This window comes from Chiloscyllium punctatum, unplaced genomic scaffold (genome assembly GCF_047496795.1).
Source record: "Chiloscyllium punctatum isolate Juve2018m unplaced genomic scaffold, sChiPun1.3 scaffold_326, whole genome shotgun sequence".
Taxonomy (NCBI): Eukaryota; Metazoa; Chordata; class Chondrichthyes; order Orectolobiformes; family Hemiscylliidae; genus Chiloscyllium; species Chiloscyllium punctatum.
This window is the reverse complement of record NW_027310060.1, coordinates 20475-164653: the sequence shown is the minus strand read 5'-3', so window position 1 is coordinate 164653 and position 144179 is coordinate 20475. Positions and strand designations below refer to the sequence as shown.

The following is a 144179-nucleotide window of genomic DNA, read 5'->3' as shown; positions in this document are numbered from 1 at the left end:
AACCTGGTGCACAGAAACAGCGGAGACAATTCAGCCAAAGAAGACTGTCCCACATCGTTTGACATGGCGTTGGAAAATATTTTTGGGAAAAGAAAGGATAGGTGACGGTGTGAAACATCTCACTCCTCTGTCTTTACAGAACTGTCTTCATTTGTTGGTCATGCTGCCGATTCAGATTCACTGTAAATACAGCGCCCATACCTCACCCAGAGATAACCCACAAAATCCTCTGGTCTCACTGACTGTAACATCCAATAACAGAATTTCCAGGAAAATAACTTCCCAATAACAGAATGAGAGAACATCAGATACGCAAATATATAATATTCAGCCCTCCTGGCCTGTCTTTCGCTTCAATATGATCATTGCTGATCTGCAAAAGCCACAACGCCTCTCTTATGCTCCATCCCTTCAGTCCTCAACATTCTGATGCCTCATATCCATTGTGCCCCCTTCCAAATATCTTAGTAATCCACCTCCCCTACCTTTCTTGAATACAGAACTCCCGACAGTCACTACCCTCTGTGAGAAGGAAACACTCCTCACAAACACACCGTGACCTAGTCACATGAATAAAAGATATGAACACGTGATAAGAGTGACTGGCCTTGATATCAAGGCAGGATTTAACTGTGGATGGTATCAAGGAACCCGAATACAATGGAATGTAATGGGAATGAATTGTAAACTCTCCACTGGTTAGAGACATTCAGAGGACAAGGGAAGATATTTGTGATTGGTCACAGGATATCTCTGCCTGCATCCTCAAGGTAGCTTTCTTCAGCCGTTTCAACTTCACTCCAACATCTTCTGGTCAGAAGTGGAGATGTTGTCTGAAGATCACACAATATTAAGAATAATTTGTCACGTGTCCACTGCTGAAGCAGTCCGTGTCCATGTGCAGCAAGGCCTGAATAACATCCAAACTGTGTTGTTAAAGTGAAGGTAACATTCATGTAACAGTCTTACTAGAAATTTCTCTTTCTTGTGTTCAACAGTTAAATATGAGGAGCTCATTCAGCCTCTCAAGCTGGTTTCAACTGAATATATTCAACCCAGCGAAATTATTGACTATGAACAGGGATAGCCCATTCAGTCCCTACTGCCTATTACACGAGGAGGGAAGGAGTGTAGTCAGCACATCGAAGTGTTAAACATGAACCAGGAGTTGCCAAGTCAGGTCTTTGAGCCTATTCCATGAGACCAGGCAGAGGCCATTCAACTTGTCAAGTCAATTATGCAGAAATAGGAAGATGTCATTGATTCCCCAACATGACAAACAGTGAAGCAGAGACTACACAGATAAACCGCTCTATGTTGTTCCTCCTGGGTCCATTGCCAGTGGTACACGTGTTACTTTAACTTGGTTTACTGAAGGTGAGAAGGGAAAGTGGCGGTGTGTGCCACGTCTCAAGGAAAAAGCTTCTGTCTCCGAGACGACAGACTGGTATTTCGATGGAGGTTACAACCTGGTGGGACCGGCTAACTCTTCCAGGAATAAGGTATTGTGGCTGCTGACAGATTTGTGAACAGTGCATGTTCACACCCCGACTGCATATTGAGACAGTTAGAGTTCATTCAGAGCCTGGAGCTGCCTCTCAACCAGCATGGGGGCTCCGGGCAGGTATGTGAACTATTGGGAATCAAATATAATGTAAAAAATGTAGTTTTTCACATGATCACAGTCTTTTTCCTGACAAAATGAGTGTTAGTTTTTCATCTTCAAGTCTAAATGTAAAAGCCTGTTATTTTCTCTCAGCGCCATGTATTAAACATTCATTTTCCTCGCACTTCCCTCATGGTACCATCATCCCAGGAATAAGTTTGGTGCAAGTATATTGCACTATCTCAGCCACAATGTAATCGTTCCCTATAAAGGAGAGAGAATCTGTAATCAGTGTCCGAAATACTGCCCAAGCAACACACTACAACTGCAGGAAGATGAATTTACTTCAACACTTGAATCATTTTATAATGAAGGACAACGTACCATTTACTGTACGGATTACTTGCTGGCTCATGTGAATTATATAAGTGATGACTGAACTTCCCAATCTCTCATCTTCTAATAAATACAAAATGAAAAGAACTGTATTTGCTGCTCATTTCAAATCATTTCTTTGCCTTGTGGACAGCTGTGCTCCAAGCACTGATCCATGGGATACCCTATGTGCAATGACCTTTATTCCAAAGCAGAATCTTACTCTCTGTATTCTCCCTATTATCCAATTCTCATTTCCATGAAATATATTCACCCCTTACCCAAGGACTCTAATGTTCTTCACTCATCTGTCAAAAACTTCCTAAAAATTCAAATATACTGTTCCCGTTGGTTCTCATTTGTCGATGTCACAATCAAGACCCTCCATAAACTCCAAGTGGTTTATCAATAACGATTTCCCTTTCTAAAATATAGACTGACTCAGCAAATCATATCATTATTCTCCAAAGACGTAGTTATTACGAATTACTAAAAAATTCTAAAATTTTCCCTCACAACTGACATCGATTTATTCATCACTGTTTTCCATCTCCCTCCTGTTTTAAATCTTTGTGGTCACAGTAGCTACGTCCAAGTCTGGCAGGATCCTTTCCATAACATAAAAAGCTTTGACATACTTTGCCCTCCCTCATAGAGTTTAAGGAATTGACAGGACAGATTTAGGCCATTGACCCATCGTGACTGTACCTGCTCCCGAAAGAGCTACCCGGCAAGCACAACTCTCCAGTCTGTAGCCCTCTAAATTCTTAACTCAATTAGTCCAGCAACTTACCAATATTCACAACAATGAGCTTTGTTTTTTTTATATATCCCCAGTACTTCCTCTTTAATAATTCTAACTTCTTGCAGTTCCACATTTTCGCCAGTCACCATATTCCCTAACATTTCGGGAAGATTTTTCTGTTCTTTCCTCTGTGGAGACAGAACCAACATATTCACCGCACCGGACGGAGATGGTCTCTGTCACCTTGTGAGTACATGAGAGGATCGCACTCTGGCAAAATAGATCCTTCACCCACTCCTGCCTGGAAAGTTCCAGAATCAAAACAGTTGATGGGAATTTTGAGTACTTTCATCTCCCTGGTGTGAGACAAATTTTGTGTTGATGGAGATTTCACAGCTCAGTGGCATCATTGTTGAAATGAACTGGCTTCACACTTTGCACACGGAAAAGGTTCAACATTGAGAAATATTTGTGGAAATCTTAGAAAGGATAGTGCAGTGTCCTGCTCCTTCCTATGAAGTCTCTGCAGAACCAGACTCTCTCCAAAATGCAGTGCCCAAACCTTGTCCAGAATGGGGACACCAGACCCTCAGGTTTCCCTAAATCATTGCAGTAGCTGATAACACAAACCCAAGAAAAACATCCAGGGAACCTCCTGTGACTTTCCAATGATGAGAACAAGTCACGTCTCCGTACATATGTCACACCCACTCAGAGTTAACAAATGGCTTTCTCGCCTCAGTTTCTACTCCTGGCTGAAAAAAACATTGCAGCTCTGCTCAGTTCCTGTGACCTGAAATATTGCTGGTTCTGTTCTCCATGGAAGTAGTTGACAATGTAACTGCACAATTTTCTGTACCTCAGTCACAATAACAGCAACACTACCATTACCAGAGTAGATGCTGGGGATGCGATGGCCTAGTGCTATTATCTCCAGTCTATTAATCCAGGGACCCAGCTGATGACACAGACCTGGACTTGAGTCCCGCCTCATCAGATGGTGGAATTTGAATTCAATTGAGTATTTGGATTAACAATCTAATGAACGCGTATCAATTGTCAAATAAAAAACAAACACCTAACTAATTGTGTCCTTCGTGGAAGGAATTCTGTTATCTACATGTTGTCAGGCATACATGTGACACCAGACCCAAAGCAATATGATTGACTCTCAACTTCCCTTTGAAATGACCAAGCCAGCATTCAGTTATATCACGACAAAGTCTCAAAGAAATGAAACTAAACATATCTAAGCACTGGCAGCCGACAGCATGTGAACTGCTATTGTTCAAAAGGCAGCTCACCAACACCTTCTCGTGGGTAATCCGGAAAGGGAAATATATACTGCCCCAGGCAGTCACACCCACGTCGCTTTAATGAATTAAAGAAAATTACCACACTCAGGGATGAGAGTCAGAGAAGGCATACCCCATTTTAAAAAGGGGGTTGGATAGATATCTACATGGACATGATACTCAGGATATGGGTAAGAAATGAAAAATCAACGAGATTAATATCACAATTTATTTCCATCCTATCTGATAATCAACAAATGATTATTAAAACCTTTTTCTCTATCTTTCAATTCCTCCATATATTCAACTCACCCCACCAAAACAAAGTGCACTATTTCCCAGCTGCTTTCAGATGTGAAGCATGCTGAGTGGATTGAAAAAGTTAACTCTGTTTTTCTCTCAACAGAAGCTGCCAAATCTGTTCCGTTTTCCCAGCACTTTGTTTCTTTTAGTTTCAGATCTTCAGTAGCTTTCTTTGTTTGATTCAATGTTTCTTTTTGGTATTTCATGGAATATCAGCATCACTGTGAAGGGCAGCATTTGATGACCATCGTTAATTGCCCTTAATTGTGACCATTCCACAAGGCAGTATAGAACAAAGCACATTGTTGTGGGTCTAAAGTCACTCTCAATCCAGACCAAATAACGATGTTAGATTTCTTTACTAAAGGACATCTCTGAAACAGATAGATTTTTAGACAAAATTCTCCTCATTTATGGTTACAGTTCGTGCATTTGTTTTTATTTTGATTCTTATCATTGAATTTAAGTTCTGCGATCATCTGTGGTAGGATTTGCGACAGTACCTTTAGTATTCTAACCTGTGCCTATGAATTACCCATCCAGCGACATTTCAACTCTGACACGGTATCCCTATCATAACCTTACTTTAGACACATTACATGTTTGTGACCGATTTATTTGTAACTGGAGCAGTGGCCAGGGGAAAACTGTAACTGTAAATTATGACCTTTAGCAAGGCATAGGTTATGGTTTATTGAGCAAAGGCACTGACACAGTGACAGAGACTCAGTGTATTATGAAGCTGGTAGTGGGCAGGTTTGGTGATGGAGACAAAACCATGACATACATCAGTTCAACGCAAAAAGTGTCCTCACAATTTTGTTTCAGAGGTTTGTGAGGGAGGGGTCTGGAATTTGTGGATAATGAATGGGATTTATAATGGAATTAAAGTTTCTGTCTTTACCAGATATAGACAACAAAGAAAGCAATGAAGTTCAACATGGTTTATGTAATTAATAAGTGGATAGAGATTGAAAAACTTATCAGGAACACCAACAATAGCGAGGGTGGGATAATAACCTGCCTGAATAATCATCAGTACACCCAATATTTGAAATGGTAATGTTGACTCAGACCAGGAAATCAAGTAAAGACCATAGGATAAACTCCTGTGCATTGTTGTAACATTCCAGTCTATTTTTCTCAGATTCTGATCGATTATTGGAATATTCCAATCTAACGTTCTTAGATTCTGATCGATTGTTGTAACATTCCAGTCGAGTGTTCTCAGGTTATGATCCATTATTGGAACATTCCAGTATGTTGTTCTCGGATTCTGACATCTCCTCTCCCTGTCTCTGTAGCTACTGACTCCGTTAGTGTTGAAGGTAATGTATCTGCTGCTACCATGGGATAAAGCACCGAAAGAAGTCCCGTACTAATAGGAGACAGAAATCCTCTATTGATACAGTTAGAGTCCATGGAGACTGACATCAATCACAGTTACTGAACAAACAGTTCCAGTTAACCCCTTTCAATACAACATTTTCAGCTCACCTTAACAACGGGAGTGGATTGGATGTCGACATCACTAGGTATTGAGCTCATCTCCAAACACTAGTGAAGTCAGTGCCGAGGTGGGGGTGAGGGAAAACTGATGGCGATTCTCTGTGTGGAGTTTGCATATTCTCCCCAGGTCTGTGTGTATTTCATCCCACAGTTCAAAAACGTGCAGATTAGGTGAATTGGCCACAGTAATCTTCTCATTGTGTTCACCGATGTGTAGGTTAGGCACATTAGTGAGGGGTCAATATCGGGGGTAGAAGAATGGATCTGTGTAGGTTACTCTTCCAAGGACCTGTTTCCACACGACATGCATTCGATGAATGTGAACAGGACAATATCAAATGGAATGAATAGTATGCTACATAAGTAATTAATCAGTGGATATACAGTTCGACAGGGTTGTGCACATATCGCATATTGCATGTTACAGCGCAGTACTGACCCTTCTGCCCTCAATGTTGCGCCAACCTATGAAACCAATCTGAAGCCCATCTAACCTACACTACTCCATTTTTCATCCATATGCCTATCCAATGACCAATTAAATGGCCTTAAAGTTGGTGAGTCAACTTCTGTTGCAGGCAGTGCATTCCACACCCCGATACTCTTTGAATAAATGAACGACCTCTGACATCTGTCCTGTATTCACTACATCTCAATTTAAAGCTACGTATCCCCGTGCTAGCCATTACTGTCCAAGAAAAAAAGCTCTCGCTATCCAGCCGATCTAATCTCTGATTATATTATATGTCTGAATTAAGTCACCTCTCAACGTTCTCTCAAATGAAAACAGCCTCAAGTCCCTCAGTCTTTCCTTGTAAGACTTTAACTCCATACTAGGCAACAACCTAGTAAAGCTCCTCTGAACCCTTTCCAAAGATTTCACATCCTTCCATGAATGAGGTGACCAGAACTGTATTCAATAGTCCAAGTGCAGCTGAACCAGGTTTTTTTTAACAGAAGTACATGACCCAATGGTTCCGAAACTCAATCCCTCTACCAATAAAAGCAACACACCATATATCTTCTGAACAACTCTATCAAATTGGGTTGCAACTTTCAGGGATCTATGTACATGGAAACTGAGGAATCTCTACTCTTCTGCACTACCATGAGTCTTACCAAGTGCCCAATACTCTACATTCCTGTTGCTCCATCCAAAGTGAATCACCTGACATTGTTCAGCATGGCATTCCATTTGCCACCTCACAGCCTATCCTCCAAATTATCTGTGTCCTGCTGTAACCCACAAGATCGTTTGGCATTATCCACAACTCTAGTGACCTTAGTATCATCTGCAAATTTACGAACCCATCCTTCTACGCCATCATCCAGATCGTTTATAAAAATGACAAACAGCAGTGGGCCCAAAACAGATCCTTGCGGTACACCACTAGTAACTGAACTCCAGGATGAACATTTCCCATCAGCCCAAGGTGGCCCAAGGGTGGAATTGAGCGCAGGTTCCCAGATGTTTCGAGAAAGCCACTGAGCCACCGTGCCACCCACCCAAATATGTCACTGTGCTAGCGTATACGATGAAACTTTGAAATCTCAAATACAAGTGGAAAATGTTGGTGAAACACAGCTGAAGAGTCAATACCTTGAGAGTGACAGAGAGTTAACATATTGAGACGAACATGACCCTTTTCTGAAAAAGTCATATTGGTCTCAGAACGTTAATTCTCTTTCTGCTCAGATGCTGCTGGACTTGTTAAAGTTTTCCAGCACTTCCAACTTCCCTTTTTGTTTTGGAGTGTGGATATTTTTCTGATATGAAAGGGAACAGTGAAGCTGCCATTTCAGTCAACTCTCATGTATTTGGTTATGGTCATTGAATGAAAAATTAAAAGCTTTTTTATTTGACAGAGCCCTAAATATTTTCTGTGTCATAAATCACCAAGGAAATTTGTATTCAGTGACCATGAATCACATGATCAATCCTCTTTAAGTAGCCAATTGAATTAAGGATCCCAATCATAACCTCAATGTCATATCATGCTGCTGGTGTCACAAGAGTCATACTCATTCAGCAAGGTCTTACATTTCTGAAACTTTAGATTAACCTGTGGAAACATAAGATACATTGATACAGGGCACAGTCATCCATAGGTTTTGGATGGAACTCGCATGGGCAGATTTTAAGTGTCAAACACAATCACACTGGAAAAGGCGACCTAGAGTAGCCTACTTGAATCTCTTCTGTCCAAGTGATACACATACACACAGAGCTGCTTGTAGGCACATTCCAAGATGTTTTAACAACTGGTAGTGTAGGAACAGCAAATTAGTTCCTGGTCAGGATGGCATGCAATTTTGAAGATAACTTGTAGAGATTGTTTTCCCATTGTTCCCATTGTTCCCATTCCCAGTGCAGAATGTTCTCTAATTCCGATTAATCACAGTTTTGCTCAGGGTCCTTAATTCCACGCTTAGTCAAGTCCTGCTTCGATTGAAAGGGAAGTCACTCTGATCTCACCTCAAATTGTATTGGAAGATCAGTTGAAAGAACAAGGAGCAAAAGACTGTTTGTTTGAACAATATCCTCAAAATATACAAAATAAAATTGATACATTGTCTTCCAATTCTGTCCTAAGATGTTTGTCCTGTTGGTGATGAGGCTGTTTGGTTAAGTGTTGTGATAGAGGGACAGGAAGAAACTCCACTCTGTACTAATAGTTAACAAAGCAATCCTGTTCATGGTGCATCAGATAGTGGCAAACATGTTGTTTTCTGTTATTGTTGGACAGTGATAATTTCAAACGCACCATTCACTGATGCCATGCAATAGCACAGAAGTCAGCAATTTCCAGCACTTTGTGAGAGAGCAAAAAAACGAAAGGGAGAGTCAGGGAAAGTGGGAGTGATAGTGAAATGGTGTGATATACAGTGTGGGAAGTGGGAAGGGAGATGGTCAGTGGAAGGATATGTCACAGCAGAAGGGGCAATGCAAGGACAGTAGGTGGGTTAGGAAAGAGTAGGAAGGGGAGGTGGTGTGTCAGAAGGACCATCTGTGGCAGGCAATACCATGCAGTTGGAAAACTGAGATTGATGTACAATCAAACATCACTGTTAAGGAAAATTGAGGTTTGGTTTCCTTTGAATATTAGGTAAATGTTTCTCATATTTCTTTTAGGAACAGGATTCTTGTTCATGTTGTACATCGCTCTACATTTCTGTATCTCCATCAAGTGTAGACATTTTCTTTTCTCTCCAATTCATCAACTCAACATTATGTCATTTTATGTCACTAAACAATATCCAGAACGATGGATGTCTTTTTTGTATGAATTTGCTTCTAATTCAACGCAAAAATGAGAATGTGATTTGGTCTTCTACTGCATGCTTATAATGCAGAATTTAATTTAATCTTTATCCTCACCACCTTAGTTCTTTCGAACAAACTTCATGAAAGGGCCTGCGTGCATCCTGCAGATTTAAAAAAAGGGTTATCTGTGCTCTGACGCGATTGCAGCGAATGTTATAAAGAATGAGCTGCAGGCCCACATAAAATGGAAATGTTGCAGTGCTCAGTGCCAAAAGCGAGTCCAAGAATAATGATGCACAAGCCTTATGAAGAATACATGCAGAGGGGCGGAGTATAAAAGCAGAATTCAGTTCCACGTCCAAAATACTATTTGTGGCTCCTTCATAAAAGCCCTCTCCTGCATCATGTTGCGAATTAACCAAAAGAGAGAAAACTATAGACTGGAATTATCAATTCTTCCTCTGCAACAACGACTTGTAGAAAAGGAAGAAAATCGAGCTGTGTTTCTGATATTCATACACGTTGATGATAAGAATGTGGGAGATGGGGGTGGGGTTTAGTGAATGATAAACAATGTTGTGGATAACACAACTATTATTCCGGTCGTTCAGAGTGAGGACGAAAGAGTTAGGTTACAGGAGGGTACAACCGGATTGTTCAGATGGCCAGATCAATGACCGAAAAACTTAACACTGCAATATGTGAGATGCTGCACTTTGAAAGAATAACAACACAAGAGAGTACTCAAACCATGATGATAGGCTAGATTTGCTTTTGCTTTACTTTGGAGCAGAGAAGGTTATGGTGTGAACCTGACAAAGGTGTACAACAGCATGCGAGGTATGGACAGAGTGAAAAGACAGCAGCTGTTCTCCTTAGTCACACGGTTAAATACAAGGGGATACACTTTTAAAGTGAAAGACAAGAGATTGAGTGAGGATTTGTGAAATCTGTTTTGAACCCAAAGTGTGATATGCTTCTGGAATGCATTGCCTGTGAGGGTGGTTGATGAAGGAAACCGTACAACCTTGGCAAAACACTTGTGTCAGCACTTGATGGGCACAGATTTGATAGGCATCTTCTTTATTTTAAGATTCCATGATATATTGTGAAGCAACATCCAATGGTAATTGTTGGGTTTTTTTTCCATCGAACTGTGCTCAGTAAGTGGGGAGATTACAAATCAGCATCATCCCATGGAGCATCAGCACTTACTAAACCGAGGACAGACCATCCATCTCTGAAAATATCCAAGGTAATTCACATGATCAGTGTAAGTTTCGATCAATGAGCCCACCAACATTATTCCAGCTGCTTGACAACATTAGTTTAAGGGCACCAATAACATAGAAACAAACTTTCCTTCATTGCTATATAGACTTCTAGTTGCAAAGTTGTTATTTCTCCGCAGAATAATAAATTCCTTGCCACATTTTCGCTTTGACAAAGAATCCGTTTTCCTGTGTTTCCTGCCAGCTGTTCATCACAGTACAGCGGCTTGTTTAACACTACGTCCACCACCAGTAATACTTACTCCCAGCTCAACTGGCACATGAAATGCACAGCTGGTACTCCCTCCCAATAGCCACTTGGATGGACCAACACCAACTTGACTGGAACTTCTCAATGGCAATTAATATTGGACTAGCTCCATTAAAATCCCAAATAAACTTTTGAAAAATCCAATTTCCTAATAATAATTGAACAATGTAACCGTGTTTATTGATCAGATGAGCTTGTTACGGACTTTAAAGTAGTGTGATACATTTGCAGAAACCATTTCGTGAATACATTGAAATAAAATGCCAACTGACAGCCCAGGTAACGAATAACACAAGTTAATGCAGCATTTAATCAGCAGCTGAATGAACACAAAATGCCAGAGCAGAGTCGGCCATGCGCCTTGAGGTAACTTTCATTAATGTCGTTTGGTGTTTTCTGGTTGGTGTAGACATGTTGCGCTGAATGGACTGTTTGTGTGCCATAGTACTCTATCACTTTAATTCTTGAAAACAGAAAATAGCATCATTATTTCCATAGCGTGTGAGCATCAATTGGTGAAGAATATAGTCTCCAAGGTCACATTGCATCGTGAATTGAATCGAAACCATTGTCCCTTCACTGTCACTTGTTGAGAATCCTGTAACTCTCTCTGAAACCAAAATGCTAGTGTTCCAGCACCACGAGGACCACTGGGATTCATTAACACATTATGAGTGGAAAGTAGATATAGGCAAGAGATCGGTGGCTTTGCGAATGAAACTCACCTCACAACAACAACTGAAAGGAAGCTGCACGATGAAGATATCTATTCGACATTATCTAATTTCTAAAGCAGTTTCAAAGGAGTTTTTCACTTGTTTAAAAAACACATTTGGAAAGTTGTGTCCAACATTCTGAAAGGAAAAGTCTTCATGTTCATGAGAATGGTCTACTAATTTTTTAGTAGCTGAAGACAACAAAAAAGTAGAAACTAACATCAGGCGTAAGTGTTCCTTCTTTGCCCTTATAACGTTACTGTGCCATTCTTAGTCAAGAATCTCCCTGTCTCTGCCTTCGGAATATTCAATGTCCTCGCCTTCAACGCTCTCTGGGAAGAGAGTTTCACAAATACACAACACTTTGAGAGGGCTGAAACAACCCACATCTTGTGAAATGAGATATTCTTTAGTTTTAGTTTCCATCCACTTATTATAATCTCTCATACAAGCTGAAATATTATTTCAGAATCCAACTTTAAAAGACTATTCGGAATATTCTGAAGTTAAACAAGATCACAAATTGTCCAGCTAAACTCCAGGAGATCCAGGGCCAGTCTGGTCAATATTTCCTCCTAAAATACAATTCTTCACAGGAGTCAGTTGAGTGAAACTTCTCTAGACTGCTTTGCATGTCATTATGGCCATAGTTATTTCGATGTGGTCTCACCAGTACCCTGTAAAACTGTAGAAAATTCTTCCTACTTCTGAATGAATTCTGTTTCTAAAACGTTTCAACATTTGTCTGGTCTCTCTAAAACCTTGATGTACACGACCTTTTTTTGTGTGATCCAGGTGCCTGATTCCTCTGTGCCTCAATGAAATCTCTTCATTTAAATCATTCGTACGTTTCCATTAAACTTATACCATATTTGAACACAGACGCATTTTCCATTCTATTCTCCATACACAAATATTTGTTGTTCATTTGACCAACTTATATCTCCTTATTAACTCATGTCTGCTTCATATACAAATAAAATCAAATAATGTAAAAATATTACATTGTCAATTCCATTGGAATGTGGCGACAGGCTATGTATTTGACCAAATATTCTGTCTGTATTATGGAAGAATACAAGGTCATATTTTTAGTCCATGTCTAAACTATAAATTAGCGACAATGCTAAAGTGTTTTGCAGTCCCATCACTCAGTTCCCAACACTGAAACATGGACAGATGGTGTAGAATCTGAGTGGGTGGGATTGAGAAGCAACAAATGTTAAAAAGGCAGAAAAAAGCGAGTGAGGATACAAATGATCATGTCAGCATGGTAGCCAGTGACATGTGATATTCCACAAGGCTCAGTGTTGGGACCACGACTTTTTACTTTGTAAATTAAAGATCTCGATGAATGTTCTCAGGGCATTCCGGTGAACTTTTCAGATGATATAAGATAGGTGGAGAGACAGGTAGCATTGCGGAAGTGGAGAGGCTGCAGAATGGTTTAGACACAATAGGAGATTTGGCAAACAAGTGGCAGATGGAGTACAATGGGGGTAAGCGTGAGGTCATGCACTTTGATAAGGAGAATACAGGCATGGACTATTTACTAAATTCGGGAAAATTCTTCAGCTCTGAAGTGCAAAGAGACTTGGGAGTTCTCGACCAAGATTGTCTCAAGGTAAACTTGCAGGTGAACCAATTGTTTGGAAACTTTTATATCACGACACAGTGTGTTTTAAAATCTTATATTCACCAAAAGAACTGTGAGTCGACTCATAAACAACAACATCTGTTTATTGAACACAATTAATATTAGATCAATAAATTGTAATGTAATGTAACGAAACACACTACAAAATACCTTATGCTTTAATTTAACTTTGTATGATCTTATACTGCCCCAACAGAATATTGCCGGGTTCCACGTGCTGATTTCTCCTTATTACGATGGACTTGGAGATATCTTCTGCTTTGTTGGTTATTCTTGGTGTACTGCGCTAAGTGGGGTTTGCGGTGATTCTCATTCTTCAGAGTCTTCACTTCACTTTGGGAGGGTATGGAGGATCTGTCAACAGAATGACCATGTTGGATAACTCTGATCAATCAGACCCAACCAGGGGGCAGCACATTGATGGCCCAAAGGGTGGAATTCCGTTGTCCCGTTCAAATTCAACTCCTGGTTTGTCTTGCAGGGTCTGTAGCTGTGAGGTTTGTTTACAAACCGTCTGTGGATACCTGCAGCCTGTCTGGATTTTGCAGCATGTGGATGAGCACAGGCAGTTTATTCAAGGCTGGGATCCATTTCCCAGCATGCTTTAATCATTGTTCATTTTTGTAACTCCATGGTATTTATTATCCATCATAAGTTCATTACTTCAGATGGTCCGACTGGTCACAAAGGCAAATACAATGATGACATTTATTTTCAGAGGACCTAAATATAAAAGCATGAATGTAATTCTGAGACGCTATATGCCTCCAATCAGACCACATTTGGATTATCATCTGACGTTTTCGGCCCCAGATCTCAGGAAGGATATACTACCCCAGAGCGTGTTCAGATGCAGTTCACAGGAATGGCCTCAGGAATGAAAAGCCTAACATATGAGGATACTGGGAAGTTGAGAAGGATGAGGGGATCTAATTGAATCATACAAAGTGCTAAATATCTGGTTAGAGTAGATGTCAGAAAGATGCTTCCATTGTTAGGAGGGAAAGGACCCAAAGGCATAGTCTCATAATTAAGGGAAGATCTTTTATATCGGAGATAAGGAGAAACGTCTTCAGCCAGAGAGTGATGAATCTATGAGAAGGATAAAAGTTTCCTTCCTGAAAGGACATGAGTGAACCAGATGATTTTTCCCTTACAATCGATTCATGATCGCCATCAGTCTCTTAATTCCACATTTTAATTCAAGCTCCACCATCTGCCATGGCAGAATTCAAATCCAGGTCATCAGAACATTATCTGGGTCTCTCGCTTAACTGTTCATCGAGAACACCAGCAAGCCACTGCCTTGCCCAGTCCTCCAGAGTGTGACTAACTTGTGTAATGTGATTTGCCTGAGACTTTTCCCTCAAACTATTATTGATTTCCGTGTCAAATCATGGATGATTTTACTCCATTACGCAGTTCCTCTTCCTCTCACCAATAAACTTTAATTGAGAGGTTATTTAATATCTCCTTGTGTCTTTACCTTTTTTTTTATCTGTCCTGCCCTTGATAGTTTTGCTTTTTCCTGGCCAGCCCACTCATGCCAACTCCTTTCTTAGCCCAATATAATTATCATTGCTCAACACTAAAAACGTCATATGTGACTCTGTCCTTATACATTCAATCTGAGTTCGAAACTATAGCATGTTGCGGTCACTGCGTCCAAGAGGATCCTTAACTGCAAGATCATTTATCAATCCGTGCTTGTCACATAATATCAAATCTAAATAACCTGTTCTCTGTTTGAATCTATGACATGTTGCTCTCAAAAGCAATCCTTCATACAGTCTACGAATTGTTCTTCAAGGCTTCCTTTGCCAAGATGTTTAATTGAGTCAATATGCATATTCATCCCAATGTTGTGCCCTTGTCACCAGCCGTCATTATTTCTGAACTCAGAAATGCATCAGGTGAACAGTGTCTGAACTTTACTCTTCCCAAGAGGTTTCTTGTCTTGATTTTTGTTTATGTCTGGACTGATTTACATGTCGTTCCCTCGTGCCAATATCATTTCCTAATGCAGCCTTGATATCATTCTTAACCAATACATCAATTCCACCTCTTGCTTCTCCTTGTCTAACCTTTCGGAATAGTGAGTGCCCTTGGACATGTCACTGCCCAGTCTTGATCTCCCTGTAACCATGTATCAGTAATCTGCCCCACATCATACCCATTTGACTGTGAGCCTATTGTCAGCTCATCAATATTTTTCTCCAAATACTTTATGCTTTTAGGTACAAACTTTTAAAATAAGTTTTATTGGTTTATCTTTCGCTTTTATACTTTTTGTACACTTGCTTCCTGATCTCACACACTTCATTCCATCCCATCCCCCACACTGTGCAACCTTATTCGTTAATCCCTGATAATTATGCGCCTCATCTCTATCATTTATTCAAATCTCCAAATCATATTTTGAATTGACATGGTCCATCCTTCATCATGGTCATGAGACTGGCCATGCCTGCTGTCCTATTCATCTCTATCTTCTGCTCAATTTCAGACCTGCTGCTTTGGTTCCCAACCTCCTGGTTTATTAGTTTCAATCCACCTAATTTCCACTCGCAAACCTCCCCACAAGGATGTTGGTGCTCCTCCAGTTAATGTGCAACCTGTCCATTTTTGAAAGCTCTCACTTGCCCTGGAAGAGTCCCTAATGATCCAAAAGTTGAAACTCTCACCCCTGTTATACTTCTTTTACCACATGTTAAACTATCCCACCTTCCTAATCATTACCTCTTTTCCACGTGGCACTGGGAGTAATTCAGACATTCCAGCGGATTGTTCTCTCTTTCTCTCTCTCTCTCTCACACACACAATCACACACCACATTAGTTTGTAGAAGAATACAAGTAACCTTATAAATAATCAAAATGACAACTGGAATGAATGAATTAGTTAAATGTAGGATGCGAGCAATTAGGGTTACTCTTCATTAAGCAGAACGGACAATGCTGTGGACTTATTGCAGTGTTCAAAATTATGGAAAAAATGACAGCTTAAAATACGAATACTCTGTTCCTGTTCGTTGGCATTACAGCGTCTAGGAGTCTTGGTTTCAAGATTGTCAGCACAAGATCTAGGAGTGAGATAAGGAAAAACTTCTTTATTGAGAGAGTTGTTAGAATTTAAAATGCTCTGCCTGGGAGAGTTATGAATGAAGCTTCAAAAGGGAACGCGATATATATTTGTAAGTTACGAATGTAAAGGACTACAGAGACCGGGTGGCAAATGGGAAGAGTTTGGGAGACATTTTTGGAGCTGATGCATACACTGTGCCCCAGTAATCTCCGTCTGTACATTAAAGTTCTGTATTCAATCATGTACAGATGCAAGTCAACATCAGTATCTGATCATTTCCGATTGTAAATGCTGGCAAATACCTGATCATATTTGCTGCAGCATAGCCATTTAAAATGCAAGTGTTGCAATGTCAGCTTGATGATGAAGTCTAATTATTACTCAGCACATAACTACTTTAAATCTTGTATCCCAATTACTAAAACAAATATTTCTTTGCTTTGGCACAAAACACTTTGTAAATGTTAGACTTTTCTCTCATATGGAAATATGTTAATCGTTTTTTTATCACTAACCAAATGTCGCATTAAATGCCATTCATTCTTTAAGAAAATGCAAGATTTCAAATTATTGTTCACTTCAACTTAATATCACAAATCATTTATTTAAGTAAATATTCACAGTGCATGTAGAATTATTGTCATTTCTCAATTGTTGGTAAATAGCTGAAGCTCGTACATTTAAGTGAGAAAATAAACTGATTCTTATTTAAATGTATAAGAACGCCAATTCTCTATGATTGTTCAATTATTTTCTCAATCGGAATATATAATCTGTCAGACGCCAAGCACTTTCCAAATGTTGGTGTGACAACGCATTTATTTGAATACCTACAATGTTTATGTAATTGTAATAGTCAGATAGCATATTCTTTGTTCGAAATATAATAAAATGTACATTCTTTATTTTTGCATCATTAAATGTTGAAAGGAGTTTGTATTTTAGTTTCATAAATATAACATCAACCTAATTGTTTTCAGAGATGATGCAATTATTGTTTGGTTGAATAATTATACTTCACACCTTATTTTTGCTCAATTCATGAAACATGGCAAATATCTGATTATTTTTCGGATCACTAAACTCATCACCTTGCAATCGTAGCTTTCGTTGAAAATACATTTAAAAGGATCTGACTTCAGGCAGAGTGTTACTGAACCTCATAGTTGTCTGAGCCACTTAGCGAGACGCTGGCCTGCACCTAAATGTATCCAGAGCACGACCACGTGATTCAGGGCAGCCATTCAAGCATTATTTCACAACAAATCATTTGGAATCCACCTTAGGCCGCGGGGAAACTAGCCACCAGACTATCATTGGTCTCTCTGTAAGAACAAATGCTGTCCAAAATAGACATCAATGACTGGCGAGGAACAATGCTTTACAAATTCATTTTCAGTCAGACCCTGGCCCAGAGAGCAGATGTGTGGACATGGAGTGTCAAAAGCACACCACACAAATTACTTACGGTGATGACATCTGGCCTACCTCCCAGACTCCGTACATCTGCAACCTTGACAGGCACTGAGTGGAGACTTTAACAAGGCGAAGGCGAAGACAGCAGATGCTGAAAGTTAGAGTCGTGAGGCTGGAGCTGGAAAAGCACAGCAGCTCAGGCAGCATCCAAGGAGTGGGAAAATCGATGTTTCATGCAAAAGCCCTTCATCAGCAATAAGAATGGGATCCATGAGGGTGGAGTGATAAATGGGAGGAGTTGGGGCTGGGGAAAGGTAACTGAGAATGCGATAGTTGGATGGAGGTGTGGGTAATGGGTGATACATCGGAGGAGAGGGTGGAGTGGATAGGTGGGAAGGAAGATGGACAGGTGGGCATGGTGGCTCAGTGGTGAGCACTGCTGCCTCACAATGCCAGGGACCAGTTTCGATTCCAGCCTCAGGCGACTCTCGGTGTGAAGTTTGCACATTCTCCAACATGTCTACATGAGTTTCCTCCGGGTATTCTGGTTTTCTCCCACAGTCCAATGATGCACAGGCCAGGTAAATTGGCCATGCCAAATTGCCCATAGTTATAAGTGCATTAGTCAGAGAGAAATAGGTTACTCTTCAGAGGTTTGGTACGGACTTGTTGGGCCAAAGGGCCTGCTTCCACTCTGTGGGAAATCTAAAAAAAAATCCATTCCCACTTTGAATAAAAAGATGGGATGGGTCATGTGGTCGGTGCTAAGCTGGAAGTTTGGAACTGTGATAAGGTGGGCGGAGGGGAAATCCATATTGATGCCATGGGGTTGGAGTGTCCCGAGGTCGAAGATGAGGTGGTAAGGGAGTGGCAATAGATGAAGCCCTGGACCTGCATGTCCTCAGCAGAGTGGGATGGGGAATTGAAGCATTGGGCCACGGGGCAGTGAGGTTGGTTGCTGCGGGTGTCCCAGAGATGTTCTCTGAAGTGCTATACGAGTAAAGGTCCTATCTCCCCAACGTATAGAAGACCGCATTACGAACAACGGATACAGTAGCTGACATGTGTGGAACTGCAGGTGAAACCTTGGTGGATGTGGAAGGATCTTTAGGGCCTTGGGGGGGAGGTGTGGGCACAGGTCTTATATTCCTGTGGTTGGCAGGGAAAGGTGCCTAGACAGGAAGGTGAATTGTTGTGGACCTGAGGAGCACTACCTATCTTTTATCCTGTATTCTGCATTCAAAAGTGATTGTCCAGAATGAATCGCTTCACACTTTTCCACGTTGATATCCACCTGCCACTTCTCAGCCCAGTTCGTCATCCTGTCAATGTCCCCAGTGCAAACTACAACAGCCCTCCACACTATCCACAATTCTACCAACCTTCTACGGACTTTTGTTCCATCAACAAATATAATAGCCAACCCTTCCACTTCCTCCTCCAAATCATTTATAAAAACTACAAACAGCAGAGATCCCAGAACCGAATCCTACAGATCGCCACTTTTCACCGAGCTGCAGACGGACTACTTCCCATTTACTACCACTTTGTGTCTCTATGGGCCAGTTAATTCTGCATCCAGACAGACAGGTTTCTCCGTATCCCAAGCCTCCTTACGTTCTGAATGAATCAACAATGGAAACGTGATCAAACGCCTTGTTAAAATCATGCACACCGCATCCACTGCTCTAACTTCTTCAATGTGTTTGATCCCATCCTCAAAGAATTCCATAAGGTTTGTGAGGCATGACTTGGCCGTCACAAAACCATGCTGACTATTGCTAATCAAGCTATGATTTTCCAAGTAATCATAAAGTCTTTCTCCCAGAATCCTCTCCACTACTTTGCACAATGCTGATGTAAGACTGACTGGACTGTAATTCTCAGGATTAACTCAATTCCCTTTCCTGAACAAGGGAGTAACATTTGCCACCCTCAATCATCTGGCACTACTGCAATGGAGAGTGAGGACGCAAAGATAATCGCCAAAGGCGCAGAAATCTCTTCCCTCTCTTCCTGTAGCAACCTAGGGTGTTTCTCCTCTGGCCCAGGGGATTTATCTGTTCTTATGTTTGTACTTCAATTAGTCTGTACTTCACCTGAAATTGTGTACTCCCTGTCCAACCAACTGATTGACTGCTTTCCATTTCAGGGCTATATACTATGCTGCTTCACTTATTATGCATGGTTCCCAACATCCTGTGAACCATGGAATGAAAAATATAGGAAGGCATGAATGCGCTCCTGATGAAGGGGTGATGCCCAAATCTTTCACTCTCTTCTTCCTCAGATGTTGCCTGACTGGTTGTTCGTTTTTAGTGCCACATGTTTCGACTCTGATCTCCAGCATCTGCCATCCTCATTTTCCTTATTACTGACGGCTGTCCCATCTGCATACTGAGCAGGGAATTCATTAGCAGAAACTCGTTGTATGTGGAGCAGACTGCTCAGTTCTGGATAATTGCATTAGATTAATAAATTAATAACAACTAAATTGCATTTCATCAAATACTAATTCAGCCCCAAGTTACAGTTTTGGTTCATGAATTGGGCAGCTTGATAAGGTACACTGATTGGTTGAAGAACTCCAAGGTGCAGAGTATTCCAGGTGTTATATTCCAGGGTGGATGTGCTTTACCTTAATGCTGGGAATATTATCGGACAGACAGATGTGATAAGGGAAAAAGACGGCATGTGGAAATGTGACATTGTTGCCATTACAGAGATTCGTTTGAGGGAGGTCAGGGCTGACAACTCAATATGCTGTGGTACAAGAACTATAGGCAGGACAGGAGGGGGTAAAAGAGGAGGTGGTGTTGCATTATTAGTTATGGAGTCAGTTACGACAGTAAGGAGGGACAATACCTTGGAAAGATCTTTTAATGAGGCTTGGTGGTCAGAGCTCAGGATCAAAACCATGGCAGAGGCACTGCTGGGGACATATTATAGATCCACAGATAAAAGAAAGTACAGGAGCAGATATAAAACCGATTTACTGAGGTGTGTCAAAACAATAATAGGTTTATTATACACAGGCATTTCATTTCCTACCACTAATTAGGGCCGTGATAACTTTTTAAGAAAGGACCGATGTCTTGACATTTATTCCAGAAAGCTCCTTGTATCACCAAGGAGCAGATACAGCAATGGGTGGGGCAGTGAGGTGCCTCACTGTGGGGTATGAAGTCAGTTAGGATATTGCAGGCAGGATTGGGAGAGCGGTATATGCCAGTCACCGTGACATCATACATTCTATGTTTGGTAAGTAAAAGATTTTAAAAACGCACTATCTGATAAATAAAAGGTTTTTGGATTGGGGAGACCGATTTTATGAAATAATATGACGGGATCTGGCCAAAGTGCAGTGGCTTCTGAGTGAAACTGTAGCAGAACACCATGTGGCGGGGGGCTGGGGGAATCACTTGATCAAAATGGAATTAATGAGAGTGTCCGCCCAACGTGTTACACGAAAGATGAAAATTTGGAAAATAAGCCCAGAGAACCTCGCGTGTCAACAAAAAAAAAATCCGAACAGAATTAAAAACGAAAGAGAAGCTTCAAGCAGGTACAAAGTGAGCAGGTCAATGGATGCACTAAATTAATATAGAAAGTGTCGGGTTAATCTTAAAACTTCAGTAGAAGAGCAGAAGGGGAATCGCGATAAAACATTACTGGGTAAGATTAACATGAATCCAAAGACATTATATCAGTTTATTAAGAGAAAGAGGGTAACAAGAAAAAGAAGGGGGACTATTAGAGACCAAAGGGGCAGCCTGTGCACGGAGCCACAGGATATGTTAACCACTGGCTTCATATCGGTCTTTAGTTGGGAGAAGCAGTTCCTGGATTCAGGGAGAGTGACTGTGTGCCCCTTGAACGAATTGATAGACAAGACAAGGAAGAATTGGAAGTTTATGCAGGGAAAGAGTGGGCAAATCCCCAGATCCGAGTGAGCTGCAACTTAGGCTGATGTGGAAGAAGAGGGAGAAGAGTACAGGCTCTGACATTTTTATTTTTTCTCTTGTCTCTGGCCACAGCAAAGGTATGATGGGACACGATAAAATCTAATGTTGGCACAACTCTCACACAGAGTGCTAGAAATAAATTACGGGATTAAAGATCACCACGTCTCCCAACGGCGAGAGAGAAATAATTGTGGAATATTCTGAGGGCTGTTGAGGCTCGATCATTCAACATCTTGAAGGGTGACGCAGACTGATTTTTAAACAAGGGTTGGTTATAGGGAAAATGAAATAAAGTAGAATGGTGTATTATCAGAATAAATATAACAGAATTGAACAGAAAAGCAGACTCAGTGCGGGGATGGCCAGAATGTTGCTCCAATGTCTAATGCAATTCTTTTTCCAACAGCCCTGTATTCACTTGAAGATAACTTCTCTCCCTTTGGAGTGGGACACAGTTTGGAATGCAATCGACGGATTCAAGGATTTCATAAATGCAGTACTAATAGACAGAAAGGACCAGGGGACTGGGACAAAGCGGATTGGCTGTTAGGATGAATATTTGTGTCAGCGCAGCTACCACCAGCAGGAGAAAGACTCAGCAAGACACTCTCTGAGTACAAGTAATGACGTGCTCTGGAGAGCAGGTCGTCATGGGCTTGGGTGTCAAGGAGTGTTTAAGGCACAAACATTGCATTACTGTAGTGTCTCCCTTCTTCCCTAAACAAAAGTAAATGTGGAGGAATAGAGAAAATGCAGTTGGTAGCAGAGTAATTAGTAAGTCATTAGTTTGAGAGGCTTCAGACAGCAGCAGCTCAGAAAAAACGTACAGGCAAGTTCAAATAAAGTTATTTTAATTTAGTATTACAGCAGTCAAGATGGCAGTTAGGCCAGTTGTACGTTCCTCCTACGGGATGTGGGAGCTCAGAGAGATTTACACTGTCCCTGTTGACTACACGTGTAGAACGTGCACCCAGCTGCAGTTCCTGGGAGACCATGTTTGGGAGCTGGAGCTGGATGCACTCGGGATTATCGGGGATGCTGCAAACTTCGTATATAAGTGCTTTAGTGTAGTTTTCACACCCAAGATCCACCATCCTGACCATGTTTTTATAATGACGATAATGGCACAGTCCCACATAAACGTCCATGCCCTGAGTTCATCAGTCGTACCTGTCAGCCCTGTTGCATTTAAATAAACACAATTTAATCCAACGGCCAGTCCTTGCTCCCTGTCATGTTCCAGGCAGAGAGTAGGTTTGGAATGGCAAAGGGAGTAGGCAGAGAATGCAGCTATCCCCTGTGGCCATTCTCCACGAAAACAAGTATACCACTTCTGATACTGTTGGAGGGAACGACCTTTCAAGGAAAAGCAGCGGTAGCCAAATTGGTGGTACTACCACTGGTTTTGGAGCATAGCGGGAAAGGATAAATTTAAACAGGGTCTTAGAGATAGGAGAATGGATTGTTGGAGGGACAGATTGGAGATTCTGGAGCCTCAAACGGGAATCCAGAAAGTTGTGCCACGTCCCAGGTGCCAGGGTCCAGGAAGTCGCTGAGCAACTGTAGAACATTGTCAGGGTGGAGGGTGAGCTGCCCGAAGTCATTGTGCACGTTGGTATCACAAATGGTACACATGGATTACAGAGAGCTAATAGACAGAAAGGACCAGGGGACAGTTAAAAACCAAGACCTCGAAGTGGTAATCCCCTGATTATTTTTTTATTTCATGAGCTCAGGAAAGTAAGAATAGAAGGATATGGCAGATATATGCATAACTAAAGAATTGGTGCAGGTGGGAGGCGCTCAGATTTTTAGATCATTGGGGTCATTTCTGTGACAGAGTTGACCTGTTCAATAGGGACAGGTGGCACCGGCACTGGAGGGGGGAACAAATATCTTGGCGTCAGGTTTGCTCGTGCTCCCAGGAGGGTTTAACGGAGATTGACAGGGGGTGAGATCCTCGAGAGCAAGTGCGAGGCTGGAAGGAGATACATTAATCATAAACAGTCCAGTGAAAAGACAGGTCACGCTCGAACACAACAGGGAGCAGGAATGCCTGTTTTTATTAAATTGCTTTTATTTCAATGCAAGAGGTCTGACAGGGAAGGCCAAAGAACTCAGAGCATGGATAGGTATGTAGGACTGGGATATTACAGGCATTACGGAAACATAGCTAAGGGAGGGACAGGACTGGCACCTTAATGTGCCAGGGTATATCTGCTTTAAGCAGGACAGGGATGGTGGAAACCGGGGAGGGGGTCGCATTTCTGATTAAAGGGAGTATCACAGCAGTAATCAGAGATGAAATAACTGAAGGATCAAACAGCGAGGATTTGTGGATGGAGCTAATAAATAGGAAGGTGTCTGGTGATGTCATAGGGGCTGTACTATAGGACCCGAAATAGTCACCAGGAATTAGAGTAACTAATATACTTGCAGAGAGGTGGGACATGCAGAAGCAAAAGGCTTGACATAATTGGGGATTTTAATTTTTATAACATTGACTGGGACTGCCAGAGCGTTAAGGGATTTGGTGGGGTGGAATACATTAATTATGCCAGGAAAATTCCCTCAAGCAGTATGTAGTTGGGCTTCTCGGGAAGGGGCAAAATCTGAACTACTCTTAGGAAATAAGACAGAACAGGTGATGGAGGTGACAGTGTGGGACCACACTGGAACCAATGGCCATAGTTCTACTAATTTTCACATATTGATGGAGAGAGACAAAACTGGTCCACAGCTTCAAGTTCTAAATTGGGGCAAGACAAAGTTAGATAGAATTAGGTAGGAATTTGCAGGGGTTTGTTGGAATAGTTCCATGTTGGCAAAGGGACCTCTGGCAGGTGGGAGTCCATTGAATGTGAAATACTGGAGTTCAAGGTCTATTTGTTGCTTTAGGCATGAAAGGAAAGTTGGCAGGATTGGGCAACTCTGGATGACAAGAGATATTTAGGCTTTGACCCCAAAAAAAGCAGCTCCGTTACAGGCAGCTGGGATCAAGTGAATCCCAGGAGGTATATAAGGGATACAGGAATTTACTGAAGAAGGAAATCAGTTGGGTGAAAAGGGGGCATGAAAGGGGGCTGAGAAGATTAAGATGAATCTAAAATGGTACCTTCAGTATATTAAAGGAAAAACAAAAAACCAGTGAGAAAGTAGGACCCTTCAAAGACGAAAGTGACATGTATGTGTGGAAGCATAAGAGATGGGCGAGATCATCAAAGGATATTTCTCCAATGTGTTTAACATGGAGAAAGACACGAATACTTAGGAACTTGGCGAAGTTCGTGGTGATTTCTTAGGGACTGTCCATTTCACAGTAGAGGAGGTACTGGATATTCCAGAATGCTTGAGGTTGGATAAATCTCACGTTCCTTACCAGATATATCCAAGAACACTGTAAGGAGCTAGAGAAGAATTTGCAGGGGACCTCGCTGATAGTTTGATCATCATTAACCAGAGTTGAGATCCTGGAAGGCTGGAGGTATCAAATATTGTGCCCTTACTTAAGAAGGACTGAAAAAAGAGCCTTGTAACTATGGAGCTGTAAGTTTAACATCTGTGGTAGGTACGTTACTTGAGAAAATTCTGAAAGATAAAATATACATTAATTTGTAAATACAGGGTTTGATTAGGAATATTGAGAATGTCTATGTGTTTGAAAAGTTTCTTAAAGTTATTTGATGATGTGACCAGGAAGGTTGTTAGGTCGGGGCGGTAGACGTCAAAAAGTGTGGATCTGGAAAAAGGACAGCAGATCAGGCAGGAACCAGAGAATCGATATTTCAGGCATAAGCCTTTCATCAGGAATATCCAAAACATCGATGATCCTCTTCCAAATGTTGCCTGACCTGCCATGCTTTTCCAGTACCACACATGTCGACTCTGATCTCCAGCATCTGCAGTGCTCACTTTCTGCTAGGGGGGTAGATCTAGATCTGGGGTGATAAATTCTAGTAGATTTCAGTTACACCAGGAGCCTGATATACAGTTACAGGAGGAGGCCAATCAGCCCATCGAACCTACACAATTGTACCGAGATTATATCACGCAGCACTGGTATCCTGTTATGCAGCGACAGGATCAGTCTATTCAGCTACTTCAGGTCAGTAACACAGGAAATGGAAGAGACCACAAACTGACTGGACTCTGGGGAATGCTGAAATAACACGACGCTATTTAGCTCCTCAAGCCTGCCCTTCCCTTCAGTAAAGTCAGGGCTGATCTGCTCTTGGCAGCAATTTCTCTTTCATGCCATAATTTTGCAGCCCTCGATTCTCTCAAAATCAATTGACACCCTCCTTACCATCTCCCATTCATTCCAGGGATGCAACTGTCTGGTATAGAGAGGCTCCAACAGTCACTACCCTCTGAGAGAAATAAACACTCCCCACACATATACCTTGGCCTATTGACATGAACAAAGAATTGAACACAGCATCAGAGTGACTGGCCCTGACATTACATCAAGATTTGAATGAGCAAGGTTTCAAAGAGTCCGAACAAGATTGAACTTAATAGGAATCAGTTGGAAACTCCCCACTGTTTGGGTCATTCAGAACACAATGTAGTTGGTGGACATCAATCCTCTCAGTCCCTGGATATCTCTGTAGGTTATCCTCAGGGTAGCTTCCTTAGCACAAATATCTTCAGCTGCTTCATCAATGTCTTTCCTTCCGTCATTCGATCAAAAGTGAAGTTGTTCAGTGAAGATCACATAAAGCATCAAATTCTGGACAATATTCAAGCTCATGCTGTTAACGTGCAGATAACATTTGTGTGTCAGCACTGCTGGACCCTGGACACTTCCACAGTATAGAAAGTGGAGCTCATTCAGCATGTCAAGCTGGTTTCATTGGAATGTGAGAAAGCCATTCAGCTCATCAAAACTATTCGATAAGAAGAGACACAACCATTTCACCCTCTGATGTTTCGTCCACAAGAAGAGATTTTTTTTAAAAAATCTGCAAATGTTGGAATTCAAAGTAGACAGTCAGGACACCAGAACAACACAACAAGCGAGGCGGCTTCAGGAAGTGAGAAGTCAATGACTTGAGTAAAAGCCTTCTTCAAGACTGGGGTGGGGGTTAAGGGGGTCTACGTTTAAAGAGGCGGAGTGGGAGAGGTGGAGACAGGATGGTGGGGTGGGGATAGGTGAACAAAAGTAGAGGTTATGACCGGGTTTGTCGATGGGGGGAATGAATCCAATTGGGAGATGGAAGAAGGGCTGATCAGTGGAATGGAAGGGAGGAGGAGGGGCAGGAAATGTATTTGGGAGATTGGAGGGGAGGTTATTTGAAATTGGAGAACTCAGTGCTGAGTCCCCCGGGCTGTAGGCTTGCCCAGGCAGAAGATGAAATGTTGTTCCTCCGATTTGCAGTTTGTTTCATAGTGGCAATGGAGGAAGTCAAGGGCGTGGGAGGGGGAATTGAAATAGGGAGTGACTGGGAGGTCAGCTCAGCCCTTATGGGCCCAGCTGAGATGCTGAGCAAAACATCCCCTTAGTTTACATTTGGGATCGCCGATATATGGTGACGACATTGGGAGCACCAGATACAGTAAACTAGGTTGGATCCAACACCTGGCACATTTTCCACAAGGGCCATTCCCTTCTCTAATCTTTGGTTCGTGCCATACTCTTCAGCAAACCCTCCAATCCCCAATGGCACGGCCCCTGCAAACGGAAAAGTTGCAATAACTGCTTGTACACCACCTCCCTCACATCCATCCAGCGCCCCAAACAGTCCTTCCAGGTGAAATACAGCTGCCTCCCTTCCAACCTAGTGCGCTGCATCAGGTGCTTCTGATGTGGTCTTCTCTACATTAGAGAGACCAAACATAAACTAAGAGCACATTTTCGCAACCAACATAGCCGGGCTCAAAGTGAACTCCCAGTCACCACCCATTTCAATTCCCCTTCCCCTGCTCTCCCCACCCCCGACCATTTCCTTCTAACTTTATCTGCAGTCCACCCTACCCCCACCCCGTATTCTGAAGAACGGTTTTACCAGAAATATTGACTTCTTTACCCCTGATGCTGCCTGGCTTGTTTTGTCCTTCCAGCCTCCTGTTTGTCTGTTATTACACAGGACGATAAGGAGTCTCGTCAGCACAACAAGCTGGTTAGCAGCTATCATGAATCACCCAACAATGAACCTCTTTCCTGGGATGAGGAGGAGGATATGCAATCCCTTGAGACGCTGACACACGAAACGAAGAGGCCATTCAGCCCCTCCAAATTGTTACACTGTAATAGAAGGATGTCATTGATGCTGCAACACGACAAACCAATGAAGCAGAGACTGCACCGACACACTGGCCAAAGTTGTTCCTCCTGGCTCCATTGCTAATGTTAGACATGTGTTACATTAATGTGGTTTGCTGATGGAGAGGAGCACACCGGATGCTTTGTCCCAAGTCGCAAGGAGGTATCTGCCATCCCCGAGAAGACAGGCTTGTCTTCTGCATGGAGATCAGAAACTTTTGGGAATGGCCAACTCTATAAGAGTATAGCTGCTGACATGTTTGTGAACAACATGATGCTGAGTGCAGTGTCTCACTCCAACTGTACGTTGAGATGGTGAGAGTTCATTCAGAATCTGCAGCTCTCTCATAAACAACATGGGGTTCCACACAGAGTGTAAACTATCAGAGAGTCAAAGAGTTTAACAGCAGGGAGACAGGCCCTTTAGCCCAAATTAGACTATGCCAAACAAAATGTCCATTCATGTTAACTCCATTTCCCTGCACTTGGCCCATATCCTGTTAAACCTTTCCTATCTGTACACATATGAAAATATATACTGCAGGAAAACATTTTATATTTCACGCTATCATTGTTTTGTTATGGGAATAATGAGTCCTGGTTAAAAACGCTCAAGTTTTATTGCAACCACTCTTTAATCTTTTGCAGCATTACAGATTAAACACTCAATTCCTTCACAATCTCCTCGTGGTACCATCACTGCAGGGATTAGTGTGGTCAAATTCCTTTACACTATCTCACTGTGACAAGGATATTATTCCTTATAATGGAGAGAAAATCTCTTCACAGCGCCCCACGTGCTGTATCAATATCTCTCTACAACTGCACGGAGGTGTCTTCACGCCTATATTTTAATCAATTTTCAATGAAGGACATTATACAATATACTGTGCTGATTACTTGCTGTTCTGTATGAGTTCTATCAGTGACTCATGACCAAGGGCATTCAGCTCCTTTTCACCAAGAGCACTTCCCATCATCTCCCCTTCTCATAAATACAAAATGAGAAGGATGGTATGTTTTGTCAAATCATTTCTTTGCCTTGCGAAACGCTATACTTCCAGCATAGCCACGCCAACAGCATCATCACTACTGCCATTGGAGATGTTTGGAGATGCTGAGGAGGCGATGGTCTAGCTGTATTATCTCCGGATTATTAATGCAGCGACCCAGGTTATGACCCAGAGCACAGATTCAATTCCCACCACAGCAAATATTGGAATTTGAGTTCAATAAAAAAATCACGAATTAAGAAATAATGAAACGATTGTCAGAAAACCTACCTGGCACACTGATGCCCTTCAAGGAATGAAATCTATCATCTTCAACTGATCGGGCTTACATGTGACTCTAGACCCATAACAATGTTGTTAACTCTCGGCTGCCGTTTGAAATGTCCAATCCCAACCACTCAGTTATATCACTCAGTATAAAGTCTCAAAGGAATTAAACCAGACGGAACTAAGCATTGAATGCTTACAGCCCACAGACTGCAGTGGTCAGGAAGGCAGCTCACCAACAGCTTCTCAAGGACAACGTGGAAAGGGAATGACATGCGGTCCCAAAATCCCATTAATGAGTTTTTAAAAGATGATTACTCTTAGGAAAGGGAGACAAAGGGACATAACTCACTTCAACCGTGACTTTGATGTATACCTTACATGGACAGGATTTTCGTAAATATCGCAACAGGAGAAAAATAAATAAGATTAATCTTGGTTTTTATTTCCATTCCAGCTGGTCATCAACAATCCCTCTATTTGCTTCTTTCTCTCTATCTCTCTCTTTCCCTATCTGTTCAACTCCCTCCTTCTCCCCTTCACAACAGACGCCCATGTCACTAACATCAATCACACTATTTCCCAGTTGTGTGCAGTTCTGATGGATGGTCATTGGACTCAAAATGCCAATTCTATTTTTATCTCGATCCGAGGCTGCCAAATCTGCTCAGTTTCTCTGGTACCTCCCCATTCTTCTGACCTCACGCATCATTCTTTTTCCCCCAGACTTTAGTGTTGTCATTAGATAGTATGTCTGCATCGCTGTTAAGGGCACCGTTTGTTGCCCTCACTAAATGCCCTTTACTGTGAGGTCATTCCTTAAGGCAGTATAGAGCAAAACACATTGCTGTGGACCTGATGTCGTCCTTATCGAAACCAGGTAATAATGTTAGATTTCTTTACCAAAGGACATCAGTGAAATAGATAAACTTATTGACAAAATGTTAGTGGGGTCATATTAGTGAGAATCGCTTTTATTTCCAGTTTCTGTCATTTGAGTTTAAGTTCTCTCATCGTCTGAGATAGGATTGGAAACAATGTCTTTGTTGTAGAAACCTGGACCACTGAATTACGTGGCCAGTGACATTCTTATTCTGACATAGTGACCCTGACATGAATTTACTTTAGAGACAAGAACAAGGTCATAATGGAAACATTGCAATGGAAAGAGTGATTAGAAGAGAGCTGGAACCATGAAGTCTGAAATTTTCCAAGGCATGTATAATGGTGTATTTAGCAACTGAACAAATGTCAAGCTGTGGAATGGGGATACCATGGAGCTGGTAGTGGGTCTGTTTGGTGATGGAGAGAATGTGAAGACATAAATCAATTCAGGGTAAATAAATACTTCCGGATTGTGAACAGTCTTGTCCTCAGATGTGTGTGAGGGCGGTTTTGAAATTTGTGATAATGAATGCATTTGCATTTGAAACTGAAGACAGTAGTTTCCAACTTTGCCAAATATAGTTAACAGAAATAACACTGAAGTTCACCATGACTTATGGGATTAATAAGTAGATAGAGATGGGGAGACTTACCAGGAACGCCAACCATAGCAAGCATGGGATAGTAACCAGCATGAATAATCCACAGTATACCTAATATTCGATATGGTAATATGTTCCAAAACCTAGAAACATATAAAAGACCCCAGGATAGACTCCTGTCCATTGTTGTAGCATTCCATCCTCGGGTTCTCAGATTCTGAGCCATTGGTGCAGCATTCCAGTCTACTGTTCCCAGATTCTGAACCATTGTTGGAACATTCCAGTGTATTCTCAGATTCTGACCTCTCCTCTCCCCGTCTCTGGAACTGCTGATTCCTCTTAGTGTTGCAGGTGCTGCCTCTGCTGCTAAAATGGGATAAATCACTGCAAGAAGCCCCTTACTAATAGAAGAGGGAAACTATCCAGCGACATCATTAGGATCCATGGAGACTGACATCAATCACAGTTACTGAACAAACAGATCCAGTTAACCCCTCTCAGTATGGTACCTTCAGATCACAAATAACAAATAACAACTGAACATGATTGAATGTTGACATCGCTGACTATTGGTCACATCTCCTATCACCAATTGTTCTCGTGAAGCTAGTTGTGAGGGAGAATGATGGAAGTCTCCTGATCACAGGCTAGATGATTCTTCTGTGTTGTGTTTGCAATGCTGTAACCAACTGAACACCTACACCCCCCCCCCTCCCACCCTCCAACACAGCCACCCACAACATATGCGATCTAGAGGTAGTTAAAATGCTAATCTCTCCTCAACTAGACCAGACGCCAGACAATCAATTCTCAGTGGGCATATTTTCCCTGACCATACACAGGAAGTGTGGATATGTCTGGACATTCCTCTCGTTGCTCTAATAAAACATTGTTGAACCTTCAACACACAATGCAATTCAGCTTTGTTTTATGTAAACTCACAAACACTTGAATACACTTTATTGGCATCAAAGCAGTAAGACTTACATTTACTGAATTCAGTTCAAAGCCATATATGGCATGTTGTCACGAAACCGGTCCTTTTACAAGGTTATGTTGTCCTTAATTTTTTACAGAGAGTCTAAATGAACAAAGATTCCAATATGTCTGAACTCTGAATGTTTTCATTTTATTTATATCTAACAGGTAATGCCTTAGCCAGAAGGCTCTCTAGTACTTAATAAGAAACCTGGACAATCAAGAGGACGTGGCCAACTCTCTAACTGGACAGGTCTGATCAGTTCTGGGGTTAGTTAAGTCAGGGTCACTGTTGGAACTGGACGCTCTCCTTCTCCTTCTGTCCTTCTAACCTTATAACCTGTAAGCCTTTGTGTCAGTTTTACTCTTGGTGCTAAGGAGTTTGCTTATTGAGATTGTTGCAAATATTTTGGAACAGGATCCTTAAGTCTGGCTAGCCTGCCGTGTTTATATAGGATTAGTCATTCAGGTATTCTATTTTTGGTTTCTTGTGTTTCATTCGGTAATTTGGTAAATAAATGTTTTGTTTAAAACTCGGCAGTCTGACCAGCTAATTCACTCGAGGAAGATCCACTCCACTCTAACATTTAAGAAATAACAAAGTTACGGTCTGAGCTAGCTGCTTAAAATGTTCTGTGGGGTCGGGCCTGTTCCATAACAGAATGGGAGCCATTTGCGGGATTTAGGCAGCGAGTGGCAAGTATTAGTGTCTCCTATTCCTTGTATTGATTTGATGGAGATAAAGAGCTTCAGATAGCAATGACTCTTGCAGGAACAAAGGATGTTTTGGTGTTGGAAAAACCTTGGTTTTTTTACAGAACGCATTTAAGTCCAAGCTGCCGGAATTCGTGGACAAGCTTGCGTTGTAGCTACCTCCCAACGTGAGGAAAGATGAAATGATTCCAGCAGTAGTACAGCATTCCAATTTGCTGGAAACTCCATCAGGATCTATAGAGATAAGCAGACCTCAATTGCAAATGACGCAGCTTGAGTTAAAAGCGGAAATGAAGCAGTTTGAGTTTTGGCTAAAATGAAAGGAGAAAGACAGAGAGTGAATAGGTTTAGCAGAGGAAAGAAAAAAAAACAATGAATATCCTTAGCAGGAGAGAAAGAAAAATAGAAAGGGTTTGTGCTTCAGAGATAGAAAAACCACGTTTTAAGGACCAATTCATAATCATCAGCCACTTCAGCTGTCAGATTTGCCGTTTTAACTCTCTGCTCTTCCAAATGTGTTTGCACTATGTCAGGCAGTGAATCATTGATCTCCTCCAAAGTAATTGTCTCTCTCAGAGCATCGTGGGTTTATTGAATTTTTAAAGCTCTTTTCCTAGAAACGTTTCAGGAATATAAGGAGGGATCCTGGTCAAACCTATATTGAGTTTCCAAGGATCGAAGAAAGTAATTTTGATAGCTGGAAAAGAGCTTTACAATACGCTGAGAGAGACAATTACTTTGGAGGAGTTCAAAGATTCACTGCCTGACACAGTGCAAACACATTTGGAAGAGTAGAGAATTAAAACGGCAAGACTGGAAGCTGAAGTGGCTGATGATTATGAATTGGTCCATAAAACGTGATTTGGCTTCTAGAATCAATTTCAGTCCATCAGGGATAGAAACTGGAGCAAAGAGAAATCCTCACGCGGGAGGGAAAGGCAGAAGAAGGTCATAAGGATAACATGGCACAGGCTACAAAGGAAAGACTTGAAGGAAACAAAGAAGTTAAAAAGCTCCGGTGTTTTCATTGCAATAAATTATGTCACATGAAAGCACTGTGTTGGTGGGTTCAGGGAAAAATAAACAGGTGCAGGAAAATAGGATAAGCTTGGAAGTTTTGTTGGAGTGGTAACAGTAAACACAGTGGAAGCTAGAAAGCTGCATCAGAGTGTATAAGCTGATCAGAAGTTTGTTAAGGAGGAAATGGCAGATCTGCGTAGAAAATATACCACAAAGGGAAATTTTTCTGACATAGAGCATGTAAAGAGGATGCAATATTAAGGGACACAGGATCCTCTTATTCCGTGATGCTGAAAGATCACGAGATATATACACCGGAAAGACTATTTCCAGAAAAGGCACTGCTAAACGGAATTTACCTTGAGACAAAAAGCGCATAATGATGTAAAGTGAGGATAGGGTATCCAGAAAAGTGTGGAGAAATTGTGGTATGAGTATTGGACAAACTCTGAGCTCCAGGAATACACACTATCCTTGCAAAAAATATAGCTGATTCACCAGTAGGAGTATTGCCAACTCTGGTTGAAAAGCCAGTGGAGACGCAGGTAACTAAAGCAATGCAGGAGTCTTATCCTGGAAGTTTCCTGAGTGTGGGTAACGAAGCCCCAATGTGACCAGTTGAAACAGGAGATATCAAAAATGTAAAGATAAGGAAGCAGAAGTGGCATTTGCAGAGACTTTGTTCCATCAGATATTGTGAAGAAATCTATTGAGCAAAAAGGGCATTATGCAAATATTTTTAGCTCATTTAAACAATTGAATTACAGCAGAAAGAAAACAAAGGGTAAAGCAGTTTTATCAAAAAGAATATATGTTAGGAATTTTGAATGTATCCCTGAGTGTTATTCCCATAAAAATGATGTCCAAATGAGGAAAACGGAGACTATCACATACTCAAGGAGATGATAATTGGGCAGAAGTTCATTAAATCATATTGCCAATGGAAAACAGAAAAGAGGTGATGTGAATGGTACATGAGCAGAAGTCATTTAGGAGTGAGGAAAACACAAGCTGAAACACAGAGACATTTTTACTGGCCTGAACTGCAACATGATGTCGTTGAATTTTGCAAGTCGTGTCATACATGTCAGGCAATTGGAAAAAACACAAGTGATAATAAAACCTGCGCCTTTTTTTTAACTATTCCTGCATTTGAAAAACCTTTTTACAAGAGTCTTAACTGATTGGCCACGTCCCAACATCAAACAAAAAGGTGGGCACCAGTATTTGTTAGCAATACTGGATGCATCGACTAGATTTCCAGAGGCCATCCCAAGATGCAGTATCACAACTAAAGGAATTGCAAAGGAATTACACTTTTTAAAAAATACACATGGACTAACAATAGAGATAGAGTGAGGTCAAGGTTCAAACTTCACAACTAATGTATTCACTATGGTGTCGTAGGAATAAAGCAATTCAAAACGACTGCATATCATCCAAAATTGCAGGAAGCGCTAGAAAGGTGACATTAAACATGAAAGACCATGTTGAGAGCTTATGATCAAGATTATCCAGATGATTAGGGTTAGGGAATTCCATTTGCGCTTTTTGTGATCAGAGATGCACCAAATTAACAGAGCAAATTCAATCCATTTGAATTATTTTTTGGGAATTAAGTGAGAGGACTATTAATATTGATTAAGGAGAAAATAGTAAATCAGAATTCAAAGGCCACACATTTGGGCGAGGTCTCACGTTTTAGGGAACGATTAATAGTGGTAGGGAATTGGCTAGCCAGCAGTTAAGAGTATTGCAGCATGCAATAAAACAGGAAGCGGACAGGAAATCAAAAAATTGCATTTGTGCGATCGGGGATAAGTCATTACTGTTACTTCCAGTTATAGGTGAACCTTGAAAAGCAAGGTTTAGTAGACGTTATCAAATACAACGGATACTGAGTGAGGGTAACTACTTGATAGGGACTCCAGAAAGAAAGAAATCTCACAGTGTATGTCATGTGAAAATGCTCAAAATGTACTTTGATAGGGAAGGAAAGCCAGAGGATAAGGAGTTAATGATTACGGCACAGAAGGAAGAACCAAGTTGAGAAGATTCTGAATCGGATATTCCTCAAATTAAAGTGGGATAATGAGGTTCTTGTCTAAAATTGGGATAATTTATTAATTAACCTTCATGAGAAAAATTGAAATGATCAGAAAGAGTTATTAATATCATACGTGGCGATATGCAGATATTAACTTCGAAGTACTCACCTAATAGCGCATAATGTAGATATAGGAGATGCCGTTACGATTAAACAACATCCTTACAGACATCATCCTCTCAAGTTGGCACAGTTTCAGAAGGAGCTTGAACGCATGCTCTAAGATGACATCATCAACGTGCGTTACAGTGACTGGAAATCACCCATAGTCATGGTGTCAAAGCCAAATGCTATCCAATGATTATGTGTGGACTATCGTAACATCAAAGCAGTTAAACATATTGATGTATACCCAGTTCCCGCATTGAAAATGTGGGACAAGCAACTTACATGAAAAATGTGCCAGCCACATTTCATGGACTAACCAGCAAATTGCCAGATTATCCAACCTGTGGATTGTGATATTTAGTGACTCATGAAAGGTACACTACAGCATCTATCTGACTTGTTCGATCGACTTCAGAAGTCAGGCTTGGTGGTAACCCGAGCGAAAAGTGAATTGCTAAAGCGAAAGTCACCTTCCTTGGCCATGCTATTGGACATAGATAAACGGTGCCATGAGATTTACAAGTGACGGTAATTGGGGAATTTCACATCCTGTTGACAAAATGAGCAGTTCCTGGGATTAAGTCAGTTTTTATCGGATATTTGTGCCTCATTTTTGCAGTGTGACTGCTCCACTCACTGAATTGTTAAAGAAAGGCAAGAAGTTTCAGTGGACAGAGGACTGTCAGAAGGCATTTGACGGAATTTGAAATATGCGTTAACCACTGCGCACGATCAGACCCACCTGATTATGCAAAACCATTCAAGGTGGATTTAAATGCGAATGATGTGGATATAGGTGTTTGGCTCGTGCAGGAAGATGCCGAGAAGTCAGTGAGACATACTGGGTATTCCTCCAAGAAGTTAAATGTTCATTAGTAGAAATATTCAACAGTTGAGAAAGAGACTGTGAGCTTTGTGTTGGTCTGACAATATTTCAGTGTTTATATTAACAGCAACGTATGGGAGACAACCATTTACACTGATCATAACTCAATGGAGTCTTTTTGAGAAATTTTAGGACAAAACTGCGAGATGAATTAGCTGGAGCCTGTTGTTACAGCCATTCAATTTGAACATTGTGCACGGGGCAGGTCTTGAAAACATGATTTCCAATGCATTGTTGAGACTTGAGTGACAAATGGAGGCACTCAATGATGGAAGGACCACACACTGAATCTGGATGTAGTTGTGCATGTTTCCATGTTTATAATAAACAAATGCACATGCTCATTGTAGAGTTCAAACTACTATTTCTGGGAGTTTTGACAACTGAAACCATCTTGGATATTCAAGATTCAGTTTTATATTGGGGGAGTTGTCACACAGGTGGGATCTTTACAAGATTATGTAGTCCTTGATTTTTTTCAGAGAGTTTCTAAATGAGCAAATGTTCCAACATGTCTCAATTTTGAATGCTTCATTGGGGGTGTTTTGACTTTTTCTTACCTAACAGATAATGCCTCGGGAAGAAGGCTTTCGAGCCTTTAAAAAAAACTGGTGTAATCAAGGGGATGTGGCCAGTTCTCCAGCTGCACAGGTCATTTCAGTTCAGTAGAGTCACGTTCACTGTTGAAACTGGACGCTCTCCCCCTCCTTCAGTCCTCTTACTTCGTGAACTATAAGCTTTTTAATGTAATTTTTACACTTTGTACTCAGGGGTTTGTTTATTGGGATTGTTGCAAGTAATTTGGATCAGCATCCTTAATTCGAGGTAGCCTGACAGTTTTGGATAGGATGAATTATTCAGGTACAGTGTTTTCGGTTCGTTGTGTTTCATTCCTTATTTTTACAAATACATTCTGTTTGTTTAAAAGTAGACAGTCAGCCGAACTAATTCACGCTAGGTATATCCACTATACACTTACCTTCAACACATGGCAACATTACGGATTGGGCTCCGTGCTTAAGAATGTTTTGAGTGGTCGGGCCTGGTCCATAACAATGTACAATAACTTTGTCTATTAAAAGTCATGAATTAATGAGTAAGGGATGGAATGAATATGATTTTGGCTATGAGACAGAAAGGGCTGCGGCCAGTGGCTAAGGAGACCTGAGGGGAGTGCATTAATATCGCCCAGTCACTAGTATTAAGCCATCTCTGATTCTGACAAATGGAATTAAATGCAATGCAGAGCAAGATAACGGATGACCTTTGGTACATGGAATGCTAAACGACAATGTGAATGGAATAGGACAATTTAAATGTGAAGTACATAATTATATTTTATATATACACACAGGTTATATAGGCTGTTAAGATTGTTTATATAGGGAAGGGATGTACAGAAATAGAAACACAGACTATAAAATGTGTTGGGTTACATGAGTTGCAGCAGAGTAAGAGTGAAGACACAGCTCATACTGAGCTGGTACAGTGAGGATGGGCTGCATGACAACCATCTTTGTTGTAATTATTTAGTGAAACGTATTTAAAATGTTCAGAGACAGAGGAGAAAAGTCTAGTCATAAAACACACAGACAATATCATAATTAATAAACTATTCCTACTTATTCATCAAGTGTAGCTGTCTCTAAAAGGCCTTTAAAATCAAAATCACATTGGTGAGATCCGCGCAGTTATTTTCAGAACTTAAAGAAAGAACAGACTCCAGTGTAATACTTGTATCTCTGACACAAGTGATAGGAACAGGAATGGAGCATATTGTCCAAATATAACAAACATCCAGACCAATCAAGAAAAAGCAAAATATTAGAGATAGTGGAAATCTGAAATACAAATGCAAAATAATGGAGAAATGCAACAGATGACACCGGATCTGGGCAGAGAAACAGAGTTAACAAATCAAGTCTTATATGAACCTATCTTGAACAAGTTATGTTGGATTTTAAAAAAAGTTAATTCCATTTTTCTTCACTCCGATACTGCCTGAACTGTGGGGTTTCTCTCCAGCACTTTCAATTGGTGCAATGGCAGGAAACAGAGTAATGGTGGGTGGTTGCTTTTCGAACTGAAGGCTTGTGCCCAGCAGTGTTCCACAGAGGTTGGTTCGGAGTTTTCTTTGTTTGTCATTTATCTAAATGATTTGCGTGAGAATATCGAAGGCATGGTTCGTAAGTTTGTGGATGACACCAAAACTGGTAGCACAGTGGACAGTGAAGAATGCCTTATAAGAATACAAAACAATCTTGATGCAATAGGTCAATAGACTGACAGATAGCAGATAGAGTTAAAGCTGGATGAATGTGAGGTGCAGGCAATAGTGTGTGTTTGTTGCTGTCGAGGGAACCAGGAATGGGATGAGTTATTCACCATCTTCAGGGTTCAAATCATCGATATCCTTCATGATCTTTGACAGGCCTAACCATCTCTATGGTTACTTTCTTGCTGTTAATGTAGTTGCACAATATCTTTGGATTATCCTTAACCTTATCTGCCCATGCTATCTCATATCGACTTTTTGTTTTTCTGATTTCTCTCGAAATAATGCCCCACACACTTAATATTGACTAAGAGATAAAATTGAATACAGTTGTCTATATCTAATGTAAGGTTTTCTTTGATTCTTGAATAAAAGCTCAATAACTGTAGCTGTCCATTGTTCCTTAATCTTCCCTTCACTTTAACAGGAACATAATGCCTCTCAACTCCCGTCGTCACACTGTTGAACGCCTCCCACTTGTCAGACACTGTTTTACCTGCTGACAGCCTACTCCACTTAAACATGTTAAGTCCTTGTCCCATGCCATTAAAATTTATGGTACTCCAATTAAAAAAAAACATTAATGAAAGGCTTTTTCTTTTCCATAACTATTATGAAACTAATACAATTATGATTGCAATGCCCAAAATATTCACTCACGTTTACTTCAGTCACTTGTCCTGCCTATTGCACAAAAGAAGGCCTAGTTTTTCTCTTTCTCTGTTAGAATCATCCGGATATTGACGAAGAAAATTTTCGTGAACATATTTGACAAATTCTTCACCATCCAACCATTTAACGCTGTTGTAGTCCCAATCAATTTTAAGAAAATTCAAATCCTTCATTATTACAACCTTATTAAGCTTATATATATCCGAGTTCTCCCTACATGTTTGTTTCTCAATTTCTTTCTTACTGTTGGAGAGCATACGTTACAATACAAATAAGGTGCTCTTTCTTTTCTTATTTTTAATTTTGATCAATATATTTTCACTGGACGGTTTTTCACAACTGAGCATTTAGTGCAATCTGTTCAAAGTGAACTTTGTTTTCTAAGTTTTCACACTACCTGCATATTTTAATTGGATAGTTTTTCCAGAAATATCTTCCCCAGTTCAGGAAATAATTTATTCCTTAATCAAAAATGGCAGACCGCCCCTCCCTGACCTCCGTATATATTTTCCATCCTTTCTATGACACTTTACAGCTGGAACATTGAATTGCCTGTCTTGAACTTCTCTCAGGCGAAAGTGAGCACTGCAGATGCTGGAAGTTAGAGTCGAGAGTGTGGTGCTGGAATATCACAGCACGTCAGGCAGCATCCAAGGAGCAGGAAAATCGATGCTTCAAGCAAAAGCCCTTCATCAGTCCATTCCTGATCAAGGGCTTTTGTCCAAGACATTGATTGTCCTGCTCCTCACATGCTGCCTGACCTGCTGTGATTTCCCAGCACTCCATTTCCGAGTTGAACATCTCTCAAACAATTTTCTGTCATACATATGATGTCCTGATCCCATATTAAATAAACATGCCCTGAGTTCATTAGCCTCCCCTGTGAGACCACTCACTTTGAAATAAATGCAATTTTGTGCTTCAGAAGTACTATATACTTTTGACTCTCTCGTTTTTCTTTTCTAATTGATGTGCACTCCTCACATTCTTAAACTTCTCCATCCATCCTACCATTTATAATTCTACTTGGAATATCCCCCTTGTCAACTCTATCAACATAAAGTCTCCCTACATAGAAGGAGGAAATCTCTCTGCTAAGATATTGGCTGCGTTCCGGTTTAGATTAGACCAAATTCCTTTCTGAACAGGTCACTTCTATTCTAAAATAGATTCAAATTTCCCAAAAATCGAAACCCCTCAACAACACAGTAGCTCTTCAGCCATTGGTTTTTCTCCGTTAACCTTTTCTTCCTTCCCAGTTGGGTTTGGCATTGGGAGTAAATTGCTTTAAAGGTTTTATTATTAATACTTTACCTCACCTCTTAAGTTCACTCTGTACTGCTTTAATTTTTCCCTAAAAAATATCATTCCTGCCAATATCTACAATAATGTTTCTCGATTCAATCTCACCTTTAACAACGTGCTTGAAATGTTTCGAGACGTTCTTAATCCTCGCACAGGGAAATCAACAAACCCTCCTCAATTAACGGTCACTGCCACAGAATCTTCTATTAATGCCCTTGATAGAAAAGTCCACTGAAGCAATAATTCTACTAAATCTTCTCAAACGCTGCTGAACATAAGAATCATTCCAAGTGCCCAATAATTGATTGCTCTTCCATTTTCCTCAGAAAGACAATCCCTTTCAGCTGTTTGAAAAGCTGAAAAGCATTTTGATAGAGGAATAGCCACCGGAGAATTTTGAACTACTTTCTTATCTTTCCTGAGAGCCACACATCTATACAACGGATATGCTGGATAATATTTTTTTCTAAATCTACCAGTCATCCTCTCTGTGCCCAATATGTGACCTTAGTATTGTTATGCCTAAAAACAGAATTTTTTACGACACCTTCTGTTACTTTTCATTACCTATAGACAATAATGTTAAAATTGTAAAAATATTTACATATACGTATCAATCGTAGAAAAATTAAACAAAATCAACCATTTAGCTAATTAAATTAATAAAAATATTCCTCTTCAATAAAATCCGAGAAGAAACTAGTCTTCTCCAGAGCTTAAAATGTGTAGGAATCTCCGGAAGGAACGAATACCTCCTTATTTTAATTAATTAATTTTACAAAACAAAAAAACTTCTGCAGTATAATAAAAGAAACCTTTTAAAACAAAAATAGACTTTCCGTTTTTTTTGTAAACCGCCCTTAAAAAACTATTTTAATAAAAAGTTCGTTTGAAAGAAAATCGTGAGTTTTTTTGCTGTTTTGTATGTTTTTGAATGTTAATCGAACAAAATAGAAACAATTATGTTAAATTAATAAACTATAATATCAACTGCAAAAAGACTATATTAAATATTTAATTGCCTGCAATCCCAGGAGCAGCTATAAATCCATGCTGCTCTAAGAACATAGTTTGAAAATGTTTTTACAATATAGAGAAAAGTGGGCATATGATTTAATAATTTGTTTCCAGATCAAGGTGGACTTGACGATATGATTCGATCTCCTGCTGTGAGTCTAAATATAGAATTTAGTTGAATCTTTATCCTCATCACTCCAACTCTTTCAAACAAAATTATGAATGTATCTCTATCGTAGAGACGGAAACTTCCTTCAACTCTGACTATTGCAGGGAACGATACAAAGAACATTATCCAGGTCCACGTGGAACACAAATGTTGCAGCGAAAGCCATCTAAACCTAATCCAATGCTAATTACGTGCAAGCTTAATTATTAAAACATACAGAGGAGCATAGTATAAAAGTGGAATCCAGTTCCATTTCCAAAATAAAATTTGTGGCTCCCTCGTGAAAAAGAACTGAACTGCGTCACGTTGTAAATTCACCAAAATCGGAAAAACAAGTGAATGGAATTCTCAATACTTTCCCTGTGAGCAACATCTGAAGAACAGGAGAAAATCAAGGCTTAGTTGTGAACTTCATAAACGATTATGAGAATGGGAGGGATGGAATTTGGAGAGAATGATAAATAATATTGTGGATGACAGAAAGATGACCTCGTGGTTCACAGTGAGGAGGAACGTGTGAGGTTACAGGATGGTATAAACCTGTTGTTCGGGTGAACAGATCAATCGCTCATGAAATTTAATATTGATACCTTTCAGAAGTAACAAGACAAGAGTGTACTCAAACTGAAGAGAGGCTGGATTTACTTGATTTTACTTTTAAGCAAAGAAGGCTGAGAGGTGGTCCTGATGGAAGTGTTTAACAACATGAGGGGTCTAGACAAGGAAAACAAAGAGTAGCTCTTCCACTTACTCGAAGGCTCAATAATAAGGAAATAATTCATTGAACTAAATTCATTGAAATAATGCACTGTTCTTACATTCAACTCGTCATTGTGCTCATACACAGACACATTTTCCTAACTATGATCCAAAGACCAATATTTGCCCGTTCCTTGACATGCGTAGACCTATATAAAGATTTAAAAGGGACTTACCTCGGGAGTCGGGCCTCCGTTTGCTGAGAGGTGTGAGGGAGGAGCAAACGACTTCTGGGAAGTCATATATTTGTGTGGTGCCTTACCAGAAACACTACCCGGGCAGTGTCTCCTCCTCCTCTGACCAAAAAAATCCTTCTGTGCGCCAGATTGGTAAGGTAGCGAGTTTTTTTGCTTCCTTTTTTTTTAACAGACTCTTTGGGAAGTTAGAATAATGGGAATGGAGGTGAGGGCAGTTGAATGTTCCTCCTGCAGAATGTGGGATGTAAGGGTCACCACTAGTGTCCCTGCTGACTACATCTGCGGGAAGTACACCCAACTCCAGCTCCTCGAAAACCGCGTTAGGGATCTGGAGCTGGAGAAGCATGAACTTTGGATCATTCGGGAAGCAGATGGAGTTATTGAGAGGAGTTACAGGGAGGTAGTCACTCCTCAGGTACAAGAAAAAGGCAAATGGGTTACAGTCAGGGGATGGAAAGGGAACCGGCAGGCAGCTCCGGGATCCCCTGTGGCAATTCCCCTCAACAATAAGCATCCCATTTTCGATACTGTTGGGAGGGACGACTTACCAGGGGAAAGCAGTAGGCACAAGGCTCTGGCACAAAGTCTGTCCCTGCTGCTCAGAAGGGAACGGGGAAGAGGAGCAGAGCAGTAGTCATTGGGGACTCCATAGTTAGGGGGACAGATAGGAGGTTCTCTGGGGACGAGAGAGACTCACGGTTGGTGTGCTGCCTCCTAGGTGCCAGGGTTCGTGATGTCTCTGATCGTGTATTTGGGATCCTGAAAGGGGAGGGGGGCAGCCCCACGTCATAGTCCACATAGGCACCAACGACATAGGTAGGAATTGAGGTGGTGATTTAAGACAGAAATTCAGGGAGATAGGATGGAAGCTTAGAGCGAGGACGAACAGAGTTGTTGTCTCTGGTTTGTTGCCCGTGCCACGTGCTAGTGAGGCAAGGAAAAGGGAGCGAGAGGAATTGAACACGTGGCTACAGGAATGATGCGGCAGGGAGGGTTTTGGATATTTGGATAACTGGGGCTCTTTCTAGTGTAGGTGAGACCTCTACAAACAGGATGGTCTTCATCTGAACCAGAGGGGTACCAATATCCTGGGAGGGGAAATCGCTAAGGCTATTCAGGTGGGCTTAAACTAATCCAGCAGGCGGATGGGAACCAAAGTTGTTGTTCAAGTATAGAAAAGGTTGAGAGTAGGGAGGTCCAAAATCAAGTTTCAGGGACACAAGATGGCACTGCCAAGCAAGAAGTTGAAATGTGTCTACTTCAACGCCAGGAGCACCCGGAATAAAGTGGGTGAACTTGCAGCATGGGTTGGTACCTGTGACTTCAATGTTGTGGCCATTTCGGAGACAAGGTAAGAGCTGGGACAGGAATGGTTATTGCAGTTTCCAGGATTTAATTGTTTCAGTAAGAACAGAGAAGATGGTAAAAGAGGGGGCAGTGTGGCACTGTTAGTCAAGGACAGTATTACAGTTGCAGAAAGGATGTTTCTGGAATCGTCAACTGAGGTAGAATGGGCTGAGGTTAGAAACAGGAAAGGAGATGTCATCCTGTTGGGAGTTTCTATAGGCCTCCACATAATTCCAGAGATGTAGGGGACAGGATAGTAAAGATGATTCTTGATAGGAATGAGAGAGACAGGGTAGTTGTCATGAGGCACTTCAACTTTCCAAATATTGACTAGGATCACAATAGTACGAGTAATGTAGATGGGTCCGTTTTTGTCCAGAGTGGGCACAAGGGCATCTTACCACTGCATGCAGACAGCCCAACAAGGGGTGAAGCCACATTAGATTTGGTACTAGGTAATGAGCCTGGCCAGGTGTTAGAAAAGGAAGTAAGTGAGCACTTTGGTGATAGCAATCACAATTCTGTTATGTTTACTTTAGTGATAGAAAGGGATAGGTGTATACCACTGGGTAAGAGTTACATCTGGGAGAAAGGCAATTACGATGCGATTAGGCAAGATTTAGGAAGCATAGGACGGGCAAGGAAACTGCTGGGGATGGGCACGTTAGAAAAGTGGAGCTTATTCAACAAAAGGCTCCTGAGTGTGCGAGATAAGTATGTACCTGTCAGGCAGGAAGGAAGATATAGTGCGTGGAAACCGTGGTTTACGAAGGAACTGAAATCTTTGGTCATGAGGAAGAAGAAGGCTTACGTTCAGATGAGATGTGAAGGCTCAGTTAGGGCCTTGAGGGTTACAAGGTAGCCAGAAAAGACCTAAAGAGAGAGAGCTGAGAAGAGCCAGGAGGAGACATGAGAAGTTGTTGGCGGATACGATCAGGATAAACCCTAAGGCTTTCTATAGGTATTTAAGAAATAAAAGAATGACGAGAGTAAGATTAGGGCCAATCAAGGATTGTAGTGGGAAGTTGTGTGAGGAGTCAGAGGAGATCGGGGAAGCACTAAATGATTATTTTTTGACAGTATTCACTCTAGAAAATGACAGTGTTTTCGAGGAGAATGCTGAGCTACAGGCTACTAGACTAGGTGGGATTGAGGTTCACAAGGAAGAGGCATTAGAAATCCTGCAGAGTGTGAAAATAGATAAGTACCCTGCGCTGGATGGGATTTATCCTAGGATCCTCTAGGAAGTCTGGGAGGAGATTGCCGAGCCTTTGGCATTGAACTTTAAATCATTATTGTCGACAGAAATAGTGCCAGAAGACAGGATTATAGCAAATGTGGTTCCCCTGTTCAAGAAGGAGAATAGAGACAACCCTGCTAATTTTAGAACAGTGAGCCTTACTTCAGTTGTTGGTAAAGTATTGGAAAAGGTTATAAGAGATTTGATTTATAATCATCGAGATAATCATCTAGAAAAGAATAATTTGATTATTAGCCAGCACGATTTTGTGAAGGGTAGGTCGTGCCTCACAAACCTTATTCAGTTTTTTGAGAAGGTGACCAGACAGTTAGATGAAAGCAAACTGGTTGATGTGGTGTATATGAAATTCAGCAAGGCGTTCAATAACGTTCCCCACAGTAGGCTATTGTACAAAATGCGAAGGAATGGGATTGTGGGAGATACAGCAGTTTGGATCAGTAATTGGCCTGCTGAAAGAAGACAGAGGGTGGTGGTTGATGGGAAATGTTCATCCTGGAGTCCAGTTACAAGTGGGGTACCGCAAGGGTCGGTGTTGGGTCCACTGCTGTTCGTCAGTTTTATAAACGACCTGGACGAGGGCGTAGAAGGGTGGGTTAGTAAATTTGCAGATGAAACGAAGGTCGGTGGAGTTGTGGATAGTGACGAAGGATGTTGTAGGTTACAGAGAGACATAAATAAGCTGCAGAGCTGGGCTGAGAGGTGGCAAATGGAGTTTAATGTGGACAAGTGTGAGGTGATTCACCTTGGTTCGAGTAAACATAATGCAATGTAAAGGACTAATGGTAAGATTCTTGGTTGTGTAGATGAGTAGAGAGATCTCGGTGTCCAGGTACACAGATCCTTGAAAGTTGCCACCCAGGTTGACAGGGTTGTTAAGAAGGCATACAGTGTTTTAGCTTTTATTAATAGAGCGATCGAGTTATGAAACTATGAGGCTATGCTGCAGCTTTACAAAACTCTGGTGCAGCTGCACTTGGAGTATTGTGTACAGTTCTGGTCACCACATTAAAAGAAAGCTGTGAAAGCTTTGGAAAGGGTGCAGAGGAGATTTACTAGGATATTGCCTAGTTAGGAGGGTATCGAGGAAAGGCTGAGGGACTTGAGGCTGTTTTCATTGGAGAGAAGAAGGTTCAGAGGTGACGTAATAGAGACATAAAGTAATCAGAGGGTTAGATAAGGTGGACAGAGAGATGCTTTTTCCAAGTATGATGATGGCGAGCACAAGGGGGTAAAGCTTTAAATTGAGGGGTGATAGATATAGGACAGTTGTAAGAGGTAGTTTCTTTACTCAAAGAGTAGTAAGGGTATGGAATGATTTGCCTCCAACGGTAGTAGATTCGTCAACTTTACATTTAAGTCATCATTGGACAAGCATTTGGACGCACATGGAATAGTGTAGGTTAGATGGGCTTCAGATTGGTATCCAAAGTTTGTGCAAAGATTTGTAGCTCGGGTGCTCGTTAGTGTGGTTCTGTTCGCTGAGCTGGGAATTTGTGTTGCAGACATTTCGTCCCCTGTCTAGGTGACATCCTCAGTGCTTGGGACCATCCTGGGAAACGCTTCTGTGATCTTTCCTCGGGCATTTATAGTGGTTTGAATCTGCCACTTCCGGTTGTCAGTTCCAGTCAGTAACAGCTGGAATTGACAACCGGAAGCAGCAGATTCAAACCACTATAAATGCCGGAGGAAAGATCAGGAAGCACTTCACAGGAGGCTCCCAAGCACTGAGGATGTCACCTAGACAGGGGACGAAACATCTGCAACACAAATTCTCAGTTCGGCGAACAGAACCACAGCAGGTCGGCGCAACATCGAGGGCCGAAGGGCCTGTACTGCGCTGTAATGTTCTATGTTCTATGACTTATATCCACTTCACATCTTCCTTTTCTAACCAATTCAATTTTTGTATTCTCCCACAATACATTCAACACATTTTTCATAAGATATAGATTATAGACACTTTCTAACAGAATTGATAACATAATACTTTTACTCAATATCTAACCTATAAATTTGCAACATTGCTGAACTGTTTTGTTGTCCCATCACCCAGTCCCCAGATGCAGTTGCAGCAAATAGTCATTAAATCTCAAAAGAATTGCCAAGTCTTTACTTCTGATCTAAGTGGCCATTTGTCCCTTTATTATGAAATGGGCATATTAATTACAGACTGTCTGTCTGACTGTAACATTTTCATGTGGATTACTCCAGGCAATTGAACATCAGGAGGTAAGAACAGGAATAGGCCATCTGGTTGCCAGGCCTGCTGTGGGAATCAACAAGGCCTGACTGTGGTCTTTTCTCCACATTAATGTCTTGTTCCGGACACACAAAGCAACCTGCATCTCCCTCAAACAAACCTCTCGACTCCTGCAACCCCAGCCACCAACGGTGAATAAAATCCAAAGAACTGTAGGTGGTGCAACACAAGAAAATAGAAATTATGAGTGGCAGTAGGAAATTCAACTGTGCAGTTATCCACATTAAACACTATCTGCCAGATATAGAAATCCGCCCCATTTTCTAACCCTACCATTATTCATCTGTAAACTCTTTAGCTCCTCATTACAACCTGTTTTACCACCTAGTTTAATACCATTTGGGAATGTAGTTGCTACCCTCTGTCTCTCCTTCCAGGCCAGTTGGACAGATTCTAAACAATTGAGGGCTGAGAACTGAACCCTGCAGCACCTCATTAGTTTCAGTTCGCCAGGGAAAGACCATTTATCCCGATGCTCTGCTTTCTGTTAGTCAGTCAATCCTCTATCGAATTCAATACTCTAACCTTAACCCCTCGGTTCTAACCGCCTAGATCAGTCCTTCATGCAGCACCTTGTCAAATGCCTTCTGAAGTTCAGATGAACAGCAGTTGTTGCATCCCCATTATCCACCTTGCTGGTTGCATTCTCAAAGAACTCCAGCAGGTTTGTCAAGCACAACCTGCCCATCATGGAACTGTTCTGGTGAATTGAGCTTTGTTTTCCAAGTGTTCAGTTATTTCATACTTGACGGTTACTGAAGAAACTTCCCCACTACAGAGGTTAAACTCACTGGTCTGCAGTTTGTGAATTTTTGTCTATCTCCTGTTTTGGTAACGAGTACTACATTATTAATTTTCCAACACATCGGTACCGTTCCAGAATTCAAGGATTTTTTGAATATCCTAACTAACACATCCACTATCTGTGCTTTATATCCTTTAATGTGATATACTGCAGGCTGAGGGTCTGACCTGTCTATAATCCTATCAATGTATTTAATATCTTCTTCCTCGTCATCGTAGTACTTCCATCATGATCCTTTGCAGTTGCTTTAAATTTTGGGATGAAATTATCTTGCACTGTGAAAACAGAAAGTGTTGGTTTTACCTCTGCCATTTCTGAGTTTCCCATTATTACCTCGCCATTTTCATCCTCTCAGAGGCCAACATTTACTTTCAGCATTTTTAAACTTTTTGTCTACTCAGAGAAGTGTTCTTTATCATTTTTTATGTTTTCTCTGCATTTTCCTTCATAGCCATTTTGATTATGTTTTTAGTAGCTGTTTGCTGACAATTAAAGTGTTTTTCTTTAATTCCTTAAAGGATGAGGGTGTCGCTGGTTAGACAGCAGTCATTGTCCGTCTCTAATTGCCCAGAGGGCAGTTAAGCGTCAACCCAATATGTCTGGGTTTGAAGTCACATATCGGTCAGACCAGGTAAGGGTGGTGTTTTCCGGTCCTAAACGATATTCATGAAACATATGGGTGTTTCCACCCATGACCAATGGATTCATTGCCACCAATAGATTCTTAATTCCAGGTTCATATTGGATTTAAATTCCACCATCTGCCGTGGCGGCATTTGAAGCCATGTCCCCAAAACATTATCTGGATTAGCAGTCAGTGATAATACCACCAGAAAAGAACCGTCATGTTATTATTGACTTCCTTGTTAAGACACGGATCGCTTTTCACCTTTTTACAATTCCTCTTCCACTCAGGATTACACTTTATTTGAGGGAGTTGGACTATCTTGCTAAGTAGATGCCACTGTTCTTCAAATGTCTTGCACTTTAATCTTTTTGACATGTCCACTCAGGCCAAGCCCTTCCTCAGACCAGTAAAATTATCATTGTCCAACACTTAACCTCTCCTATTTGACTCTGTCTTTGCTGTTACAGTCTGAATGTGCAATTCCAACATGTTGTGGTCACTCTTTCTAAGATGATCCTGTACTACAATATGATTTTTCACTCCTTCCTCATTACATTATACCAAAGCCAGTTCTCTGTTTGGTTCCATGACATGTTAATCAAATAAATAATCCATGATATATTCGACGAATCGTTCTTTGAGACTCCCCTTGCCAAATTGATTAATCCAAGCAAATTGCATGCTTACATTCCCATAATCACTCATGTGCTCTTGTCTCAAGCCATCGTTATTTCCTGGTTCATGCTATTCCCTACTTTGAAAGTAATTTGTGGTTGGGAGGGGGGTAGTTTGTGGGCTGGAAATGCTTCGACCAACAGGTTTCTTTCAATGCGTTTTATTTCAAACCAGACTGATTCATCAGATTTGTCCCACGTGCTAATATCATTTCTTAATACAACCTTGACATAATCCTTAACGAATACAGGCACTCCACCTGCTGTTCCTTCTTGTCTGAATACTGAGCAGCCTTGGACATTTAACACCCTAGTCCTGACCTTCACGTAATCACATTTCAGTCATGCCCACCATGCCATACCTATTTATACCTGTTCGCGCTATCAGCTCATTCATTTTATTCCAAATACTGCACACATTTAGTTCAAAAACATTTTAATATAAATTCTATCGATTTGTCTTTCTCTTTTAATATTTGTGTGTACAGGCGCTCCATCCTTATTTATTGACCCCTGATAATAGTGAGTCTATTATTTACTCCAACTTGCAACTCACATTTTTAAAAAATTGTTGTGATTAGTTCCCTCCGCATGTTTATTTGACAAACCTTTACTTTCTGCTCATTTTCTGACCTGCTGCTTTGTATCCCATCCTCCTCTAAATCTGCATGATCACACCTCCCTTTCGGGATGTTGGGACCCCTCCAGTTAAAGTGAACACTTTCCTTTCTGTCGTTCCCACGTGCACTGAACGCAATCGGAGTCATCCAAAAATCAGAAACCCTCCTCCCAAACTCGCTCTTTGCCACATATTCAACTCGACTATCTTCCTCTTCCTTGACTCACTTCCAGTTGCCCGGGAGTAATCCCAAGAATATAATCCTGGAGATCCTGCTTTTCAACTCACTCCTAACTCCCCGAACTTCCTTTGCAGGACCTTTCGCTCTTCTTACCTATGTCATTGGTATCAATGTGAACCACGACCGCTGGCTGTTTACCCTCCCACTTCAATATGCCCTGAGCATGCTCGGAGACAATCTTGATCCTGTCACCGACCACCCTTCTTATGAAAAAATCATTGAATCATAGAATCCCTACTTTGTGAAAACAGGCCATTTCAAACAGCACGTCCACGCTGACCCTTTGGAAAGTATATTGGCCGGAAAGCTGGACAATCTGTCAGAGCTTAGAGAGACAGGAACAGCAATAGAGCCTGGAGACACTAACACAGATAGGGAGTATTGCAGACACTGGAGGAGATTCCTGCTTTAGGGATGGTTGTAGGGGAGTGTAACGTTTACACAGATAGGGGTATAAGAGCTGGAGAAGGTTATGGAGATGATTAGATTGGTGGGGGGACCGAAGGAGCCTACATTGACAGGGCTGGTGATAGCGACAGGAGAACGTTAAAGAGATAGTAAGTCTTGTAGAAACTGATCGGGAGACTCAGAAGCATTGGAGTTGGTTCCACAGATCGGGGGTTTCACAGGGTCCTGAGAGGATTACGCAAATAGGGAGGTTTGTAGGATATCCACATTTTCAGAGTGTTTCAGGAATGGAAAATGTTATACAGTTAAGGAGGGATGTTGAAGCTGTGGGAGTTCACAGACACTCGGATTCGAAGGGTTTGGGGCTGATAATGGATTGAGGGATATATTTACGCAGAGGGATAGTTTAGATTAGATTCCCTACAGCATGGGAACAGGTATTCTGCCCAAGAAGTCCACACCAACTCTCCAAAGAGTAACCCACCCAGACCCACTTCTCTCAGACAATGCACCTAACACGATGGACAATTTAGCATGGCCAATTCATCTGACCTGCACATCTTTGGACTGTGGGAGGAAACCCATGCAGTCACGGGGAGAAAGTGCAAACTCCACACAGAGAGTCAACAAATTGCTGGAATCGAACATGGGTCCCTGGGGCTATGAAGCACCATTGCTCACCACCGAGCCACTGTGCTGTCCCAAATTGCAGAATTACATAAAGAGACAGAGTTTGAGGTACTGGGGGGACTGTAGGGAGTGGATGAGCAAACAGAGATGTGGAGGGCTGTTGTGGCTTGAAAAGGGTCTGGAGGTGTTTATATCCGTAAGGAGGTCGGTAAGGATGGTTTGAAGGTTACTGAGGTCGTGTGGTGCTATAGGCTAGGAGGCAGGAGTGTTATTGCAGAAGGTTACAGTGATATCATGTTCTCTTGGGGTTTGAGGAAGGTACACAGGTGGGTACTTTGGTCCAGACTGGAGGATTTTACAGCGACGGGGGCACTGTACGTATTGTGCAAAATGACAGAAATAGGGAGCATTGTACGGAGTGCAGGATGAGATTATTGAAATTGGGCATGTTATCGACACTGGAGCAATTTACACATAGGGAGAGTCATCAGCATTGGAGTAGGTTTCAAATATTCAGCAGAAATATGGGAGGCCGGAGTTGACAGAAACAGGAAAATTTCTGGGAATTACAAGCATTCAAGACATTGGCACAAACAAGTTGGACTGAAAGACATGTTTCCTTGTTGTATGACTGTATCATATGACAAGAGACAGTGTGAGGAGGGAATATAGAACAGAAAGATCCCAGGATTCAATGCGATCTCCTTGAGTCATGATTTGGAGATTCCGGTGTTGGACTGGGGTGTACAAAGTTAAAAATCACACAAAACCAGGTTATAGTCCAACAGGTTTAATTGGAAGCACACTAGCTTTCGTTGCGATGCTCCTTCATCAGGTGATAGTGGATTGCTCAATTCTAACACACAAAATTTATAGCAAAAAATTATAGTGTGATGTAACTGAAATTATACATTGAAAAATTGATTGTCTGTTAAGCCTTTCATCTGTTAGAATACAGTGATAGTTTCACTTCTTTCATGTGTAAATCAGAAAACCTTTTTTTTAACAAAGTTGCATTCTCGGGTTAGCTGTTAACAATGGTGATAGCTAGACAATATGTTGAAGGTGTTGGCCCCCTGTGCTCTCTGTCTATGCCATAATGCTTAGATTGATTCTAATCTAAAAAGTGAGATAACGGAGTTTTACATAAATTCATGCAGTTTTTGAGCTCAGAGTTCGACATGAATGCATGCAGTTTTTGAGCAAAGTACAATGTAATCCTAAAAGTACAAATTCACCCCACAAAATATATGTCTGCATGTGGGTCTTTCTCTGTCTGTGTGTGTGTGTGTGTTTGGGTTGGGGGTTGTGAGTGTGAGAAAGTGTATGTGTGTGTAGTGAGTGCAGAGTGTCTTAAGTCTGTGAGGGGGTGCATGTGTGAGTGTGGAAGTGTGTGTGTCTGTAAGGGTGTCTGTGGGTATCTGTGTGCACGTCTGTGTGTACGTGTGTCCATGTGTATGTGAGAGAGCGTGTGTGTAGGAGTATCTGTGTGTGTGTGTGCATAGTGCAATACTGGTCACCTGTAATGAGATATGAACCCAAGGTCCCAGTTGAGGCCCTCCCTATGGGTACCGAACTTAGCTATCAGCCTCTGCTCGATCACTTTTCTCTGCTGCCTGTCTCGAAGTCCACCTTGGAGGATGGTCACCCGAAGGTCCGAGGCTGAATGTCCTGGACCACTGAAGTGTTCCCCAACTGGGAGGGAACACTTCTGTCTGTTGATTGTTGTGTGGTGCCCATTCATCCGTTGTCATAGCCTTTGCTCGGTTTCCCCAATGTACCATGCCTCCGGGCATCCTTGCCAGCAACAGATAAGATACACAATGTTGGCTGAGTCACATGAGTACCAGCCATTCACAAGGTGGGAGGTGTCCCCACGTGTAATGGTGGTATCTATGTCCACAATCTGACACGTCTTGCAGCGTCCACCGTGACAAAAAGGTTTTGTGATTTACACATGAAAGAAGTGAAACTATCACTGCATTCGAACAGATGAAAGGCTTAACAATCAATTTTTCAATGTATAATTTCAGTTACATCACACCGTAAATATTTGCTATAATTTCTGTGTGTTAGGATTGAGCCCTCCACTATCACCTGATGGAGTGTCGCTCCGAAAGGTAGTGTGCATCCAATTAAACCTGTTGGACTACAACCTGGTGTTGTTTGATTTTTATCCTTGAGGGAGGCCTGCTTTCCCCTCTGTTGTACTGATCCTCAGTAAGACAGCACAGGCCTGGATTGATAACTGTCAAATTCCTATATTGACACAGGAAGGCTCAGTACAGCAGAGATGAAAATTAACAAAAGGGTGTGGACTGAGCCTGGGACAAATCGTGCTCTGTGTTCGTTCTTCAACACTGTATCTATGTCATGTCTTCTGGACCAACGTTCGATCCCTTAAATACACTCTGCTCTGTTCACTGTGAGTGATCTTACTTATCTGCAGGATTTACTGAAGGCTCCAGATCTCACTCTCCATCTCTCTGGCTGACCAACTGTCTTCAGTGTGGTGATGGACGAAACAGGAATTGGGAATTCTGCTGAGTCAGGAGCATCCTGAGTACCTACAGAAGACAGAGGATCAGACAGAATGGGAAATTAGACTGATGCAGCGAGGGTTACACATGAAAAAAGCCACCGAGTACCACAGAGATCTGAAAAATCCCAGTCTCCATCCCTGGTCTGTGCTGCTGTGTCTCCCTGGAGTGGATAATTCTGTTGGTTCAGGATCTGAAGTATCCGCAAAAGGTGCAGTCAGCGGCAGCAATTAAACCCTCACAGTTACAGATACCACATGAAGTGAGACTGTGTGATATCACCAGAGTGCAGGAAAGCATCACGATCAAACCACAGTCAGGAAGGAGGTGCACTGGGATTGGTACGCACGGATGAGAGAGCTATCAGTCGGCCAGGCAATGGTCAAGTGTTACTCTCACTCAACTGTTCATCCAGAATTTAATGCTGGTAGCATCTGACTGCTTAATACCCTTTAAGTAAGGAAATCTGTTATGGGCTGCCGGTCTGGCCTACATATGAATCCAGACCCAGAGCAAGGAGGTTGACTGAACTGCCCCCAGGAATGACCTGGCAAGCCACACAGCTCAAGGGCCGCTCGGGGGATGGACATGAAATGCTGGCCAGCCAGAGACAGCAACTTTCCCGAGTGAATTAAAAACAACCCTGCTGGGAGCAGTGTCCTGGCCAATCATGTCGGCAGGTTTATGGACAGGGCTTTAAACTGACAGAGAGGATGCAGGGACATGGTTCAGGTGTAAGGAGCTTTCCAAATCCAAATATGAAAGGTGAAGCATCAGAACAGCATGAGGATGTGACTGAAGACAAGCAGAAAGGAACGGGAAGGCACAGAGTTTAACTAAAACTGTACATCAGTGAATTAGGCTGTGACAGGACATTCTGGGAAAAAGTCAATTCCAGTTTTTTTTTGGAATTGTCAAAGCATCAGCAAGAACTTGTGACACAGGGATAAATATGATTTGGTCACCAGAAAGATGTGGCTACAGGAGAAACTGTGCTGTACTGTTCTGTGTTCTAAACAGAGAGGGTTACAACAGCAGGAAGAGGTTTCAGGAGGCTGGAGAAGATGAGATCTGAATGAATAGACACAATTAGGATGGTTTGCTTGGAGTGCCAAAGGTAACAGAAACACCAATGGCCTGATCTGAAGCAGATGACCCAGACTGGGATGGGTGTGGGAATTGGAGGTTGTTTCAGAGGGTGGGAGGACGATAGAGGCCACAGGGAGTTACAGAAATGCAGAGAGCTGTATGGCTTGTAGGAGTTCATGGAGATGGGGAGGTTAGGAGGGATGGTCCAGTTTACAGGGATAAGGATGTTGGTTGAATGGAGTAGTTTACACAGTCAGGAATGCTTTAGGCGATTCGAGCAGATTACAGCGATAAAGTGGGTTGTATAGACTGGAGGAACAAACAGAGATATGGAGGGTAGTTATGGCTGAATATGTTTATAGATACAGGAAGGTTTAGGCTCTGCAGATTATTTAGATATGGAGGGTGTGGTGTCTGACAGATACTCCAGAATGGCAGTAATTTTAGTTGGAGACAGTTTCACAGATGAGGGCATTAGTAACTATCTCCAGAATGGTCAAAATGGGAAGGGTTGTAGGGGATTTTCCCTTCACACGAACGGGGACATACTTGATTATTGAGATCACACTTTTAAAAACCTCCCATTTGCCAGTAATTCATTTTCATTCAAACATACCAACCCATGATTTGGACGTGCCGGTGTTGGACTGGGATGGGCAAAGTTAAAAACCACATAACACCAGCTTACATTGCAGTAGGTCTATTTAGAGGCACTAGCTTTCGAAATGCTGCTTCTTCATCAGGTGGTTGTGGAGCACAGTCATATGACACAGAATTTATAGCAACAGGATGGCAGTGTCATGGAATGAAATATTAAACAGGTTTTGGTTAATTCTTTCATCTTTTAGAATGATCACCAGCGCTTGTAAATCTAGCGCTTCCAAACACAGAGTGTCCTCGATTATCCAAATATCAATTCGCTGAATATCGGATTATCCAAAGGAGATCTCGAGGTCCCGATAGAAACATTACATCAAAGAGCTGATTCAACCCTGATTGTGTTTGTTTTGTTCGCACTGATTAAAACCGATCTCGGCTCACAGAAATCCTGCTGAGAACAGTCCTGGACATTGAGCCCACGTACCATCTCCAAATGACTGAACTCCCACCCTCTCTGGCTCTGCCCACACTTAGCCTGGAGTTCTACATAGAGGTAAATCCTAAACTCCCCCCTTCCCTAGATATTCTCTTGAACATTGTCCTGTACAGTGCAGAGGTGGAACGTTTCGAAATGCTGCAGTAAAACTTTGTGTGTGCAGCTATGTGTGCGTGTGAGTGTGCATGCGCTATTTAGAGAATTAACCACTAAAGGCAGCAGCTGTCTTACTGTTGGTGTCCACTCCGGCTACCCAGGAGGGGGAGGAGATGACGGGGGCAGGGGCGCACAAGCGGTGGGACAGCCGGGGGTATGGGCGCAAACGGTGGGTGGGGCGGGCGGGGGTGCAGTGTTGGACAGGTTTGGGACTGGAGGGGCATTGTTGGAGGCAGACGTGGGCAGTGTTTGACAGGTTTTGGGCGGGCTGAGGGTGACGTTGGATGGGTTTGGGGGCAGGAGGGGTGCAATGTTGGAGGCGGGCAGAGGATGTTGTTGGATGGGTTTGGGGGCAGGGGCGGGTGGCGAGTGGAGGGTGGCTTTGGACGGTTTTGGTGGCGGGGGCAGGCGTGGGTCTCTGTTGGATGAGTTTGGGTCTGGCGTGGAGGGCGACTTTGAGGGGTGGGTGGTGATGGTGTTGAAGGGTTTGGGGGCGAGCAGCGGGGCGTTTTTGGTGACTGGCTGGGCGTGAGTGTTCACACATGGTTTGGTGCTGCCTAGTCACCTCAACGGGGACTAGACATTACCGAAAACTCCGAGCCAGAGAGGAAAGGCATTGAATTGAGTAATTGAATCATCAATAATCTGAATGAACTATTGTCTGCCCATCTCGTTGAGATAATCGAGGTTCCTGTGTACACCAGCTGGATGATAACCTGGTGTTGTGTAATTGTTACCTTCACCATGCTCGATCCTTCTGAATGTCCCCAATATTGGCCCTGTTCCAGTTTTCCTCTTCAATCTGTGGACCTGTCTGATCTTTTTCGATAACTATGTTAAAACGAAGACAGTTGTGGTCACTGGACCCAAAGTGCTCTCTGACTTATACTTCAGTTACTTGCCCGACCTCGGTTTCTGAGGGGAGGTCCAGTGTTGCATCCGTCTGAGTAGCGTAGAGCCCTCTACATCTTGGTTTAGGAAACGTTCTTCCACATATTTGACAAATTCCACCCCATATGGCCCTTTCACACTCTGGGTGATCCAGTCAATCCAGGGGAAGTTAAAATCTCCAACCAATGCTACTCAATTATTGTTATAGGTACCTGCAATTTCACTACACATTTTCTCCTCTCGTACCCGCTGGCTATTTGGGGGTCTAAAACACGATCCCAGCAGACTGACCAACCACTTTTTGTTTCTAACTTTTAAATATATGGCCTCATTTGAGGACCGCTTAACAATATTGTCTCTAAGCACTGTTGTAATGTCCTCCCTAATCAAAGGGACTGCTCCCCCTCCTCACCTACTTGTCCTTCTGTCACGCCTGTAGTTTCTGTATCCTGGATCACTGAGCTGCCAGTCCTGTCCTTCTCTCAGACATGTTTCTGTTATGCCTATATTATCCCAGTCCCCAGAGCTAATCCATGGTCTGAACTTGTCTGCCTTAACAGTCAGGCCTCGTGCTTTGTAATTAATGCCCTTTAAACTAGAAGTCTTTTCCCTCCCTATACTGTGCCCCGGATATCCTGGATAGGAAACTTGCTCTTGATGGCTGATGCATTTTCCCCTGACGAGTTGATGGCCCCTCTCTTATTCAGAGTTTCAACTCCTTGCCAAACTAGTTTAAATCCTGCCCGGGTAACACGAGCAAATCTCCTCCCAGGGATACTGGTGCCCCTCTGCATCCAGTGCCATCCATCCCCCTGGTACAGGTCACCTCTACCCCAGAAGAGATCCCAATGACCCATGAACTGAAAACCCTGCCCACTATACCAGCTCCTCAGGCACACATCCATCCGGCCTACGTTTCTATTTCTATCCTCACTGGCACGTGGCACTGGGAGTAATCTGGAGATCATTAACGTCAATATTCTGCTTTTTTAAACTTCTTACCTAACTCCCTATACTCATTTTAACAGAACGCCATCCCTTTGTCTACCCCTGTCATGTGGACCGATGTGCACAATGACCTCTGGCTGTTACCCTTCCACCTTCAGAATGTTCAGTAATCGCTCAGAGACATCCTTGACCCTGGTACCTGGGAGGCAGCACACAATCCTGGGGTATCTTCTGCAGCCACACAGTCTCCTGTCTGTCCCCCTCACAACTGTGCCTCCTATCAGTATCACGATCATTACAGAGGATCTGGCAAACAGAGACTGGGAGGAACTCCCTGCAGTTGGGTCCATGTTAGGAAAGTGGAGTATTTTAAAGTGATGCAGTGAGAACGGAGGGCCAGTGTGCTCCTTGAAGAGTGAATAGTAAAGGCAACAAGTCCAGGGAATACTGATCAAGTGATATCGTGAGTTTGATAAAGAAAATACAGTTCAATAAAATCAGGTGAAGCCATTCACAAGTATAGAGAGTGCAAGGGGATTGTGGAAAATGAGGGACAAACAATGGTCATGAAATATATTTGGCAGATACGATTGTGGAAAAGCCACAGGTATTTTATCAGCATCGTGAGAGTAAGAGGATTCCCAGGGAAAGAGGAAGGCCTGTGAGAAACCAAAGGGACAATCTGTGCATGGAGCCAGAGGAAGCAAGTGAGGTCTTCAATGAATACTTTCCATCTGTATTCACACAGGAGAAAGGCATTGTAGCCGGGGATTTCAGTTGGGATGCTGAGATTCTAGAACATGTTAAGATCAATAAGGAGGAGGTATTAAATGCTTTCACAGGTATAAAGGTGGAGAAATCCCCAGTGCCCAATTAAGTGTATCCCAGGCTGCTATGGGAGGTAAGGGAGGAGATTGATGGGGCCCTAGTGGATATATTTAATACTTTGCTGGACACAGGTGAAGTGCTGAATGACTGGAGGATCGCTAATGTGGTTCCTTTATTCAGGAAGGGCAGCAGGGATAGGCCAGGTAATTACAGAGCAGATAGTCTGACAGCAGGGGGAGGGAAATTATTGGAAACAATTCTGAGGAACAGGTTGAATCAATAACTGGAAAGGCAGGGATCGATTAGTGATAGCATGATTTGGAAGAGGAAGATAATGTCTGATGAAATCAGCTGAGGTTTCTTTGAAATTACGATTGAAGATATTGATGAGGGCAGTGCAGATGTTGTGGTTTCCATGGAGTTCATTTAGGCCTTTGACAAGGTCCCATGTGGAAGGCTGGTCCAGAAGGGAAGAGCCCATGGGATCCAAGGAAAGTTGGCAAATTGGATCCAAAATTGTTGGAGGGTTGTTTTTGTGATTGAAAGCCTTTGCCCACCGGGTGTACAACAGGGATCTGTGCAGGAACCATTGCTGTTTCTTATGGGCATTAGTCACTTGGATGTGAAAGCAGAAGGTATCATTAGTAGGTTTGTAGATGACATGAAAGGTGAGGGTGTTGTCCACAGTGAGGGGGGTGTCTTAGGCTACAGTCTGAAGTTTGGGGCTGGGACAGAATTTCAAGTGAGTCATTTCAATTGACAAGTCAGGCAAGAGCACAGCAGGCAATGAGGGTAACCAGATCAATTAAACTGTATTTACTTTGATGTAAAAGATCTAACAGGTTATACAGATGAAAGCACGGCATGGATGGGAGCATGGGACAGGGATATCACAGGAATTAAGGAAATACAGCTGAGGGAGGGACAGGTCAGGCAACTCAATGTTCCAGGAACAGATGCTTCAGGAAGGATAGAAGGGGAGGCAAGAGAGGAGGGGGATTAGTGTGTTTTGATCAGTGAAAACATCACTGCAGCACTGAGAGGATATTACTGGAGATCTGTGTTAGTGGAACTGAGAAATTACACTGGATGACCAGTTTGATATGACGGCACTACAGTCAGTGGGAAATTGAGCAGCAAATATGTTGGGGATATCAGATATCTGTAATAATGATAGGGCTGTAATGGTCGGGGATTTTAACTTTCTAAACCGAGGCTGGTATTGCCAGAATGTTCACAGCTTGGATAGAAGAGAATTGTTCAGTGTGTTCAAGAAAACCGTCTCAGTCAGTATGTAACTGGTCCGACTGGAGGAAGGGATAAAAACTGACCTCCCTTCGGGAAACAAGGGAGAGAAAGGGACAGAAGTGTTTGTGGGGGAGCACTTTGGCAAAGTCACCACAATTCTATTAGTTTAGAAATAGCGATGGAAAAGGACAGGCCTTTTACACAAGTTAAAGATCAAAACTGGCCTTGCCCCAGTCCGGAAGGTATGAGGCAAGACTGTTCAAAAGTTGATTCGTGGAAGCTATTTGAAAGTAAAGAGACGTCGGGCAAGTGGGATTCTTTCAAAAGAGAGATAAATTAAGATTTCAGGAGCAGCATATTCCTATTAGTATGAAGGACAATGCTGACACAAATGGGTAACACTGGATGACTGGGGATATTGAGGTTCTGGTCCAGACAAAAGGGGGCACATGTCCTATATAGCCAGCTGAATTAAGTCAATCCCTTGAAGAACATTGTGGGTGTAGTAATACTCTTAAGAGGGAAACCATGAGGGTGTAAAGGGGAACTGACAGAGCTTTGGGCAGATAAGGTTCAGGAAAATCCAGAGAGATTCTACAAGTATATTAACAACAGAAATTAACTCGAGACAAAATGTGACCCCTGAAAGATCAATGAAGCCATCTGTGTGTGAACCAACAGGAAATGGGCGAGATCCGAAACAAAAATTTAAAGTCAGAACTTACTGTGGAAAACACACTGGGGAAGCAGGGAAATAAACAGTGATGTTTTCAAAAGAGTCCACATTGGAGAACAGGAGGTGCTGAAGGTTTTAAAACGCATTAAAATCAGACAACTCCCAGGGAACTAATCAAGTACATCCCAGGACATTGGGGTAAGTTAGGAAAGAAACTTACAAAGGTATTTCTATCACTGACAGCCACGAGTGGTGAACTGGGAGACTGGAGGGTGGCTAATGTTGTGCCAGCATTTAGGAAAGGCTGCGAGGGAAAGCCAGGGACATCAACACCAATTAGCTTGATGTCAGTGGTGCCAATGTTGTTGGAAGTGATTCTGCGGGACAGGAGTCACATGCATTTGGAAAGGCAATGATTGATTAGGGATAGTCAGCATACTTTTGTGCGTACAAAGGGGTGTCTCTCAAACTTGATAGAGTTTGTTGAAGAGGTGACCAAGGAGATGGATGAAGACAGAGCAGTAGACGTTGTCTATCCTGACTTCAGCAAGGCTTAAGTCAGGGTTTAGCCTGGTGCACTGGTTAGTAAGATTAGATCACATAGGATCAGGGAGAGCAAGCCAAACAAACACAAAATGGGCTTGACAGTAGGAGACAGAGGATGGTGGGAGAGGATTGTTGTGCAGACTGGGGGCCTCGGACCAGCGGTGTGCCATGAGGATCAGTGCAGCGTCCATAAATGTATATTATTGACACAAACGAGAATATATGAATTAGTGTTAGCATTTTTGTGGATAGTAAAATACGTGTTATAGTGGGCAATGAATAAAGTTATCAAAGGTGATCTTAACCAACTGAGCCATGGGTCAAGAAATGAAAGGTGGAGTTGAATTCAGGTGTTGGATTTTGTTAAGACAAACCAGGGAGGACTAACCCAGTTAATGGCAGTGCTCTGTTCAGTGTTGTCGAACGGACAGAGACCAAGGGGTGCAGTTACATTGTTCCTTGGATGTGGCTTCACATGTGGAGAAACAGACAGGCTGGAGAAGCTGGAAAGCAAAACAGGGCAATGAGATAGCTTTGGAAGATAAAGTTAAGGAGAATCCAAAGAGATTCTACAGCACACAAGTACAAAAAAGCAACTCGAGTGACAATAGAGCCCTTCAAAGATCAAGAAGGCCATCCGTGCCTGGAACCACAGGAGATGAGTGTGACCTGAAATGAATATTTCATGTCAGAACATACAGTGGACAAAGACCAGGAAACAAAGGGAGAGAAACAATGATGTCTTGAAAAGAGTCCCCATTACAGAAGAGGTGGTGCTGGAGATCTTAGAACACAAAGGTAGAGAACGCCCGAGGTCCTGAACAAGTGTATGCCACAACATTGTGGCAAAGTCGCAGCGGGGACCATGGCAGAGATATTTCTATCATTATCCGTCGTATTTCCCTTGGGCGGAGGTGGCTGAGGGGTGACCTTAGAGGAGAATGTGAGGACTGCAGATGCTGGAGATCAGAGCTGAAAATGTGCTGCTAGAAAAGCGCAGCAGGTCAGGCAGCATCCAAGGAACAGGAGAATCGACGTTTTGGATTCCTGAAGAAGGGCTGATGCTCGAAACGTCGATTCTCCTGTTCCTTCGATGCTGCCTGAACTGCTGCGCTTTTCCAGCAACACACTTTCAGCTCTAAGGGGTGAACTTATAAAGGTTTATAAAACCATGAGGGGTATACTTAATGTGAATAGTAAAGGTTTCTATCCCAGGGTAGGGGAATCCATTACTAGAGGGCAGAAATATAAGGTGAGAGAATAAATACTTAAAAGTGACCAGAGGAGAACATTTCCACATAGAGAATGGTGCATGTATGGAATGGGCGTCTGGGGAAGGGGTAGAGAAAAGTAAAGTTACAACATGGAAAAGACATTTTGGCAGATATATGGAGAAGAGAAGGTTTGAAAGGATATGGAGCAAACACATGCAAATGCGACTTGTTCATGAACAGTAGTCAGCATGGACTAGTTGCATGGAAGGATAATAAATGCAGTACATTTCAAATCTGGGGAGAGACGACAGGGAAGGTGGACGTTACAGGGACAGGCACTGTTGTAGGAGTTACAAATTATTGAAGACACTGGTCCACGCGACATGGAAGAGTAACAAAAAGATGGGGTACTGGGCTAATGGTCGCATACTTGGTAGTGTGGAAGAGCAGAGGGATCTTGGTGTCCATGTACACAGATCTCTGAAAGTTGCCACCCAGGTAAATAGTGCAGTGAAGAAGGCACATGGCGTACTGGCTTTTATTGGTAGAGGAATTGAGTTCCGGAGTCCTGAGGTCATGCTGCAGTTGTATAAGACTCTGGTGCGGCTGCATCTGGAATATTGTGTGCAGTTTTGGTCGCCATACTATAAGAAGGATGTGGAGGCAGTGGAACGGGTGCAGAGGAAGTTTACTAGGATGTTGCCTGGTATGGTAGGAAGATCCTATGAGGAAAGGCTGAGGCACTTGGGGTTGTTTTCATTGGAGAAAAGAGGGTTTAGGGGTGACTTGATAGAGGTGTACAAGATGATTAGGGGGTTAGATAGGGATGACAGTGAGAACCTTTTTCGACGTATGGAGTCAGCTATTACAAGGGGACATAGCTTTAAATTAAGTGGGGGGTAGATATAGGACTGATGTTAGGGGTAGGTTCTTCACTCAGCGAGTCGTAAGTTCATGGAATGCCCTGCCAGTAGCAGTGGTGGACTCTCCCTCTTTATGGGCATTTAAGTGGGCATTGGATAGGTATATGGAGGATAGTGGGTTAGTGTAGGTTAGGTGGGCTTTGATCGGCGCAACATCGAGGGCCGAAGGGCCTGTACTGCGCAGTATTCTTCTATGTTCTATGTTCTATGTACAGTGTTGGAGGAGAAACACAGAACAGAAAGATCCCAGGCAGCTTTCCCACCCACTCATGGGAAGCCTGCTTTCCCCTCTGTTGTCCTGATGCTCACTAAGACATCACAGGCATGGATTGATAACTGTGACACTCCTGATACTGTCTCAGAACAACAAAACTTACAGTAGACGTGGTGATTGAGCCTGGGGTGTGTCTGTATACTGCTCCCCCTCCAGCACTGTTAGCTGATGTTTGGAGCCCTCTCGCTGCTCTCTGCACGGTGAGTGATCTTACTTCAGTGCAGGGTTTACTGAAGGCTCCAGATCTCCCTGCCCTTTGTCTCTCTGCCTGACCAACCATCTTCAACGTGGTGATGGATGGGACACCCAGCAGCTGGGAAATCTAATGAGTCAGGAACTTCCTGAGTACCTACAGGAGACAGAGAAATAGACAGAAAGGGAAATTAGACTGATGCAGTGAGGGTTACACATGGAGAATAGTACTGTGTCCCATGGAGATCTGGAAAATACCAGTCTCCATCCCTGGCCTTTGCAGAATTCTGCTGGCTCAGAATCTGGAGTAGCTGTAAGAGTTGAGAGACACTGACAGAGGCAGCATTTAGACCCACACAGTGAGGGATACCACATGGAGAGAGACTGAGTGATATCACCAGAGTGCAGGAAGGTATCAGGAACAAACAATCATGAAGGAAAACAGGTTTAGCTCCATGATACACGGGTATCAGTGTTCAGGGATAAATAGCCTGTGAGCAGACAAAGTAATGGCCTGTTGATATTGTTGCTAGAGCATGTATCCCAAACCTCAGCTAATGTTCAGGAGAGGCAGGTTTGAACCACATCATCTGAAATGGTGGAATTTGAAATAAATTATTTTAAAAATAGCAATTGACCATCTATACATACCATTACTGATGTACAATAAATCCAAACACTTATCATTCAGAGAAGGACATCTGCCCACCCTCACGGGGTCTGCACAACATACCCACAGCAAAGTGTATGCCTCCCAATTACCTTCTGAAGTGGCCGAGCAATTATTCAGCTCAAGGACAGCTAGGGCTGGGCAAGAAAGGCTGGTCAGCCAGAGACTCTCACATCCCATAACTGATTTTAAAAATAATCCATTAGGACGGGGTCCCACTGGAACTGAGCGGGGACCAGTGTCCTGGCAAATCATGTCGGTAGGTTTGTGGACAGGTAAACCTAGAGGGTTCAGGTGAAAGGAGCTTTCCAAATCCAAATAGAAAAGTGACGCATGTGAACAGCACGGGGATGTGGTTGAAGACAAGCAGAAAGGAACAGGAAGGGACAAATTTTAACTAAAACTGTATATCAGTGAATCGATTTGTGACAGGAAATTGTGGGAAAGAGTAAATTATCTTTTTTTTTGGAATGGACAAAGTCTCTGAAGCAAGGTAGACTGATTTGTGACAAAGAGATAAAAGAGATTTAGACACCAGTGAGACATGGTTACAGGACGAACAAAAGTTGGAACATAAATATTCAATGGTTCACAACCTTGCAGAGACTCAGGCAAAATTACTTAGATTTAGATTACTTACAGTGTGGAAACAGGCCCTTCGGCCCGACAAGTCCACACCGCCCCGCCGAAGCGTAACCCACCCATACCCCTACATCTACATCTACATCTACATCTACCCCTTACCTAACACTACAGGCAATTTAGCATGGCCAATTCACCTGACCTGCACATCTTTGGACTGTGGGAGGAAACCGGAGCACCCGGAAGAAACCCACGCAGACACGGGGAGAACATGCAAACTCCACACAGTCAGTCGCCTGAGGCGGGAATTGAACCCGGGTCTCTGGCGCTGTGAGGCAAACGGGTAACACTAACAATAATGGAGAACAAATGCATTACAGAGAAAGCATTTGGCATCATATCATGAAGTAGAGTCAGTCTGAATGTAAATTCTGGCTACTACTTGCCAAGGACACAAGCGGCAGAACAGTTTTTGGCTACTTAACAACATTTCATTGCTCATCATTTGAATTATAGAAGAACTCATTGGAATTTTTAATAAAGGCATTGTGATAATTTAGTGAAACTTGAATATTCATATAATCTTGGCAATCATACTGGCAAGAGTGATATTCGAAGAAGAGATTGTGGAATTGTTTTTCAGTGTTTCTTTGAATAACACATTATGCAACTGGCTAGGGACGTCACTATCTCAGTGCGACCGTTGTGTCATGAAACTTAGTGAGTAATGTCACCTGGGGAGATCCTCTGGGAAATTGTGTAAAGTGCAGTCTAAAGAAATACTAAGTTTTAAAGTGAATCACAGAAAGGACAAGCTACATCTGGAAACAAAAGCAGCCAATTACATGAGTTTGAGAGAACTGACCAAGGTAAGCAGGCTAAACAGACTGAAACATGTGTCTGTAAATGAACAGTGGAAAACATTTGAAGGAACACTGTAAAACACTCAACAAAAGGACGTTCCATTGAAATAGAAAATCCTCAGCAAGAAATTCCCACCCATCACTCACTCAGGACAAAATGGATCATATCAGATTATGAGGCTTAGATGATTACCACAAAGTACTTAAAATCCTGAAATGAGAGAGAGTTTAAGCAGTATGTTTTAAAGGGATTGCAAAGGGTCTGCTAGCAGGGAGGAGGGCAATGGAAAGGGGAATCGTTGTCAGGGTTTAATGACACAATAGGAACAGGGAGAGGTGAAGATGCTGGAGGTGGTGAGAGAGTGGTCCGGGCATGAACAATGTGACAAAACCAGCTGCAGCTGGAGGCGTTTGCAAAGGTAGGGAGGGACGTATGTATTTTCATTTATTCATTCATGGGATGAGGGTGATTGGACCAGCATTCTTTGCCCCACTGCTAATTTCCCAGAGGGTAGCTCAGAATCAGCCATATTGCTGTGGGTCTGGAGTCACATGTCAGCCAGATCAGGTTGGAATGTCAGATCTCCTTCCCTAAAAGGAGCTAAGTGAACCAGATGAGTTCTTCCTACAGATCAACAATGCTTTTATGGAGGCCGCACCAATGTGCTGTACAGCCACAACATGACATCCCAACTCCTACTCTCAATGCTTTGCCCTATGAAGGTAACCATCCCAAACGTCTGCTTCACCAGCGTGTCTACCAGTATTGCCAATCTCAAGGAACTGTGTACCTGCATCCCTGGGTCTCTGACTGATAACACTACCCAGGGTCCAAACAATAACTGTACAAGTCCTGCCCTGGTTTGTTTCACCAAAAAGGAACACCTCACCTTTATCTAATTAGACTCCATCTGCTATTCTTCAGCCCACTATCCCAGCAGTACTGTTCATCCTGTTGTATCATAAATAACCTTCTTCACTGTCCACTTTCCCACCAATTTCAGTGTCACCCAAAACAATTACTTACCAGGAAACTAATATTCCAATCCAAACCATTTATCCAAATGACAAACAACAGTGGACCCACCACACTGCTGGTCACATCCCTCCAGTCAGAAAGACAACACGTCTCCCATCACCATCTGGCTCCTACCATCAAGCCCAATTTTGTATCCAGTTTCCTCGCTCCTCCTGAATGCCATATCCTTTTACAATGGTCTAGGCTTCTTACCCAGTTTACCACATGGAACGTAGAACACAGAACAGTACAGTACAAATAACTTCGGCCATGATGCCATGCCAACCTTTTATCCGTCTGTAAGATCAAACTAACCTACATACCCTTCATTTTACTGCCATCTGTGTGCCTATTCAAGAGTCTATTAAATGTCCCTCATGTATCTGACTCTCCTACCACTGCTGGCAGTGCTTTCCAACCACGCAACACTCTTTGTGTAAAAAACCTTTCTCTGAAATTTCTCTTTACCCATCCAACAATCACCTTAAAATTATTTATGTCCACTGACAACAGCCATTTATGCCATGGTATAAAGAAGTCTCTCACTATTCACTCTATCTATGTCTCACATCATCTTGATCACCTCTACCAAGTGGCCCCTCACCCTTCTTCACTTCAATGACCAAAGGCTTACCTCCCTGAACCTTTCTTCGTAAGACATGCTCTTCAGTACAGGCAGCATTCTGGTAAACATCCAACTTAGCCTCCACTGCCTTCCTGTAATGAGGGGATCAGAACTGAACACAATATTCCAAGTGGGGTCTAAGCATGGCTCTATAGAGCTGCAGCATAACCTCACGGCTTGAAAACCCAATCCCCCAGCAATTGAAAGGCAACATAACATATTCCTTCTCAACAACCCTATCACCTTGGATGGCAACTTTGAGGGATAGATGGATGTGGAACCCAAGATCTCTCTGTTCCACAACATTACCAAGTATTCTGCCTTTAACCCTGTATTCTGCATTCAAATTTGACTTTCCAAAGTGAATCATTTCACACTTTTTCCAGATTAAACTCCATCTACACTTCGCAGCCGAGCTCTTTATTCTGTCCATATCCTGCTGCAACCGACAACAGACCTCCACACTATCCACCACTCCACCAACCTCCATGTCATTGGCAAAATTACTAACCCATTCTTCCACAACCACATTCAAGTAGTTTATAAAAAAGAATCACAAACAGCAGAGGTCCTGGAACTGATCCGTGCAGAACACCACTGGTCACCGAGCTCCATGCTGAATGCTTCCCATCTATCATCACCCTCTGTCTTCTATGAGGCAGGAATTCCATATCCAGACAGACAGGTTTCCTGTATCCCATGCCTCTGTATTTTCTGAATGAGCCATAAATGCGTTTTGTCACATTCTCGAAGGATTCAATAAGATTTGTGAGGCATGACCTGTCCCTAACATAGCCATGCTGACTAGCTCTAATCAAACTATGGTTTTCTACGGAGTCATAAAGCCGCGCTCTCAGAGTCCACTCCAATAAGTTGCATACCACAGACATAAGAAAGTGGAGGTCTGTAATTCCTAGGATTAGCCCTATTCCCTTTCTTGAACAAGGGAGCAACATGTGCCGCCCTCCAATCATCTGGTATGACTCTGGTGGACAGTGTGGGTGCAAAGTTGAAAAGTGTGGTGCTGGAAAAATACAGCAGGCCAGGCAGCATCCAAGGAGTTGAAGAATCGACGTTTCGGGCATAAGCTCTTCTTCAAGCCCTTTCTCCTAGTGTGGCTCCAAAGGTCATCGCCAAAGGCAATCCCTTCTCTTGCAGTAACTTTGGGCATATTTGGTCTGGTCCAATAGACTTATCTATCTTTATGTTTTACACAATCCTCAGCACATCCTCCTTCTCAACATCAACCTATTCACATATATCAGTCCTTTTCACGCTGTCCTCACAAATGACAAAGTCCCTCTTAGAAGTGAATACTGAAGCAAAGTATTCTTTAAGGTCTTCCCCTACCACCTGTGACTACACGCACATGTTCCCTCCACTATGCCTGACCGGCCCTACCCTCACGCTGACCATCCTCTTGTTCCTCACATAAGTGGAAAATGCTTTACGATTTTCCTTAATCCTTCCCAAAAAAGATTTTTCATGTCCCATTCTGGGTGTCCTAAATCCATTCTTCAGTTCCTTCCTGGCTACCTTCAGTGAGTCCCCAGATTGTGGAAACAGGCCATTAGGCCCAAAAACTCCATACGGACGCTCTGAAGAACATCCCGCCCAAAACCATTCCCCCACCCTATTACTCTCCATTTACCCTAACTAATGTGTTAATCCTGCAATTCCTGAACACTATGGGTAATTTACCATGGCTAATTCACCTAAACTGCACATCTTTGGGTGGAAACTGGAGCACTTGGAGGAAGCCTACGCAGACATGGGGAGAACGTGTAAACTCCACACAGACAGACGCCCAGGATTGGAATCGAAATCGGGTCCCTGGTGCTATAAGGCAGCCATGCTAACCACTGAGCCATCGTGCCGCCCTCATATAACCCTGTAGAGGTCTAACAATCCTAGCGTCCTCAACCTTAAGTAAGCTTCCTTCTTTCTCTTGACTAGATGTTCTACATCCCTTTGAACCTTGTTAAATGCTTCGCTAAAGTCCATGTGGACAATGTTCACTGCTCTGCCTTCATCTATCTCTTGGCCACCTCCTCAAAGAGTCAATCCGGTTTGTGAAACACGGTTTCCCACGCACAAAGCCATGCTGACGACCTCGAATCAGCCCTTGCCTTTGTGAATATAAGGAGCTCCTTTCTATCAGAATCTCCTCCAACAACTTCCCCATCATTGGGCTCACGGGGCTGTAATTTCCTGCAATCCTTTTGTGATGGAACAGCATTAGCCGTCCTCCAGTATTTCGGCACATCACTGCGTCTGCTGATAATATAAATTAAAATATCTCTGTTAGGGACACTGCAATCTCCTCCCTAGCTTCCCACAATATTCTCAGATCGACATAATGAGCTACTAAGAATAGATCTACCTTTACTTGTTTTAATATTCCAGCACTTTCTCTTCTCTGTTGAGGATTCTTTCCAAGACATCGCAAATTCTTTCCCAAAGTGGCCGAGCTTCCATGTCTTTCCCAAAGTAAATACTGACAAGACTTTTTTTTAATTTAATATCTCACCCACCTACTCTGGTTCCACACATAGGCGACCTTATTGATATTTAAGAGGCCCTATTCTCTACCAAGTTACTCTTTAGCCATTATTGAAACTTACACAAAGGCTTCTGAAAATTCAAATAAACCATATTGTCCTTACCAACACCCCGCCCAACATCCTTATCTATTCTGCCATTTATATTCACACAACAAATAAATCCAACAGGCTCAAAAACAAATTCTCTTTTATAAAATGTGTTTCTAAGGGTCCAGTTATTTTTTATTGATATGTCATTTCTCACTCATTTCAGCATGCTCCTGACTTACTGTCAGGCTAACAGTATTTGTTTTTAGACTGGAAACATAAAGGGTTCTGGGAGTTCTTGTTTATCAATCTGAAAAAATGTAGCTTACAGGGTCATCAAGTAATAGAGAAGGCAAATCAAATGCTGCCATTTATTACAAAGGGACTGGAGTCTAAATATAGGGAGGTCTTACTAAAACGATACAAGGTACAAGTCAGACTACACCTAGAACATTATGAACAGTGTGTGTGCCCGAAGGAAAGATATTCTTGTATCAGAGGCAGGCCAGAGAAGGTCCACTCGGCTGATGTTGGAAATGGAGGGATTATATAATAAGAGGTGGAATAGATTGAGAATGAACCCATTGAAGTTGAGAAAAATTAGAGTGAAACTGAATGAAACATGCAAGATTCTGAAGTGTTTTAATCGGTTAAATGCTGGCAAGTTAGAAAATAGAAAAGTGCAGCAATAGGCCCTTCGGCCCACCTTGATATCATTCTCAACTCATCCCATCTGTATATACATGGACCATGTCCCTCTATTCTCTGGCCGTTCATGTTTCTCTCTAAATGTCTCTTCAAAACTTTACTCACATTTCTGTTTGTATGACATCGCTTGGCAACTTCCACTCTCTTCCAACCCCAACCTCAGTATCAAACCGGCAGACAAGGGAGACGCAGTAGTAGTTTGGCGCACCGAACTTTATACTGCTGAGGCTAAACGCCAGCTCACGGACACCTCCTCCTACTGTCCCCTTGACCATGACCCCACCTCCTACCACCAAACCATCATCTCCCAGACCATCCATAACCTCTTCATCTCAGGGGATCTCCCATCCACCGCCTCCAACCTCATAGTCCCACAACCTCGCACTGCCCGTTTCTACCTCTTGCCCAAAATCCACAAACCTGACTGCCCCAGCCGACCCATTGTCTCAGCCTGCTCCTGCCACACCGAACTCATCTCTGCATAACTCGACACGGTCCTGTCCCCCTTAGTCCAATAACTCCCCACCTACGTTCGGGACACCACCCACGCCCTCAACATCCTCCATGATTTTCGCTTCCCCGGTCCCCAACACCTTATCTTCATCATGGACATCCAGTCCCTGTACACCTCCATCCCCCATCACGAAGTTCTCAAAGCCCTCCGCTTCTTCCTTTCCCGCCGTACCAACCAGTACCCTTCCACCGGCACCCTCCTTCTACTGACTGAACTGGTCCTCAACCTGAATAACTTCCCTTTCCAATCTTCCCACTTCCTCCCAACCAATGGAGTGCCATGGGCACTCGCATGGGCCCCAGCTATGCCTGCCTCTTCGCACGATATGTGGAACAGTCCATCTTCCGCAGCTACACTGGCACCACTCCCCACCTTTTCCTTCACTACATCGATGACTGTATCGGCGCTGCCTCGTGCTCCCACGAGGAGGTTGAACAGTTCACCCACTTTACCAACACCTTCCACCCCGACCTCAAATTCACCTGGACCGTCTCAGACTCCTCCCTCCCCTTCCTAGACCATTCCATTTCTATCTCGGGCGATCAAATCATCACGGACATTTACTATAAACCGACTGACTCCCACAGCTACCTCGTCTACACCTCCTCTCACCCTGCCCCCTGTAAAAACGCCAACCCATATTCCCAATTCCTTTGTCTCCGCCACATCTGCTCCCAGGAGGACCAGTTCCAAAACTGTACAACCCAGATGTTCTCCTTCTTCAAAGACCGCAATTCTGCTGAACAGGAGATACATGCATTTGCAAAGCAAGGATTAATTGGGGGTAGTCAACACAGCTTTGGAGTATTACATAGAATTCTGATCATCCTGATTTAGGAAGCATTATCTGAAATTGTAATTGGAGCAAAGATTGACGAAGATGTTACTGATGCTGGAAAGTTTGACAGAATCCGAGAATCTGGATAAGCTGGAAAGCAACATGGGGTAATGAGATAGCTTTGGCAGAAAAGATTAAGGAGAATGCAAAGAGTTTTCGATAGCATACAAGGACAAAAAAAAAATGGAGAGACAATTGTGCCACTCAAAGATCAGTGAGGCCACCCATATGTGGAACCACAGGAGATGGCGCGATCCTAAATGAATATTTCATATCAGAACGCACTGTGGACAAAGACTAAGAAACAAAGGGAAAGAAACAGTGATGTTTTGAAAAGAGACGCCATTACAGAAGAGGGGGTGCTGGCGGTCTTAGAACACAAAGGTAGAAAAAGCCCTAGGTCCTGAACAGGTGTACCCCAGAACATTGTGGCAAAATAGTGGCAGGGACACGAGCAGAGATATTTCTATCATTGTCCTTTGTATTTCCATTGGGCGTAGGTGGCTGAGGGGTAATCATATAAAGGTTTAGAAAACCATGAGGGATAAAGGTAAGTTGATTAGCCAACACCTTTACCCCAGGCTAGTTGGGAGTCCATAACTAGATGGGATTGAAGTGCAGAAGGAGGAGATGTTAGCAATTCTGCAAAGTGTAAAGCTCGCTAAGTCCCCTGGGCTGGGTAGGATTTATCCTCGTATTCTCTGCGAAGCCAGGAAGGAGGTTGCCGAGCCTTTGGCTTTGATCTTTATGTTGTCATTGTCTACAGGAATAGTGCCAGAAGGCTGGAGGATAGCAAATGTTGTCCCCTTGTCCATGAAGGGAAGCAGAGAAAACCCTGGTAATTATACGAGCTGTGAGCCTTACTTTGATTCTGGGTGAAGTGTTGGAAAGGCTTATAAGAGATAGGATTTATCACCATCTGGAGATGAATATGTTGATGAGGGATAGTCAACACGGTTTTTTGAAGGATAGGTCGTGCATCGCAAACCGCTGAGTTCTTTGAGAAGGTGAGCAATGAGGTGGATCAGGGTAAAGCAGTTGATGTAGTGTTTTTGGATTACAGTAAGGCTTGTTTGATAAGTTTGTTAAGGCTCCCCATGGTAAGTTATTGCAGACAATACAGAGGCATGGAATTGCTGGTAAGTTCGCAGTTGGGATCGAAATTGGCTCGATGAATGTTGGCAGAAGTAGTGGTTGATGGGAAATATACATCCTGGAATTCAGTTACTAGTGGGGAAACACCACGATGTGTTTTGGATCCACTGTTGATTGTCATTTATATAAATGACCTGGATGAGAGCATTGAAGGATGGATGAGTGAAGTTGCGGATTACACTAAGGTTGGTAGAGTTGTGGATAGTGATGCAGGATGTTGTAGGTTACAGAGAGGCATAGATAAACTGCCGAGCTAAACTGAGAGTTCGCAAATGGAGTTTAATACGGAAAAGTGTTAGGTGATTCACTTTGGAAGGAGTAACAGGAGCACAGAATACTGGGCTAACGGTAAGATTCTTGGTCGTGTCGGTGAACAGAGAGATCTCAGTGTCTATGTACATTGATCCCTGAAAATTGTCACTCACGTTGATAAGTTTGTTCAGAAGGCATTCGGTGGTTTAGCTTTTCTTGGTAGAGGGATTGTGTTTCGGAACAATGAGATCATGCTGCAGCTGTACAAAACTAGTGGGTGACCACACCTGGGGTATTGGTTCCAGTTCAGGTCACTACATTACAGCAAGGATGTGTAAGCTTTGGAAAGGGTTCAGAGGAGATTTACTAGGATGTCACTTGGTCTGGAGGGAAGGTCTTACAAGGAAAGGCTGAGGGACTTGAAGCTGTTTTCGTTCGAGAGAAAATGTTTGAGGCGAATCAATTGAGGCATATAAGATAAGCACAGGGTGACATGGGTTGAGAGGCTTTTCCCTCGGATGGCAATGCCTTGCATGAGGGGAGATAGGTGTAGGACAGATATCAGAGGTAGATTCTTAATTCAGAGAGTAGTAGGGGGCGTGGAACGCACTGTCTGCAACAGTAGCAGACTCACCAACTTTAAGGGTATTTAAATGGTCATTGTATAGGCATATGGATGATAATGGAATACTGTTGGTTAGATGGGCTTCAGATTGGTTCCAGAAGTTGGCACAATTTTGAGGGCCGAAGGGCATGTAGTGCGCTGTCATGTTCTATGGTCTAGAGGGCATAAATATAAGGTGAGAGAGGAAAGGCTTTAAAGGAACTGGAGAACATTTTTCACACAGAGAATGGTGCAGGTGTGGAATGACCTTCCGGGGGAAATGTTAGAGAAAAGTAGAATAGCAACATTAAAAGACATTTGGGCAGGTACATGGAGAGGAGAAGGTTTGAAGGGATATGGGTCAGATGTAGAGAAACGCGTCTCATTCAGGGACTCTTGTTAGCATGGAGTGGTTGGATCAAAAGAACTGTTTCCGTGCTGCATGCCTCTGTCTCCAGTTATTGGAGGAGGAGACTACCGAGATAAAGCATGTTGTAGACACTGAAGCAAGTTACACAGATAGGGATGGTAGGTTGGAATGCAGTGTGTTTCAAATATGTGGAGGGACTATTGGGAAGGAGGAGGTTACAGAGATAGGAAATGGTATACGAATTAAAAATTATTAAAGACCACAAGACATGCCACAGATACAGTGTTGCAGAGTAGTGAGTCTTAATACAACAGAACTTACAGTAGGGGTGGTGATTGAACATGGGGTGTGCGTGTACTGTGCTCCCCCTCCAGCACTGTATCAATGTCATGTCTTGTTCACAGATGTTTGGAGCCCTCTCATTGTTCTTTGCTCTGTGCACTGTGAGCGATCTTACCTCACTACAGGATTTATTGAAGGCTCCAAATCTCTTTTCCCTTTGTCTGTCTCTGGCTGACTAACTGTGATCAATGTGGTGATGGACGATTCACCCTGCAGTTGGGAAGACTATTGAGTCAGGACCTTCCTGAATACATACAGGAGACAGAGGAATAGACACAATGGGGAATTAGACTGATGTAGTGAGGGTTACACAGGGAGAATGGCATTGAGTCCCACAGAGATCTGGAAAATGGAGCGATATTAAGTAAGAGCACCAGATTGCTGGAAGATGTCAGGATCATGCAATTATGTCAGGAGAATGGGTTTAGCTTCATGATGCCCTGGTATCAGTGCTCAGGGATGAGCACCCAGTGAGCAGGTGAAGTAATGGCCTACTGGTATTATTGCGAGAGAATGTATCCAAAACCTCAGCTAATGTTCAGGGGAGGCAGGATTGAATCCCACCATCTGAAAGTGAAACATTTGAAATCAATAGTTTTAAAACTAATAATAATCCATAAATAAGTATGAGCCCATTGCTGATGGACAAAAAAACCCAAACGCTTGTCCTTTCGAGAAGGACATCTTCCCATCCTCACGTGGTCTGCACGACATCCCCAAAGCAAAGTGTTTGCCTCTCAATGACCCTCTGAAATGGCCGAGCAAGTTACTCAGTTCAAGGCCAGCTAGGGCTGGGCAAGAAAGGCTGGTCAGCCAGGGACACCCACATCCCATACCTGATTTACAAAATAATCCATAAGGATGATCCCACTGGAATATGCTGGGAGCAGTGTCCCGGCTAATCATGTCGGTAGGTTTATGGACAGAGCTTTAAATTGACAGAGAGGATGGAGGGACAGGGTTCAGGTGAAAGGAGCTTTCCAAATCCAAAGAGAAAAGGTGAAGCATCAGAACAGCACAGGGATGTGGCTGAAGACAAGCAGAAAGGAACAGGATAGGACAAAGTTTAACTAAAACTGTATATCAGTGATTAGATTTGTGACAGAAAATTGTGGGAAAGAGTAGGTTATGTTATTTTTTTAATGGATAATGTCGCTGTAATAAGGTAGATGGATTTAAGACTCAGAGATAAAAGAGATTTAGACACCAGAGAGACATGCTTCCAGGGCGAACAAAAGTATTCAATGGTTCACAACCTTGTGCAAACTCAGGCAAAATGGGCAATGCTAACAATAATGGGTAACAAAGGCATTACAGAGAAAGCATTTGACCTCAGATCATGAAGTAGAGTCAGTCTGAATGCAATTCTGGCTACTACTTGCCAAGGACTCAAGCAGCAGAACAGTTTTAGCCACCGAACAGCATTCCATTTTTCATCACTGCATTACACAGGAGCTCATTGGAATTTTTGATAAAGGCATAATAATAATTCAGTGAAACTTCAAAATTCATGTAATCTGGGACAATCACCCTGACAAGAGTGACATTGGAAGAGGAGTTCAGAGAATTTTTTTCAGTATTTCTTTGAATAAAACATTGTACAACCGGGTCGGGATGTAACTATCTCAGACCCACCGTTGCGCGATGAAACTTAGTGAATGCTTAATTTCACCTGGAGAGCTCCTCCAGCAAATTGTGATAAAGTGCAGTTTTAAGGAATATAACATCTTAAAGTAAATCACAGAAAGGACAAGCTGTATCTGAAAACAAAAACAACCAATTACATGAGTTTGAGAGGATAACTGACCAAGGTAAACAGGCTAAATAGACCGAAATATGTGTCTGTAAATGAATAATGGAAAACATTTGAAGGAATAGTGTAAAACACTCAACAAAAGGACATTCCATTGAAACAGACAAAACCTCAGCAAGAAATCCCCAATGGCCCCTCACTTAGGACAAAGTGGAACATATTAGATTATGAGGCTGACAATGTCACCAAAAATACTTAAAATCGTGAACTGACAGAGTGTTTTAGGAGTAAGTATTAAAGGGATTGCAAAGGGTCTGCTAGCAGGAGGAGGGCAGTGGCAAGGAGAATAATTGTCACAGTTTATTAGCACAATAGGAACAGGGAGAGGTGAAGATGCTGTAGGTGGTGAGGATGTTACAGAGAGTGGTCAGGGCTTGAACACAGCCAGTACGGATCGCTGCAGCTGGAGGGGTTTGCAGAGGTAGGGATGGACATAATCATTTTATTTATTCATTCATGCAATGTGGGTGTCACTGCCTGGACCAGCATACATTGCCCCACTGGTAATTATCCAGAGGGTAGCTCAGAGTCAGACATATTGCTGTGGGTCTGGAGTCACATGTTAGCCAGACCAGGTTGGAATGAAAGATGTCCTTCCCTAAAGGAGGTAAGTGAACCAGATGAGTACTTCCTACTGATCAACAATGTTTTTATGGTGGCTGCACCAATGTCTTGTACAGCCACAACATAACATCCCAACTCCCACTCTCAATGCTCTCCCCAATGAAGGTAACCATCCCAAATGTCTGCTTCACCAGCCTGTCTACCTGTGACACCACTTTCAAAGAACTGTGTACCAGCATCCCTGGGTCTCTGACTGACAACACTACCAGGGTCCGAGCATTAACTGTACAAGTCCCACCCTGGTTTGTTTCAATAAAATAGAACACTTCAACTTTATCTAATTAAACTCCATCTGCTATTCTTCAGCCCACTATCCCAGCAGGACTGTCCATCCTGTTGTTTCATGGATAACCTTCTTCACTGTCTACTTTCCCACCAATGTCAGTGTCACCCAAAAAAAGCTTACTTACCTGGAAACAAATACTCCCATCAAAACCATTAATCCAAATGACAAACAGTGGACCCACTTCACCGCTGGTCACATGCCTCCAGTCAGAAAAACAACATGTCTCCCATCACCCTCTGTCTCCTACCATCAAGCCCAATTTTGTATCCAGTTTCCTAGCTCCTCCTGAATGTCATAACCTTTTACATTGATCTGAGCTTATTACCCAGTTTACCACATGGAAAGTAGAACACAGAACAGGACAGCACAAGACCCTTCGGCCACGATGCCACGTCAATCTTTTATCCGACTGTAAGATCAAACTAACCAACATATTCTTCATTTTACTGCCATTCATGTGCCTATCCAGAAGTATATTAAATGTTCCAAATGCATCTAATTTTACTGCCACTGCTGGCAGTGCATTCCACTCACCCACCACGCTGTATGTAAAGAACCTACCTCGGAAATCTCTCCTTAACCACTGGCTAATCACCTTAACAATAGACTCTCTTGTAATAGCTAGTTATGTCAAGGTGAAAAATGTCTCTCAATATTCACTCTCTCTGTGCCTCTCATCACCTTGTTCACCTCTACCAAGTCATCCCTCACCCTTCTTCACTCCAATAAGAAAAGCCTTAGCTCCCTCAACCTTTCTTCATAGGACATGCTCTCCAGTACAGGCAGCAACCTGGTAAATCTCCTCTTTACCCTCTCTAAAGCTTCCACATCCTTCCTGTAATGAGGGGACCTGAACTGAATACAATATTCAAAGAGTGGCCTGACCAGAGCTGCAGCATAACCTCACAGCTTTAAAACTCAATCCCCAAACTAATGAAATCACACACAATATATTCCTTCTTAACAAGGCTCTCAGCTTGGGTGGCAACTTTAAGGGATCTAGGGACTTGGAACCCAAGATCCCTCTGTTCCTCCACACTGCCAAGGATCCTGCCTTTAACCCTGCATTCTGCATTCAAATTCAACCTTCCAAAATGAAGGACTTAACACTTTTCCAGAGTGAACTCCATCTGCCACTTCTCAGCCCGGCTCTACATCCTGTCAATGCCCCATTGCAACTTACAACAGCCCTCCACAGAATCAACCACTCCACCAACCCTCGTTTGATTGGCAAACTTACTAACCCCTCTTCTACTCACACATTCAAGTAATTCCTAAACTCACAAAGCGATGAGGTCTTGTAACCTCTCCCTGCAGAAAACCACTAGTCACTGAGCTCCAGGATGAATGCTTTCCGTCTATCATCACCGTCTGTCTTCTGTGAGCCAGTAATTCCGTATCCAGACAGACAGGTTCCCCTGTATCCCATGCCTCCGTACTTTCTGAATGAGCCATAAAAGTGTTTGTCAAATTCTCAATAGATTCAATAAGATTTGTAAGGCATGACCTGCCCCTTACAAAACCATACTATCTCTAATCAAACTATGGTTTTCTATGGAATCATAAATCCACTCTCTCAGAGTCCTCTCCAATAATCTGCACACCACAGACAGAAGACTGACAGGTCTGTAATTCCCAGGATTATCCCTATTCCCTTTCCTGAGCAAGGGAATAACATTTGCCAACCTCGAATCATCTGATACGACTCCAGTAGACAGTGAAGATGCAAAGGTCATCGCTAAGTGTGCAGCAATCTCTTCCCTCGCTTCCTCTAGTAACGTTGGGTTCATCCATTCTGGTTCAGCGACTTATCTATCCTTGTCTTTTACAAAATTCTCAGCACATCCTCCTTCTTAACATCCACCTGTTAACATATATCAGCCTGTTTCACGCTGTCCTCACAAATAACAAGGTCCCTCTCAGCAGTGAATACTGAGGCATAGTATTCATTAAGGACGTCCCCTACCTCCTGTGACTCCAGGCACAGGTTCCCTCCACTATCCCTACCCTCACTCTTGCCATCCTCATCTTCCTCCCATAATTCGAGAATGCCTTACGGTTTTTCTTAAACCTTCCCAACAAAGCTTTTTCATGCCCCCTTCTAGTTGTCCTAAGTCCATTCCTCAGTTCCTTTCTGGTATCTCCAGGGATTCGCTACAGTGTGGAAACAAGCCATTTGGCCGAACACCTCCATATCAACCCTCCAAACAGTGTAGCACCCAGAATCATCCCACCAACCTAATTCTCTCCATTTGGCCTGACTAATGCCCCAAACCTACACATCCGTGAACTCTATGGGTAATGGAGCATGGCTACATTACATCCTAACATGTACATCCTTGGGCTGTGGGGGGAAAATAGAGCACGTGGAGGAAACCCACAGAGACACAGGGAGAATGTGCAAACTGCACACAGACGGTCGCGTGAGGTTGGAATCGAAATGGAGTCCGTGGTGCTATGAGGTCGCAATGCTAACCACTGAGCCATCGTTCTGTTCCATGTTACCCTGTGGAAACCTGTCTGATTCTTGTGTCCTCAACCTTAAGTAAGCATCGTTCTTCCTCCTGGTTAGGTGTACTACATCCCTTTGAACCTTGTTAAATGCTTCGCTAAAGTCCACGTGGACAATGTTCACTGCTCTGCCTTCATCTATCTCTTGGCCACCTTGTCGAAGAGTCAATCCAGTTTGTGAAACATGGTTTCCCACTCACAAAGCCATGCTGATTATCTCTAATCAGCCCTTACCTTTGTAAATATAAGGAGCTCCTTTCTTTCAGAATCTCCTCCAACAACTTCTCCATCACTGGGCTCACGGGGCTGTCATTTCCTGGCTTTTCGCTGCAGCCCTTAAGTGATTGAACAGCATTATCCGCCCTCCAGTCTTCCAACACCTCACTGAGTCTGTTGATAATATAAATATCTCTGGAAGGGCCACTGCAATCTCTTCCCTAGCTTTCCACAATATTCTAGGATTGACCTAATGAGCTACTGAGGAGTGATCTACCTTCATTTGTTTTAAGATTCCAGCACTTTCTTTACTTTGTAGAGGATTCTTTCCAAGACTTCACTATTTATTTTCCCAAGTTCCCGAGCTTCCATGTCTTTCGCCACAGTAAATTCTGACAAGTTTATTTTGTCCAATACGTCACCCATCTCCTCTGGTTCCACACATAGGCGAACTTATTAATATTTAAGAGGCCCTGTTCTCTACAAAGATACTGGTTAGCTTATTGAAACTTGCATAATAGGCTTCTGATAATTCAAATACACCATATCCCCCCTACCACGACACCCCTCCTGCCCCCTTACAATTCTGCCATTTATGTTCACACCAACAAATTAAATCCAATAGGCTCAAAAACAAATTCTCTTGTATAAAATGTATTTCCATCTGCCCAGTTATTGTATGTTGACATATCATTTCTAACAATTTCAGTATACTTCTGATTTACTGTCAGGCTAACAATATTTGGTTTCAGACTGACAGCAGAAAGGGATGAAGGAGTTCTTGTTTATCAATCTGAAAAAGGTAGATTACAGGGTCAGCAGGTAATAGAGAAGGCAAATCAAATGCTGATATTTATTATACAGGGAATGGAGTCTAAAAACATGGAGGTCTAGCTAAAACTGTGCAAGGTACAAATCAGACCACACCTCGAATATTATGAACAGTGAGTGATTAGATTACTTACAGTGTGGAAACAGGCCCTTCGGCCCAACAAGTCCACACCGCCCCGCCGAAGCACAACCCACCCATACCCGTACATCCTTACCTATCACTACGGGCAATTTAGCATAGCAAATTCACCTAACTTGCACATCTTTGGACTGTGGGAGGAAACCGGAGCACCCGGAGGAAACCCACGAAGACACGGGAGAATGTGCAAACTCCACACAGTCAGTCACCTGAGGCGGGAATTTAACCCAGGTCTCTGGCGCAGTGAGGCAGCAGTGCTAACCACTGTGCCAGCGTGCCGCCCTTAACAGAACAGTGAAAAAAAAACACAAATAAAAAAGATAAATAAAATAATTGAAATAAAATTACCTTAAGTTGTTTCACTTCAACAACTTCAGACAATTTTACTTCTTTTTTTAATTTATCTTTTTTATCATTTCACCTGCACTATCATAGAGCCATTAGATATGGACAGCACTGAAAACACACTCTTCGGTCGCACTCGCCCATTCCGAACAGATATCCTCAACTGATCCAGCCGCGATTGCATGCAAATGACCCATTTCTCTCTAAACCCTTCCTATTCAAGTACACGTCCAGATTCCTTAACAGTATTGGAATTATTCCATCCATCACCAGCTCGTCTGGTAACTTACTCCAGAAACGCACCACCCTCTGCATGCAGCCGTTGCCCCTCACTGCCTTTCGAATTCTCACCCTCCCACACCAGATTTATACCCTCTAGTTCTGAACTGCCCCACCTGAGCGAAAGGAACTTGTCTATTTACCCGATTCATTCCCCTCATGATTGAAAAACCTCCGTAAGATCATCTCCCAGCCTCTGACACGCCAGGTGAAATAGTGAGTGAGTGTTCAGCCTGTAAACGTTTGCACCTTTTCGATTTTCAAATGTAGGATGTAGCATGCTGTCTGAATCAATCATTTTAGCAGCTGACCTGTCGCTGACGAACGCTGCAGGAAGGTCTGATAACTTGCTAAATATGCTGTCAAACGAAGGTTGCATAAGCAACATGAGTCACTGAGCAAAACGTGCAATTGACTTCTGAGCTGTTGCTGACACCAAAGCAACTGCGTCGTTCGGGAGCAGAAAGAACCCCACTGATAGATTACAATTCAAATGCATTTGGCATAAGGTTCGTTGCAGTTAATCAGCAGCACATAACCCTGACTCCAAAGGTCTGTGAGTATCCAGAAGAACAGTGAGCGATCGTTGAAGGTACGTTTCTCCAGACGAAATTTGTCAACGTGACAAGCTGCAGCTGAGCTGGTGGCGTTGCGATTGAAATTACATGCGTCCGGACATTGCGCTTAATTTTAGATATCAGAGCAAATGGTTACACTCGAGTATGCGCGTTCGGAAAAGTAAATGCTTTTTTTGTTGAAAAGCTTTGCAACGAAAGGAAATACTTCAGACTATCGTGCGATCGATTAGAAGCAGAAAATGCACAGCAGCCTTGGTTGTGAACACCGGCAATATAGGCATTTGCTTTCGCTGCGCCCCATGCGTTGGTCGGTTCACTCAGCTGGTTAGAGTGTGGTGCTAATAACGCCAAGGTCGTGGGTTCGATCCCCACACTGACCACGTGCAGCGCTTGTGTGGTTGTTGTGTTTCCAAACAACGTGCTCCACGAAGCCGGAAGCGCCATCTATTCAATAAAACATTTGACAGGGTTAGAAGCACGACTTGATCGCTCTACCTGTGTTGTCTGCAGCAACACAACCGGTCTCAATTGTTTTCACCAACAAATGCAATACATGAAATATGTGCAGTATTTGGCAGACCTGGCACAGTCTCGGAGGAGAACCAGAGTTCAGCCTTCTCTTCAAATCAAAGATTCGTTCGTGTTATATTCCTGGATCTCTGTTAATACTTGTCACACGACTTCCAGAGGGAATTCGTTCGCTTGCTCACCTCTCATGCATCGACACTGGAGTTATCATATCACCAGCAATATCATAGAGCCATTAATAAAAGCAACTTACTGCGCATGCTGGAATCTGAAACCAAACGAGAAAATGCTGGAAAATCTCAGCAGGTCTGGCACCATCTGCAAGGAGAGAAAAGAGCTGACGTTTTGAGTCTAACTGATTAAAGATAAAGATAAAAACAAAGAAGGAGTGTTATGGAGCTATTTATACCACACTGAGAGAAGGTGAGTCAAGGCTCCAGATGCAAAGGTGATAAGGACAGTGCATGGAGAGATTAAAGGGAGATTAAGAGACGTGAATGACCCAGGCTGAAGCCAGCGCTATTTGACAAAATATGTGAGGGATGGGTGAAGCAGAGACAAAATGGAAAACAGGGGAGAAGTGTAGCAAAGCGGGAAGAGGAGAGGAAAAAGCTATTGAGAGAGTGGGGAGCGAGAGAAAATCAAGAAATTTGCTTTCATCACACCAGCTGCGCTCGTCATTTTGCTCAGCTCTAACCAGCGCACAAACGCCACACATGGTCAGTGTGGGGATTGAACCGACATTTTTGGTGTGATTCGCACCACGCTCTAACTAGCTGAGCTAACCGACCAATGCACGCCATGGGCCGAAAGCAAATGCCTCTATTGCCGGTGTACACAATCACGGTATCAGGGTTTTCTGCCCCGGGGAGCCACCAGGAACTCTTGATAAACTTGAAGGTGGGACCCTGTGGGGAAGAGGCAGTCTTCCTAGTAGATACGGGGGCAGCATGGTCGTCGCTGAATTTTAAACCAAAGAAAGTACGATGTCAACACGGTCAATTACTGTTTCCGGGGTTCAAGGGGAAGAATTTACTGTTCCAATATTTGAACCTATGATGATAGAAGGTCCGAAGGATACAGTTAAAGGGGAACAGTTGTATATCCCTGATGTAGGAAGTAACTTAGTAGGGAGAGATTTAATTACCTTCTTAGGACTGGAGATTTGAATTAGTGTACAAATGGCAATGTTGACAGAAGATGTGGAGAGAGAGGTAGACCCTATTATATGGGCTAGAGAAGGCAATCGTGGAAAAATACAGATCCGTCCCTCAGAAATAAGTTTAAAAAGGAAAGGGGATGTTGTTTATGAGCGACAATGTCCCATTTCCAAACAAGGTAAACGAGGACTGCAGCCAGTAATTGAGGGGCTAGAGATGGACTGTTGGAGCTAAGTATGTCTCCTTATAATATCCTAATTCTACCAGTGCGTAAGTCCGATCGAAGTTATCGATTGGTGCAGGAGTTGAGAATATTGAATTGTAGGTTATTAAGTACGATCCCTCATGACCACAAATGGTTTAGTGTGATAGATTTAAAGGATGCCTTTTGGTAGGAAAGTAGGAAGTTTTTGCCTTTGAATGGAAAGATCCCCAAAAAAGGACAGAAACACCAATACCAGTGGACCGTGCTCCCCCAGGGGTTTATGCAATCCCCAAATTTATTTGGACAGATGTTAGAACAAATATTGGAGAAATTTAGCAGCCCCAAGGGAACTACCCTGTTGCAGTATGTAGACGACCTCTTAGTAACAGGAAAGAGAAGAGAAAGAGTAGTAGAAGCCACGAAAAAAAATTGAATTTCCTGTGTCAGCAGGGACCATGGGATTCTAAAAACAAATTATAATATGTGGACCGAGAATTGAAATACTTGTGACATTTTGTTCGTGAGGGAAGTGAAAGGGAAGCCTGGAAGGGTTAAAGGGAATAGTGGGGAATGTGCTGCCAGGAATAAACGGGAATATCATAATTTTGGGGGTTTAACGGGATATTGCAGATTGTGGATTGATTCTTATGCTCAAAAGACGAATAAATTATATCTCAAACTATTAGAGGAGGAACCAATGTGTCTGAGTTGGGAAGAAGAGGAAAAAGAACTATTTAAGAATTCAAAAGAGATCTGATCCATGCCCCCGGGTCAGCCTTACCTTCTCTAGATAAACCTTTCCATCTCTTTGCTACCATATATTAAGAGCACGGCTTTGGGAGTATTAACCCAGAGGTGGGGAGGAATGAATTAGCCAGTAGCATATCTTTCAAAGCTATTGGATCCAGTATCCCGGGGGTGGCCTGAGTGTGTGCAGGCCGTGGCTGCCACTGCACTGTTGGTGGGGGAAAACAGGAAGCTTACATTTGGGGGAGCCCTAATAGTAAGCACCCCACACCAAGTGAGAACGATCCTAAACCAAAAAGCTGGGTGATGGTTGACAGACTCGCGGATTTTGAAATATGAGGCAATATTAGTAGAAAAGGATGATCTAGTGTTGGTCACGCATAATTCTTTAAATCCAGCTGCCTTTCTTTGGAAAGAGGAAGGAGAATCTCCTCAGAATCCAGGGCACGACTGCCTTGACATTATAGAATACCAAATTAAGGTCTGCATGGACCTGAGAGATGTTCCGCTTCATGCAGGAGCCAGACATTTTATAGACGGATCATCCCGGGTGACTGAAGGGAAAAGACATAATGGGTATGCAGTTGTAGACGGGATGGAAGGTGGTGTGGTAGAGGCAGGAAGGTTGCCAAATGGGTGGTCAGCTCAGACCTGTGAACTCTATGCATTGGAAAGTGTCCTTAGGGCGTTAGAAAATAAAGAGGGAGCAGCATACAGTGACTCTAAATATGTATTTGGTGTTGGCACTTTCTGAAAGATATGGCAGGAAAGAGGACTGATCAATAGCCGGGGGAAGGAATTTGCACACGAGGAGTTGATTAAACGGGTCTTGGAATCCCTATTACTCCCCCGAGAAATAGCGGTAGTGCATGTAAATGGTCATCAGAAAGGAAATGGACCAGAAGTTAGGGGGAATAGATTAGCCGATAAAGTGGCTAAGGAAGCAGGCCTGGACACACAAGGAGTGCTAATTCACTCCCTAATATCTCCTGTTCCTGATCCCCGGAAGCTCTTATATTTACTGAAAGAATTGAAAAAAGAATTGACAGATTTTGGGGCTGAAGAAAAACAGCAGATGGGCATTGGATGTTACCTGATGGAAGGGAAATGTTCAACAAAGTGATGATGCGAGAAATTATGGCTGTCCTACATCAAATCAGCCATTGGGCCGTACAAGCAACGTATCTTTTAGTTCTTAGGGAATATGGATGTAAAGGAATATATACAATTGCTAAACACATATGTGGGGGATGTATCATATGCAGAAAGGTAAACAAGAAAGTCTTGAGAAAACAGACCCCAAGAGGAAGAGACCCGGGATTGAGACTCTTCCAGAGTATACAAGAAGATTATACTGAACTACCCAGAGTAGGAAGACTAAAATATATACTGGTCATAGTAGATCATCTATCTGGTTGGGTTGAGGCATACCCCCAAGCTACTGCCACTGCGAGTGTGGTGTGCAAAACAATATTGGAGCACATAATTCCCCGATATGGGCTAGTGAACCATATAGATTTCGACCAAGGAACTCATTTTACCTCTAAAGTGTTACAGGAGATAAGGAAAGGGTTGGGAATTTCCTCAGGAAACAGAGTTTATTAGCACAGACTCCACCCCTTGAATTCACCGTTCATCCCATCCGGCCGGGAGATTGGGTCTTAGTAAAATCATGGACAGAGACTAAATTGCAGCCGGACTGGGAAGGGCCATATCAGGATCCTTTGATTACCGAAACGACAATAAGGACAGCGGAGAAAGGCTGGACTCACTACACTCGGATCAAAGGGCCAGTGAAATCTCCAGTTGATGAAGAAGTCTGGACAGCCGAATCAACGGAAGACCCCCTGAAATTCAGGCTGAAGAGACTTAGAGTAACTGATTATACAGTGGCGACGCGAGCGCAGGATTATTTCTGTAGGAATGTGTATTAAGTTTTATTGTACTTCAGCAGAATTTTTAGAATGCTGGGGATCTTAGAGTTATGATGCTAGCTCTCTTCGTATTGGGATTTTGTCAAATATAATTTCATATGTATTATTAACGGTCCCTGCATCTGATAATCCGCAAGAAATAGACGCTGATGCATGCAGTTTAGTAAATTGTGGGATGTAGATAATCAGAGACAGTACCGCAGCTCAGAGATACATCTTAAGTCCTTTGGGGATGGTACTTGGTATAATGGTCTTGTAACAATACACAGGGCCACCTCTGGTTTTCTCCCACAATCCAAAGATATGCAGGTTAGGTAAATTGACCATGCTAAGCTGTACGTTCTGTTCAGGATATGTGTAGGTTATATGCATTAGTCAGGGGTAATTGTCCAGTTATCTGAGAGCAGAATGGTGCTGAGTGGATTATTCTTTGGAATGTCAGTGTCGACTTGTTGGGCCAAATGGCCTGTTTCCACACAGTAGGGATTGTATAAACTTAGAATTGTGTTTCGCTAAACAAAACTGACAATTTTTTTAAACTGTTGCATTTAAAACTTACCTTTAACTGTCAATTGTCAATATGTAAAATATCTCTATGTTACTGAAATCAATGTTCAAACAAAACACTGCACATAAAGTCGCACAAAGATCCTCATGACCATTTAATTACTGTTCAGAGAATAATCACAGTAAAATTTTATTGTTTCTGAGATCAATCGCACTATCACAGTAAGTATCTGGTTATCATTCCCTTCAATAAATGCAATCGTTGTCCTCTGGTATTTCAGTTCAGTCGTTATACACCGTACTGGTTGTTCAAAGCATGGTTATTCTTTATTATGAAGGGCCAAGTGTTGTAACGGCAAGAGATGTTGTTCGATCTGATTTGATGCATGTTCTCAAACAAGTTTTCACTATAAATATTGCAAAAAATGTGTTTATTTGGTATTGTTCAGCTGCTGATGCTAACATTTTCAGTTCATGTTTATTAAGCATATTTGGAGAAAGTGAGGAAAGCTGTGGTGTTGCAAAAGTGCAGGCACATTCAAAGAGCAGGAGTATCGAAAAGATTCCTGATGAAGGGCTTATGCCCAAAACGTCGATTCTGCTTCTCTTTGAATGCTGCCTGACCTGCTGTGCTTTACCGGCACAATGCTCTTGCCATTAGAAATATTTGACTAAATATTCAGAGACAATACTAAAAGTTACCTCTATCAATTTAATTTACTGTGCTTTCTATTCACTGAACGTTTGATGTTAATTGCTCCTCTTTTTCTTCTTAAATCTGATACAAATTTCAAAATACAGAACACATTAAAATTCACATGAATTATAAATGTACGTTCTCGACAAGAAAACCAATGGAAGGCGATATAGAATTCTTGAAAAGCCTACACATTTGAATGAAAAAGCAATTCCTTCTAAAAAATGTTTCCACGTCTGTATCTTTTTCTCAATTCAATAATCCTGCAACTTTATAATTGTCAGTTGATCTCTCTGAATGAGTACCTAATCAATGTCAATGTAACAGCTGAAACATTAACAACAGATTGGTAACTGGGTGTTAAAGACCTTATTTGAAGCCAACAAATGTTTGATATTTCCGAGAATTCCTCCAGAAAACATACTTGAATCATAATACAAGAAGTCAGATCTGCAAACCTTATTTTTAAATGAACAATCTCCAATATTTCCAAAGCATTTCAATCTTACGGTCAAAATGAACAGGTGAATGGAAAAATAAAAACAAATTTCTGACAATTCATAAACTGAACAACAATTACAAATTCACTTTGATCAAAGGACAGAGTAATATATAGATGAATCACAACATTTAGGAACAAAGTAGGTAATCAGCTGACTGACAAGTAATACGTGGTAGCATTTGTTAGTTTACTGAAGAAGATATCAACTTTATTTTCAATTTATACAACGACAGAATAATGTTTAATGTGTTTCAATTTTTTGGACTTGCCCCTTTGCAGCAATAAAGGATCAATCTCATTACTTAGACATCGTAATCTTTAATTCTGCAACATTTTCACATATTCTCCAGGAATTTATAAGCGACAGAATTAGATACAGGTCTCCCCACTATCCGAAAGTAAAGCGTTATTATGAAACCTTACATAAACTGAAAAGGCGTTCGTCAAAGAAGCATTAATTTATATGGGAAACACCTTCCCTTTTCTTTGTAAAAGTGAAAATCCTCTTCAGATTTCTTCCAGTCAGAGAAAACAGGGACAGATGTAAGTCTTTTGTAAAAGCAAAGTGGCTAAAGCGAATTTTCCAACACATATTTCTTGGTAACCTGACACAAATAAGCATCAGATTTTGTGATTATTGATATAATAGATAAAAACAGATCTAATGTTGGATTGAAAAGCAGTTCAATCTGTGCTTAGGTACTCTCTAATCTCCATTCAGATAGCTCTTGATATATTTGTGGTGAAGGTGTGATTTGAAACCTTCCCTCGTGTTTAGTAATAGAGACACTGCCACAGCTCCACAGGCTCCTTTCATAATGTTCCCACTCAGGCCGGCAGGACTACAATATTATGTTTAATATGGTTACTCAAATGAAAACTAATCAGCTGTTTATTGTAGTAATTTGAATGGGAATTAATTAGGTAGTTTCTGTGTGTAATGGACTGGAAATTAAACAATATTTTACACTAACAATAGAATACATGAATGATAGTCTTAAAAAAGAGAATCTCATGACAATTCTTTGAAAGACAAATTGACAAAACTGCGTGATCATTGTACTTTAATTTTAAAAATGCATCAGTCATTCAATATGAACATTCAGCCGAAGACAAGTTCCCTTCCTGTCAACAACGTACAACTTCCACAATTTCAAAATGAACAGTCATTGATAAAGGAAGGAACAAACAGATGCTAATTCTATTTTCTTCACATAAACGTGCGATGAATTTTAAGTAAGTTTCATATATGTAAAAAGGAAACTTTTATTGTGGTTCTAAATACAATAAGTGTTAGCATGAAGTGAAACATAAGCAAATCAATTTAACTGTGTTTTCTCAGTTAAAATACCATTCAATATTCAAAGTAGTCGAGTGATTGTACACTGCAATATCTTTACATTAATTCAGTGCTGAGACATAATTCCACATTTATACCCCTTATAGTGAAGCAAAGTTGTGCCAGGAGTCTGAGCAGGTAGGGGAGGTCTTTACTGAGTACTTTGCTTCAGTATTCACAAGTGAGTGGGACCTTGTTCCTTGTGAGGACAACGTGAAACAGGCTGATATGGTCGAACAGGTCGATGTTAAGACAGAGAATGTGCTGAAAATATGTAAAAATCATGGGGATAGATAAGTGCCCTGGGCCAGAAAGGATATAACCTAGGTTGTTATGGGAAGGGAGGCAAGTGATTACTGTGTTTTGGCAATGATCTTTGCATCCTCACTGTCCACTGGAGTCATACCAGATGATTGGAGGGTGGCAAACGTTATTCCCTTATTGAAGAAAGGCAATTGAGATGATCCTGGGAATCATCGATGAGTCAGTCTTACATCAGTTGTGGGCAAATTCTTGGAGAGAATTCTGAGAGACAGGATTTATGATTATTTGGAAAAGTATAGATTGATTAGAGATGGTCAGCATGGCTTTGTGAGCGGCAGGTTATGCCTCACAAACCTTATCGAATTATTTGAGGTTGTGGCAAACACATTGGTGGGGACAGAATAGTGGGTGTGGTGTATAAGGATTTTAGCAAGGTGTTTGATAAGGTTCTCCATGGTAGGCTCATTCAGAAAGTAATGAGACATGGGATATAGGGAAACCTGCCTGGTTAGATAATAAATTGGTTGACCCATAGAGGACAGGGTGAGATTAAATGGATAGTTTTCAGCTTGGAGCACGGTGACCAATGGTGTTCTGAAGGGATCAGTTGTGGGACCTCTGCTCTTTGTGATTTTTACAAATGACTTGGATGAGGAAGTGGAAGGGTGGATTAGGAAGTTTGCCAATGACACGAGGGTTGGTGGAGTTGTGGATAGTGTGGAGGGCTTTTGTAGGTTGCAAGAGGACATTGACAGGATGCAGAGCTGGGCTGAGAAGTGGCAGGTGGAGTTCAACCTCGGAAAATGTGAAATTATTCATTTTGGAATTTCAAATTTGAATTCATATTTTTCAGATTAAATACAGGATTCTTGACAATGAGAAGGAACAGAGGGATCGTGGGGTGCATGTCCATACATCCCTCATAGCTGACATCTAAGGTGATAGGGCTATTAAGACAGTGCATAGCGTGTTGGCTTTCATGAATGGGGAGGTTGAGTTTAAGAGCCACGAGGTTATGCTGCAGCTCTATGGATCCCTGATGAGACTACACTTGGAATATTGTGTTCTGTTCTGATCACCTCATAAGACATAGGATGTGGAAGCTTTAGAAAAAGTGCAGATGAGATTTATCAAAATGTTGTCTGGACTGGAAGGCATGTCTTATGACTAAAGGTTGACAGAGCTGGGGCTTTGGTCATTGCAATGAAAGAGGATAATAGTTTACTTGATAGCTTTGGGTAAGTTGATGAGAGACATAGATAGAGTGGATAATGAAAGACTTTTCCCTAGAAAGTGGCGTAATTTTAAGATGAATGGGAGAAGTTGTACGGAGATGTCAGAGATATTTTCTTTATAGATAGTGGTGAGTGTGTGGAATGCACTGCCAGTGGTGGTAGTAGATTCAGATCCATCAGGGACATCTAAACGACTCTTGGATAGGCACATGGATGATAGCAAATGAAGGGCATGTTGGTTAGTTTGATCTTAGAGTTGGATAAAATGTCGGAACAACATCGTGGCCAAAGGGCCTGTACTGTGCTGTACTGTTCTATATTCTATGGATTGAAATTAACAATTATTTTATATTAACAACATATAGATTTTCAAAACTCTATTAGCATACTTAAGAATAATGATAAATTTCATCTTGTTATTTGACTGTGCTATCTGCAGAAATGAACGGAATTATTGCAGGGAAAAGTAATTAGGATTTTCTAAAATTATAAAGCTGGAATTACACAGATCATTCAAATGAGCAAAAGTCATATTTTTGACTGTGCGCATTGCATCAGAAATAATGGATTCTTTTGTAGGTGTGATGATTGGAAATAAAGTGGATTTTTATATTACTGTACAGGTACTAGGGAAGATTGGATTAAATTCAAATATAAACTTCACTGTAGTTGTTAGCAAGACTAAACTAAAGCATACTATAATTATTGTCATGCAAATGCATTAACAGTTACTGTTAGAATCCTGAAAAAAGGATATATTGCACCATTTTTCAAAAAGTCAATAAATTAAATTGTGAACCTCCGTACACTTGTTACCCAGGCCAATTATTATGCAATTATTGTAATGGTAATGACTTGATAACTAATGCTAAAACCTAAACAGATAAATTGGTTCAATACTTTATCAGCACGTTCCTCTGAAATTGATTGGATATTTATGAAGATCGGTAAACTGAGGGACAAAATATTGATTGATTGAATTGAAGGAAAAAATGAGACAGTGTCTATTGAGCAGGATTGTTTTTGTTTAAAAATGCAGTTGATGCAAGAATAGTATATTTTCCTCCATTGGTTTTCTTGTAGATACATTTGTTTTTAAATTGTCATGATTCAAGGTTGAGACACTTGTGTCAGAGTCTGCAGAGGGGAGATTGAGAGAGTAAGAAATTCTGAAAAAGCAGAAAGGAAAGGAACTGGCGAGCAGAGGAGCTCCAACTGTAGTGTCTCACCCTGCTAACATCTTATTGGGTGATTTGGAACGCAGTCTAGTCAAGCAACAAGCTGACACAGTCATACGCACAGAATCATAGCTTACAATGCCCTAGACACTATCGTCACCATCCCTGTCTGTCCTGTCCCACCGGCAGGACATGGATGTAACTGAAATGCAGGAACATGCAGGGTAATGGACTAAGATCTGCAGAATATGATCAGTGTGATTTATTTGACATTTCTCCAGAATATTAAACTCCAGTACAAATTGAAAAGTTACTAGCGCCATCAGACTTGAACTACAAATGTCAGAAAAAGAAATATCAGATATTTACAGCACACTTGGCCAATCCTGGGTATGTGTTGGCTGTAATAGAACTCCCCAGGCTTTACAGATTTTTGTACTCACCATTGAGAGCAACGATTTCAGACTGAACTCTGCCCTCTATGCTTTTATAATCTGTTTTTAACATGTTACTTTGGCAGCTGGACACCTTGTTTCCTTGTTTCTTTCCCAGGTCTAACTCCATTCCCCGTGGCCTTGAGGGACGACCATTTCTGCTATTTAATCTCTCCTGCCTTCCCCCATGTGACAGACTGTCTTTATATCCTTGTCTCACCCCCACCTTGCTCACAACCTGTTACATTTCTGATGGTTCCCAGACCTCTGTAACTTTCACTGCATCCCCTGGGTGAATGGCGCGAGTTTTGAATTCTCTTCCTCCTGAGATAATCAGATTTTTTTCCGGTTGCGGTGTCCCCCAGATTTTATTTTGAAAAGCAGAGCATTTCTGTCAGAGTCAAGTATTTGTGAGCCTTCATCCACAATTCCTAGCATTTGGATGTAATTTGTGACCCTCCCACAGATGTGTAACGTTACTGGATTGGACATGCTAACATGGTTGCAGTGTGCAATTTAGGTGGGTTGGGCTAGCCATGGTTAATGTGTGGTTATTGCGGTAGCGTGGGTGAGCAGGTCATTGCAGACTCGATGGGCCGAATAGAGTCTTTCTGCACCCACGGGATTCTGTGATTCTAACTAATTGTGATTGTTGTCATGTTTTCCTCATGCCAGGTTCATTCAACTCAGATACATATGCTTCCTTTATGATTCTGTGGGTGCTCACTCACTCATTTCCTTCAGTTTTACATCAATTTCACACTGTATGTGAGGGTGGGAATGGATTTGTAAATATAAATACTCCAAACGAAGCCCCTCACAGGTCGGGAACTGTTTCTGCTACTTTCATCACTCACAAGGAAGCGGAAAATAAAGGTTCAGTCACAAATCTTACAGGAACATTAACGGTTATAATCACCAGGAATGGCTGAACAGCTCAAAACGCTTTTCACAAGAAAAGAGGACACTGAGAGACAACCTGTTACAAGTAGAAAGCTTTGTGTCTGTGTTTTCAGAGATTTGAGGTTGAAATTATTGGGTTGGAAGCATGTTTCATTGCCCCAGATCATCAAAGGTGCTGTCTAAATGTGCATCTTTCTTTCTATCTGTCTGAGTTAACAATCAGATGGACAGGTCAATGTCTGAGTGTCTTACCAAATCGCTGATTGAAACTGTCTCCGCCCACAAACTCAGGTGCCTCACCACTCACTGGGTCATGGAGAAACTCTGCGGTTACAATGAGAGCTTTATTTGCTGTCACCTTTCTTCATGCTTCCGCCTCATCCCCACTTCCCTTCATTAAATCCCAGCTGCCTCTAGTCCACCCACATGGGCATGTTGAAGAGCATGACAGGAGATTGGATTGAAACCGAGAGTTCAATAGCCCGAATGAAATAGGAAGAAGGAAATAACCGGTGATTGTGGATCCCAGGGGATCCAGACTCCAGGATTAGTCCTTGTGGGCATTCCTGCAGTAATACACGACAGCATTCCATGATGAGAGTTAAACCCGGGTGGCAGTGGAGGGAGCCACTGAACATGAGCAGGTTTAGTTCAAACACAGGAGGTTTGTTCAGTCGGTAACAGTGTGTTAGACATGGAGGGGAAGGGAGCAGTGAGGGGAAATGTTGCCACAAGCTGACAATGGTTAACTTTCATTGGAACAGGAGGAGGCCATTCAGCCCCTCAACTCTGCTCTGCCATTCATGATGATCATAGCTGATGTGTGACCTAACGTACAATTTTCAAAACCCTCTAATTTCATCAATAAACTCCTCTGCAACAGACAAGAGGAGTATTGGAAAACTAAACATCTGCAAATGCTGGGAAATCAGAAAAAAACCCACAAATCGCTGGAAAAATTCAGCAGATCTGCCAGCATCTGTGGAGAGTGAACCTTTCAGGACCAGTGACCGGTCAGGTGACCAGCTGCAGCTGACCATTCTGCATCTTCTGGAACACACTCTGGAACAGGTTCTGGTGTGAGATTGTCAATAATAACTGAGAGAAACAGGAGTACGGGCTCAATCAGAATAAGGAATTCACTTAACCCTCCCAGTGGGACACTCACTGACACAGTCACACTGCGGAGAGGCCATTCACCTGCCCGACGTATGGGAAGGGATTTACTCGATCTTACAACCTGCTGAGGCACCAGAGATGGCACAGTTGGTTCAGACCCTTCACCTGCTCCATCTGTGAGAAAGGATTCATTCAAATCTCTCACCTGCGGAGACATTGCTGCATTCCCACCGTGGAGAGGCCATTCACCTGCTCAGTGTGTGGGAAAGCATTCATCAGTCCTCTGACCTGCTTAAACACCAGCGAGCTCACTCTTGGGAAAGATCATTCACTTGTTCCCAGTGTGGGGGGAGATTCACTCAAATACAGGACCTGCGGAGTCCCCAGTGAGCCCACACAGGGGGAGAGGCCATTCAGATGGTCAGTGTGTGAGAGAGGATTCAGTGATTCATCCTGCCCCACTGAGACCCCAGTGAGGCCATACAGGGGAGAGGACATTCAGATGGTCAGTGTGGGAGAAGGGATTCAGTGATTCATCCCACCCCCTGAGACCCCAGCGTGTTCACACTGGGTAGGAGCTGTTCACCCCTATGTGTTACAAGGGATTTGCTGCGTCTTCAACCCGACTGAGAGCCCAGTGAGTGCTCACAGGGAAGTGGTCATCCCCCTGCTCCATGTGGACTGCAGGACTCTGATTCTGATGTTACTGTCCATCAGAGTCAGGAGTGGACCTTGTACATGATGACACTGCTGGAGTATTGATGTTGTTGATAACCACATTTACTGGGCTGGAGGTGACTGAACTTACATTGCCACTTTCTGAACCTCAGGATGTCTCTCTAGGCAGTAAGTCTCCACAAACAGCAATGTGACAATAAACAGGTATCATCTGCTTTGATTTAAATTGTGACTGTAGCACGGCTGCTTCACAGCATCAGGTACAAGGTTGGAGTCCAGCCTTGGTCAACGGCCTGTGTGGAGTTCCCACATTCTCCCCATGATAGTGTGGGTCCCCTCCAGGTGCTCTGGTTTCTTCCCACAGTCCAAAGATGTGCAGGTCAGGTGGATCAGTTGTGCTAAAATGACCACAGGATCCAGGATTGTGCAGTCTAGGTGGATCAGCCATGGGAACTGCAGTGTTACAGTGCTCTGGGCATGATGTTCTTCGGATGGTCGGTGGGGTTTGATGGGCCAATGCTCTCCTTCCACACTGTAGGGATTTTATTCTATGATTGAGGATAAAGGCTACACAGCAGGGTGTCCTTGGAGAAGAAGCATGTGGTGTGCATCAGTGCTCTGGATGCCTTTAGATGGAGGTGGGCACCGCAGGGGATACAGTGCTTTATCTCCACCACTGCCCCCTCCTCACAACTCTGATTTAATCCCTTCTCACTCTGTCACTTGTAATGGTTTGCTTGGCCTGTAATGGGCTTTGTTTGGAAATATTTATTTGGTTACACCAATGGTTTACTGCTGTTAATTATATGTCTAGATTAGAGTGGTGCTGGAAAAGCACAGCAGATCAGGCAGGATCCAAGGAGCTGGAAAATCAACGTTTTGGCGAGAGGCCTTTTCCAGCACAACCCTAATCTAGGCTCTGGTTTCCAGCATCTGCAGTCCTCACTTTTGCACTGCTGGTGATTATATGTTAACCAAAAGCAAAATGGCATAATGATGATTTTGATGGTGGGAAGGTCGCTGTGATCACATTTCTGGGTCGGAGAAATAGGGAAAAAGAACGCTTCACAGCTCACAGAACGAGAACTGAAAAGCAGTTAAATCAAACCAAAGGTTCAGATAAGGAGGGAATATTTCCCTGGAGTTTGAGGAACTGGAAAGTGATGGTGTCTGGGAACAGACAGGATTTTGTTTTACAAAGGTTGAAAACTTTAAAACTGTTATATTCAGACAGTTTAATTTATTTTCTTTAATTTTATTTGCTGTGCAAAAAGCTTTTACGACATTTTAAAACCAAAATTTACAAACCTTGTTTTAAAGATAAATGTTAAATAAAATCCATCAAACCATCCATCACTGAAAACTGTTGTGGAAGTGCAATCTTCTGGAGATTCCCTGCCCACTTCTTCCTACCCGGGCTCCATGGCTATATACATACCTGGGAGATAGCAGCAGGAGGAGACCATTCAGCCTTTCAATCCTGCTCCACCATTCAATGGGAAACAGCTGACCATCCAGCTCAGTCTCCTGTTCCTGCTCTGTTCCAATCCCCTTTCATGACGTTATCTCAAAGACTATATCTAAGTCCTCCTTTGGTTTCACTGTCTTTTGTTCCAGTGATGTTGCGGTGTTACTGTGTGGGTGTAGGAAGTGGTAATGTGATGGTGCTGCCTCCTGGACGATACACTCAGCGTCCCTCTTCATCCTGCAGGAACATCAATGGGTTTCAGCAACTAGAGATAGAAACCGTTTCCAGGATATGGGCATCACTGGCTCAGCCAGCATTTATTCCCCATCTCTCGTTACCATTGAGAAGATGGTAGTGAACTGCTGTCTTGTACCATTCACAGTCCATTTGGCACAGAGAGACCGACAACGCTGGGAGAGAGAGTGTTGCAGGATTTTGGCCGAGTGATTCTCCATCTTTGGTTCTTCAAATGTTGTTTAATCTAATCACAATCTGCACATGATTTTGAGATTTCAGTCTGCAAATCTTCACCATCTAGCACCCTGAATAAAGGAATATGTACAGATTAGAAATTCAGAGCTGACTATTCTAATTTCTCTGGAATATCTTTTTCCCCTTTCTTCCCCCGAAGCTGTAACCCTCCAGACCACTTACTCTCTCCCACCGTTCTGACTCTGCTACCCCCTAATGTACACCCTCCCCATTCCCATGGAGTAACTGATAAACAGATCCATGCCACCACTTCCCGTCCCTGGTTAGACTCTGCACCCTTTCTGGGTTCACTTCCTTTCCCTTCAGTTGCTGCAAGTCAATAATGTAACAGCAGAATGAAACAGACGGAAACAGAAAGGGAGGTGGCAGATCCTGGACAGAAGAGGAACCTTCAGGCTGGGAGAATGGGTCAGATCCTTCTTCGTTCCTCATTAGTTGATTCCCATCATTGCAATGAGTTGGGGATGGAGGATGGTCCTATATGGATGTGGTGACACTGACCCCTCAACAGATCAATACTATGAGCAGATGCATTCCTCCTCCAGCCAATCACAGTGTGAAATACTTTCTGCAAAGTATACTTACCCAAAGCACATGCTGCAAAATCGGCCCACTTTCTGTACATGTACAGTGCCAGGTTTCCCCACACACGTGTGGGCCCTGCTTCAGGGATTGTGGAAGTTGTAGTCCCCATGAAGCCACTGGAGCCCCGTCTCTGGAAAGTGAATGAAAAGTGTGGACTGGAGGGTGTTGTGTATCGGATCCACATTCAGACACACAGAACATATGGACCGCCACTGGGTTTTACTGAGACATCTGCTTCCACAACCTGATTTCTGATGTAAGGAATATAGATTTAGCCAACTGTGGAGTGGGGTGGTTAATAGGAGGAGCAGATTTTATGCAGAGGTGGCTCAATGGTTAGCATTGCTGACTCACATCGTCAGGGACCTGGATTTGATCCCAGCCTTAGGTGACTGTGTGGAGTTTACACGTTCTCCCTGTGTCTGTGCAAGTTTCCTCTGGGTGCTGCAGTTTCATCCCACAGTCCAAAGATGTGCAGGTTAAGTAGGTTGGCGATGCTAAATTCCCACAGTGTCCATGCCTGTGCAGGTTAAGCCATTAACTATGGGAAATACAGGGAATGGGTGAGACTGAATGGGATGGATTATAGGGTTGGTGTGGACTCTATGGACGATTACCCTGTTTCTATTCTATTCTCATGAAGAAGAATGTACCTATATCAATGTGCTGTGAATCTGTGAAATTTCCTATTCAAAATGCAGTGGATGCCAGGACAATGAGCAAATTTACTGAAGAGATACAGATGTTGAATTTGCAATGAGTTGAAGGGTGAGAGAGAGAGAGCAGGTGGGAAAATCCAGCTGAGACCGAGGTGAGCTCAATCATCACCGTATTAAATGGTGGAGCTGGTTCGAAGGGCTGCGTTGCCTCCCCTGTGCCCAGGGCTTATCTTCTTACAGTAATAACTGGTAAGTTGAATCCAAAACTCACCACCTTCACCAAAGGAGATTTTCGGAAAAAGCAGGATAGTCAGGTGGATTAGCGTTCCAAACTTAGATAGTGAGGAAGCGTGTAGGAGATAATGATTTTGCAATTTTAAACTAAGGTGAGTTAAATAATCACACAAGTTATCGTCCGACAGGTTTAATTTGATCATGATGAAGGAGCAATGCTCCGAAATCTAGTGTGCTTCCAATTAAACCTGAAGGACTATAACCTGGTGTTGTGTGATTTTTAACTTTGTACACCCCAGTTCAACACCGGCATCTCCAAATCATGTAAACTGAGGGGAGACGGTAATTTATGGTTTTAAACTGTGTAGTACATTCACACCGTCCAGAATACTCTGTTGTGAATATCTATCCTGTACTTAATTACAAAGCCAAGGTCTCTGGCGATGAAAACCAAAACACCCAGGAAACATCATCTCACCTCGTAATCTGATAAAAGACTTGTGATAAGTCTGGTTGAATTTCGAATACAGTTGGAAAGCGGGAAGATTAAATCCAATCCCACGCTCCTGTGCTAAAACAATAGGATGAGGCAGGAGTTGGCTAATGTAGACTGAAAGCAAAGACTTTAGGGTGGGACAGTTGAGAGACAGTGGAGGAATATCAAAGAATTTTTCAAACTGCTCAGCAAAAGTATATATCAGTGAAAAGGAAGGACTGTAGGAAAAGGAGTAATCTGCCCTAGGTGACTAAAGAAATAAGGGAGTTTATCAAACTGAAATAGAAAGCATTCAAATTGGCAAAGACCAAGGAGAATCGAGGAGATGAGAAAAACTTTAAAGATCAACAGAAAGCTAGATGGGATTGGGGGAGAAAAGTGATGAGTAGCTATCCCCAGGGCCAGAATAGCTGTTTATATTGCTAGAGGGGAACCTATTGTGTAGGGAACATATGGCCTCTGTAATTGTTGAAGCACTTAACTGTTACCATAGAGATAATCCTGATCAAGTTCAAAATCATAGCACACCCCAAAAGCTTGTACTTCCAAATAAACCTATTGGACTATAACCTGGTGATGTGTGGTTTTTAACTTTGCCCACCCCACTCCAATACCTGATCTTCCACATCAGAATCCTGACAGACAGCCCCACTGAAACTGAAGTGCCGGTCAGATATCTGACTGAGCCACAGGGGCGTGAGGGAGGGGTATGTGGTTTAACCACAAAGTGTTGAGCTGAACTCGACTTTTTAAACTGCCGTTGCCATGGAAATAATACTGAGAGACAGCGTCCATTGAAAACCACAAACCACAAAGGTATATTTTGGGAGCCATACATCGGAAAGGCAGGGAGTTACCTGATGCTGCCTGAAGGCGTTTTGCATGTACACTATCCAGGTAACTGCCATGTCTCATCAATAAAGACTCAAAGAAGACCTCTCAGAGTTCTGTGCCCAGTTATTCCTATCCAGCAGAGTTCAGGAATATGAGTACACAGCAGTCAGTCTTCACAGTGGAGGATACGAAGAACATGCCAGTAATTGATAAGGAAACTGAGGAAGGTGAGGAGCAAGGAACAATAATTATCACGAAAGTGTTAAAGCTAGGCAAGCTAATGGAGCGCAAGGTAGACAAGTCTCTTTGCCCTGATGGAATACATCCCAGGGTGCTACCAGAGATAGTGGGAGAAATAGTAAATATACTTGGAGTCAGAATCCTACAGCAGAGACAGGCCCTTTGGCCCAAACTGGCCCATATGCTAACCAGAATGTCCATCCATGCTAACCCCATTTCCCTGCACTTGGCCCGTCTGCTTCTGACCCTTTCCTATCCATGTATTTGTCCAAATGTCTTTTACATGTTGTTAATGCACCCACCTCAGCCACTTCCACTGGCACCTCATTCCAAATATACATACCACCCTCTGTGTAGAACTGTTGTCCCTCAGGTACCCTTTCATAATTTCTCCTCTGACCTTAAACTGATGCCCTCCACTCCTTGATTCCCTGGGAAAGAGACTGAGTGCATTCACCTTACCTCAGCATCTCATGTTCTTATACACATCCAGAAAAGATTCCCCTCTCTGTTTCCTCTGCTCTAAACAAAAAAAATTCCTCGCGTGTCCAACTTCTCCCTATAACTCAGACCCGAGCCCTGGCAAAAATTCTTGTAAATTTCTTCTGCACTTTTTCCAGTTTAATAACTGAAACCTACACTGCACTCATCACGTTTCCAGTGTCTCCCCATGGCACTGGAACCGACGTGACAATGTCAATGGATTACAGACCATGATCGAGAATTAATTCCTTTACTACAATCCCGTTTTCATAATTTTTTCCATGGTGCAGGCATCCTTGTGTCTGTCTGGTTGTATGGTTAATTAAAAAATTGTCCTCATACAAAACAAATCTGCAGCTTAATTGTTCCTGGGAAATATGCCATGATTTTTTTTTCAGACTTTTAACAACAAATGAACTCTCTCTCCACAGTCACCACTCTAACATGGACTTGGCTGTGTCTCAGTACTTTTCCAGTCACACTGACATTTGAAATATTCGCCCACGGACAGAATACACACCTTTCCTTCCACGTGAAAAGTCCAATGATATTCAGATCGGCACGGATCAAGTAACTATCAAAACTGAACATGGAGTTCAATTTGAATTTCTCATCCACAAATCCGCCATTTCAGTACACACAACAGAGAAAACAAGTCACCGCCATTAACACAGGATGGAAATTCATAAGACAATTATATAGTATTAAACTGTAGTTTCTTTGTTCCCCCAAAGCTTTAAATCTCCGTCTCACAATTGCTCTCTTCTGTGAACTGAAATCCAAACCAATCTCCTCACCCTTTTTCCTCCACAACCAGTTCTCACACACTCTCTCTTCTCTTTGAAATCAGCTACCTAGCTCCTGCCTGCAGACTAAGAACCAAAAAAAGGTTTCCTCCCAAAGTCCAAAGATGCGTAGGTCAGGTGAATTAGCCATGCTAAATTGCCCATAGTGTTTTGTGCATTAGTCAGAGGGAAATGGGTCTGTGTGGGTTACTCTTCCGAGGGTTGGTGTGGATTGGTTGGGCCGAAGGGCCTGTTTCCACACTGTAGGAATCTAATCTAATCAAATCAATGAATCTGACTCGGAGCCTCCTGGATGTTGGTGAATCCTATCCCCACCTCCCAGGTTTCCTTCCTGGTCAGAACCAAACTGATTTTTTTTCCCCCAATCTGGAACATTTTATTTATTTCCCCCACACAGACCCTCTGATGAAAGCCATCCTGTACATACTGGCCAAATCATATCTGATTGAACTAAGATGAACTAAATTAGAACTTTAATTACAGGCCCTTCTGTGTTCCTTTCCATAATATTCCTGAATCTTCACCCGAGTTCTGATAACTTTCTGCAAAATGCTCCCCCCACTGATAGCCGACCACTTGTCAGATATCAGGGCAGGGGCCATTTCCCTGGGTCCTGTTCCCAGAGGGAGGAAACTGCCAATGACAGATTAATCCCACACACGCACAGCCTCCCTCCTGGCACTGGCCCGCCCTGCACATACACCAACAATTGGCCAGCACTGCGCCAGTGCACTGTTCTCCCCTCCTGCCGCACATGCTCCAGATCACACACGAAGCTGGGTGATTGACAGCAGCAGCTGTCCAATAGGGTGGAGGGGGCAGGGCTGGATATTGTAAACAATGAATGAATGTGGAGAACACTGGGGGATGGACAGGTCAGTGAGGGACAGGAGCAGTGCAGCAGCAGGAGGGGATCCTGGACAAAGTGAGCAATGGGAGAGTCTGACAGGAGAGCAATGGGAGAAACTACAGGAAGGTTCTGTTGAGGCTCAGGCAGGGACAGCTGGGAGACATTATGGCCTGGTGGCTTGGGCACGTTTTCCAATCAGCCTTTTCAAAGATGCTGTTACTCAACTCTGAGGTCGATTGTCCTGGTTCAGAGGTAAGGACACAATTTCGTGGTGGGCTAGTGGATAGAAGGGAAGATTTTCTCAATCTCTCTCACATGGAAACTCCATGAGCTCCTCCCACTTACTGTCTATGGTGGGGATGGAGACAGAGCAGATGGGAGCGGGGTTAGGGATATCGGGACTGCCTTTCAAATGGAACTTACCTGTGTGGGTGATATTAACAAGACTCAACACACAGTCACTAACACAAACCTGATGTACATGAACTTTATCCAGAATATTAACACGCATAACGACACAGATCCCAATGTACAAAGTTAAGTCCTGGATATTAATCATGGCTTTGTGTATGAGAAATCACGTCTCATGTCCTTGAGTCATTTTTTTTGAAGTAACAAAGAGGATTCATGAGGGCAAAGCAGTGGAAATGATCTACATGGACTTCAATAAGGGGTTCAACAAGGTTCTCCATGGGAGACTGGTTAGCAAGGTTGATCTCATGGAATACAGGGAGAACTAGCCATTTGGATACAAACTTGTTCAAAGGTAGAAGATAGAGGGTGGTGGTGGAAGGTTGCTTTTCAGATTGGAGACCAGTGGGGTGTCACAAAGGATCGGCGCTGGATCCACTAATTTTCATAATTTATATCAATGATTTGGATGTGAATATAGGAAGTAATGTTAGTAAGATGACACCAAAATTGGAGGAGTAGTGGACAGTGAAGAGGATTACCTCAGCGTATAACGGGATCTTGATCAGATGGTTGAATGTGCTGAGGACTGGCAGGTGGAGGTTAATTTAGATAAATGTGAGGTGCTGCATTTTGGAAAAGCAAATATTAGCAGGATGTATACACTTAATGGTAAGGTCCTCGGGAGTGCTGCTGAACAAAGAGACCTTGGAGTGCAGGTTCATAGCTCCTTGAAAGCAGAATCGCAGATAGATAGGATAGTGAAGAAGGTGTTTAGTATGCTTTCACTTATTGGTCAGAGTACTGAGTATAGGAGTTGGGAGGACATATTGCAGCTGTACAGGACATTTGTTAGGCCACTCTTGGAATATTGTGTGCAATTCTGGTCTTCTTCCTATCAAAACAATATTGTGAAAGTTGAAAGTGGCCAGAATAGTATTACAAGCATGTTGCCAGGGTTGGAGAATTTGAGCTACAGGTAGACACTGAATACACTGTTTTCCCTGGAGCGTCAGAGGCTGATGGGTGACTGAAAAGAGGTTTATAAAATCAGTAGGGGCATGGATAGGTCTTTTCCCTGCGGTTGGGAGGAGACACAATGGGAAGTGGGAGATAGAGGGGGAAGACCGAGAGCGGAGGGTGACCGTTATTTTGTAGGTCCACAACACAACCCTGTTCCTGTTTTCTCCCTATCCCCTTCAATCCCTCTGTAGGGCTCAGAACAAGTGCACAGTCCCTGGAAAGTAGAGCTTCAGGGTGACCAAGTGCTGAAGGCTGCATTTGGGACGCTGACCTTTATTGGTCTGTGCACTTATCAATAAATAGACCTGGGTTCAATTCCACTGTCGTGGATTTATGTCTGTGGCCACAGATGCGCCTGTCTCTGGCCCTGACTACTGAATCGCCTGTCACTATGGGTCTGCCATTCTCCTTCCTCCAGTTCTGTGCAGCGGAGCTATCTGTGGTGTCATGAACCTGGCTGTTGCTGATTTCCCCAGAGAGTCCACCCCACTCGTATAGAACCCCAACCGCTGCACAATATCTGTTTGAGAAGGGGAATGATCACTGGGTTGTCCTGCACTTCCTTCCTGAGCCTTTTACTTGATCTGATGATCACTCATTCCCTATCTGCCTGTGTAACCCTCACCTGCAGTGTTACTAACTCACTAAACGTGCTGTCCATAACATTCTCAGTATCGCAGATTCTCAACAGTGAGTCCACTCACAGCTCCAGGTCTGAAAAACAGTTTCCCAGTAATTGCAGATGGGCACTCTTCCTGCACATATAGCCGTCACAGACACTGGAAGCGTCCCTTATTTCCCATATTGTGCAAGAGGAGCACACCACGGGTCTGAGGTATCCTGTCACAACGTCTCTCTAGTTTCAGCTTGTTACTCCCATTAAGAGAATATAAATGATCTAGCAACCTTCCTTCACTTCAAACATGTCCTTTATAATCAAAAGCCCCGATCTTTACTTAAGCTGACATTTTACACTTTTAGAATCTATTTTAAAGTAAACTTAGCAGGTATCACTTACAACTTGGCAGTTCCCATTGGGAACATGTGAATTTCTGAACAGCCTGAACTAAAACTGAAGCTGAACTTCACCTTCTCCCTGTCTCCCCTCCCTCTGTTTACACCCAACTCCAAAACGCACTCATTGAGCCAAGCAGCCCTCACAGTGCAGCCCTGTCATTTTCATGGTCTTCTCACACCTCCACTGCCCTCAGCCTCCTGTACTGTTCCAATGTATCTCAATGGGAGCTCAGGGACAGCACCTCATCTTTCAATTCAGCCCTTTGTAATCCCAGAGTCAACATGGACTTCAGCAGTTTCTGAATGAACAGACAGTTGTCAGAACCTGGGACATTTCACCTGAAATGGTGCTGGAATTTGAGTCCACAAGGAATTTTAATGAGAAGTTTGCAGGGAATTGAAAATAAGGAGTTTACAGGCTAACATCATGAAGTGGGTGACTGGGACAAAATCTGACATCTCTGAAAAAGAGACAAGGTGTAATTTGGATAAATCTGTGCTCCCTCTCAGGGCAATATCACCTTCCACAGCTGCAGGGCCCAGAATAGAGCACAAACCCAAAGGGTGATCCAACCACAAATTTGAATATCTTTCTGATTTTTGCTCGAAAATAAAAGATACTTTCCCACAGACAGAACAGACAAACCTTTCCCCTTTCCACAGTTAAATGTCAATGGTATTCAGATTCTGATGACCCTGCTGATTATAGAAAATTGCTTTTGAGATCCCTGTCTCAATTATTCTCAATTAATATCCTGTAAAATGAATTCAGAAAACAAAGCTCACAGTCAATGCAAGATGAATAGTGAAAGCAAACACTTCTCTTGGTATGTGTTTGATGTGTAAATGTTCCTCTTCAAATCACCCCTTCCCCACCCAGGAAGAGGACATGTCCATGTGCCTCGCTGTACCTTGCCCCAAGTAAAGATGGCGACCATAACCCAGGGCCTATCACTGACTGAGGCCCACAGCCGTTTTCCCATTTGCTGTAAACATGGGACCAAGAGTTTCTAATTCAGGCCTAACTACCTGTACAGAGTGAAATTAAACCCTCCCAATCTAAACTGGATCCAACTCCCATTTCCCGTTTCCTCCTCCTGCACATACCAAGGCTCATTCTAGGTATAATGACCCTCCCTCAGAACCGACGGAAGTTGGGAAAAATAGAATCCCTATGTGTGGTAACAGACCTTTTGGCCCAACAAGTCCACACCCACTCTCTGAAGAGTTTCTCAACCAAACCCATTCCCTGACCCTATTCTTCGACATTTCCCCTGACTAATGCACCTAACCTATACATCCCTGAACACTACGAGAAATTTAGCTGGGCCAATTCACCTAACCTGCATATCTTTGGACTGCAGGAGATAGGGATTAAAGAGTAAATAATAGGTGGGGACAGAGCCCAAAGAGAGACAGGAACATTTGGAAAGACAAAGGAGTGGATAACAATCTGGCTGGGAGGGTGCATAGCTGTTAATGGAGGGGACAGGAACCTGCGTCTGGCGGCATCTCAGTGGAGGTGCTGGAAATGGCAGCTGATGATCTACATTCTGCTGCAAAACAGACCCTGAACTTCCAGTTGCCTATCACTTTAACACACGAGTCTGTTCCCTGTCCAACATCTCTGTTTCATACTTACTGCAGTGTTCCAGTGAAGCTTGATGCAAGCTGGCAGAACACTCTAGAACACCCCATATTTCAAGGACTGCAATTTCCCCTTCCATGTGGTCAACAATACTCTCCAGTGTATCTCCACCACTTCCCACACCTCTGCCATTGAACCACACCTCTCCAACTGCAACAAGGATAGACCTCCCAGTCCTCACCTTCCACCCAGATACAACACATCATCCTCCACCATTTCCACCACCTACAATCAGATCCCACCAAATATATTTCCCTCTCCATTCGTTTCAGCATTCCACAGAGACCATTCCCTGTGAATTCCTAGTCAGATCCATGCTCCCCACTAACCCACCCTCCACTCCCAGCACCTTCATTTGTCAATGTAAGAAGTGTAAAACCTGTGCCCACACCTCCCCCCTCACCTCCAAAGGACCCTTCCACATCCAGCAGAGATTTTCCTGCACATCCAAACACCCCACCTATTATGGCCTTTGCTTTCGATGTGGCCTCTTGTCCACTGGGGAGTCAGGACACCAACTTGCGGAATGTTTCAGGGAACATTTCTGGGACACATGAACCAACCAACCCCACCATCCTGTGGCCGACCACTTCAACTTCCCCACCCACTCCGCCAAGGACATGCAAGTCCTGGGCCACATCCACCACCAAATCCCAGCCACCCGACGTCTGGAGGAAGAAAACCTCATCTTCCACATTGGGACCTTTTAACCACAGAATCAAGGTTTCCTCATCTCCCTTCCCCTGCCTTATCGCAGGTCCAACCCTCCAACTCGACACCACCCTCTTGAGCTGTCCCATATCTTCCTTTCCAATTATCCACTCCACCCTCTCTCCATTACCATCCACCTACATCTACCTATTGCCCTCCTAGCTCCCTTCTCACCAACCCCACACATCTCTCTTATTTATCTCTCAGCCCTCTTACTACTCCCCCTCCCCCTCTAATCCCGGCATTCCTGATGAAAGGAATATGCCCAAAACGTTGATTCTCTTGCTCCTGAGATGCTGCCTGATCTGCTGTGCTTTTCCAGCGCCACACGTTAACGCAAGCTGGAAGACAACACCTCATCTTCTACTTGGGGACCCTGCACCGCTCGAGCCCCAGTATCAAATTCAATAATTTTAGGTCCTGAACTCTCCAATGTCCTAGTGCCCTAGCCTCTTAACCCACATGCCAGGCCTTGTTATTACAGCCTACCATTACACATTAACTATGGTTAGTCACTAACAGTCCCCATAAACAGCTATTCACCCTCCCCCAGCCAGATCATTATCCACTCCTTTGTCCAATTGCTCCCATCTCTTTGGACTCTATCACCACCTATCATTTACTCCTTAACCCCTACCTTCTCCATATAAACCGACATTTCTTTTCAGTAACATCTGTTCTGAGGAAGGGTCAGCTGACCAAAGTTTTAACTCTGATTTCTCTTCACAGATGCTGCCAGACCTGCTGAGCTTTACCAGTCCCTTTTGGTTGTTGTGTGAGATTGACAGCATCCGCAGTTCTTTTGGTTCTAATTTACCAGGAATTTCTAATTCAGGTCTAGCAGCCTAAAACCGTGCATTTATAAACCCTCCTAGTCCACAATCGCTCCTTTTCTTCCCCAGACTTTGCAGACTCTCCCACTCCCTTCACACTCACTAGGTCCCCCTCACCGTGACACTGCGCCTGCACAGATCATGGCCACGTGTTGGCCTGCTGGACACACCCCAATTCACTCCCATTGGCTGGAGGATCACGCCAATTCTCCTATTGGTCTGAAGCTGCTGTCAATCACCCGAAACCCATTGTGACAGGCTCCTCTCAAGAGCATCGGATGCTGAGGGGAGAGAGCTTTATAAAATCATGAGGAGTATAGATGGGAAAAATAGACAAGGACTTTTCCCTGGGGTGGGGAAGTCTAGAAGGAGAAGGTGTAGATTTAAGGTGAGAGGGGAAAGATTTAAAAGGGACCCTAGATGCAACTTTTTTCACACTGAGATTGGTGCGTGTATGGAATCTTCCGTTCAGGGAAGTGGTGGAGGCTGGTACAATTACACCACTTGGCATCTGGATGGGTATGTGAATAGGAAGTTTGTAGAGGGATATGTGCCAAGTGTTGGCAAATGGGACTACATTAGGTTGGGATATCTGGTCGGCATGGACCAGTTTGACCAAAGAGTCTAATTCCATGCTGTAGGTGTCTATGACTCTGCCCTGGGATGAGCTTCATCATTCACAGTGAATGGTGCAGTAACACAAAGCACAGGGGTTTGGGGCTATTCAGCCCATTGGGGCTGTACTCTCTCCCTCTGGAGATGGTGCCAGTCTATCCCATCTCACCTCCCATTTGCCTGTAGCCCTCCAAATCCTTCATTAAAAAAGTTAAATCCCAAATTTATTTTGACAATAACTACTGAATCTGCATCCAGCTGTCGGTCAAACTGTTCCAGATGCTCAGAACGTAGTGAGTAAAATAATCTTCGCATTTTTAACCTGCATTATTTGCCAGTTACCTGAAGGTAGTTACTAAAAATTGTGACGTTAATAATTTCTCCCTCTGTCTCTCTGTAAATTAAATATACTGGATTCAAGTCTGCTCCTGGTCAAAATCACTGCCTAGCCTTCTCAACTCCAAGGAGAATTATCTGACCTTCTGCTAACTCTCCATAAAAGAGATACCCATCCTAATTTTAGTAGTGCCATAAAGATGTACAGCAGAGAAACAGAACCTTCGATCCAACTTGTCCATGCCAACCAGATATCCTAAATTAATCTCATCCCATATGCCAGCTCTTGGCCTATATTCATCTAAACCTTTGCTAATCACGTACAACATCTCAAAAGCATAATTTGGTAATTGTACCAGCATCCACACTTCTTTTAGCAGCTCATTACATACACATACGATGTTCAGCTGAAAACATTGCCCCTTAGATCCCTTTTAAATCTTTTCCCTCACACCTGAAGCTTGTGCCCCCAAGCATTGGACTCACATATCCTGGGAATAAGACCCTGGGATTTCACCCTATCCATGCCCCTCACAATTGTATCTGATGCTCCAGGGAAAACAGCCCCAGCCTATTCACCCTCTACCTATATAGCTCAAACCCTCAACCCTGACAACATCTTTGTGGATCTTTTCCGAGCCCTTTCATGTTTCACAATATCATTCTGATAGCAGAGAGACCAGGACTGAAAGCAGAATTCCAGAAGTGGCTGAATCAATGTGCTGTGCAGCCGCAAAATGACGTCCCAACTCCACTACTCAATGCTCTGACCAGTAAAGGCAAGTACACCAAACACCTTCACTACCCTGTCTATGCTTCCGCTTTCAAGGAACTATGAACCTGAACTCCAAGGTCTCTTTGTTCAGCATCACTCCCCAGGAGCTTCCCATTAAGTATATAATTCCTGCCCTAATTTGCTTTTCCAAAATGGAGCACCTCACATTTATCTGAAATAAAAACGATCTGACACACCTCAGCCCATTTGATTGAACTCCCATTGTACTCTGAGGTCACCTTCGCTGTCCAGTGCGCCTCCAATTTTGAAGTCCACTGTAAACCGACGATCTATACCTCATATATTGACATAGAAATCATCGATATAAATGATGAAAAGTAGTGGACCCAGCACTGATCCTTACACCATATTGCTCATCACAGGCCTCCAGTCCGAAAAGCACTATCCTCCGTCTCCAACCTTCCAGCCAATTTGTATCCAAATAGCTGGTTCTCTCTGTATCCCATGGTGTCTAACTTGCTAACCAGGCTGTTATGTGGAACCTTTTTGAAAGTCTTTCTGAAGTCCAAGTTAGTGATTTATGGACAAAGCCATGCTGACTATCCCTAATCACTTCATGCCTTTCCAATTACATATAAACCTGTCCTTCAGAATTCCTTCCAACACCTTGTCTGCCACTAACTTTAGGCTCACCAGTGTATTGTTCCCTGGCCTTTCCTCATCACCTTTCTCAAATAATGGCGCCTGTCTTGCAGCACCTCACCTGTGGCTGTCGGTGATAGAAATATCTAAGCGAGGGGCACGGCAATCACTTCCGTAACTTCCCACAAAGATTTGGGATACACCTGATCAGTTCCCACAGATTTACTCAGCTTTATGTATAAGACATCCAGTACAACCTCCTCTAATATGGATAGTTGTCAAGTTATTACTATTTATTTCTCCAAAGTCTCTAGCTTCCATATTCTCTTTCAGTAAAAGCTGACATGAAATCCTCAGATAGTAGCTCTCTCACCTTCTGTGGTTCCAGAGACAGCCTTGTTGATCTTTGAGGGTCCGTACTCTCTGCCTGGTTACTCTTTCGTCCTTAAGTGTTTTGTAGAATCTCTTTGGATTGTCCTTAAACCTCTTTCCCCCCAAAGCTATCTCATGTATCCTTTTTGCCCTCCCGTTTTCTTTCAAGTGTACTCCTACTGCCCCTATAGTCAGAGGGATTCACTCAAACTCAGCTGTCTGTCCGTGCCATCTCCCTCCATCATCCTTTTGACCAGACCGTCAATTTCTCTAGACACACAGCATTCTCTACATCTACCAGACTTGGCCGTAACAGGAACAGACTGTCTATGTACTCTTGTTGTCTCATTTTCACAGGCCTATGGAGTCAATGGCAAATGAGGACATGGAAACTGTCATTCTCAGTAAAGAGGTAGTGTTGGGAAAGATAACAGCCCAAAGGTACATGGGTCTCCTGGTCGTAATGGAATGCATCCCAGGGGACTAAAAGAGATGGTGAAGAGTCTATTGTCCTTCCTTGCTAGAGGGATGGTTATGCTGCAGCTGTACAGGATGCTGGTGAGGCCACACCTGGAGTACTGTGTACAGGTTTGGTCTCCTTACTTCAGCAATAATGTACTGACACTGAAAGGGGTGCAGAGGAGGGTCACTAGTTTGAGTCGGGAGTTGAGAGGGTTGTTCTATGTGGAGAGACTGAATACACTGGGACTATACTTGTTGGAATTTAGAAGAATGGGAGGCTGTATTGGAAAAAATAAAATGAAGAAGGGAATAGATAAGATAGAAGCAGGGAGGTTATTTCCATTAGGGGGCGGGTCAACCTAGACAGCATGACGTCAAAATAAGAGGTTATCTGATTTAGGACAGAGTTGAGGAGGAACCTCTTCAGTGAAAGGGTTATGAATCTGTGGAATTCCCTGTTGAGTGTAGCAGTTGACATTATCAACTTGAATGTCTTTAAGGCAAAATGTAGATTTGCAAACAGCAAAGGAATTAAGGGTTATGGTGAGAGAGCAGGAATGTGGAGCGGAGGCCATGAAAAGATCAGCCCTGATCTTATTGAATGGTAGTGCAGGCTCGAGGGGCCAGATGGCCTACTCCTGCTCCTATTCCTTCTGTTCTTATGTTCCCACTTTCCAGCCGTCCCTTCACCTGGGGGTTGCAAAAAAAATTGAAAGTTCTCGCCTTGTACCGTCGTAATTCATCATTGTCCAATTTTGAACACCAACTTTTAGATCTGGTCTATTATTTTCTGCAACTATTTTAAAACTAGTTGAATTATCGTCAGAGAATCCCAAGTGTGGAAACAGGGCATTCGGCCCATCACATCCACACTGACCCTCAGAGCCTTTTATCTTACCCCTGTAACGCTGCATTTCTCATGGCCAATCCACCTAGCCTGCACATCCCTGAAAACTATGGGCAATTTCACATGGCCAATCCACCCAACCTGCACATACCTGAACAATATCGGCAATTCAGCCTGGATTATCCACCCAATCTGCACATCTTTGAACCTTGGGAGGAAACCAGAGCACCCGGGTGAAACCCACACAGACAACCTCAATAAGGTGATCATCCTGTCCTTATTTCCCAGTTCCACCCAAGTAATTTCAACGGGCGAACTCCCATGAATATCTTCCATAAGCACAACAATGTTATCCCTAATCAAAAACACCAATCCAACTACTCTCTTACATCTCTTCCCTGGAACATTAAGCTACCTGTCCTGTCCAAACTAAGCCACGTTTCTGTAGTACCTACTATATCCCAGTCCCTTGTTCAAAACCTTATCTTAAGCTCATCTGCTTTCCCTGTCAAACCTCTTGCATTGAAATAACTGCAGTGCAGTGCTATCAAAAGGACAGACTGATGGGCAGAGGGTGTGGAATGGCCCTGTTGGTGAGGGATGACATTCAGTCCCTTGCGAAGGGGGAGACACAGAATCAGGAGACGTAGAGTCAGATTGCAGGGTGGCTAATGTTGTCCCACTTTTCAAGAAAGGTGGGATAGAGAAAACAAGGAATTATAGACCGGTTAGCTTGATGTCAGTGGTGAGAAAGATGCTGGAGTCAATTATAAGATATGAAAGTATGGCTCCTTTGGATAGCAGTAATAGGATTCGTCAGAGTCAGCATGGATTTACAAAGGGGAATATATTGACTGTGATTGAAAATCGGCTGGCTGACAGGAAGCAAAGAGTAGTGATAAACGTTTCCTTTTGGAATGGCAGGCAGTGACTAGTGGGGTATGACAAGGTTCGGTGCTGGGACCGCAGCTGTTTACAATATACATTAATAATATAGATGAACATATTAAAAGTAATATTAGCAAATTTGCTGATGACACAAAGCTGGGTGGCAGGGTGAAGTGTGAGGAGGATGTTATGAGAATACAGGTTAACTTGGACAGGCTAGGCGAGTGGACGGATGCATAGCAGATGCAGTTTAATGTGGATAAATGTGTGGTTATCCACTTTGGAAGCAAGAACAGGAAGGCAGATTACTATCTAAAAGGAGTCATGTTTGGTAAAGAAGAAGTACACCGAGATATATGTATTCTTGTACATCAGTCAATGAAAGCAAGCATGTAGGTACAGCAGGTAGTGAAGAAAGCTCACTGCATGCTGGCCCTCATATCAAGAGGAATTGAGTATAGGAGCAAAGAGGTACTTCTGCAGCTGTACAGGGCCCTGTTAAGACCGCACCTGGAGTATTGCGTACAGTTTTGGTCTCCACATTTGAGGAAGAGCATTGTGGCTATTGAGGGAGTGTTGGGTAGGGTCACAAGGTCAATTCCCGGAATGGCGGTATGATCATACGTTGAAAGATTGGAGTGACTGAGCTTGTATACACTCGAGTTTAGAAGTCTGTGAGGGGATCTGATTGAGACCCCCAAGATTATTAAAGGGTTGGACATTCTGGAGGCAGGAAGCATGTTTCAACGGATGGGTGAGTCCAGAACCAGAGGACACACTTTAACAATAAGGGAGAGGCCATTTAGAACAGAGTTGAGGAGAAATGTCTTCACCCAGAGAGTAGTGGGTTTATGGAATGCTCTGCCCCAGAAGGCAGTGGAGGCCAAGTCTCTGGATACTTTCAAGAAAGAGATGGATAGAGCTGTTAAAAGGTAATGGAATCAAGTGTTACGGAGATAAGACAGGAACAGGATACTAATTGTGGATAATCAGCCATGATCATAATGAATGGTGGTGCTGACTCAAAAGGGCAGAATGGCCTATTCCTGCACCTATTATCTATTGTACCTTGTCAGTCCTACCTCATTCTGTACCTTGCCCTTGCCTGTCTAACTTCTCAACTGTACCCGCCTCAGACTTACCTCCTTTCTCACTATCTCTTTAGGCTTACCCACATGCCCTCACTGGTTTAATGTCTCCCGAGTAGCACTAGCAAATCTCCCTGCTTGGATATTAGACACCTTCCAATTCAGGTCTAATCCATCTTTTTTATGCACGTCAATTCTACCCCAGCAGAGATTCCAATGATCCAAAAACGTGAATCCTTCTCCCCTGTATCAGATCCTTGGCCACGCATTCATCTGCTCTACCCTGCTATTCCCACTTATGTCATTGGTACCAGTGTACAGCGACCTCCCACTGATCATTCTCCCCTTTCAGAATATTCTGCACCCTCGGAGCCATCCTTCACTCAGACAGTAAGGAGGCACCACCCCATTCTGATGTCTCACTGTTAGCTACAGAAACTGCAGTCTGTGCTGTAGACTAGAGAGCCCCCTATCACCATCGATCGCGTGGAACCTGATATACCTCACATTACACTCGTAACTTGGCTGTCAGTGCGATATTCCCCTGAGAGTCTGTGACCCCTGACGCTTCCCAAAATAGTACACTTGTTTGAGATGGAAATAACCACAGGACACTCCTGCACTACTTGCCCTCAACTCCTCCCTTTCCGAGAGGAAACCCATCTACCTGACTGGATCGGCAGTTTTCCTACCTTTCTGATACTGCCACCTATCACACCCCCCGGCTCCTGTAAATTCTTCATTACCTTTAACCATCGCTCCATCTGATCCATGAAATCCTACAGGATTTGCATCCTCACTTCCTGCAGACAATCAGGATCATTGAAACTTTCCTTAATCTCCTATGTCCAACTGGAAGAGCACATCACTGTACAAATGGCCATCTCCGCACCTGAACAGTCCACAGACTCAGAAAAAGGCACACAGTCTTACAGCTTTACAACACACGACTCGAGAATAAATTAGGACCAATATTTTGTATTTAAAAACTTAATCAAAGTATAAGATGTGTATTTAAAGAAATAAACCGTCGCCCTACTGAATGTTGTAGCTCTACTAAAATAAAACAGACGAAGATTTATCTTTGAAGAGACTGAAACCTACCGAGCTGTGAGTCACAGATGAACAGCACTAAACAGAACCTTTGGTCAAATCTGTCCATGCCGACCAGATATCTGAACCTAATCTTATCCCTCTTGCCAGCACCTGGGCCATATGCCTCTAAATCTTTCCTATTCATGTCAAGTATCCAAATGCCTTTAAAATGCTATAACTGTCAGCCTCCACCACTTCTTCTGGCAACTTATTCCATACACGCACCACTCTCTGCATGAAAAAGTTGCTCCTTAGTTCCCTTTTATATCTTTCCCCTCTCACCCTCAACCTATGCTCTCTATTTCTGGACTCTCCTACTCAGGGAAAAGACCTTGTCTGTTTACCCTATCCATGCTACTAATGATTTTATAAACCTCTATGGAGGTCATCCCTCAGTCTCTGATGCTCCAGGGAAAGTAAGCCCCAGCCTTTTTGCTCTCTTCCTGCAGCTCAAGCCCTCCAACCCTGGCAATATCCTTCTAAATCTTTTTTGAACCCTTTCAAGTTTCACAACATCCTTCCGAATGGCGGAGAACAGAATTGCACACAATACTCTAAAAGAGGCCTAACCAATGTGCTATACATGACCTTCCAACTTCTGTACTCAATGCTCTGATCAATAAACGAATGTATTCCAAACACTTTCTTCAATATCCGATCGACCTGCAACTCTACTTTCAATGAAAAATGAACCTGCACTGCAAGATATCTTTGTTCATCAATACTATCTAGGAATTTGCCACGAAGTGTATCAGTCCTGTTAAGATTTGTTTTTCCAAAATGCAGCACGTCACATTTATCTGAATTAAACTCCATCTGCCACTTCTCACCCATCTGAACAACATCCTGTTGTAATCTGAGGTAACCCTCTTCACCGTCAACTATACCTCCAATTTTGGTATCATCTGCAAACTTACTAACTATACCTCCTATGTTCATATCTAAATCATATATATGTAAACGACGAAAAGTAGTGGACCCAGAACCGATCCTTGCGGCACTCTACTGGTCACATGCCTCCAATCTGAAAAACATCCCTCTACCACCACCCTGACTTCTACATTTGAGCCAATACTGTATCCAAACGGCTAGTTCTCCCTGTATTCCATGAGATCTAACCTTGCTAACCAATCTTCCATGGGGAACCTTGTCGAGCGCCTTACTGAATTGCATTGATCATGTCCACCTCTCTGCCCTCATCAATCCTCTTTGATACATCTTCAAATAACTCAATCAATTTTGAGAGACATGATTCCCACGCACAGTCATGCTGACTATCACTAATCAGTCCTTGCTTTTCAGAATACATGCGCATCTTGTTCCTCAGGATTCCCTCCAACAACTTGCCCAGCATCAATGTCAGGCTCACCGGTGGATCGTCCCCTGGGTTGTCCTTACCACCTTTCTTAAATAGCGGCACCACGTTAACCAACCTCTAGTCTTTCAGCATCTCACCTGTGATAATCGAGGATACAAATCTCTCAGCAAGAGGCCCAGCAATCACATTTCCAGCTTCCCAGAGTTCTCAGGATCACCTGATCAGGTGCTGGGGATTAACCAAGTTTATGGGTTACAAGACACCCAGCACGTCCTCCTCTGTAAGATGTCGACATCTATTTCCCCACTTTCTATATTGCCCATGTCCTACTCCACAGTAAACACTGATGCAAAACATTCAGTTAGTATCGCTCCCATTTCCTGCGGCTCCATGCGTAGGCTACCTTACTGATCTTTGAGGAGCCCTATTCTCTCTCGAGTTACCCTTTTGTTCTTAATGTATTTATAAACACCCTTGGGATTATTCATAACCCTATTTGCCAAAGCTATCTCATGTCCCCTTTTTGCCCTCCTGATTTCCCTCTGAAGTATACTCCTACTGTCTTTAATGCTCAGGGTTTTTTTTTGGATTTTTGGATTGAAATAAATGCAAAATATTACATATTGATAAAACAAACACTAATTAAAAACAGGGCCTCGAGTAGTGATATGGAACAAAGAGGCCGAGGGGTTCGGGTCTTTCAAGTCTGTGTCACATGCAGACAGGGTGGTTAAGAAGGTGCTTAGCACACTTGCCTTCATTGCTCAGACCTTTAAGTACAAGAGTTGGGACGTTATTTTGGATGTTGGGTAAGCCTTTTCTGGAATTCTGTGTCCAGTTCTGGTCGTGCTGATATCGGGAGGACATTACGTAGTTGAATCGGATTCAGAAGATATTTACCAGGATGTTGATGGGAATGGATAGTTTGAATGATAAGCAGAGGCGGGGTGGCTGCGACTTCTTTCACTGGCGCGCAGGAGGCTTAGCAGTGACCTTATTAGACGTTTCTCAAATCGTGGAGGGTTGGTATCAGTAATGTGAACAGGCGTCCTTACCAGGAAGGGACACGATTCAAGACTGAGTACATACATTTTAAGGTGACAGCAGAACAGCTTTAAAAAGGAGTTCGGAATTTTTTTTAAATTTTTCTTCACATAATGGTTTGTGTGAGGAATGAACTATCAGAGGAAGTGGTAGTTGTGAATCAAATTACAATTTTAGGGTGACACAGTGGCTCAGTGATTAACACTGCTGCCAGGGCCCCAGGTTCGATTCCAGCTTTGGTCAACTGTCTCTGTGGGCCTTGCACATTCTCCCAGTGTCTGCATGGGTTTCTTCCAGGTCCTCCAGTTTCCTCCCTAATGAGAGAGCAGCCCGATGGTCTGGCAGGACAATGCTGCCTTTACCTTTTACACAGTGATGCCACTGTGTCTCTGGGATGGGAAGAGGGAATGCCGAAGGTGGTGGATGGGACACTACTCAGGCACAATGCTTTGTCCTTGAGGATGTTCACTTTCGTTAATAGTGTTGGGTGCTGCACTGATGCAGGCAAGTGGAGAATGTTCAAACACAATCCTGATGTGTGCCTTTTCGACAACAAAGAGACATTGGGGAATCAGGGGTTTGGGGAAACTGAGATTGTTCTCCTTGTAGCAAAGGCAATTAAGAGGAGCTGTGAAAGAGTGGTTTAGAAAAGTTACATGTTGTAATAATAAACCTTATACCCATCAGCTCATTATACAAGGATTACAGGACACACATTAAAGGTTTGGGAAGATTCAAAGGAGAACTTTTATGCATCAAATGGGATTCAGATGGAATACAATACTCACACACAATGTAAATATCCAGGTCCTGATGAATTGACTAATTCAATCAGAGTTAGGTGTTACAATCACTGAGATTACCATCTGAATGTCCACCTGTAGTATCCTGTAATACAAGTTTATAAAATCCATCACTGTCAGTTCAGGTTAGAAACTCACACCATCCCTTCCTCCTGGCCCAGGATGACTGGACACATTACCCCTTGTGGAGGTCAGCAGTCAGTTCAGGTGGAAATCTATGTGGGTTTCTAGGAGTTTCCACCTTGGAATTTCATGTGATTGAACAGGGCAGATCTTTGACACATGGGACTGAATATTACAAGAGTCAGTGAGATGTGTAGAGCAGGATTTGCTTCATTTTTACCCTTCCGTGTTGCTGCTGTGGTTCATCAATAAGACATGGGGGGTGAAAGGCTCATGCAGCTCGATGGGCAAGTTGCCTCCATGCTGACCAATGGGCAGCAAACTCCTCCCATAGAGTATCTCAAAGAACAGAGCAACTCTGCATGCTTCACACTGCCCAGTGCTCCCAGTAAATGTTTAGAAGAATGGGGGAGGGGGGGGGGCGGCTCCTGGAAACGGCATAACTGTAAAGTTCTAAGAGGATTGTGAAGAGGGAGAGATGCACAGGAGAAGGGGGCAACAAGTTGTCAGATGAAGTATAATTTGGGAAAAAGTGATTTCGGTCATTTTGGAGGGGAGAATAGGAGAACAGAGTGCTATTTACATGGTGAAAACTGTAGAAAACTGCACCACAAGGGATCGGGGGGGGGGGGGGGGTAATTGTGCAGAAAACATTGAAAGCTAGCAGATTCTGTGTCAGTCATGAAATCAAGGGTTCATTTCAGATTCATCAAGTTTAAGGTAACACTGACACGGGTATGGGGTTTCAGTCGCAATGGAGGTGGGGTGAGGTGGAGACAACCAATATTTTAGAGATTGGAATTCTTGGTGTTTGTGATTGCGTAGATGTCTGATCAGAAGGTCACCTTGGGGTGACAGATATGACAGCAATGTTGTGAAGAGTGCAGTTCTGCCTCAGACTGCACCCAGTGAGAGGGAGTGGCTGAGCAGTAAGGGAAAGGAATTTGTAATAGCAACTGAAAATAATGGGTTTAACATAACATTGTTTCATTGGAGGAAATTGCAGCTAATCGAGTAGTGAGAATGTGATAAGCAGTTTGGTAACTGAGTAACAGTGGAGCAAAGGAGAGGGATGGTGGGGAGGGAGAACAGGACATCGTCAGTGTACATGTGAAATCTCACACTGTGCTTTTGGACGATGTCACCTCCTGGTAGTGCGTAGGTGATAAACAGGAGGGATCAAGGATAGATCCTTGAGGGACACCAAATACAAGGAATTCAGAAGGGAAAGGGAGAGAGGAGATGGAGCAGGATTTACAAACGACGGCGAGATCAAATGTTAGTTTTTTTGCAGAATGGATGAGAAGGACATAACCAGAAAAGACAGACAGACATAACAAGGAACAATACCTGTGAATTGGGGAGGGGGAGTGATGAGGAGGAAACAGAGTTGGAATGTCTGTCATTTAGCGAGACGAGTAAAAGATCAAGATGAGCTCTGATAAGGCTTGAGAAGAGACTGGAGAAAGATGTAAGTTTGGGACAAAAATCAGGAACACCACGTGAGGCAGTTTGTCTTGGTGGGCTAGTGGGAGGGAGGGAAGCAGCAGAAGCAACTATCGGATTGTCTCAGTCTTAGTGACAGAGAAACTCAATGTGCTCCTTGCTCTTCTTGTTGGACGGAAGGATGAAGGAGACAGGGTGATGGACACAGGATGATGGACAGTTTTACAAAGAAACAAAACCAGGGTTAGTGATATTTAAAATGAGTGAACAAACCTAATGTATTTAACTTTTATCCAGAATATTAAAATGTACAAATGAAGTCCTTGTTCGAATCCCAGCTCGGCAGATGGTGGAATCTGAATTCAAGAAAAAAATAACTGGAATTAGGAATCTCCTGATCTCCATGGAACTATTGTCAATGGCGAAAAAATTCCTGCCAACCTGACAGTCGCCCAACAAGCTACTCACTGTATTAATCACTGCAAAGTCTCAACAAAGGAATGAAACTGGATGGACCACTTGGCATTTAACAAGGCATTAGGAAATACAACCACAGAATCAGCCCTCTCGACTCTGCAACATCCTGCTCACTAACATCTGTTTTTTTTTGTGCCAAAACTTGGCAAGTTGTCTCACAGACTAGTCAAGGAACAGCCTGGCATAGTCATACTCACAGAGTAACCCCTTACAGATAATGGCCAGACACCACAATAACCATCCTTAGATATCAAGAGTGTGATGATGGAAAAGCACAACAAGTCAGGCAGCATCTGAGGAGAAGGAAAATCGACGTTTCGAGCCTAAGCCCTTCATCAGCCTGACCTGCTGTGCTTTTCCAGCACCACACTCTTGACTCTGATCTCCAGCATCTGCAGTCTTCACTTTCTCCTGAAATCTCTGGATATGTCCTGTCCCACCAACAGGACAGACCAGGCAGAGGTGATGGCACAGTGGTGTACACACAGGAACCATTTGCCTTGGGAGTACTCAGCATTGACTTTGGACACCAGGAAGTCTCATGGCTCCTGCTGAGTACCACGTACCGTGCTCCCACGGCTGATGAATCAGTGCTCCGCCATGTTGAACAACACTTGGAGGAAGCACTGAGGCAATAAAATGGTGACAAGCCTACTCTGAGTACAGGATTTCAATGTCTTCTACCAAGAGTAGCTCAGCAGCAGGATGACTGACTGAGCTGGTCGGGTCCTCAAGGACATAGCTGCTCAACTGGATTTGCAGCAGGTGGTAACGGAACCAGCAAGAGGGAAAAACATACTAGATCTTATCATTAAGAATCTGCCAGCTGCAAATGCATCTGTCCATGACAGTATCGGTAAGAACGACCATCCCACAGTCTTGTTGGAGACAAAGCCTCACCTGAAAGTTGAGAAAAACCTCCATTGTGCTGAGTGGTACTATCACTGTGCTAAATGGGACAGATGTAGGAACTCAAACTGGATCTCTCTGAGGTACTGTGGGATAACATTACAGCAGCAGAACTGTACTCCAGCACAATCTGTAATCTCATGGGTTTGTACATCCCGCACTCACCCATCACAATGGACAGGAAAGGACGGCATGCCATGAGCAGCACCAGGCATACCTAAAAATGAAGTGCCAAACTGGTGAAGCTACCAAGCAGGACTACCTGCATATCATAAAACCAATAGACATAGGAGTGGAAGTAAGGCCATTCGGCCCATCGAGTCCACTCCGCCATTCATTCATGGCTGCTGGGCACTTCAACTCCACTAACCTGCATTCTCCCCGTAGCCCTTAATTCCCCGAGACAACAAGAATCTATCAATCTCTGCCTTGAAGACATTTAGCGTCCTGGCCTCCACTGCACTCCGTGGCAATGAATTCTACAGGCCCACCACTCTCTGGCTGAAGAAATGTCTCCGCATTTCTGTTCTGAATTTACCCCCTCTAATTCTAAGGCTGTGTCCACGGGTCCTAGTCTCCTCACCTAACGGAAACAATTTCCTAGCATCCACCCTTTTCAAGCCATGTATTATCTTGTACGTCTCTATTAAGTCTCCCCTTAATCTTCTAAACTCCAATGAATACAATCCCAAGATCCTCAGCCATTCCTCATATGTTAGACCTACCATTCCAGGGTTCATCCTTGTGAATCTCCGCTGGACACGTTCCAGTGCCAGTATGTCCTTCCTGAGGTGTGGGGACCAAAACTGGACACAGTACTCCAAATGGGGCCTAACCAGAGCTTTATAAAGTCTCAGTAGCACAATGGTGTTTTTATATTCCAACCCTCTTGAGATAAGTGACAACATCGCATTCGTTTTCTTAATCACAGACTCAACCTGCATGTTGACCTTTAGAGAATCCTCGACTAGCACTCCCAGATCCCTTTGCACTTTGGCTTTCTGATTTTCTCACCGTTTAGAAAGTAGTCTGTGCTTTTATTCTTTTTGCCAAAGTGCAAGACCTCGCATTTGTTCACGTTGAATTCCATCAGCCATTTCCTGGACCACTCTCCCAAACTGTCTAGATCCTTCTGCAGCCTCCCCACTTCCTCAGTACTACCTGCCTGTCCACCTATCTTCGTATCATCGGCAAACTGCGCTAGAATGCCCCCAGTCCCTTCATCCAGATTATTAATATATAATGTGAACAGCTGTGGCCCCAACACTGAACCCTGCGGGACACCGCTTGTCACCAGCTGCCATTCTGAAAAAGAACCTTTTATCCCAACTCTCTGCCTTCTGTCAGACAGCCAATCCTCAATCCATCCCAGTAGCCCACCTCGAACACCATGGGCCCTCACCTTGCTCAGCAGCCTCCCATGTGGCACCTTATCAAAGGCCATTTGGAAGTCTAGATACATCACATCGACTGGGTTTCCCTGGTCTAACCTGCTTGTCACCTCTTCAAAGAATACCAACAGGTTTGTCAGGCATGACCTCCCCTTAGTAAATGCATATCAAACAGCATCAGCAGCAAGCAACAGAGCTAAGTAATCCCAACAATCAATGGATCAGATCAGAGCTCTGCAGTTCTGCCACATCCAGTTGTGAATGGTCATGGACAATTAAACAACTCGTTGCAGGAAGCACTACAGATATCCCCATCCTTACTAATGGAGGGGTCTCACACATCCATGCAAAAGATAAGATGACAGCATTTGCAGAAATTTTCAGCCAGATGCAAAGTGAGATGATCCATTTCAGCCTTCTCCAGTGGTTCCTAACGTCACAGGTGTGAACTTTAAGCCAGTTCAATTTAGTTCGAATAATACCCAGAAATGGTTAAGTAGTGTAAAGGCTATGGGCCCTGCTAACATTCTGGCAATAATACTGATAGCTTGTGCTCCAGAACTAACCACCCACCAAGCCACGTACCGCTCTAGCACTGGCATCGACCGACAATGTGGAACATTGCCCAGGGATCTTCAACACAAAAACACAGAGCAATCCAACCCAGGAAATTTCCCTCTGTCAGTCCACACTCGATCAGCAGTAACGTGATGGAAGATGTCATCAACAGGGCTATCAAGCAGCAGCTGCTCAGCAACAGGCAGCTGAGCGACACTCATTTTAGGCTCCACCAGGGCCACTCAGCTCCTGATTGTGTTACCGCCCTGATTCACAACCTGACAACCAGCTGAATCCCAGGGGTGAAGTGAGGGTGACAGCCCAGTCCCACTCCAAGATCACTAATTCTAGCTGATTCTACCCTCATCTCAGCTCATATACTGAAACTCTCATACATCGTGTGTTATCTCCAGACTTAATTATCCAAACATACTCCGAGCCAGCCTCCCAAATTCAACCTCCCTGTCATCTCAAGAAAAAAATAAAAGCTCTATCGCCCACGTGCTCACTTCTCCCCAAACATGTTCATCCATCAAAAGGCTCATATTCATAAGCGACAACAATTTAAAATTCTCATTCTTGATTTGATTCCTGGCTGTGATCATCCCTAGCTCCCTGCACCACACATCGTTTGAGACCTCAACAACCCATTTTCTTTGAGACTCCCAACGATTTGTTAATTCATTACTTCAACTGTGTGGCTGATTCTACAGTTGCTAAAGCAACATGGTCTGGAATTTGCAGACAAAACCTCACAGGTCTGCTTTCCACCTTGAAGACATCCCACAAAACCTGCTTTTTGGCAATGCTTTTGATCACCTGACCTAATATCTCCATCTCTGGACTTATATCTAAAACTCTCAATAGTATTTTTGTGAATTTATAAGCATGATAATAAAACTACAAACCGTTCTTGATTTGGACATTATCTTCAAATAATCAATGTTGCTGTAATGAACACTCTGTAATGTCTCTTATCCAACCACATTGTGGGAGCACCTTCACCACACAAACTGCAGCTGTACAAGAAAGTCAAACATCACCCTCTCCACAGACAACAGGGCTTTAGCATTAATCACTGGTTTCTGTGGAAGGAGAAACACAGTTGATGTTTCAGGGAGTACAAAATAGAATACAGGGAATGAAAATGGTGCAGAATTTGATCGTCAGAAATGGAAAGAAAATACACTCGCTTATTGGAAAAAAAGAATTCTTGACTGTCAAAAATATTCAAGAAAAAAGTAATCTGATAATAGAGCAGTACATGGTCAGGGGCTGTGCCGCAGTGAAAAACTCATTAACAAAGGGTCTGTAAAAGTAATAATACAGTAGTAAACAGACCGAAAATACACCTACGGTTCGAGACTGAGGAAGCTATATATTGACAAAGTGGTCATGAGGGAGCCCAGAGGTGAATCAGAGCAGTATTGGCTGCTATGATCCCAATGACGCTATACTCGAGAAAGGCTGCACATGCGCCTGACTGCACCTTGCCCCCTACAAAGATGGCGGCTCCGCACGTGTCCAGTGAATCTTTGTCCCGAATAAAGATGGCGGCGCACACTCAGGCCTGCAGCCGCTGAGGCAACTCTCTATTTACTGCAAACACGGTACTGGGGCGTTCAAGTTTGTGTTTTCCGACGTGCACAATTTGCATAACGTCTCCGCTATTAGCAACACAGTTTTTCTCCCGTTTCCCTGTTTATTTCTTTCCTTACCGTAACCTTTCTCTCCATAACTTCCCGAGCATTCATTATGGCGAATCTGCTCCGCGCGCGAGGGTGATCACATGGTTTAGTTTAGCTCCGCCCTTCATTCCCTTTGATTGGTTGGAGGACCAACCGCCCCTTGGTCCTCCAGTCCCGCCCGCCGTCCTTTCATTGGTCCAGTGTAGATATCAATCCCCGAGGGCCCTTTGTTGGATAGAGCATGCGCAGTGTGTCCTACTTTTGCTGATGTGTTGGGTAAAGTGATAGGGGGGTTTACTGAGGGTAAGAATTCCCTTTGTGTGAGCGCTGCAGTAGATTTCCTTTATTCATGGAGGGAATTGCCTTCCTACTCATGAAAGTATAGCTGTGATTGATGAGTCAATACCATCTGAATCAGTACATAAACACCCCATTTTCACAACATCTGAGATCTTTAGCACATTGTATCGCACACTTCTGTGGAGACAAGAAAAACATGAAACGGAGCCTCAAGGAATCGGAGCAGGCGTAGGCAATTTACCTCTTTCAGCTTGTTGCCCCATTCTATCAGATCATGGCTAGGCCAACCCAGGCATCAACACCTCTTTTATGCTTGATCCGCATAGCCCTCAACTTCTCAATATTTCAAAAATCTATCTGCCCTCTTTTAAAATAATTTGAGATAGAATCATAGATTCCCTACTGTGTGGAAACAGGCCCTTCAGCTCAACAAGCCAGAACAACCCTCCGAAGAGTAAGCCAACCATTCCCCTCCCGCATTTACCTTTCACAAAAGTTCGGGCGAGAAAATTCTAGCCATTCAATGAGAGAAAAAAACACTTACTTTTTCTAAAATCAATGATCCCTTCTGTAAAGTCCCCTGGTTTGAGACTTTACTGGTGCTAGAAGATCTAGTCAACATCCACCCTGTCAAACTCTTCAGAATCTTGTTTCCATAAGATCACACCTGCTTATTTATTCTTGGCAGGTCAACCCTTTCGTCGTCGAAGTAGCTAAGTGAATCTTTTTTGAATAGTCTCCGATGTTGGTTTATCCTTTATTAAATATGGGAGCTAACATTGTATACAGCACTGCAAGTGAGGACTCAGCAACAACCAGTGTGGTTAACCAATCCTCAATCCATTCTAATACATTACGCCAATACCATGAGCTGCGAAATTGTGCAATTAACTTTTATGTAACACCTTATCATTTGCATTTTAAAAATCCAAATACAGAACATCATTGGATTGCCCTTTATCAGCCCTGCTTGTTATCTCCTCAATGAATTGTCATAAGTTTGTCAAATATAGTTTCTCTTTCACAAAACCCAGTCTACCATGTTTATTGATAAGCTTTTCTAATTGTCCTGCAATTTCTTAATTTAATATTCAACTCTGTAGATTCTTTCAGTAGATTTGCTAAGCATGATTCCCCTCTCTTAAATCCATGTGGACTCTGTCCAATCCTGTCACAGTTCAGTAAGAAACTTGACTGTACTCCAATATAGTTAGTAAATGTATCTGTATTTATTTTTAAAAATTGATTACTTATAAATGCTGGACCCATGCAATATCAATGAATTAGTGACTCTGAATTTGGGTTATAATGTTTTTTTTTGTTAATTCCTCTTCATATTGTGTTATGCAGACAGCACCAAATGATCACTCTTAATTGTGAGTAACTTTGAAAATAATATATTTTAAAAATGACATCCCAAAATTCTGCCTCATTACTGTACAAGGAGGATTTTGCATTCAATAGTTTGCAGATAAAATTGAACACATTTTTGCTGCAATTTGGCCAGACTGCAGGTTACACTAAAGTGGCAACTCTGTTGTCAAATTCTTACTTGACACTGCCCAAGGCGATACTGATGGGACTTCACTTTGCCATTCTTGTTCACCAGCTTTATTTCCAAGTTTAATCGTAAAATCATTCTAGAGCTTGTAATTTTCGACAACTTCTCTTTTAGGTACATATGTAAATATCATGTTGAAATGTTGCACTGAATGGTACCAAATCTGAAATTAGTCTCTAATCTGATAGGAACATGGTCTGACCCGTCTACATATGTATTGGCATAAGTCTATGCCAGTTATTTTTCTGAAGCCTGTGATGCCTGATGAAGGGCTTATGCTCCTGCTTCTCGGATGCTGCTTGACTTGCTGTGCTTTTCTAGCATGACACTTTTTGACTCTGATGTCCAGCTTCTTTGTTCGTCACTTTCTCCTTTGAGTAGATTAAACCAAGAATAATTTTTGTTGATCAAAGTGCGATAGGAACGAATTCATGAAATTCAGATATCTCACATTTACCTTAACTCTGTGAAGGCTAAGACATTACTAAAAATTGTCAGTAATTGAAACCATGCTGACAAACTTGTGCAGTATCAGTGCCTCACCTTTAGAGTGTTCCCAGATATCGCGCAGCTGCAGTATTTTGTTTTGCACTCAGCTGTATGTTGTCCTCACTTGTTTCTTTGTGAAAGATTACAAAATTAACTTGGATGAACGAACTTATAATTTCTTTAACCAATGTTGGGAGAAAAGAAAATGTCAGTATTTCAAGTGCTGATAAAGTAAAACAAACTGATAATCAATAGAAAGGGTTTAAGATGGATATGGAACAAATGCTGGCAAATGGGACTAGATTAATTTTGGATATCTGGTCAGCATGGGCAGGTTGGACTGAAGGGTTTGATTTCGTGTTGTACAACTGCGACTTCATTCTCTCAATTATTCAAGAAGTTGAATACTTCGAGGAAGAAAAGGAGAATTTATGCAGAGAATGCACTTGAAATGATGATTGAGGTATATCACATTGTTTCATGACCTTTTCCTCTGGGTTCTTCAATGAACAAACTTGTTTTGTTATCTGAATAACTATGTATCATGTGATTTGTTTCGCACCAAATATTTCATTAGGATCTAGTGAACTATTAAGAAGTGTTCATGTTTAAAATTTAGACAGCATGATTGTTAAGCAAGAACAGGTTTTACTCCCACTGAATCATTGCTCTATAAAAGGTAACAAGCTTTTTATCTGTTCTGGGCACTGAATATATGGAAGTCAATTCTGAAGGAAAGAATCCTCGTTGGTACTGTTCTCACATATGTGGAGTAATTGCTTCTGGTCGCTCTTCAGGCTATAGAGGCTAGGAAAGAAACGAGTTGGCCAAAGTTAGCAACATCATTTGGATGGACTGTGCTCATTGGGGAAACTTGCAGGATCTGTAGAAGAAACATGTGTTTCAGAGTGTGAGCAATAAACCTGAACATTGTTATTTTTTCACAGAGCTTGGGACCAGACTGAAACAACAATGAAGCTCGTATAGTTTTTTTTAAATTTCCGAGCTTTCCAATTTATTGTTGGTAAATGCAGGTGACTTTATCAAAACACATTTCACACGTCCCAGCTAGGAATTTGGTCCCAATTCTGTCAGTCCATCCATTCCTATGGAGAAGAGGTATTTTAAATGTGAGCACTCCATTTAACTATTTGAATTGAATACTTCAGTGGTTACATCCTCTTAGATTCTTAATTTCAAATTACTCAAATGTTATTTTTTGTCCCTCCTGAATTTGCCAAGCACTGAGCAGTTCTGGAATATTCCAAATATTTACAATAGATGCATTCACACTGTTGAAGGCAACCTGGCAGATTTGAATACCATTCAGGTAGTCAACAACAATACATAAGTAACTTTATGGATTGCTTACTGTACGCCAACAACGCAAGCCAAGTATTAGTGAAACCACAGATTGATTCCCATGGATTCCCAAATCTAAACAGTGCATTCGAGATATGCTCACTATCACCATCTGGGAGCAGTCTCCCAAAGTGCTCCCAGAATTTAGAAAGCACATACACTGCCCTCCAAAGCTAAATATGCTGTCACAGGCTTCACTCTTATTGTATACAATGACATTTATTGTCCAGTTCTTTAACGTGACAAATGATTTTACAAACAATTTACAAAATACTTTAAATCCTGAAGAAATGTGATGTCAGCCCTTTGTAGAAGTGAATGGAAAGTGTGATGTTTGCTTGACCTTTGGCTCTATGTATCAGACTGAACAGAACCTTTAACAAGATGTGGGATGTTTCCCACACACTTTATTTTAAAAAGCAAAGATTATGCTCTGAGATTTAAATGTTCAGTTTTAATAAAAGGTCTTCCAAAAACTGAGAGTTTGACTTCAGCTCCTTTAAAGAGACATGTTCTCTGCCTTCAATTTTGTGACATGTGATCATTCTTTGGTAAAGGTGGCTGTGTGCAATACTGCAGGATGTTGTACTGAAGTGCCTCATTGGGTGGAGGAGCTTTATTACTGGTGTAACTTGGCTAATTTTTAGGTGGAATGTCACAGAGTTAAATCTTGTTTTTTAAACTGAGGCGTGCTTGTGTAACGCAAGTGTGGACACTACCCTCATGTTTACAATGAACCTTTCACTTTTGCAGATTAGTATTTTCCGATCTGTTTTGTAAATAAAGTTCACTATAGAAAGCACAATGTTGGAGAACTGCAGGTCCAGCAGCAGCTCTGAGGGGAAAAAAAACATTGTAAGTTCAAAGTCTCATGACCTTTTGTCCGTTCAGACAAAGAGTCAGTGAACTTGAAATGTAACATGTTTTTCTCTTCACCGATGCCCTCAGAACTGCTGCGTTTCTCCAGCACTTGGTTTCTGGGGTTCAGATCTCCAGCATCTGCAGTGTATTGTTTTGTTATAGATCCTATGATTTGACTTGGGGAGTGGGAGGCAGCAATTGTGATCAATGAGAATAAAACTCCCCAACTATGGAAAAAAACAGTTCTTTATACTTTGCAAAACACGACTGTAAATAAGGAATGCAGTTAAGCTAAATGCAAGAAGGCATACCACCTGCCTTGTCTCAAACTTGCTACTCTGTCAGAATTATGTTTGCTCACTTCCTTTGAGATCACAGTTTTGAGTCACAGTTCCAGTTCCTGCGCCGGGCCTAGTTACCACATTGCAGTGGGGTGTGGAGCTTTGTGTCAGCCTGAAGTTTGTATTACGAGCATCATTGCAGGTTGAAGTTGACGGTTTTGACTAATATTGCGTCATCAAACTTGGAGGAAATCCTTCTGAATGTATTGATTAACTGGACTGAGCCTGTTTACATGCAGTCCTGTTAGTAGTACTGTCATATTCTCAGTTAATAATCACACAACACCAGGTTATAGTCCAACAGGTTTAATTGGAAGCACACTAGCTTTCGGAGCACCGCTCCTTCATCAGGTGATTGTGGAGAGCACAATTCTAAGGCACAGAATTTATAGCAAAAATTTATAGTGTGATGTAACTGAAATTCTCCATTGAAAAATACCTTGATTGTCTGTTGAGTCTTTCATCTGTTCGAATACCATGATCGTTTCACTTCTTTCATGTGTAAATCACAAAACCGTTTTTTAAAAGTTGCATTCCTGACAGTGGCCCACCAAACCACTCACTGTATTAATCACTGCACAGTCTAACAAAGGAATGAAACTGAATGGACCACATTACATCTACCAATGCACTGGAAAATACAACAACACAATCAGCCTCTTAACCCTGCAACTTCGGCCTCACTGTGGGCCAACAACAGCAACAGAACTGTACTCCAGCCCAATCTGAAATCTCATGGCCTAGTATATCCCCATTCAACCATTAACATGAAGTCAGGGGATCAACCCTAGTTCAATGGAGAGTTCCACAGGGCATGCCAGGAGCAATACCAGGCATACCTAAAAATGTGGTGCAAACCTGGTGAAGCTACCCAACCTGCATGCCAAACAGTGCAAGCAATACCAAATAGAACTATGTGATCCAACAACCAATTGTTCAGATCTGAGCTCTGCAGTTCTGCCACACCTAGTCAGGAATGGTGATGGACAATTAAACAACTCCCTGCAGGAAGCATCACAAATATCCCCACCCTTACTGATGGAGGAGTCTCACACATCCATGCAACAGACAAGACAACTGCATTTGCAGCAATCTTCAGCCAGCAATGCCAAGTGGATGAGCCTTCATTGGTCGCTGACATCACAGACGTGAATCAACTTGGTTGAAAACTTATTTCAAATCAGATCAAGAAATGGAGAAGCAGTATAAAGGCCCTGCCAGCATTGTGGCAATAATACTGATGGCTGTGCTCCAGAAATTGCTGCCCACCAAGACAAGTCCAGCACTGGCACCTACTGACATTGTGGAACATTTCCCAGGGATGTTCAACACAAAAACGCAGGACAGAGCCAACCCAGCCAATTTCCCTCCATCAGTCGACACTCGCTTAGCAGTGAAGTGATGGAAGGTGTCATCAACAGTGCTGTCACGCAGCTGCTCAGCAATAACCTTCTGTGACACCCAGTTTGGGTTCTGCCAGGGCCACTCAGATCCTGGTCTTGTCACAGACTTGTTTCACAAACTGACAAACAGCTGAATTCCAGAGGTGAGGCGAGGGTGATAACCCAGTCCCACTCCAAGACCACTGTTTCGACTTCAGTGATATCACCTGACCTCACCACAGTCTCAGCTCATTTACTGAAACACTGATTCATTCATTTTGTTAACTCTAGATTTCATTACCTAAACCCACTCCTGGCCAGCATCCCACAATCACCCTCCCTATAATCTCCAGAATATTGAAAACACTACCGCCCAAGTGCTCACTTGTACCAGAACTTGCTGATCCATCAAAATGCTCCCATTTATAAGCAACAACAATCTACTTTCACACCCTTGGTTTAATTCCTGGCTGTAATCATTCCTATCTTCCTGCACCACACACCCTTTCATATCTCAATAACTCATTTTAGTTCAGACTCCCAATGACGTGTTTATTTTTGAGTTCAGCTGTGTGACTGTTTCTATAGATTCCAAGGCAACATGGTCTCGAATTCCCACCCTAACCCTCTAAGATCTGCTTTCTTCCTTTAAGTCGTTCCTGAAAAAATGTTTATTTCGCAAAAGTTTTGGTCACCGGACATAATATTCTCCATCTGTGGCCTTATGTCAAAAATTCAATATTTTTGTGAAATTAAAACGTGTTGATTTGTACAGATATCTTTAACTCTGCACTATCTCTGAGTGAATAATCTGTAATGTCTCCTACCCAACCACGTTGTGGGAGCACCTTCACCATACCAACTGCAGCAGTACAAGGAAGTCAAACATCACCTTCTCAACAGGTAACAGAGCTTTGGCCTTGATCACTGGTATCTGTGGAAGGAGAAATACACATGATGTTTCAGGGATTGCAATATGATTTATCGGGAATGAAAATGGTGCAGAATTTGACTGTCAGAAATGGAAGGAAAATCCACTCATTTATTGGAAATAAGAACTCTTGACTGTCAAAGATATTGTGGAAAAAATAACCTGATAATGGAGCATATGGTCAGGAGCCAGGCAGCAGGGGACAATTCATTTACAAAGAGGTCTGTGAACGTAATAGTAAAATACTACACCGAGCAAAAATACACACGAGAGACTGAGGAAGCTAGATAACAAACAAATGGACATCAAGGAGCCCAGAGATTAATCAGAGCAACGTTCACTTTTATGATCCCACAGTCAGAGGTGTCTAGCACAGAAACAGACTCTTTGGTCCAACCTATCCATGCCAACCAGATATTCTAACCTAATCTATTCTCATTTGCCAGCACTTGGCCAACATCCCTGTGAAACCTTCCTATTCAAATGCCTTTGAAATGTGACAATTTTAGTTGTCCTTCAGGCTCCTTTTGAATTCCCCCCTCACCTCACCCTAAACCTATATCCTCTAGTTCTGGGCTCCACCAACCCTTGTCTATTTATGCTATCCATGTCCCTCACGACTTTATAAACCTCTATAACATCACACCTCAGCCTATGACACTCCAGGGAAAATAACCCCAGTCTATTATGCCTCTCCTTGCAGCTCAAATCCTCCAACCCTGGTAACATCCTTGAAAATCAATTCTCAAACCTTTCAAGTTTCGGTGCCTCCTTCTGAAAGGAGGGAGACCAGAACTGCACAAAATATTCCTAAAGTGACCTAACCAATGTCCTGTCCATCTCCTCTACTCAATGCTCTGACCAATAAAGGGAAACATACCAAATGCCTTCTTCACTGTCCTATCTACCTGCGACGCTTTCAAGGAACTATGAACCTGCATTCCAAGGTCTCTTTGTTCAGCAAGATTCTCCAAGATCTTACAATTTAGTGTGTGAGTCCTGCTCTGATTTGCTTTTCTAAAATGCAGCACCTCACATTTATCTAAATTAAACCCTATCTGCCACTCCCCAGCCCATTGATCCATCCGATCAATATCCCATTGTACCCTGAGACATCCTTTATCACTGTCCACAATACCAATAATTTTGGTTTCACCTGCAAACTTACTAACTGTACCGCCTCTATTCACATCCAAATCATTTAAATGAATGACAAAACAAATCAAGAAAAAAAAAATCCATTTCTCTGGGTGTGAATATGCTCTATGTAAATCCTGCCCTATGACTGTCTACCAGAGAAGGCTGCACATGCGTCCCGCAGAACTTTGCCCCCTACAAAGCTGGCGGCTGCACGTGCCCAGTGAATTGTTGCCCCGAATAAAGATGGTGTTGCTTACTCGAGTCAATCGCGAGATGAGGCATTTTCCCGTGTACTACAAAAACGGGACTCTAAGTTTCAAATTTGTAGTTTCCGATGTTGCACCAAATGTCTGTGAACCCTCTCAACCCATGCCAACACCATTTCCCTCCCGCTTCCTGCTGTTTATTTCTATCTTTACCAACAGCTCTCCTCCACACATTCCGAACCGACCGCGAGGGTGATCACGTGGTATAGTCTACTCCCGCCCCTCATTCATCCTGATTGATCGGAGGACCAACTGCCTCGCCAGGTCCTCCAGCGCCGTCCCTGCCTTTCCATTGGTCCGCCTCTGACATCAATCACCCGGGACCCATTGTTGGCTGGAGCACACGGATTGCGTCGTGGCTTTTGTTGCTGTTCATGAGTTACAAGAGTTAAAAATGACACAACAGCATCTCAAAACCACCTGATGAAGAAGCAGAAAAGCTAGTGCTTCCAAATAACCGTGTTGACCAATAATCTGGTGTTCTGTGAATTTTACTTTTGTCCATCCCAATCCAACACCAACACCTCCAAGTCACGAATGAGGGAGGGATGTATAACAGAAGAACTAGGAACAGTAGAAGGCCATCCTGCCCTTCGAGCCTGCTCTTCGAGCCTGCTCTGCCATTCAATAAGATCATGGCTGATCATTTCGTGGACACAGAACCATTTACCCACGTTCTCACCGTGTCCATTAATTAATTAAGTTTCAATAAATCTAACCTAGCTTTAAAAACATTTACTGAACTAGCATCAACTACTTCCCTGGGCAATGAATTCCATCGAGGTCAAGAAGTTCCTGCTCAATTCAGTCTTAAATTTGCTGCCTCTAATCTTGCGGTGATGCTGTCTTGTCCTTGCTTCACCTGCCAGTGGAAACATCTCTCTATTTCTATTTTATCCATTCCATTCATTATTTTATATCTTTTATATCTTTCCATTCTTCTGAATTCCAATCAATATAATCCCAATCTACTCAGTCTCTCTTAAGCCAAACCCCTCAACTCCGGGATCAACCTCGTTAACCTCCTCTGCACCCCCTCTCGTGCCAGTACATCCTTTCTCAAGTAAGAAGACAAAAACTACATGCAGTACTCCAGGGGTGGCCTCACCAGCACTCAAATACAGCTAGAACATAACCTCTGCCTTTAAACACATTCCTTTCAGCAACGAAGGACAAAATTCCATTTGCTTTCTGAACTGATTGTTGTACCTGGTGACCAACCTTCATGCAGAAGGATGCTCAGGTCACTCTGCAGAGCAAATGATGCAACTTTTTAACATTCAAGTGATTTTATTTTTAAATGTTACTACAACCAAAGAGTATAAACTTTATACTTACAAACATTCTATTTAATTTGACAGACCATTACCCACTCACTCAAATGTATCTATGTTGCTCTGCAAAGTTTCACAGTCCTCCGCTCACTTTGTCCTGCTAATCATCTTGGTGTCACATGCAAACTTTGACACCCTACATGTAGTTCCAACTCCAAATCATCTGTATCAGTTGTAAATAATTGCAGTCCCAACACTGATCCCTGAGGCACACGACGTGTCAATGATTGTCAGCAAGAATAATACTCATTTGTCCCCAACAGTTTGCTTCCTATTAGTTTACCAATCTTCTATCCATGCTAATACTCTACCGCTAACGCCATGCACCCTTATATTGTGCAACAGCCTCTTGCACAGCACATTGTTGATGGTCTTTTGGAAATCCAGGTACACTACATCCACTGGGTCTCTGTTGTCCACCTTGCTTGAAATGTCTTCATAGAATTCCAAAAGATTGGTCAAGCATGACCTGCCCTTCATGAACCCATACTGCATCTGTACAATGGACAATTTCTATCGAGATTCCCTGTTATTTCTTCCTTGATAATAGACCCAAGCATCTTTCCCACTACAGAGAATAAACTAACTGGTATATAATTCCCCACTTTTTGTCCACCTCCTTTTTAAAACAGTGGTATCACTTTTGCTGTTTTCCAATCTGCTGGGACTGCCACAGAGTCCAGTGAATTTTAGAAAATTACTGCCAGTGCATTTGCTATTTTTCCTGGCATCTCTTTTCGTACCCTGGGAGGCATTCCATCAAGGTCAGAAGACTTTTCTATCATTAGCTCAATTACCTCCAAACAGTCTAAAGCTAGCTGTTCCGTAATAATGATAGTTTCCAAATCCTCACCTACCTTTGTCTCTTTGCTAGTTACCGGAAAGATATTAGTATCCTCCACTGTGATATCCCATAACTAAATGCTTCTCATTTTCCAAAGGACCAACATTTACTTTAGCCATTCTTTTCTCATTATATATATTTATATAAACATTTGCTCTCTGTCTTTATAGTCTGTGCGAGTTTATTTTTCTCATATTCTATATTACTTTTCTTTATAGCTCTTTTGTGGCTTTCAGTTGACCTTTAACGTTTTCCCAGTTCTAGTTTCACGCTGTTTTTGACCACTTTGTACACCTTCTCTTTCAATTTGATTTTCCAGAATAGCAACTGAATTCTCCAAGCATCTCACACACTCTTTCTTCTTGCGACGGCACTCTCGAGCTGCTTCCCTGTTTTTCATGAGGCAGATTTCACATTTATGAGTGGTTTCTTCAGCATTCTGGGACTGGCTTTGCAGGACTGGTGAAGATGCCATAACCATTCCCTGGCCAGCAGTGGAGTTAGGAGTTGTACGGATCTTATAGGTTTGGACATCTTCAGCAGCACCTCGTACAAGCACTTGGCTGCCTGGCACAGAAGGGCTTATGCCCGAAACGTCGATTCTCCTATTCCTTGGATGCTGCCTGATTCCTGAAGAAGGGCTTATGCCCGAAACGTCGATTCTCCTGTTCCTTGGATGCTAACTGACCTGCTGCGCTTTTCCAGCAACACATTTTCAACAAAGATTTGCTGTCCATCAGGGCTCTGTGCATACTGTACAATGGCTGCTCAAACCTTGGCTGTAGCTGCGTTGGTCATTGTTAGTGTCTGGAGTACTTGCACTCCATCTGAACCATTGTTGGCCAGCTGAATTGCTCCCCCGCTGTGTGATAGCAATGTATTGTCTGCTGATAGTCTGATAGATGGGTGTCTGCATCGTCATTGTAGTAACAGTTGAGACAGACTCTTCTTCTGATTTTTCCTCATCAATTTCTTGGCACACCAGGGGATCAGAAGAAAGTTCATTCAGGATTTTCCTGAATGAAGGCCATCTCGATAGGGTTTCTCTACATTTCTGAGAGTCAGTCATGCTATCCACAGATTCCTTGGAGTCCTCACATTCAGATATAGTAGAGATCTGGACAGTCTGAACTGGAGGGGACTGTATGACTGAGGACTGAGCTGCTTGGATAACTCCTTGCACTTGAAGAGTCTGCCCATTCGGCAAATGCACTGAAGTTACTGCTGGACTTGTCGTTGATTGGATCCCAGGCATGGTTACCTGCGTGGTCATGTTATATATTAATTATCCAGATGAAGGGACTGGGGGCATTCTAGCGAAGTTTGAAAATGATACGAAGTTAGGTGGACAGGCAGGTAGTACTGAGGAAGTGGGGAGGCTGCAGAATGATCTAGACAGTTTGGGAGAGTGGTCCAGGAAATGGCTGATGAAATTCAACGTGAACAAATGCGAGGTCTTGCACTTTGGAAAAAAGAATACAAGCATGGACTACCTTGTAAATGGTGAGAAAATTCATAAAGCCAAAGTACAAAGGGATCTGGGAGTGCTAGTCGAGGATTCTCTAAAGGTAAACATGCAGGTTGAGTCCATGATTAAGAAAGCAAATGCAATGTTGTCATTTATCTCAAGAGGGTTGGAATATAAAAGCAGCGATGCGCTACTGAGATTTTACAAAGCTCTGGTTAGGCCCCATTTGGCGTACTGTGTCCAGTTTTGGTCCCCATACCTCAGGAAGGACATACTGGCACTGGAGCGTGTCCAGCGGAGATTCACATGGATGATCCCTGGAATAGGAGGTCTAACATACGAGGATAGGCTGAGGATCCTGGGATTGTATTCATTGGAGTTTAGAAGGTTAAGGGGAGATCTAATAGAAACTTACAAGATAATACATGTTTTGGAAAGGGTGGATGCTAGGAAATTGTTTCCGTTAGGTGAGGAGATTAGGACGTGTGGGCACAGCCTTAGAATTAGAGGAAGTAAATTCAGAACAGTAATGCGGAGACATTTCTTCAGCCAGAGAGTTGTGGGCCTGTGGAATTCATTGCCATGGAGTGCAGTGGAGGCTGGGACGCTAAATGTCTTCAAGGCAGAGATTGATATATTCTTGATGTCACAAGGAATTAAGGGCTACGGGGAGAATGCGGGTGAGTGGAGTTGAAATGCCCATCAGCCATGATTAAATGGTGGAGTGGACTCGATGGGCCAAATAGCCTTACTTCCACTCCTATGTCTTATGTTCTTAGGGTCTAATTTGATCACTTTCCTTAGATACCCATTGCCGAGAATACCTTTTCATACAGTCCTTCCTTTTCACTGGAATATATCTTTGCTGAGCACTTTGTAAAATGTCTTTGAAAATCTTCCACTGCTGATCATCTTCCCACCATAAAATTTTTGTTTACAGTCTACGTTATCCAGATTCTCTCTCATTCTATTGTAGTTCCCAGTGTTCAAGCACAGGACCCAGTTATTAGATTTTATCTTCACACTCTCTAATTCAACCATACGGTGATCGCTTCTTTCCAGGGGATCCCTAACTCTGAAGTCATTAATTATTCTTGCCTCATTGCACAGGGCCAGATCTTGGATAGCTTGCTCCCTTGTCAGTTCCATTTCATACTGTTCAAAAAAAACTATCATGAATACACTTAGTGAACTCCTCAAGGCTACCTTGACTGAGCTGGTTTGACCAATCTACATATAGATTAAAATCATCGACGATAATAGCTGTACCATTTGTACAGGCATTAGTTATTTATTTGTTTATTGCCCATGCCAATGTGATGTAGTTATTTGGTGGCCTATACATTGCGCCTATCAGTGATTTTCTTGTTAGAATTTTGACTGCATCATTCCTGTTTCACCTAATGTATGGCAAAAACAACAACTACTTGCATTGTATGGAACTTTCACAATGGCAAATCTCCCAAGGTGCTTCATGGATGATCAAAACATTGATTAAAGAGAATGATTTTAAGATACATCTTAAAAGGAAGATAGAGAAGGTTAGGGAGGCTATTCCGCAGACTTCTGCCCTTGACAGCTCCAGCTGTGGAATGATACAGGTGGGGTGGGTTGGAAAGAGAACATGCAAAGGGGAAATGGAAAAGTGCAAGCAGTGCATAAAGTCTTAAGGATAGAGGAGGTTCCAGACCGAGCCTGTCATGGAGTTTGAAGCACTGCAACAGGTTCATGCATGTCATGACTATAGTGCTAAAAGAGATTTCTGCTGTCTTAAACAGAGTGACGGATCTTGTATTGTGGGCTGATGAAATGACAGTGTTCTCTACCAAACATGTACGAGGTAGAGTCAGCACAATAATGAGATGCTGCAGCCGGAGGGGAACAGGTAACTCCATCCAAAACCCTACTCTTTCTCACCCATTTTTAACTCCAAAACCGAGTGAGTTCTAGAAAAGCACCTTTATATCCCACCACAACACTTTACCCCACAATCGTGGTATATGTGCACAAGGAGGAGTGGAACAGACTGTATTGGGACCCTGAAACACTTGGTAAAGACTAAAATCATCTGACTATTGAGAGCACCACCACATTGTATGGGTTTTCTATTGTTTTTACTCGGTTCCTGACTTCCCTTATTTTCCCTCATGAACCTGTTCAAAGTTGTTTTTACACACACCTGCACTACCTGTGAATTGAACGCCGGTCTCTCGGTCCAAGATTCGGGATATTTTCCCTGCATCACAAGGCATCGACTCCAACTTCCCTTGTCCCTTAATGTTTCTTAAGCTTAACTGCTGAGTCGCACCTGAATCACCTCTGCTTTTGGAAGGAAGGGGCGGAACTGAAGGACCGAGCAGCGGCCGGTCCTCCAACCAGAGTGAGTGAGGAGCGGGCCAATGCATTCTGTGGAGTGAACGCTTCAGGATTGGTCAGAAAGCAAACTGCTTTGCAGGATTGATCATTGCCACGGCATAGCGGAGCATTAAACACCTCTCATAAACCAATGTGAGATTTTAAAGAAATAGTTCAGATGTAAATCTGACAAAGAACATATTTCCAATCGATTTATACAACTTGAGTAACAAACTTATTTTCAAACTCCCAGAACGATTGGTAATTTACATACCTGGCTGGTCTGGTTAAATTGGACCAAATAATCTATTTGCATATTAACCATCTCAATGAATGTAACTCGACAGAGCACTTGTTAATGTCGGATATTTCCCCCGTGATTCTGTGTAGATATGAATATTCTCTATAAACTCACTGACAACCTCCGACGCATGCGCAGTTTGGTTTCTATGAAGAGCATGCGCAGTGTCACATTAACCAAGACACGGCGAGTCATGGAGCAGCTTTCTCCGGGTGTGGCTACAGTACAGACACACCCCAGGTTCAGTCACCGCCTTTACTTCAAGTTTTGTTGTACTAAGACAACATCGGGAGTATCACAGTTTTCAATACAAGCCTGTGCTGTCTTAGTGAGCATCAGTACAAAAGAGGGGAAAGCAGGCCTTCCACGAGTGGGTGGGAATGCTCTCTGGGAATGTTCCATTCTGTATTCCCTCTCCCACACTGTATCTATGGCTTGTCTTGTGGATCAGTGTCTTCAATCATTCTAATGCCAAAAACAGTTCCTATCTCTGTACTTTCCTCCCCACTCACCAATCACTTCACACATTTGAAACCTGCTCCAGTCCAGACGACCATACATATCACTCTAACTTACTTCAGGCTCGACAACATGCCTTGTCACGATAGTCCACTCCCCCAATAACCCAAGACTTAGGGTCTGTTTGTGTGCTGCATGACTCTCTGGCCGAAGTCATCAATGCTGACCAGGTTTCCTGAACTGAATGAGTTGCATTTCCCTGCGTTTGGCCCATGGCCCTTCAAACCTTCTCCCCTCCATGTTCCTGCCCAAATGTCTTTTCCATGTTGTAATTGTTCTTGTTTCTCCCATGCGCCACTGGCAGTCCATTCCGTGTATGAACCGTCCTCTGTGGAAAATGTTGCCCCTCAGCTCTCTAAGTAAATCTTTGCTCTCAGTCACTCCTCAGGCATTACCCATTCTGCTGTGGGACACAACCCCTCCCCACATAGACTCCCCTCGGACATTACCCACCCTGCTGTGGGACACAACCCCTCCTCAGTACAGATTCCCCTCGAGCCTTACCCATCCTGCTGTGGGACCGAACCCCTCCCCGGCACAGACTCCCCTCGGGCCTTGCCCATCCTGCTGTGGGACACATCCCCTCTGAGGTCCAGACTCCTCTCGGGCCTTAACCGTCTGGCTGGGGGATACAACCCCTCCCCGGTACAGTCTACCCTTGAGCCTTACCTGTCCTGCTTTGGGTCGCATACCGTCCCTGGTACAGAGTACCCTCGGGCCTCACCCTTCCTGCTGTGAGGCACAACCCCTCCCCGGTATAGTCTCTTGACTGGCCTTAACCATCCTGCTGTGGGGTACAACCCCGCCCTGGTGCAATCTGCCCTCGGGCCTTACCCATCCTGCTTGGGATACAACCCCTCCACGGTACAACTCACCTCAGGCCTTACCAATCCTGCTGTGGGACACAGACCCTTACCCATCCTTCTGTGGGACACAACCCCTCCCCGATACAGACTTCCCTCGGGCCTTACCCATCCTGCTGAGGGACACAACCCCTCCCCGGTACAGACTCCCCTCGGGCCTTACCCATCCTGCCATGGAACACAACCCCTCCCCAGTACAGACCTCCCTTGGGTCTTACCCATCCTGCTGCGGGACACTGCCGCTCCCCGGTACAGACTCCCCTCAAGCCTTACCCATCCTGCTGTGAGACACAACCCCTCTACGGATTGGACTCCCCTCAGGTCTTACCCATTCTGCTGTGGGACACAACCCCTCCCTGTTGCAATCTCCCCTGGGGCCTTACCCATCCTGCTGTGGAACACAACCCATCCCCAGTACAGACTCCCCTCGGGCCTTACCCATCCTGCTGTGGGGGACACGCTCCCCTGTACAGATTCCCGTCCGGCCTCATCCACCCTAATGTGGGACACAATGCCTCCCCGGTACAGATTTCCCTCGGACATTACCCATCCCGGTTCCACACTTGTCCAAGGGCTTGCCCATCCTGCTGTGGGACATGGCCATTTCCCGGTACAGAGTCCGCTCGGGCCTTGCCCATCCTGCTGTGGGACACAACCCCTGTCCGGTACAGAGTCCCCTTGGGCCTTGCCCATCCTGCTGTGGGACAGGTTGACAATTGTATTGAATAGAATCCCTCCAGTGTGGAAACAGGCCCTTGGTCCAGCAAGTCCACACCGACCCACGATACATACCCTGCTCAAATAGCTTCAAAGTACATAGAAAAAGTGATCACTGAATTGGTTAAAATCTCCGTAGTTACATTGGGCAGTTTAAAAGTCTCGCTGTATTGGTGATATGTTCCTTTTCTTCAAACACGTAACATTTTTATTAAAGCAACAGATGTTCATTGTGAGAGTGTCTCTGTTAAACTAGAATCTGTTCTGTTCTCTGTGTAACAGGCTGTTGTTGTGTGCGATGGACTGTCACTAACAGTGTAATTGCCCTGTGAGTCCTTGATCAGGTTTCCTTTGTCTGTAAATCGAGTGATCAGTGAACGACACATACACTCTTCTTCGCGAAAACAAAGAATCATTTCTCAACGAAAAAACGGCACATCACAAAGCTACTTCATGGATCTTTGGCACACCCCACCGACCAGTGTATCTGGAAAGTCTGTTTCCTGAATAATTCTGAACTCGATCTGTAACTCTGACAGTATCTGTATTGCTTGTCAGTTGGTGGAGAATTCAGCCTCTTTGTTCTGAGCTGTTGTGATGCAGGCGGTGGCTTCATTCTGTCTCTGCCAAGCTTGTTTTCTCCTTCTGCTGTGATTCTGGGAGATTCCTTTCTGCAGGTTAGAATATTCAGTGACTGAACATTGAATGATTTTGACTCTAACAGAGCAGTGGCCTTGTTTTCAGCTAATTATTCACTTTCCATTTCCTGGTTGTGTTGAATGTTACAGAAACAGGCTCTGAGCAATGTTTCCATTCACTTGTGTTGGAGTCACTGACAGCCACGTGGTCAGTCAGTTTCAGGCTGATGGATCAGTTTCTCTGTCCTATTAGATGGTGGTCACTTGCTCAGTTTCCGATGGCTCAACTCAGTGTCAGTCCATCAGCTGCTGAAACCCTGCATCCAGCATTTGTTCCCTCTCACAGTGACTACTCCAATCCAGTCCCAGCTTGTCTCCCACATTCTACCTCCACATCCTCATGATCACCTCAGATTCTCCTGTCTGTGTCCTTACAGCGAGTCACGTTGGTCATCCACCTCCATTTCACGCTGCTCTACATTAC

General features: G+C 43.0%; 1 long non-coding RNA gene, 1 other non-coding gene and 1 pseudogene across 2 annotated transcripts; 1 reads left to right on the top strand and 2 right to left on the bottom strand.

Annotated features, from left to right (window-relative positions):
- The first annotated feature begins 83271 nt into the window (after positions 1–83271).
- trnai-aau (transfer RNA isoleucine (anticodon AAU)) lies at positions 83272–83345 on the top strand. Its single transcript has one exon. It is a non-coding gene; the product is annotated as a tRNA-Ile (tRNA).
- A 9096-nt stretch (positions 83346–92441) lies between these two features.
- On the bottom strand, positions 92442–126122 carry LOC140472435 (uncharacterized). Its single transcript, XR_011957641.1, has 5 exons — positions 126054–126122; positions 121274–121356; positions 119417–119516; positions 98941–99070; positions 92442–98405 (listed from the first exon to the last, which is right to left on the bottom strand). It is a non-coding gene; the product is annotated as an uncharacterized lncRNA (long non-coding RNA).
- An 8761-nt stretch (positions 126123–134883) lies between these two features.
- Positions 134884–138089, bottom strand: LOC140472436 (cyclic AMP-responsive element-binding protein 1 pseudogene; annotated as a pseudogene).
- Between the last annotated feature and the right edge of the window lie 6090 nt (positions 138090–144179).